This window comes from Rhamphochromis sp. 'chilingali', assembly GCF_963969265.1.
Source record: "Rhamphochromis sp. 'chilingali' genome assembly, chromosome: 10".
Taxonomy (NCBI): Eukaryota; Metazoa; Chordata; class Actinopteri; order Cichliformes; family Cichlidae; genus Rhamphochromis; species Rhamphochromis sp. 'chilingali'.
In genome coordinates, this window is record NC_137937.1 from 266,442 (window position 1) to 410,620 (window position 144,179).

The 144,179-nt window shown below is 44.2% G+C and overlaps 2 protein-coding genes across 4 annotated transcripts; both read right to left on the bottom strand.

Annotated features, from left to right (window-relative positions):
- Positions 1–22,798: 22,798 nt before the first annotated feature.
- Positions 22,799–49,405, bottom strand: fam151b (family with sequence similarity 151 member B). 2 transcript variants are annotated; one of them, XM_080894674.1, is made up of 7 exons: positions 49,259–49,405; positions 49,032–49,157; positions 45,131–45,211; positions 35,766–35,925; positions 35,472–35,689; positions 25,037–25,172; positions 22,799–24,479 (listed from the first exon to the last, which is right to left on the bottom strand). In XM_080894674.1, exons 1-7 carry the CDS (start codon positions 49,353–49,355, stop codon positions 24,338–24,340), a joined length of 960 nt encoding a protein of 319 aa, XP_080750800.1. In that variant the 5' UTR covers positions 49,356–49,405; the 3' UTR covers positions 22,799–24,337. The 2 variants fall into 2 exon arrangements, with proteins under 2 accessions (XP_080750800.1, XP_080750801.1); XM_080894675.1 differs by lacking the exon at positions 45,131–45,211.
- Positions 49,406–53,037: 3,632 nt separating this feature from the next.
- Positions 53,038–94,442, bottom strand: zfr (zinc finger RNA binding protein). 2 transcript variants are annotated; one of them, XM_080893322.1, is made up of 20 exons: positions 94,324–94,442; positions 94,094–94,175; positions 90,556–90,838; positions 87,940–88,078; positions 80,816–81,034; positions 80,181–80,416; positions 76,612–76,815; positions 76,003–76,315; positions 69,840–70,030; positions 69,638–69,757; positions 68,911–69,056; positions 68,188–68,353; positions 67,399–67,601; positions 66,546–66,696; positions 65,843–65,984; positions 63,811–63,908; positions 62,898–62,993; positions 58,104–58,215; positions 56,582–56,679; positions 53,038–54,043 (listed from the first exon to the last, which is right to left on the bottom strand). In XM_080893322.1, the coding sequence occupies exons 1-20, from the start codon at positions 94,358–94,360 to the stop codon at positions 53,861–53,863; spliced, it is 3,219 nt and encodes a 1,072-aa protein (XP_080749448.1). In that variant the 5' UTR covers positions 94,361–94,442; the 3' UTR covers positions 53,038–53,860. The 2 variants fall into 2 exon arrangements, 1 of the variants encoding a protein (XP_080749448.1); XR_013972955.1 differs by lacking the exons at positions 53,038–54,043; positions 56,582–56,679; positions 63,811–63,908 and having other exon boundaries at positions 58,172–58,215.
- Positions 94,443–144,179: the final 49,737 nt, after the last annotated feature.

Consider the following 144,179-nt stretch of genomic DNA (forward strand, 5'->3'; position numbering starts at 1 on the left):
AATTTCTGGTAGCATCACAGAAATGTAGCAGTGACAATAATACTGTATGCTGTAATCGTACTGGGCAATTAGTGATACAAAACAACTGTTTTATCCTGTGAATAATATGTTTTTGTCAATGTACCATAATAACAGAAGCGAAAGGCAATATTGTGTCAGGACAATTTACTATTTATGCACAATAAACAAAGGAGCATAGCGCGACAATTTCTGTTCAGCGCCAGACTTGCTTGTAACCTATATCACCAATTATGTTAAGAAAAATGACGCATTAACTACAACAGCAGACTGATCTTTGTGGAAATGCTTGGAGCAGACTAACCTGTGAGCTGGAGTGTTCTGGGACGTTATATTTTGTCTTTGAATGGCTGCAATCCAGTCGCGTCTTTGTTACTTCGGAAACATGGCTTGAACAATTTCTCTTCAACGACGTAATCCGATAACAACCGATCTCTTTACCCGTCGGCTTCCCGTGGCTGTCATGCGACCGGCTATTGCAGTTAATAATACAACAGCTTCTTGACATTTTTGTGTTTCTTTTTATCGCTGTATAACTGATTTTAATTGAAAGCCTGCGTGCGCTAGTACCGCTTGCCACAAGTTCCCAGAATCCTTTGCGGTTCTACCCGTGAATGACGTCACATTTTCAATCTCTATATAATATGCATGTTAAATTTTATATTTGGGGTAAAATATCAAGTCTTTTAAAGTAAACCGGTTCAAGTCCAATTCAAGTCCCAAGTCATTGGTGTAAAAGTCCAAGTCAAGTCACAAGTCTTAGAACATTTTTTCAAGTCAAGTCTAAAGTCATAAAATTAATGACTCGAGTCCAAGTCATGTGACTCGAGTCCACACCTCTGGCTTGCCCTTGTCAGTTACTGATACTTTTAACTCATTACAGGTACAATCACACTCAGCTTGTAAGTTTAAAGAAGGAAATGTGTCACAATGAACACACGAGAATGGAGAATAAGTACTTTATGTCAAACCAGTGATTTATGGCTCCCTCTCAAATGATTTATAACTAAGGAAGTATTAAAGGAAGTATTCAAAGTTAATGGCAGCCATAATTTTTTGGAATATTGTAAAATTACAATATGTAATAAATCAGTAATAATCAATAATCATCCATCCATCCATCCATCTTCATCCGTTTTATCAGAGGCCGGGTCGCGGGGGCAGCAGCCTAAACAAAGAGGCCCAGACCTCCCTCTCCCCAGCCACCTCCTCCAGCTTATCCGGGGGAACACCAAGGCGTTCCCAGGCCAGCCGAGAGATATAATCTCTCCAGCGTGTCCTGGGTCTGCCCCGGGGCCTCCTCCCGGTGGGACATGCCTGGAACACCTCACCCAGGAGGCGCCCAGGGGGCATCCTTGTCAGATGCCCGAACCACCTCAGCTGGCTCCTTTCGATGTGGAGCAGCAGCGGCTCTACTCTGAGCCCCTCCCGGATGGCCGAACTTCTCACCCTATCTCTAAGGGAGAGGCCAGCCACCCTTCGGAGGAAGCTCATTTCTGCCGCTTGTATCCGTGATCTCGTTCTTTCGGTCACTACCCACAGCTCGTAGCCATAGGTGAGGGTAGGGACGTAGATCGACCGGTAAATTGAGAGCGGTGCAGCGTCTGCATTACTGCAGCTGCAGCCCCAATCCGTCTGTCGATCTCCGGCTCCCTTCTCCCATCACTCGCGAACAAGACCCCGAGATACTTGAACTCCTCCACTTGGGGCAGGAACTCATCCCCGACCCGGAGTGGGCACTCCACCCTTTTCCGGCTAAGAACCATGGCCTCAGATTTGGAGGTGCTGATCCTCATTCCCGCTGCTTCACACTCGGCTGCGAACCGTTCCAGTGCGAGCTGGAGGCCCTCACCCGATGAAGCCAACAGAACCACATCGTCCGCAAAAATCAGAGATGAGATTCTGAGGCCACCAAAGCGAAAGCCCTCCGCCACTTGGCTGCGCCTAGAAATCCTGTCCATAAAAATTATGAACAGAACCGGAGACAAAGGGCAGCCCTGGCGGAGCCCATCACCCACCGGGAACGAGTCCGACTTATTGCCGGCAATGCGAACCAAGCTCTTACAACGGTTGTATAGGGATCGAATGGCCCGTAGCAATGGGCCAGACACCCCATACTCCCGCAACACCTCCCACAGGACACCCCGAGGGACACGGTCGAATGCCTTCTCCAAGTCCACAAAACACATGTAGACTGGTTGGGCAAACTCCCATGCACCCTCAAGTATCCTGGAGAGGATAAAGAGCTGGTCCAGTGTTCCGCGACCAGGACGAAAACCGCATTGTTCCTCCTGTATCCGAGGTTTGACTAGCGGACGAACTCTCCTTTCCAGCACCCTGGCGTAGACTTTCCCAGGGAGGCTGAGGAGTGTGATCCCCCTGTAGTTGGAACACACCCTCCGGTCCCCCTTCTTAAAGATGGGGACCACCACCCCGGTCTGCCAGTCCACAGGTACTGCCCCTGATCTCCACGCAACATTGCAGAGGCGTGTCAACCAGGACAGCCCTACAATGTCCAGAGCCTTCAGGAACTCGGGGCGGACCTCATCAGCACCAGGGGCTCTGCCACCAAGGAGTTGTTTAACTGCCTCAGTGACCTCGCCCCCGGAAATTGGCGGGTCATTCCCCTCATCCCCAGACTCTGCTTCCTCCTCGGAAGACGTGTCAGTGGGATTAAGGAGGTCCTCGAAGTATTCCTTCCACCGCCTGACAATTTTCTCAGTCGACGTCAGCAGCGCTTCGCCAGCACTATACACAGTGCAGGTAGAGCACCGCTTTCCCCTCCTGAGACGCCTGACGGTTTGCCAGAATCTCTTCGAGGCAGTCTGAAAGTCTTTTTCCATGGCCTCTCCGAACTCCTCCCACACCTGAGTTTTTGCTTCAGCCACTGCCCGAGCCGCATTCCACTTGGCCTGTCGATACCTGTCGGCTGCCTCCGGAGTCCCACAGGCTAACCAAGCCCGATAGGACTCCTTCTTCAGTCTGGTGGCTCTCTTCACCTCTGGTGTCCACCATTTGGTTCGGGGATTACCACCACGGCAGGCACCAACCACCTTGCGGCCGCAGCTCAATGCAGCAGCTTCGGCAATGGAGACGCTGAACATGGTCCATTCGGACTCAATGTCCCCAGTCTCCCTCGGAATGCTGTTGAAGCTCTGCCGGAGGTGTGCGTTGAAGATCTCGCGGACTGGGGCCTCTGCTAGACGTTCCCAGCACACCCTCACTACCCGTTTAGGTGCACCAGGTCTGTCCAGCGTCCTCCCCCGCCACCTGATCCAACTCACCACCAGGTGGTGATCAGTTGACAGCTCAGCCCCTCTCTTTACCCGAGTGTCCAGAACATATGGTCGCAGGTCTGGTGATACGATTACAAAATCGATCATCGACCTACGGCCTAGAGCGTTCTGGTGCCACGTGCACTTATGGACACTCTTATGTTCGAACACGGTGTTCGTTATGGCCAAACTGTGATTAGCACAGAAGTCCAATAACAAAGCACCGCTCGGGTTCAGATCAGGGAGGCCGTTCCTCCCAATCACGCCCCTCCAGGTCTCGCTGTCGTTACCCACGTGAGCATTGAAGTCTCCCAGCAGGACAACAGAGTCTCCAGGTGGAGCACCTTCCAGCACCTCCCCAGGGACTCTAAGAAGGCTGGTGTGGGGATGAACAAAAAGTATTTTACCAGCATAATATAATCTGCAGTATGATCATTGCTTTAACAATGTAACAGATAGCTTTAAGATGGCCTTAAGATGTTTATGCATACAAGTTATTATATTAATTTTGTATTCCAGGTGCAGTTATAACTATTTTATACATATTGCATATCTGTGCTTATTTGAGTTGATGTTCAGGTTCTTTAAAGGTCTTAAGCTTCACTGACGTGACTGTTCAGGTGATACATGCTGAGGGAAAACTAGAACATAGAAGGAATTGCAATACATGCTTACAAAACACTTATATATCAGGTCATTTCATATTAAGGTTTTAGTAGAGGTTCTTGGTTAAAACATTTATTTAGTAGAAGACATACACATAGTCTCAGTGAGCCTCTGGTCTAGTGAAAGGTCAGAAGTGCAACAGGTGAATTGAGAAAGAGCATTTGAGGACGAGACACAGACAGTTAGTAGGTGAAGAGGTGACACAAAGAGCATGTGAGGTCAACACATACACACACATGAGTTAGATTTATTTAGAGGAGAGATTAGTCATGTCTCGGCAAGTAAGAGGAACAATTCACTTTAAGACAAGAACGGAAAGTACCAGCCATGAAAATAGAAGATGATCTTCTGGGTTAAAAGTCATTGTGGTGTTGATCTGATCTATGTATAAAATGTATCTGTGACGCATGAAGGGGCGTCAGTAAGCAAACCCTGATGTTATAAAATAATTGTTTGTGCTTTAGTAAGTCGAAGATCAATTGCTGTTTCCAGTGATCTTCCCACGTGTGAATAAAAATCTTCGTTTGACTTCACCCGGCCGGACCAGTGTGGTTATTTTTCGATCACCTCTTGTACCCTTCCTCAATTTTTGAACCTTAACATTTTGGGGGCTTCGTCCGGTGGTTGAGTAAGGGAGAAAAGTGGAGGTGTGAACGGTGGTCCGAGGTGGTCAGACGGGCAGACTTGGCCAGTGGTCAAAAGTGAGTGGACGCACGCCGGCGCATCATATTTAAAAAGGTAAGACACTACCTGTTGAATTATTTCCAAAGTGTGTCAAATTGGGCTGTGAAAATTAAAAGTCCGCTCACTGAAATTACTGGTGCATGTCTGTTTTGATTTTGATGAAAATTTCATGAGTTGAAGCAGTTAGAGTTCTGCTAAGAAGAAATGAAAGCAGTTAAAGTCTGCTAAAGCAGTTAGAGTCTGCCAGGAAAAGTTTAAATACTGGGTTGAAGTCCCAAAGAAATTGAGTTAGAGTCTCAAGTAGTTCGGTAGGGAATTGGTCACTTTGTTGGTTAGAGTCCAAATTTGGTCATAAGAGTGGACCTGAGCGGTCATTTTGTGAGTTGGAGTCTCCATTGACCACTAGGTTGCACCTGCCTCAGTTATACACTTGTTTTGGGTGTTGATTGTTGTTTCAAAGTATTATAAATTATTTTAGAACGGAACCGTGGGGGTTCTAGGAAGCGCAGAGCCCGGAGGTTACGCTCCCTCCTTGTCGTGGACGTGCGACATTGACCTCTCGGCGAAGAGGGATAGTTCAGTGTGGCTTAACTGTGGGGTACAGGGCATCCTGGAATTAAGCTAGGAGTTAGAGTCTCCTTACCGTTTGGAACGGTATCTGCGCTTTTTTGGCCAGCAGAAGTGGACTTCGGGCGTGTAACTTTAACTTAAAACTTCGGGGTAAGCCTTGGCTGTGAAACGCCAAAAATAGAGCTTCAGGCAAAGTTTGGGTTGGTGGACGCTTTTAAATTGAGTTAGGGATTTTAGAGATGAGGCCAGAAACAGTAGAGTCTGATACTGGTTAATTGGTCGCAAAAAACTCAGGGAGTTTATCGGTTGAACGGTTATGTTAAATTTGTCAAAATTGTTTAGGTGTTAAAAGGCTTAAAATCTGTGCAGTTGTAAATATAAGACGTCTTTGTAATATATATAAAAAAAATAGAGAATCAGAATCAGAATCAGAATCAGAATACTTTATTGATCCCTGGGGGAAATTATTTTTTGTTACAGTGCTCCATTTTAAACCAACATTAAGACAAGACAGACAATACGCTAACTAAGAATAGTACAATATATACATATATATACATACATACATACATAAGTCACTTATAAATAAATATTTATTATTGGTGTGAGAGGAGGCTGTGTGTCGAGTCAGCAATGCACTGACTGCCTGCTGCTATTTTTAGATGGAGAGTGTGTGTGCATGCAAATGAGGCAGCTGATGCAGAGCGCATGAGAGGACTATGCTTTCGGTTTTGTGTGTTATTCAGCTCTATAACTATTGTTTGCAAATGTGGATAAATGTCTGCGATTAAAATGCTGGCTTAGTATATAATAACATTGTAAATGGAGCTTGAATGATGATTGTAAATATATGAATGGTGACAGCGTTTCAAAGTAGAATATAAGAATTGTTTGTGTTTAAAACCAACGTTTAGGTAAGAAGATTTAAGGTGGATTTGAAGGTATAAATAAGAAATAAAAGGGTAATGTTAATAAAAAGGGTTACAGTCTGCAAGTGTTGTTAATTCATGAGCTGACTGGATGCAGAGTAAGTGGAGTGGTCATCCTGAGAGGATTGAATGATGCTCTAACTCTGTGGTCAAGTCAGACATAGGCTTTAAGCAACCATGAGCCACTAATAAGCGTGACAGATTAATGAGTATGTGTAAATTGAACTTGTTAAATAGCCTTAATAGAAGTAACTCAATGAACACGCAATAAAGTGGACTTTTTAGGGGTAGTTTACCACTGATACCATAAAAAGCAACTTAATTAGTAGTTCAATAACAAATTTTAAAGATAACCTTTGTTATTTGATAAGAGAGAGAAAAATTCAGGTTACATATAGTAAATAAATAAGGGAATGTTAATCTCTGCGTCATTTCACACTGAAATTTCAATTGTAGGGGATCATTTGGAGGTGAATTGTGTAGGACACGGGGAGACAGAATAATCTCCCCATGATTTTTCGGTGTGCATAGAAATTGAGGAGGCTGAACTGGAAGCCTGCCTGAGTCGTTGTTTTTGTTTATTCGAGGGTCTGCTGGAAATTTGTGAGAACGACCACCTTGATATGTGGGAGCCTTCTCGGGCAGCGATTTTTTTGTTAAACATGTGGCAGGCTGTGCAAAATGGAGAAAGCTTTGACATAATGACATAAAGGTGATTTCTTGGTTTTAGATTTATTAGTACGGGATAAGTTGAGGGACGCTTGAGGGTGTGTTGCTGTAAAGTGTATAAGGGACGCGCAGCGCCGTTAATGGGTTTAAAATAAATGAAAAAACGAAAAAACACTAATCAGAGGAACTATTGGAGAGGTAAGTATACGGAGGCGCGTTGCGCATAAGGGTTGCTGGTGTCATATATTAACACTTTGAGGGCGAAGAATTTTGATTGAGTGTCAATGCTTGAGAGCGCGAGGACAGCGTCTAAAGTGCTGGGTTAAACTTTGTGTGTCACCGAGCAGGGGAAGAGGAGCCAGTGGATGCGAGAACAGCGAGACGAAGACTGAAACCAAAAGTTAAGCGTGTCTGGGTGACCTAGACCTAGAAGGTGGAGTCGACCAACGTCATTGGAAGAGGTAAGTCTGTGTTTCAGAGAATGGCTGACAGCTCGGGTGCGACACCTAGTGGGAAAAAGGGATACAAACCTCTGAAGGATCAGCTTGAACAGCTTAAGAAAGCTATTCGTTTGGCTTCCCCTGGAGTATTAAAATCAGCAGAGAAGGAGTGCCAAGCGATGGAGGTTGAGGTAAGCAAACTTATTACATCCCAACAGAAAGGGCTGGGTGATAAAATAGCTCTGAGCTTGGTGTTAAAAACTGAAGGAGAGAGATGTGAACAGAAATTGAAACAATTAGAAGAGGAGTCTAAGGGACATTCAGTGAACAGGAAAGCCAGAGGAGAAATTAAGGACCTAAAAGAAACTCATGCCAAGTGCTGTAAGTGGCTGTTCCTGTGGAGGGCAGCCCCTTCTTGGATGACTGAGGAGGAGGATGACACAGGAAAATCAGGAGACATGGTGAGTATAATGGAGTCTTTGAAACATCTGAAGGAGGAAAATAAAAAGCTAGAGGACCAAGTGAAGGACTTGACTCCGAAGGTAGAAGAGGCTAACAGGTATTACACACCGAAACTATATCCTTGGGCCGAATTGGCACGTAGTGCACCACCACCACCATATGTCATGCCTGTAATGACCCTTGGAGGGGGACAAGTTCGTGGTCCTGACGGACAGACTGGAGTTGTCCTTGGCGGAATAGCAGACGTTGAATATACTACTACTCCCCTGAATATCCCCGAAGAAGGGATAAGGGCAGTGGAATGTCAGTCCCAAGATATGGGAGGGAGAATGATAGCCTCAGCTGCAGATGAAGGCTCGACCTCGCCTCCCAGTTTGTTGGATAGTGGAAACATCATACGGGCCGAAGTGTCTACAGTGGAACAGCCAAAGCAGGACGGGGAGGCCAAAAGGACCCCTAGAATGAAGGACAAAATACCACAAGGAGTGATAACCAAGGGAGAACATTGGGAAGGAGAAGTGTATGGACAAATGCATGAGGCCCCACGTGCGTTAATAGAGGCATTAACGGCATTGGAGGTTATAAAGCAGAGAGTAATGCAGGGAGGGCCAGAAGAGGAGAATGAAGACCGTGCGAGGTCATCAGAAGAAGAGGACGATGAGGAGGACGAAGATGGAGGAGCTGAGCCCCAACCAAGTACAAGCCTAATTTTGAGGAAAAGAAGTGTGAAGAGAGACCAAGCACAGAGACAGCCCATATTTAAGAGCTTAAAGGGAAAAGGAAAGTTGAGGAAGAGTAGAAAAGTGAGTTTTGAACAAGGAGCTCCCGACCCTGGGTTAAATCTGCCTCTAATAGCAGGTCCAAAGAACGAACCAGTTTATCGCGCCTATAAGGTGAGAGATTTGGAAGCATTGCTTAAACAACTTCCACCAATAACTGAGGGAGGAGCTAGCTGGTTGAGAAGGTTGGGCGCGCTGACCGAAGGAGAAGAATTCGCGCTGGGCGATTTTCGCGCTTTGGCCGGACGTTGTATGCTGGGTGGTGGGTTAGCAGATGTAGAGCAGATAGCCCAAACAACCAGATATGCAAATGACCTGCCATACCATGAGGTGCAGAGTGACTTAGCAGATGCAGTTCGGGAGAAGTACCCAACTCCTAATACTGGAGCCATTCCAAAAATTATTTGGGATCCCAAAAATACACCCAGAGAGTTTTTAGCTAAAGCAAAGGAACAATGGTTATTAGAAACAGGAATACATCCGGGGAAGGAGGGTGAAAGTAGAGCGTGGTTTCGTTCGGCAGTGCTGGCAGGGCTGCCCAACCAGGTTGCAGTTGACTTGGAAAAGAACCCAGATTTTGCCGTTGCAGACTCGGTGCAGTGGGAGAGACATGTGACCCACAGACTTCAGCAGGAACAGGATTTGGCAAACAAACAAAAGAAAGAGTTGGAGGAGGCACAGGCGCAGCTGGTAAAGATACAGCTGACGGAGGCGAGAAACAAGGCAGGTGACAGAAAGAAAGAGGATAAAGAGAGCGCAAGGAAAATAATGGTGGCAAGGCCCCAGGCTGATCCCGTGCCTGACTGGCCAGATCAGGATCCGGGTCTCTACCCTGATGACCGTTGGCCCGCCAATGCACCAAGGCAGCGTCAACCAGTAGGGAATTGGGGGACCGGTGGACCGCAGAGAGGGCGTGGTGGATCCGTGAGGGGAGGACAAAGGGCTCGGAATCCAGGGAATCCTAATAATGTGTCTTGGACTGGCTGTTACAGCTGTGGAGCAGAAGGACACTGGTCCCGAGAATGCCCTGAATCGCCGCGAAATTATCAGAAGCGAGGTTATCAACCCCAGGCACGAGGAGGCCCAAGACAAAGAGCTGCTTACAGGGGAGCACATCAAGCTCCAAACCCGAATGCAGCACCAGTCGCCCAGTACCCAGTAGCTGACTGGGGCTGGGAGGGGGAGCAATACTGACGGAGCCCGGAGAGACCGAACAGCGTGGGGACGGCAGAACCCATGCTGTCAATGACCGTGGAAGGCACTGAATTGCCCTTCCTGGTGGATACTGGAGCAACATACTCAACACTGAGAGACACACCAGACAGTGCAACACTCTCCTGTCACACAGTTAATGTGGTAGGCTTTTCCGGGATTCCAATGACACTGCCATTGACAGATCCAGCATTGACAAAGCTGGGAAAACAGACTTTGAAACACCAATATGCGGTGTCCTCACAGGTGCCTGCAAATCTCATGGGCAGGGACCTGCTTGTGAAACTGGGAGCCACAATCATGTGCTCACCAGATGGACTGATTGTTACTCTGCCTGGAGGAAAAGAATTCCCGTGCCTGGGATCACCTTCAAAGACTCAATATCTAGTCCAGAACTCTGAACAACCCACTGCCGAAATCTACTGGGGGAGGCTGGTGGAAGAAGGCATTTTGAGACATTATCAGCTGTGGAAACCCTGGATAATGAGCCTGGCCGTCTATTCCCCCCCGCGAGATCCTTTCCACGTTACACTCTTTTATGATAGGGAAGATAACGATATCTATCGGGAACAGTTCCAGTCTGATCTTGAGGGACAGACGTGGAATGTGCGAACACATAACATTTATGTTGGACCAGAAGGTGTGGCCGCGGCTGTGAAATTTACTGATGAACAACTGCCTTGGTACAATGTGGGAGAGGATTCAGCCCCTCACATTACATTGGCGGTCCACGAGGGTCATGGGCCAAGAGATCTGGGACCGATGGTCAAGCGGGCGCTGGACAACGCCAGCTGGCAAAGCACCCAAATTCCAAATGTCTGGTATGCACCAAAATGTAAAATATATCGCATAACTTGTTTGTCCAACGATGCAGTGATCTTAGAACATAAAGAAATCTCCAGAATACATGGCAGGGAAAGAATGGATCATCCTGATGCAGTAGCTGAGCTCTCAAAATTGCCTGATACTTTGTGGTCCGCAGGGCCCACAGATGTAGGTTTAGCTAACTGTTCGCCTGTCCTGTTCCAGCTGAAGTCTGACACACCAATTAACAGACCACAATATAAGCACAAAACTGAAGCAGAGGAAGGTATAGCTGAAACCATTGAAGGGCTGTGGAAGGCAGGAGTGCTTGAGCCCTCATGGTCATTTTGGAACACACCTATTTTGCCAGTGGAAAAACATGGGACAGGGAAGTACCGTATGGCACATGATTTGAGAGCAATAAATGCCATACTGAGGACTGACACTGTGCCTGTACCAAATCCCTACACAGCTCTGACCGAAATTACTGGGGACCAAAAGTGGTTCACATGTATTGACCTAGCGAATGCCTTCTTTTGTCTCCCACTGCATGAGTCACTAAGAGACATTTTCTCATTCACATACAGAGGCCGGAAATTTAGGTACACACGCCTACCACAAGGCTTTGCACTCTCACCAGGAATTTTCAATCAGGTGTTGAAAGAGGCATTGTCCCCATGTCAACTGCCAGAGGGCTGTACATTAATACAGTATGTTGATGATCTTCTTATTGCAGCCCCGTCAGCAGCGGCCTGTACGGCAGCATCGCTCGTGGTGTTGAACAGATTGGCGGAGTGTGGCTTCAAAGTGAGTAAAGAAAAACTGCAGTTGGTCCGGCCAGAGGTAACATTCCTGGGCCGGGTGATCGCACACAGATCAGTGGGGTTAATGAACACACAGAGAGATCAAATTCTGACACATCCAAAACCAAGAACTGTGAAGGAGTTGCTTTCCTTTCTTGGCTTGACAGGTTACAGCAGGCAGTTCATTCCGAATTATGCGGGTAAAACTGCCCCTTTAAGGGACCTGATCAAGAAAGTTGGTGTTCGAAATCTGAAGGCTGAATTGCCTTGGACGCCCGACACAGAGACAGCGTTCATTTCGCTAAAACAGGATTTGTCAAGAGCCACAGATCTGGCCACACCTAACTATGATGAGGCATTTTATCTTGATGTTTCAGAAACAAAGGGAGTTGTGAATGGTGTGTTGTTTCAGAAAAAAGGGGGAGGTAGGGATGTACTTATGTATGTCAGCATAAGATTAAATTCAACAGAAGCAAGGCATCCCACATGCACACAACACGCAGCAGGAGTAGCAAAGATAATTCAGAAAACAGCACACATAGTGAGGGAACACCCACTGAAAGTGCTTACCACACACAGTGTAGTGGCCTATGTGAACTCACAGGTATTCACAATGACTCCACTGACGCAACAAAGGTTGAGCAAAATTTTAGAGGCGCCAAATTTGATATTCACACATGAAGGAATAAATATGGCAGACCTAATGGGGTCAGGAGAACCACATGACTGTATTAAGAAAGCCCAGGTTGAAGGAAAAATCAGGGAAGACCTAAAGGCAGAGCCCATACTTGGAGCTGAGGACTGGTTCACGGATGGATGCTGCCACAGAGATGAAGAAGGATTGAAAGCGGGCTATGCTGTAGTCTGTAGAGTAGGAACTGAGTTTCAGGTGAAAGAAGCAGGAAAAATTGAGGGACAACAGTCGGCCCAGAGAGCTGAAGTGATAGCCCTAACTCGAGCCCTGAGGTTGGCTAAAAACATGAGAGTGAACATCTACACTGACTCAGCATATGCGTTTGGAGCAGCTCATGTGGAACTGGCTCAGTGGAAGAGAGCCGGGTTCAGAACGGCCACTAATGCACCCATCTGTCACAAAAAGGAAATGGAGGAACTGGAAAAGGCCCTGGAGGACCCAGACGAGGTAAGTATTATAAAATGCAAAGGCCACTCACAAGCAGACAGTATGGTGGCAAAAGGAAATCAGAAAGCTGATGAAGCCGCAAAGGAAGCAGCGGGCTACAAAGGACAGAGACAAATGGTGCAGGTAACCCCAGAAGAGGAGGTTAGCACTAACAGCATGGAAGAAGTTAGACAGGCGCAGGAGGAGACATCCCAAGAGGAAAAGGGGGTGTGGGAAAACCAAGGAGCCTGGCAAGATGGTGGTTTGTGGAGGGGGCCAGATGGGCGTCCCGCTTTAACGGCCAAAATGGCGGAACAAAAGGTGAATGAGGCTCACGGGCTTGGTCACGTGGGAGTGAAACAGATGGAGAGAAATTTGTGCCGATGGTGGCATCCTGATTTGAGAAGGATGATACTAGAGAAGGCCAGAACGTGCCTAATTTGTGGGGCACACAACCCAAAGCCAGCAGTAAAACCTGAAGCTGGTAAGTTCCTCATGCCAGAAAGGCCAGGAGAAGAGGTCGTGATTGATTATACCGACATGATTGATACAGGCCCAGGTGGGGTGAGGTATTTGTTGGTGTGTGTGGATGTTCTGACTGGATGGCCCGAAGCATGGGCGACCAAACGTGAAGACGCGAAAAGCGTGATTAAGTGCTTAATCAATCATTACATTCCAAGGCATGGGTTTCCCAAGAGAATTAGATCAGACAATGGTACTCACTTCAAGAACAAAGATTTGCAAGAGGTAGAGAGGATGTTGGGAGTGCAACATAAGTTCGGGACGGTCTATCATCCTCAATCTCAAGGAAAGGTAGAGAGGATGAACCTAAATTTGAAAAACAAGTTGGCTAAAATCTGTGCGCAGACAGGGCTAAATTGGGTCGCAGCCCTGCCCATTGCTTTGATGACCATAAGATGTTCTGTTAACCAATCCACAGGTTTCACCCCTTACGAGCTGCTGACTGGGAGACAGTTTCCAGCACCCTGGACAGTGGTCCCGGTGGAGCAGCCCAGGACAAGCAACAGGTCTCATGCAGAATATTTTAATGAGTTGAAAGCTCTTGTGTCCAGCTTTACAAAACAGGTCACTTGTGAGAGACCCACGGGGAACGGAGAGGTCCCGGACGCAAAGGCAGTGTGGCTAAAGGTCATTAAGCGAAAGTGGAAGGAGCCCCGCTGGACTGGTCCGTATGAGGTGACCGCCCGGACGGCTACAGCAGTCCAGCTGAAAGGGAAAGGCGACACCTGGTACCACTGGTCGCAGTGTGCACCCGCACACGAGAGCTTGGTGGAGGAAAATTCGTCTTCAAAGAACGCAGGTGTCAAGGAACAGAGGCAGAATAAACCTCTTCACCTGTGCAACGGGCCGACCAGTAGTCCACCTGGAAGGCCGAAGAAAGAAGAGCAGCCTAGGAGGAAATCGCCGCGCCTACAGAAAGGAGTGGTAACACACTGAGAGTTTGAAAAGGGGTGGTTTAAATAAAAAGAGTAAAAAAAGGGAAAGAGGAAAACAGAAACAAAGTTTTAAAATTTATGCTAAGTACGAATATACATAACACAATGCTATCCCGCGAACCGGAGACTCGTGAGGAGAGAGGACTGATTAAAATGTTGCTTGTGATTGTTAGTTTGATGACTGTGATGATATTGATAATGGCCCTATGTTTGCTTGTTTATATTTTGCAGGGAGGCCCCCGCGAACTGTCTGAACACTGGGGCCAGTTGAATCCAGCACCAAAAGAGAAACCGTTTATTGAAACAGGGCTGAAAAGGAGATCAAAACGCGAGGTTTCGGGTAAAAGGGATGAGTGCCTCAGTACATATGGTGGTTTAGAGTTGAACTATGTTAATGGGTCCACAATTTCATTCACCTTTGATTTATGCGATGTTTTAAAGTGTGAAGGAGCAGATAGTAGTTGGAGAGGATATAATGTGTGGGTTTGTTGGGATTATGCAGTAAGTACACATTGTGAAAGAGGGAGTAGGCCCTTTGCAAACTGGTGTCGGAACTGGAATCAGGTAAAGGGTTACACTGGGGAAAATGGGGAAACGTTAGGACAAGGGTCAGAGAACGTGTTAAAACTCCAAAGAGATTATAGTCCATCTAAGAATCCTTTGACTATGTCACTGGGCAACTGGCGGCGTAAAAACTCTTTGTATTTAGTCTTGGGTGTGGAGACTGTGGGAACTGACCCGAAGGGGTTAATTAAAATTAACTTTCTTGAAAAGGCCAATCCCGTAAATCCCGTAGAGCCAGTTAGAGAAGAAAAGGAAATACACATGATTCTACAGGAAAAAGGGGAAATGGGTCGTCATATGTGGTACCAGAGGAACAGGAACTAAAGGATAGACGAGTCCTGGCGGTGGACTACACTAGACTGAAGCCTCAGGATTTAATTGAGCGCGCCACGGGGTTCAGTGACAGTAATCTCTGGCTGGACTGGATAGCTCTAAATGCTAGGGAACAAGAGGTATCCAATTGTGTTGCTTGTGCCTCTGCTAGACCACGGTTGTTCACAGAGCCCGCTCCACTCCATCCGGAGGACAAGTGGGGTTATGATTGCATGTTGCGAATGACTAGAGGAGCGGTGAGTACTGGAGACTGTACTGTGTTATCCAGTTTGTTTCCTCCAGTTGATAAGCGGACAAAGGTAGGACCATTTTTGCCGAAAAAAGGTAATTATACGTGTTTTAAGTTCTCCACAGATAAAGTAATATATAACGTGGGGGAAATCGACCCAAGTTGGTGCGCTGTTACCCAGACGGGAAGAACCACAAACAATGTAAGTGATCCCAACACTTTAATTGGGACTTGGGCTAGAAGTGGACTTTATTATTATTGTGGGCACAAGACTCTTTTGGCTCGTGTTCCTCTGGGAAGTGTGGGGACGTGCGCGATGGTGAGACTAGGAGCACCTCTTATGCTAATTGGAAATCAGGTAAAAAGCATTTTACAGTACGACACACGCACATTGGCAGCTAGGCGGAAAAGACATATCCTGTCCAAAAGCGGGATTGAGGGAACACACGCTTATGACCCTAGGCTGAACTCGCCAACCTGGATTGACTCAATAGGGGTCCCCAGAGGAGTTCCGAATGAATATAAACTCGTAGACCAAATAGCTGCGGGTTTTGAGAATCTTCCAATAATTTCTGCTCTTTTTCCAGTGACCCCGAACAAAAATGTAGACAGAATCAATTATGTTCACTATAATTTGCTGAGGCTCTCTAACCTTACCAGAGACGGGATGGAAGGGTTAGCGGAGCAGATGGGTCCGACCTCATTAGTAGGGGTCCAAAATAGAATGGCCCTTGATATGTTGTTGGCGGAAAAAGGGGGTGTATGCTCGATGTTCGGAGATCAGTGTTGTACTTATATCCCGAATAACACAGCTCCAGATGGCTCAGTGACGCGAGCTTTGGAGGGGCTAAAGAGTCTCTCTAGAACCATGCATGACCACTCGGGAATTGCCAACTCGCTGGAGAGCTGGATGACCTCAGTGTTCGGACGGTGGAAGGGGCTTGCTCTGTCAATTATGTTTTCTCTATCTGTATTGGTGGGTATTTTGGTGACTTGTGGTTGTTGTCTCATTCCTTGTGCCCGAAGGTTGGTAGAGAGGGTGATAGTAAAGGCAGTGGACCCTGGGGCGGTGGCCCCTATGTCCATGATGCCAATGATGGATATGGAAGCAGTTGAGTGGACTGAGGAGTGAACAACAACATATGTATCGACCTCTGGTGTGCCAGAGGTCGAAAGGGGGATTGTGGGGATGAACAAAAAGTATTTTACCAGCATAATATAATCTGCAGTATGATCATTGCTTTAACAATGTAACAGATAGCTTTAAGATGGCCTTAAGATGTTTATGCATACAAGTTATTATATTAATTTTGTATTCCAGGTGCAGTTATAACTATTTTATACATATTGCATATCTGTGCTTATTTGAGTTGATGTTCAGGTTCTTTAAAGGTCTTAAGCTTCACTGACGTGACTGTTCAGGTGATACATGCTGAGGGAAAACTAGAACATAGAAGGAATTGCAATACATGCTTACAAAACACTTATATATCAGGTCATTTCATATTAAGGTTTTAGTAGAGGTTCTTGGTTAAAACATTTATTTAGTAGAAGACATACACATAGTCTCAGTGAGCCTCTGGTCTAGTGAAAGGTCAGAAGTGCAACAGGTGAATTGAGAAAGAGCATTTGAGGACGAGACACAGACAGTTAGTAGGTGAAGAGGTGACACAAAGAGCATGTGAGGTCAACACATACACACACATGAGTTAGATTTATTTAGAGGAGAGATTAGTCATGTCTCGGCAAGTAAGAGGAACAATTCACTTTAAGACAAGAACGGAAAGTACCAGCCATGAAAATAGAAGATGATCTTCTGGGTTAAAAGTCATTGTGGTGTTGATCTGATCTATGTATAAAATGTATCTGTGACGCATGAAGGGGCGTCAGTAAGCAAACCCTGATGTTATAAAATAATTGTTTGTGCTTTAGTAAGTCGAAGATCAATTGCTGTTTCCAGTGATCTTCCCACGTGTGAATTAAAATCTTCGTTTGACTTCACCCGGCCGGACCAGTGTGGTTATTTTTCGATCACCTCTTGTACCCTTCCTCAATTTTTGAACCTTAACACTGGGTACTCCGAACTGCCACTCGGCGCATAAATGGTAAATGGTAAATGGTCTGTATTTATATAGCGCTTTACTAGTCCCTAAGGACCCCAAAGCGCTTTACATATCCAGTCATCCACCCATTCACACACACATTCACACACTGGTGATGGCAAGCTACATTGTAGCCACAGCCACCCTGGGGCGCACTGACAGAGGCGAGGCCGCCGGACACTGGCGCCACCGGTCCCTCTGACCACCACCAGTAGGCAACGGGTGAAGTGTCTTGCCCAAGGACACAACGACCGAGACTGTCCAAGCCGGGGCTCGAACCGGCAACCTTCCGATTACAAGGCGAACTCCCAACTCTTGAGCTATGATCGCATAAGCGCAGATGACAGTCAGGACCCGTTCCCCGACCCTAAGGCGCAGGGAACAAACCCTCTCATCCACCGGGAAAAACCCCAACGTACCAGCCCGCCGCCTCTCACCAGGGGCAACTCCAGACTGAGATAGAGTCCAGCCCCTCTCCAGGAGACTGGTTCCAGAGCCCAAGCCATGCGTAGAGGTGAGCCCGACTATATCTAGCCGGTACCTCTCAACCTCATGCACTAACTCAGGCTCCTTCCCCACCAGAGAGGTGACATTCCATGTCCCTATTGCCAGTCTTGGCAGCCGGGGGTCAGTCCGCCAGGGCCTCCGCTCCTGGCCGCCACTTGGCACACAATGCACCCGACCCCAATGGCACCTCCTGCGCCATAGGGGTCAATAATCATACGACCATAAAATATGATTATGAAAATATGATGATGGACTATGATGATGAATAAGATGTTTGAATTAAAAATGGCGTGCTGTTGTCATTTTAAGCTAAAAAGTTTACTTTTTAGACAAAAAATGCCACCTTTTTAGACAACTGTTTTAGGGACCTGTGTAGGGGTGTGTGTGCGTGTCTGAGGTATTCACTGAGCACTCGGTCAGTTGGGGCCATCTTCCTGATGTATTCATGGATGTTTGTCGTCTCATCCTGGACCGTGGTGCTGACACTCATCAGTCCCCAGCCTCCATCCTTCTGCTTAGCGTACAGCCTCAGGTTGCTGGACTTGGGGTGAAACCCTCCATGCATGGTCAGGAGCTTCCTTGTCATTTGGAAAATCACAGAATAATTAGTATTTGAGATCAACACTAACATGTAGTTTAAAGGTGTGAGAAGTAAATGCATCACAGAAACTAAAAAGGAGCTGCTTCTCCTCTACATTTGTTCAAATAAAGTACAAGTGATTTGCAATAAGGTTGATACAAAACACACAAAAGAGATCCATGAGATGGTTCACATCATCTAAACAAGACTCGAACAGAACCTAAATTGTTAAAGTTCACTTCCTGTCTGTGGGTGGATTGTATTTTTATTACCTGAGCTACTGTTGATGCTGTAAAAGCACCCTCACTGAAAGAGAAGTACACATTTGGAGAAACTGTGCTGTAACTTCACATATTGTAAAATTTTCTGTCATTTCTTTCAGAAAAGAAAAATAAATAAGTTATAAACTCCTTGATATGGTGATGTCAGTATTTCACACAGACATCACATGTTAAAAACAGGTAAGGTACGGTCCTCCATATAGACTGTACACACTTTGTCATAGATGTAAGAGGACTGAAAAAAGGTGTAATAATAAATACAACCAAAAATGTTAATCGAGTCATTTGATTTATTCTATATTTGAAAATTGCTTTATGTCAACCATTCTTGTGACTGACAGTCTCACTACCAGGTGACTGTTGTTGTAATTTAGTGATCTATAGATAAAACTAGCGGTGTGCGATACTGCATATTTTGGAGGTGAGATGGACTCACCTGTACGCATCTACAATCATACCTGGCCAGCTTAAAACCTGTGCTCTGCTTGTGTTGTTGTTTCTGGTGGTGATGTGTACATCTGGCAGCGAGAGAGCTGCAGCCATTGAATGTACTGTTACAGCAACCATGTGATTATTGTAAATGTGGACAGCGCGTGGGAAGGACCGGAGCCTGGCGGGCCAGCGGGACCTGCCAAGCTGGAGACGGAGGTCGAGGTGGGGGTCCTGCCACACCCGAGGGCAGCGTGGTCCTGCGAGCTGGCCGCCTGCCCAGCTGCCTGTGAGCCCTGGCTCACTTCCACGCCTGCTGCGTTGCCACTGCTTGCCACATGGGTGGCCCCCGGACCAGCTCTGGGTCTGCCGCTGCAGGCAGCCCCGGGAATCACTCTCGTCACCGCCGCCGCTGGATACGAAGTGGTTCATCATCAGAAACCCTCACGTTAACTTTAATACAGGGAGTGCAGAATTATTAGGCAAGTTGTATTTTTGAGGAATAATCTTATTATTGAACAACAACCATGTTCTCAATGAACCCAAAAAACTCATTAATATCAAAGCTGAATGTTTTTGGAAGTAGTTTTTAGTTTGTTTTTAGTTTTAGCTATTTTAGGGGGATATCTGTGTGTGCAGGTGACTATTACTGTGTATAATTATTAGGCAACTTAACAAAAAACAAATATATACCCATTTCAATTATTTATTTTTACCAGTGAAACCAATATAACATCTCCACATTCACAAATATACATTTCTGACATTCAAAAACAAAACAAAAACAAATCAGCAACCAATATAGCCACCTTTCTTTGCAAGGACACTCAAAAGCCTGCCATCCATGGATTCTGTCAGTGTTTTGATCTGTTCACCATCAACATTGCGTGCAGCAGCAACCACAGCCTCCCAGACACTGTTCAGGGAGGTGTACTGTTTTCCCTCCTTGTAAATCTCACATTTGATGATGGACCACAGGTTCTCAAAGGGGTTCAGATCAGGTGAACAAGGTGGCCATGTCATTAGTTTTTCTTCTTTTATACCCTTTCTTGCCAGCCACGCTGTGGAGTACTTGGACGCGTGTGATGGAGCATTGTCCTGCATGAAAATCATGTTTTTCTTGAAGGATGCAGACTTCTTCCTGTACCACTGCTTGAAGAAGGTGTCTTCCAGAAACTGGCAGTAGGACTGGGAGTTGAGCTTGACTCCATCCTCAACCCGAAAAGGCCCCACAAGCTCATCTTTGATGATACCAGCCCAAACCAGTACTCCACCTCCACCTTGCTGGCGTCTGAGTCGGACTGGAGCTCTCTACCCTTTACCAATCCAGCCACGGGCCCATCCATCTGGCCCATCAAGACTCACTCTCATTTCATCAGTCCATAAAACCTTAGAAAAACCAGTCTTGAGATATTTCTTGGCCCAGTCTTGATGTTTCAGCTTGTGTGTCTTGTTCAGTGGTGGTCGTCTTTCAGCCTTTCTTAGCTTGGCCATGTCTCTGAGTATTGCACACCTTGTGCTTTTGGGCACTCCAGTGATGTTGCAGCTCTGAAATATGGCCAAACTGGTGGCAGGTGGCATCTTGGCAGCTGCACGTGTAGCAGATGTGAAATGGTCGACTGCGTTGTGACGACAGACACAGACTGGCTGAAAACTGGGTTTATTTCTATAAGACAAAGTGTAGCAGCGAAATCAGTGTCACACAGTGGCAGCAGGCTTCTCCTCACCCAGTGTGGAGTCCGTACAGCTCTGCTTGCATCATATAAAAGAAAATACAACTTATCAAAATAACAATTTTCACAACCGCCACTTCAAAATCAAACATTACAGTGGGGCAAAACAGAGACAATTATGAAATCACTAACAATAACGTATAACATTCAAATTCCCATTGAAATAGGTCAATTACATAATACATATTCAAACAACTTTTTAACTCTTCCCAACATGGCTGGAGATACTATTCAGAGCGCAGCCTCGGGACATGAGCTCATTACACACATAAAACGAAAACTACATATTTACACATACCTATAAGACAAAGTGTAGCAGCGAAATCAGTGTCACACAGCGGCAGCAGGCTTCTCCTCACCCTGTTTAACACAAGTCAGTTCCACATAAACGGATGATATAACAGATAAAGCGCAGTTCCAAATATCATTTTTCTCACTCAAAGCGATTGAAAACACTTTGAGAGCTTTTAACCATAGGAGCCAATACTTAACAAAGACAAATACACCGAATTTAGATGGATAATTTAGTACAGGGAGAAGAGCTACAGAAAGCGTGCCTCACCAGTGTGGAGTCCGTACAGCTCTGGCTAGGAAACCCCACACCCGCAATGTGGCCGCAGGTGGCGTTACACTGATTAATGTCCCACTTCAACAATGACACACGGAACCTTAGTTCCACAAAAATAAAGTTCACACAATAAAAAAGTATAACCTATGTACAATACAGTTTTGAGAATGTTCACAATTCGTACATTACATCTCAGCTACACACGCTTGACTTTTCTCAGTTCATGGGCAGTTATTTTGCGCCTTGGTTTTTCCACACGCTTCTTGCGACCCTGTTGACTATTTTGAATGAAACGCTTGATTTTTCGATGATCACGCTTCAGAAGCTTTGCAATTTTGAGACTGCTGCATCCCTCTGCAAGATATCTCACTATTTTTGACTTTTCTGAGCCTGTCAAGTCCTTCTTTTGACCCATTTTGCCAAAGGAAAGGAAGTTGCCTAATAATTATGCACACCTGATATAGGGTGTTGATGTCATTAGACCACACCCCTTCTCATTACAGAGATGCACATCACCTAATATGCTTAATTGGTAGTAGGCTTTCGAGCCTATACAGCTTGGAGTACGACAACATGCATGAAGAGGATGATGTGGACAAAATACTCATTTGCCTAATAATTCTGCACTCCCTGTAGAGTGGAAAGAGTTAGCATTCATCCTCCAACTTCACTGTGTTTATGTTATGCTAACATAGCTGTGTAGCTAGCGATCATGTAGCATATCATTATATACCAGCTAGTCCAACTTCAGTAACCCTACAAACATCACTGCTGTTTAGTTTTCTCTCTTCATTTAAGTTGGAAGTGAAACTAGCGAGCTAACTTCCTGCTAACTTCTAACTCCTTAAAAATTCATAAATTCTGTTTTCATGGAAGCCTGGATGTTAAACTTCATTGTTACACCTGGTAAAGCAGCAACGCTGATCATTTTATTAAAGATGAAAGAATTTAAACAGTTTTTAAGTCTCGGTAATGCTGCAGTGATCATTTAACTTTGGGACCTGAAGCTGAGTTTGAACCCGTTAACAGCTAATGAGGTCAGACTTCAGACTTAAAGACCAGATTACAGGTACTGCACTGCAGTGATTTGTATTATAACTATTTAATGATGGCTGAGGGTCGAGGCCAACCCTCTTTGAATAGAGGGGGTGGCTTAATGACACTGTATGCTTATGACACTGGGTGGCTTATGACATAAAACACTTATTTGTACGTTATGTTATAATTTTCTTACACTGTGTAATTTTTATAGACACTTTGTTCATTGTATCAATGTGTAATTATGTATCTTTGATAAATAAATTATTTAATCTTGTATTTGTGTACTTTCTGGTTATTGAATAAAAAATTTGTCACACATTGCTCTGATAAACACAAATGGCTGAAAGAAATGTTTGATGGAAAAAAGGAAACAAGTGTCTTGCTGCAGTAGTACTAGAAGTAGTACCAGTAGCCCTAGTATTGTGCAACAACGAGGCTTCAAGAGCGATCACTCTTCTGGCTTGCAAATGGTGAAATAATGTCACAGTCTTAGCTGCAAATCAGAAATCTTAGTAAATTAAAAAAAGGAGTTTAAACTTTAGGTTTGGCATAGACACAGACTTTATTAATGACACACTCAGGAAATTCACGTTACAGGAGCACAACGGTCAGTAAGAAAACGTGAATCAGAGATATATTAGAAAAATACAAAAAAATAGTGCACAAATTTAAAACAAGCAAAACACCTATGCAAGAGTAATTACTAATGATTTACAAATGCTTGTCATATGCAGCCAATACACTCAGGGAATTTTATATCAGTATATCAGTATAAAGCTGTCTGTAATTCCTGGACAGCTCATGAAATAATTTTAAATTAAAGCTGCACTCCAGTTAATTTTAATAACTAATAACAGGTTTATGTCTTAGATCTACGGACACAGCCAAAACATATTGCTTGCATAATGCTGTATTCTCTCCCAGCTTACCATTTTCTCACAATCAAAGATTAAGGATTGTGTTTTTATAGCACGAAGTAAACTATCCCCTTTTCTTCTAGGCCTTGTTGTGTGTACCTCACAAGTCAAATTATACATTAGTGATACCAAAAACATTTTGAATTTCCTTTATAACCGAGATGCCAAGCTGATATCAGACATCTTATGCTCACCAGGAGCATATGTGTGATATGTGATTGGTAGCGGGCGAAGTTAGGCACGCCTATGAGGCGGAGTTGGTCTCGGGCACAAAGTTTCAAAAAAGAGGTAAGCATCACTCGGGAGCTGAGACGAGGCGAGTAAGACGGACAATTTAGGCTGTGCGCTGGATGTGAGAAGTTAGGAGTGCTGTGAGTTTGGAGGAAGACACAGGGTTTTTTCAGGAGAACACTGTTAACTTGCCTGAGGTTTGGGGGATAGACGGGAGACGCTGGGGGGTTTTCGGGATCGTGAGAGTTTGTGACTTGGACTTTGATTGTGAATTTCCTATTTCGTATTAAACAAATGGAAATAAATAGTAATAAAGCTTTCCATCGGGGCATGCAGCCTGTATCTCCATTCTAAATATTACAAAAGCACAAGTTTAACTAAGCACTAAGAACTATGATTTAACACATATTCACACACACACACACACACACAGGCCCACGAACAGATGGCATTTTTGGCCATAAAAAAAATAAACTTCTTTTGGCTTAAAAATGGATTTTTTTTGGATATTTTTAATAATCAAATAATTTTTGAATTATTGAATGAGTTATAAAATATGATCATTTTAATAATAGTTTTATTAATATGATAATTTCATGTTATTAAAAATATGTTATTAATAATTTTATTAATAACATATTTTTATGACTGCCATTTGTTTTATTACGTCCTTTATTACTCATAAATCATTTTATTGTGGGTCATAACATTAATGTCATGGCCTTAATACTGTGAGGCAGACACCTTACAGTACCGCAGAGGATCCTCATGAATAGACGATTCCTATGAGCAAGCAGTCGGTGACCGTGGGGAGGATGAACTCTGTTTTAACAGGAAATGAGCTTCAGATAAATTCAGGATGAAGTTAGTTTCCACTTGCAGGTGCACCAGTTAATGTCACAGCCAGACAACTTCTCACTGGATTCATATTTGCTTATTGTGCTGAACTGATCCGTGCTCTTAGAGAGTCTGGCAGGTCAAAGTAAATCCTGCTCGTGGCAAACTCGTCTCTGTAGGGCAGCAAGTCCTGCAGTGAGAACTCATCACTGTGGCCCGTCCACACAGTTAGAGTGTACCTGTCAATGTCAAGGAAAAAAGGTATTAACATATGTCAGAATGGTTTTGGAAACTCCGCCCATTTGACTTTATTCTGATTTTTTCAACTTTATTGTAACAACAGATGAAAATCTAACTTTGTGGCATTGAAACATTAAAATGGTCCAATGAAATCACAACTATGAGACGAGTGTGGATCGAGTTAAACTGTGATGCACACATGCTTCTGTCCAGTGATGACACTTTCTCTCTCACTGCTTGGCAGACAGAGATCTTATCGAAGAAGCTAAAAGGACAGTTTATGATTATATGGTAACATAACGTTTCAGCTGTGTCCCACACCAATGTGTGAGAAGTAAAAAGGAGAAACTACTGTGACTGCTTGCAGCCTACTGACTACCTCTGATCCACAATGAGGCTAATTAGACGAATACAGTGTTTGCTGGTTTTGATTTGCTCTCCTTTACTGATATCGAGCATATATATGGCTTCTTCAGACAACCAGGAGACAGCAAAGAAGCCACTGCATGTTTGTGGTGTTGTTCTGAGAAAAAGATCCGATGTGGCCGACATTCACCTGTCTGACTGCTTCAGCAGCCATGCCAGCTGGGAGAAGGACTTGGCCAGCAGAGCTGCACGTACTGGGAATGTTACGGGATGTTTAAGGTCTCTACAGATCTTCTCCATCATATGAACCATATCCCAGCTGTAGCCTGAACAAAAGAGAAACAAAACATAAACGTGTTATGTGAGATGTGTCACTATGGTCTGCTGAGGACTCACTGACTCTCGTTCTAACCTCACTCAGGAAGTGCTCTCAGGTGAGACAGGCACATGGTCCCACAGTTCTGAGTATAACAGCCAGGCATTCTTGCCTTCTTCCCCATGAAAACTCACAAGAGCTCCTTAGTGGTTCTGGACCAACATTAGCCACCTGACTGCTGGCTGACTCGGCTGTCAAGATAGTCCATGAACATGGGTTCTTCTAGTGTCAGGATGAACTCTTATGTTGCATGCATGTATTTTCCTGGTGAGAATTTATTTGTCTAGTAGCAGCTGTTACCCGGATGGGTCGAGGGGACTAAATACACTGATCCACCAGGCTAGTAACGTTGTGTGGATGGAGTGGACTCTGCCAAGATGGTGTCAAAGAGACAGATGTTGTCCAAGACATGGAGGATGCTGGACAACACCTCCCACCCACTCCGTGATGTGCTGAGCATGCTCAGTGAGAGACAGATTTACCCAAATGAGACAGAAAATAGTTCCTGCCTGTGGCTACGTCCATCTAATTGCAGCAACAGCTGCACATCCTCTACAAAGGAGTCTAAGAGGGCATCTCAATTTCAGCTTTATCTACACTCTCTTCCATGTGAGATAATGGGATATTTATTTATTTATTAGAACTATTGCATAATATACTGTAATATTTTATTGTTCATTCAGTTCTAAGAAGCAAATGAGTAAATCCACTTGCTGACAACATGCTGCCAGGCTATTAGAGTCGGGTGCACCACCATGTTGTCTGCATATTTGAGAACTGTCATACTTTTTCACTCTGAGTTTTCTAAACCGGCTTCCTGAAATAGGGCCCTGGTAAAGACCTATAGTAAACGTTTGACCTCTGTTATTGCCAACAAAGGTTATGTTACAAAGTATTGAGTTGTATTTTTGTTATTGACCAAATACTTATTTTCCACCCTGATTTACGAATAAATTCTTTACAAATCCTACCATGTGAATTCATGAATTTTTTTTTCACATTCTGTCTCTCACAGTTGAAGTGTACCTCTGGTGCAAATTACTGACCTCTGTCATCATTTTAAGTGGGGGAACTTGCACAATCGGTTACTGACTAAATACTTTTTTGCCCCACTGTGTATGTGTGTGTGTGTATATATATATATATATATATATATATATACATACATACACGTACATATACACATATATATACGTACATATACACATACACATACACACACATATATATATATATATATATATATATATATATATATATATATATATATATATATATATATATAAGAAAAAAAACACCCAGCACGTCCCTGCGGGCGGTTTATCCTTCAAGCTCGGGTCCTCTACCAGAGGCCTGGGAGCTTGAGGGTCCTGCGCAGTATCTTAGCTGTTCCCAGGACTGCGCTCTTCTGGACAGAGATCTCCGATGTTGTTCCCGGGATCTGCTGGAGCCACTCGCCTAGCTTGGGAGTCACCGCACCTAGTGCTCCGATTACCACGGGGACCACCGTTACCTTCACCCTCCACATCCTCTCGAGCTCTTCTCTGAGCCCTTGGTATTTCTCCAGCTTCTCGTGTTCCTTCTTCCTGATATTGCTGTCATTCGGAACCGCTACATCGATCACTACGGCCGTCTTCTTCTGTTTGTCTACCACCACTATGTCCGGTTGGTTAGCCACCACCATTTTGTCCGTCTGTATCTGGAAGTCCCACAGGATCTTAGCTCGGTCATTCTCCACCACCCTTGGGGGCATCTCCCATTTTGACCTCGGGACTTCCAGGTTATACTCGGCACAGATGTTCCTGTACACTATGCCGGCCACTTGGTTATGGCGTTCCATGTATGCCTTGCCTGCTAGCATCTTGCACCCTGCTGTTATGTGCTGGATTGTCTCTGGGGCATCTTTACACAGCCTGCACCTGGGGTCTTGCCTGGTGTGATAGACCCCAGCCTCTATGGATCTTGTGCTCAGAGCTTGTTCTTGTGCTGCCATGATTAGTGCCTCTGTGCTGTCTTTCAGTCCAGCTTTGTCCAGCCACTGGTAGGATTTCTGGATATCAGCCACCTCCTCTATCTGCCGGTGGTACATACCGTGCAGGGGCCTGTCCTTCCATGATGGTTCCTCGTCTCCCTCCTCTTTCTTGGGTTTCTGCTGCCTGAGGTATTCACTGAGCACTCGGTCAGTTGGGGCCATCTTCCCAATGTATTCATCCTGGACTGTGGTGCTGACACTCACCAGTCCCCGGCCCCCTTCCTTCCGCTTAGCGTACAGCCTCAGGGTGCTGGACTTGGGGTGAAACCCTCCATGCATGGTAAGGAGCTTTCTTGTCTTTATGTCAGTGGCTTCTATCTCCTCCTTTGGCCAGCCTATTACCCCAGCAGGGTACCTGATCACGGGCAGGGCGTACGTGTTGATGGCCCGGATCTTGTTCTTACCATTCAGCTGACTCCTCAGGACTTGCCTGACCCTCTGCAGGTACTTGGTGGTTGCAGCTTTTCTAGCGGCCTCTTCATGGTTCCCATTCGCCTGCGGGATCCCCAGGTACTTGTAACTGTCCTCTATGTCTGCAATGTTGCCTTCTGGTAGTTCAGTCCCCTCAGTTCTGACTACCTTCCCTCTCTTTGTTACCATCCGACTACACTTCTCCAGTCCGAACGACATTCCAATGTCATTGCTGTATAGCCTGGTAGTGTGGATCAGTGAATCGATGTCTCGTTCACTCTTGGCATACAGCGTGATGTCATCCATGTACAGGAGGTGGCTGACAACTGCTCCGTTCCGTAGTCGGTATCCGTAGCCAGTCTTGTTAATGATCTCACTGAGGGGGTTCAGGCCTATGCAGAACAGCAGTGGGGACAGAGCATCTCCTTGGTAGATCCTGCACTTGATGGTGACTTGTGCTATGGGCTTGGAGTTGGCCTCTAGTGTTGTACGCCACATCCCCATTGAGTTCCTGATGAAGGCTCTTAGGGTCCCATTGATCTTGTACAATTCTAGGCATTCCAGTATCCAGCTGTGGGGCATTGAGTCATAGGCCTTCTTGTAATCAATCCAGGCAGTGCACAGGTTGGTCAGTCTGGTCTTGCAGTCTCGGCTGATTGTTCTGTCTACCAGTAGCTGGTGTTTTGCGCCTCTGGTATTCTTGCCAATTCCTTTCTGTGTCCCGCTCATGTATTGACCCATGTGCCTGTTCATCTTAGCCGATATGATGCCTGACAGGAGCTTCCATGTAGTACTGAGGCAGGTTATTGGTCGGTAGTTGGAGGGGACCGGTCCCTTCTTGGGGTCCTTGGGGATCAGGACCGTCCGGCCTTCAGTTAGCCATTCCGGGTGTCTCTCGTTAACTAGCAGCTGGTTCATTTGTGCTGCCAGACGCTCGTGGAGTGCAGTCAGCTTCTTCAGCCAGTAGGCGTGAACCATGTCGGGCCCTGGTGCTGTCCAACTCTTCATACTGGAGACCCTTTCTTGGATATCTGCCACTGTGATGGTTACTGGACCCTGTTCAGGGAGGTCGCTGTGGTCTGCCCTCAGATCCACTAGCTACTGAGCATTGCCGTTATGGGTTGCGTCCTTCTCCCATATGCTCTTCCAGTATTGCTCCGTCTCCAGCCTTGGTGGTGCTGTTCTCTTATTGTTCCCTTGCCACTGAGAGTACACCTTTGCTGGTTCTGTGGAGAACAGCTGGTTTATTCTCCTGCCTTCTATCTCTCTGGTGTACCTCCTCAAGCGGCTGGCCAAGGCTGTGAGTCTTTGCTTGGCAGTTTCCAAGGCCTCAGGTATGGACAGCTTGCTGTATTTCTTAGGCACCTTCTTTGTCGCACCTTTCTGCAACTCCGTTAGTTGGCTACGCTATCCAGTTAGAGATATATATATATATATATATATATATCTCATACACACATAAATACACAGACATATATAAATAAAATATACGAAAGGGGGTAGAATAAATAGGAATAAAAATAAAAATACAAGTGAATTGCACATTTCAAGCATTGAGGTCTATTGCACCATTGACTATTTACAAAAGTATTGCACAAAAGGTAATTGCACAGTGAGGTGAAGAGGCACTACAGCTTAGTTGTTCCCCCCTCCTTTGTCCTCCTGTCTCCCCTCCCTCTCCCCTCCAGAGAGGAGTTAAACAGTCTGATGGCGTGTGGGACAAAGGAGTTTTTAAGTCTGTTAGTTCTTGTCTTGGGGAGAAGCAACCTGTCACTGAACAGACTCTTCTGGTTGTTAATGGCCGTGTGCAGAGGATGCCCAGCATTGTTCATAATGTCCAGCAGTTTTTTGATGAACATGTCTCTCAGTGTGTCACTTGCAGATAGGGAAAAAGACCTGGATCAATTTCCCACATGCAGCAGTCGGAAGAAAATTATAGGTTAACATCTTTAGAAACACTCAGGCCGAGTTTTGACTGAATTGTTTACAGCTTCACTTCTATGTGTTAATTGCCCCTTGGGGATAAATAAAGTCTTTCTGATTCTGATTCCTCATCCTGAAAAGCGAGCTCCAAGGACGCTAACTTCTCCTTGAAGACAAGAAATGCAGTTCCAAAAAGCAACAACATGGCAGTCCAAGAGACAACAGCAGAGTCTTGAGCAGAGAGACCCAGCAGCAGCAGTATGTGCTGAGAGAAAGGGAACCCATCTTCTGATTTGATGGATGGACATGCGTTTCCAGCAAGCTGCAACTTCACTGTGTGTGACTGGTCTTTGAGAAGACTGTCTGAGTTTGACATTTTCCATGTTTGGAGTGAAATGGCAATGAACGAGACAGTGGGGACTGCACAGGACAAAGCTGAAGCTGGAATGCTGCAAGGGGGAGAGGAGACCAAAGTGGACAGAGCAGGTGAGGACCCAGAGGAATGCTGTTGTTTAGAGTGGGAAATTAAATTTGGGTTGGCGAACCTGGGAGGAAAATGACTGCTTTAAGTGGGAAAATTGAGAAGGAGTCTAAGACACTGCAGAGAGAAAGGTACACAAAATCACACACAAACAGAAAATGCATTAACCATACTAACACATACAATGAAACTCATGAAGACCAGACAGCATCTTCAGCATGTTTCTGTTTGTCATCTTGTCCAGTTCACTTAGTAAGATGAGAAGTGATACATAGACCACTGGACTGATATTATAGTAGGACAGATGATTAAATTATAGCAGGGGCAAACAGAATGCTGAAGAGGGGTCTGAATGAGTGAGGCTAATAGGTTGTTGAGTTTCTTGTTTCTGATGTGTGGAGGAAAGTTTTAACATGGCACACACCTGGTTACATCAGAAGAAACTCGTGATCTAATAAGACATTAGGGTTATTTTGTGAGGTGTGTGGCTGATGGATGCTTTGAGATAATCTCTGTCGTTTGAGAGATCTGCACGATTAGAACAGAAAGCGCTATACAACATGTTGTCGGGAAAACGGTCGCAAAGTGAGCTTTTCCATATTAAAATGGGCTCGGGGGAAAGCCACTTATTTAGGACAATCAGAGAGCAAGTCCCGGTTTAAAAGGATTCTTTTTTTTTTTTAAAGTGGCGTCATATTGCTGAAAGTGGGAACGAAATGCGACAAGATGCAAATGCTACTATCAGCAATGAATAATAAAAAAAAATGGTGAACTGACTGGACTGACAAAAGTTTGACAGAAGTTGACTTAACACCAACATGTAGGATTGCACCTCCACCCAGATGTGAAGGGTGGATGTATGGATGTGTGTTTCTTTATTGCAGGAGCAGGAGGATGACAGAGACCAGAGGGGGAGATTTTAGGGTCACATGAGAGTGTGGGCCCTGCAGACTTTAACCTTTAACTGCTACTTTTCTGGGAAACTGATGTTGTGTGAGGAAACTGTGTTTACAGCCTGTGTGTTAGTTATGCTATTACACTGTGTTGTTGAGAAAATGTTGAATGTTACAGCGGGGGAATGAGCATACAATGTGAGACACATACTGTGTTGAAACCAGTGTCACTCTTTTCACGGCAGATTGTTAACTTTCTGGCCTTTTACAGCACCTCTGGAATCTGGTGACCCAGGCCTGACCTCCAGGATGCTACTGCTGCTGTTTGTTTCTCTCTAAGAGCGCTTGTGGAGGATTCAGCACAGACAGACAAGTGACAACAGAGCAGATGTGCAGTGATTATAGAACATTTTAGTGTTCGGCTCATTATCTGACCATCATTGAGCTCATAGAGGTAAAGTGAGTGACATTGCTTAAGGAAAGTGTCATGGTCCTGAGTCTCCTGACTCAATGTTTTGTTTTTCTTTATGCTTTTGTTTATCCTGAGTATGTACTCCGTTACGATTTGCATTTGTTAGGTTTGTGTTCTGTGCCTGCCCTGGTCCCACTTCTGTGTTCCACGGTGTTCTGTTCCTCCATCTGCGTCTCTCTGTCCCGCACCTCGTTTCTTATGATCTCAGGTTTGTCATTTAGTTTTCCCAGTTCAGGTTTCTCCAGTCATTTGTCATTCCTCACTGCCTGTTTTGTCTCTCAGTTACTGGTAGATAAACGTCACTAGCATTATCATCTACTGCCTGCATTTTGGGTCCTTTCTCACTCCAACACCACACGGCTCACCTCGGCAGCCGTGACAGAAAGTCAATGATTACAGTAGTGTGGAATAAGCACAGCACAAATTATATTCAAATAAAAAAATAAAGACCTGCCAGGAAATATTCAGAGTATGTTTTTTTTTTTGAAAGAAGGAAGTTATAATTTAAGGGGTTTTTGTAACTTCAAAACAATGAAGGTACGTACTACAAGAAAAAGCTTTTGTGTTTGCATGGAGTGAAACTGTGGAACAGTCTGAATATGGAATTAAAGCAACGTCCAAACATAAAACTGTTCAAAAAGAGTTATAAAAATATGATCTTCTCGAACTATAAAGAAAAGGAAAATATTTAAATTAAGTGAATGTCTCTATTTAAAAACAAACAAAAAAAAAACATTAAAAAAAACTCATGATGTGATATTATAGTATATAGTAAATCAGAAATCTGTTCACTATTTCTATTACAAATTATATCAGTGAGGAAGCTGACTAAATATTAACTGATAATTTATGGCAAAGGGGTGGGATTAATTAAGTGTGTACTTCCTCCCTTTCAACATGTAAATTAATCAGAATGTTTTTTTGTATGTAATTTGTATAGTAATTTTTCTCTCTTATTTTCTTTTCTAAATGTACTTGTATATTGTTCACATGTTGAAATAAATTACCAATCAATCAAACACATGGGATGATCCATGATTTGGAGAAATTATGGTGATAGTTGTGGTTTAATGATTTGGAATAAACTGTGTTGACACTTGTCTCTGTGGCGCTGAGTGCTTTATTATTATGAGCTACAGTTGCTTGCAATTGTGAAGTTTGTTTTAACTTACAGAGTTTGTCTTACAGGCAATAATGATAGTCTGTTAAGTTGAACAGACTTAACATTTAACCATTGGCTAATGTTTTTCCTTAATACGGGGTTACAGGTTTGTAGTGGAGCTACTCCAAGGGAGAAGCCCTAAGAATTTTTAAGTGAGAATGTGAAACTTTTTTGTGCATCTCTAATTGTGTGGAGTTGATGCATGGCAAGGACCATGAGGCAAAAGAGGGTTCTTGGGGAGTTTTCATTTTTTAAATTGCAGGTGGCATGAGGTGAAGTGGTGGAAGAAGAGGCTGAGATGCAGATGGAAGCTGAGACCAGGAGAGAGGCTTCAAGAGGATCAGTGAGGAGCAGAGACCATTCCAGCACAGCTGACAACCCACAGAGGGCTGTGCCGCTGGGCTTCCTGGAGATCATCGAAAGGAGATTGTGGACAGCAGCAAAATCCAAAATAAAGTGAAAGAGGTTCGACGTTGAGGAGGACAACTAGAGTGCTCTACCCTAAACCTTCAGGGTAGAGCAAGAAACCGAGGGATGAAGGGAGCGTGCCAAGCTCCAAGCGACAGCGCAGAAGGAGATCAGCGATGAAATTATGACTCTGTAAACAGCACAGACACCAGAAGCCGTGACTGTGACGGGAAATGACTGACAGCAATTTCCCCAGGAGGATCACCTAATGCTGTTTCACTGTGCCATGCAGACTTTGACACGCTGAAGAGGTTTCCTGTGTGTCATTGTTGCTGTCATTTGCATCATGAGCACTTCTACAAAGCTGGCTGAAATTTTGATGACTCTATCCCCCCACAGGAAGAACGCCTGAAGTCAGGAGATGGGGGTTGATAGAGGCCATAAAAAGGAAGTGCTGGTCCAACCCACAGTGAGGGGGCTGCTGACCAGGCCTACAGCTTTGAAGATAGCTCAGAAAGCCACCTGGATAGACAACAACACCAACTGCTGTGTTTGCATGCCCATGTGTACATACACTTGGACTCTGGCCGTATGGACAATGATACGAATGGAGAAAGCGCTGCAGAACTCAATGACTCTGCAGAGGAATCTACACCGGCAGGAAATGCACCACAAGGCTGGAATGATTTTGGAAGTGTTAATTCCTCTTTTTGGACTGTTAACTTTCATTTTCTTACTTGTAGGATGCAGTTTACCATGTGTGAGATCAATGAGAAATAGGATAACTGCTAACACATTTATCAACTGTTTGCTTTTACAGTAATATGAGGTGAATGATAGGACAGAGGATTTGTGTAAATGATGTATGGTTGAATAATTTAAAGGACAAAAAGGACAAACAGGACTGTTAGGGTGATTTTGATAATAGCTGTCATTGTTGTACTTAAATTCGTAAACTGCATGTTGAGATATTTTTCTGTTCCTCCATCAGCAGGAAGTCACACAAACACACACACACGTGCTTGCACATGCATGACACACACACACAGTGCCTGACACACCACAGGGGTTTTACAATGGGTGGTGCTTGTGTAAACGGTATGCATCTCAATAAAAGGTGGCAAGCAAAGGCTGGGGGCGGAGTCGTCTGAGTCAAGTGCAGAGTTGCAGCTCTGAGATCCGACCAGGCTTCCCTTTTAAGTTAAATACTGTTTAAGATGATGTCTTGCTTTCTTCACAGGTGATAACTCTCTGAACCAGCGGGGCCTGCAAGCCCAGACCCAACATTTACATTTCTTCACTATTGAACAGCAGTTAGGCTTTTTAGTGACATCATCCTAAAACCCTCAAATATGGGTGACAATACTAAAAGATCCTAAATGTGCTGGTGGCATCTCCTCCCACTAATCTGAATTAGGGGTGGGTTCTGATTATCGATTTTCTGATTACAATCGATTCCAGTTTGAAAAACGCAATATCGATTCATTAAATCCTGAATCGATTTTTACATATAAACGTATTTTACCTGAGACACCAGAATCTCAGGTTAAACCTCTCAAATTTCCAACAACCACCAAACAGCTAAAACAGTAAACGAGAGCAGGAACACGGATTCTGCACAAAGACGTAAACACAAAGCTCGGACCCGCCGACAGATCAGGATCAGTGAGATGTCGACTTTCTCACCCGACGGCACGGACACGGTCGGGGCTGAATCAGCTCACTGATTCTGATGTTTCGGTGGGTCGAGCTTTGTGTTCACGTGCTAGATTCTGGAGCTGCGGGTTTTATCTCTCTCCAAACAACATTGACTGAACCAGCAGCAAAAGAAGATCCAAACTACAGATAAACATCGTCATGACTTCAGTCTGACTTTTGCTGCTTTGCTTCCACCACGATAAAATCACACTTCCTGCACAGCTCTCTCTCCCTCTGTGTACTTGAAGAACAGTTTCCCATATGCTTGCTCATTACCAGTCTACCGTTTTTTACAGCGCTGTGGTTTTTCTTTTTACTTAAATGACTTCTGACAAGAAAGCCGCATTTCTGCTGTTCAATACTGAAGAAATGTAAACTTTTTAAAATGATCACAAATTGCAAAACTCTTAGCTGTGTCTGTAATCAAACCTCTGTAACTTTGTTTTTCTGTTTTATCCTCAGCTACTTTGACACAAAGGCGTCTGCTGTGATGCTCACACCTCTGATCAAGTCTCAAACGTGTCAGCGTTGCTTTTATAGATATAAAAATATAGACATGTACTGATAAGTGATCAGAATTATAATATTTCTGACTGTCTGAGGCAAAATTTCCCCGATTCAAATCTAATCGAATTGAATTGATTCCAGAAATCAGTGACGATACCCAGCCATAATCTGAATACATTTGTTTACATGATATTATTCTTGTATTATCAATAAAATTGAGTTCTCAGTGTACAAAAAGGCAATGGTGATGAGGTATGTTTACCTGGATTATCTGTCCCAGCAGTCCATCCTGTAGTCCAGCCCAGAGACAGCACAGTGTGTGAGGGAAGATGAGTCACAACAGAGAGGAAGGTGTGATGCTCCAGAGGTCCGATCTGCCCCCCAGGACCCGAGAAGATGTCTGCGTTGATCCACACAGGACGGTATGGCTCAGTCAGCACTTCCTGCAGCAGGACTAAAGATGTTGACACAGCCTCCATGCTATGTGGAGAGTATAGCTCAGCGTTAGCGTCACACAGACCCACACAGCATTGGTGGAACAGAACCTGCTTCTCACCTCTTAAAGTCCAGCTTTATCCCCTTGCCGTACTCTTTCACTCTCTCCAGCCATTCCCTCAGAGTGATGTCACTGTCTGTATCAGGGGGATGTGCCATGATTGGCTCTTTGGGATCACGACCTCTCATGACAATGTCAGCTTCAATCATAAGAGAAGGACCTGAAAAACAGTTGTTGCCCATTAGAAACCGACTCTTATCTTTCTTAAATATCATCCCAACGACAAACATCACTGAATATATCTTTTTATTTTCAGCCCAGAGGAGGTTAGCGCAGTATGACGAGCACACAGTCGCTCCGTGTTCAGCACAGCCACAAAGGCTCCTGATTTTACCTCCAGCTGTGGCCTCTGCGGGGAGTTTGTATGCTCTCCCTGTGCCTGTGTGGGTTTCTCCAGGGACTCTGGCCTCTTCCCACAGTCCAAACGTGGATTAAATGTTAGGTTAACTGGAAAATCTGGCTACGGATGTGAGACGGATAAAGTCCTCAAAGTGCACACAATGTAGTTAAAATGTGACTTGCAATCTAAAGTTCTTTGGTTGGTCAGTAAGACTAGAAAAGTGCTTTATAAAAAAAGAATGCATTACATTACAGTGTCCAGATTATTAGGCAGACCTGAGATGAATCACAGCTCACACACCAGCCCTCTAATCCATGTTACATATCATGAAGCCTCCTTCCTTCACAATAAAATTACATTTTATTTATTCAACACAAAATACAATAAGGACACGCTGTGGAAGAGAGCCGGAGATTAATAATAACTATTGATTAAATGTATCCACAAGTGGTGAGTAAAAACACTGAGTGCATCATGGGAAGCTCCCAGCAGCTCAGAGCCGCCGTTTGAGGAAGCAATGTGTTCCCATATTTCTGTAGAACAGCCAAAGATTATAATGCATTCTATTATTTTTACTCTAAAATTAGTATTTCTGTTGAAAAGTATGATAATTAACATGAGTTAGCGGGGAGAAACTATGATTTCAGCCTTTATCAGAGTGACGCTGCCATGGTTACGTTAATGCGGTTGCTAATGTGAAGGAAGCAGAAACTTAACACGATCACGCAAAATACCGCAGTAAAGTGAGCCGTCATTTGTGAGCCGCGGTCAAGCCAGCCGCCTCCTATCCGCCGCATAAATTTCCTTGCGCTTTTACACCAGTCTTTACGGTAGCGCCTTTTCGCTTTATGTGCCGATTGAAAGACTATACCCGCGCACACGCGCGCATGCGCGCGCACAAATTACAATGTAGCAGCCCGATACAGTCGATACAATTATGGAAATGTCAGAAATTCATTAAAAGTCATCCTGAATAGTTGAGGTCCAACTTTCAACACATCCCCCCTCTGGGACACCTACTGTACCTGTGTGCCAGGTTTCATCTAGATTTACTGTAGAATTCCTCAGAAATTAATGGAAACATTTATTCAATCTAATACAGTCAGTACAATAGAATTATGTCAATTTTCAAAAATTCATTAAAAATCATCCTGAGTAGTTGATGTACAACTTTCAACACATCCCTCCTCTAGGACACCTACTGTACCTGTGTGCCAAGTTTCATCCAGATTTACTGTAGAATTCCTCAGAAATTAAAGGGCACTTGTATTCAATTCAATACAGTCAATACAATAGAATTATGTCAATTTTCAGAAATTCATTAAAAATCATCCTGAGTAGTTGATGTCCAACTTTCAACACATCCCCCCTCTGGGACACCTACTGTACCTGTGTGCCAAGTTTCAGCCAGATTTACTGTAGAATTCCTCAGAAATTAATGGAAACTTATATTCAATTCAATACAGTCAATACAATAGAATTATGTCAATTTTCAAAAATTCATTAAAAATCATCCTGAGTAGTTGATGTCCAACTTTCAACAGATTCCTTCTCTGGGACACCTACTGTACCTGTGTGCCAGGTTTCAGCCAGATTTACTGTAGAATTCCTCAGAAATTAAAGGGTACTTGTATTCAATGCAATACAGCCAATACACTATAATTATGTCAATTTTCAAAAATTCATTAAAAATCATCCTGAGTAGTTGATGTCCAACTTTCAACACATCCCCCCTCTGGGACACCTACTGTACCTGTGTGCCAAGTTTCATCCAGATTTACTGTAGAATTCCTCAGAAATTAAAGGAAACTTATATTCAATTCAATACAGTCAATACAATAGAATTATGTCAATTTTCAAAAATTCATTAAAAATCATCCTGATTAGTTGATGTCCAACTTTCAACACATCCCTCCTCTAGGACACCTACTGTACCTGTGTGCCAATTTTCATCCAGATTTACTGTAGAATTCCTCAGAAATTAAAGGAAACTTATATTCAATTCAATACAGTCAATACAATAGAATTATGTCAATTTTCAAAAATTCATTAAAAATCATCCTGAGTAGTTGATGTCCAACTTTCAACACATCCCTCCTCTAGGACACCTACTGTACCTGTGTGCCAAGTTTCATCCAGATTTACTGTAGAATTCCTCAGAAATTAATGGAAACATTTATTCAATCTAATACAGTCAGTACAATAGAATTATGTCAATTTTCAAAAATTCATTAAAAATTATCCTGAGTAGTTGATGTCCAACTTTCAACACATCCCTCCTCTAGGACACCTACTGTACCTGTGTGCCAGGTTTCAGCCAGATTCACTGTAAAATTACTCAGAAATTAATGGACATTTATATGCAATTCAATACAGCCAATACACTACAATTATGGAAATTTCAGAAATTCATTAAAAATCATCCTGAGTAGTTGAGGTCCAACTTTCAACACATCCCTCCTCCGGGAAACCTGCTGTACGTCTGGGCCAAGTTTCAGCCAGATTTACTGTAATATTCTTCAGAAATTGCAGGGAACTTATGTTCAGTGCAAGAAAGGCTGAAAGACGACCACCACTGAACAAGACACACAAGCTGAAACGTCAAGACTGGGCCAAGAAATATCTCAAGACTGGTTTTTCTAAGGTTTTATGGACTGATGAAATGAGAGTGAGTCTTGATGGGCCCGTGGCTGGATTGGTAAAGGGCAGATAGCTCCAGTCTGACTCAGATGCCAGCAAGGTGGAGGTGGAGTACTGGTTTGGGCTGGTATCATCAAAGATGAGCTTGTGGGGCCTTTTCGGGTTGAGGATGGAGTCAAGCTCAACTCCCAGTCCTACTGCCAGTTTCTGGAAGACACCTTCTTCAAGCAGTGGTACAGGAAGAAGTCTGCATCCTTCAAGAAAAACATGATTTTCATGCAGGACAATGCTCCATCACACGCGTCCAAGTACTCCACAGCGTGGCTGGCAAGAAAGGGTATAAAAGAAGAAGAACTAATGACATGGCCTCCTTGTTCACCTGATCTGAACCCCATTGAGAACCTGTGGTCCATCATCAAATGTGAGATTTACAAGGAGGGAAAACAGTACACCTCTCTGAACAGTGTCTGGGAGGCTGTGGTTGCTGCTGCACGCAATGTTGATGGTGAACAGATCAAAACACTGACAGAATCCATGGACGGCAGGCTTTTGAGTGTCCTTGCAAAGAAAGGTGGCTATATTGGTCGCTGATTTGTTGTTGTTTTGTTTTTGAATGTCGGCGAGGATTCCGCACGGCACTCCCCTCCATTCACCTCGCGAATCTCCGCTCTCTTCCAAACAAAGTCGACGAATTACTGCTCTTAAACCGGACTAACAAGGACTTTGCACGCTCTGCTGCCCTCTGCTTCACTGAAACCTGGCTCATTGAGCGAGTCCCAGACGCTGTCTTAAATCTGCCGGGCTTCCAACTTCACCGGGCGGACCGCGAAACAGAGCTCTCAGGGAAAACAAAGGGTGGTGGAGTCTGCTTCTACATTAATGAAGGTTGGTGTACTGATGTCACAGTGTTACAGAAACACTGCAGCCCACACTTGGAAAGTTTTCTCATCAACTGTAAACCTTTTTATTCACCGCGGGAGTTTTCTTCCTTCATGCTGGTCGGAGTTTACATCCCTCCACAGGCCAACGCGAACAACGCACTGTGCGAGCTGGCTGACCAGATTACTACCCTGGAGAGGAAATTCCCGGATTCCTTTACAATTATTCTTGGGGATTTTAACAGAGCAAACCTAAACCACGAACTCCCTAAATACAGACAGCATATAGACTGCCCCACCAGGGACAACATCATACTGGATCACTTCTACACCACTCTAAAAGATGCCTATCGCTCTGTGTAGGGCTGGGCGATATGACCCAAAATTCATATCTCGATATTTTTTAGCTGGATGGCGATATAAGATATATATCTCGATTTTTTTTTTTTAAAGCCATAAGTTAAGAACAAAAAGAGAGTTCTTAGTCACACTGTGTCCCAGATGTCACACGGGCACTTTTATTTACATACAGCGTAGATGTACATGAAGAAATTACTCAAAAATAAATTATCAGCATTTATTAAATAATCATGGTCCATAAATAAAAGAAAACAATGTTGTTTTTGTGCATAACAAAAAGCTCACAATTGTGCAGTCAAAATGTAAACTAATAGACGCTGAGCGTAATAACAAAGAGACAGATTTCACAGCTGCACCACGTCTCTGAACAGGAGCCATTTGTGGTCCTTATACACACACAGTACGGTAATATTACGTTGAAGCAGAGTACGTATCACTCCGCGAGGCTCCTCCCCGGTAGCCGTAATCCTCCGACAATCCATCAAGCGGTGCAGCTCCGTAGCTTAGCAAAGTCATAATAAAACATTTTTGACAGATTGCTGAGCGCTGTGTACCACATAAAATCGGTTCGCGGTCAGTAAGCACAACCAGAATTCATACATAAGGCGCAATGTCGAGTTTTGAGAAAATGAAAGGATTTTAGGCCGTTAGCGCGGTTAGCTCGTTAGCGCGGTTAGCTCGCTAACACGTTGACGCCGTCCAGCCCCACGCACGGGGGCTCGCGGTAACTCGCTAACGGAGATTTTCCCCTTTCATCTTGTCATTGCCTGCAGGTGAAGCTATGGGGGAGGCGGAGTTGTGTTCAGTGAAGGAGAGGCGAGGCCGAGTAACGTTGCGTAGAGACAAAAGTGGACGAAAGAGAGGCAAACCTGCGGCTCCACAAGTATAATTATAACGTAACATAGACTATATCGATATAAACGATATTGTCACATCTTATATCTCGTATGAAAATATATCGATATTTTTAAAAAACTCGATATATCGCCCAGCCCTAGCTCTGTGCCCCGGGCAGCTTTGGGACATTCTGATCACTGCATGGTCCATCTTATTCCAGTTTATAGGCAAAAACTCAAACGTGCCAAGCCTGTAGTCAAAACTGTGAAGAAGTGGACTAACGCAGCAAAGCAGGAACTGCAGGACTGTTTTGACTCCACTGATTGGACTGTTTTTGAAGCTGCATCTGAGAACCTAGATGAGCTCACGGTAGAGCTGGGCGATAGAACGATAACGATATGTATCGCAATATAACTTTTACTCGATAGAGAAATTAAGCTATCGCGATAGACCTCGCCGCTCTTGTCCTCTTAAAAAAAAAAAAAAAAAAGGTCAGCCGATCCAAATTAAGTAGCGCAAAGCCGAACCAATCACAGCCGCAGCGTCACGTCGCGTGACTTGTTACGTACAGCACAAGTGCCAAGCCGCACGTGTGTTTGTTTGGGAAGCAGCCAGCGGGTAATGGAGCCAGCGCGTAATGGAGGAAATGAGTGTGCCGACTAGAAAAATCAACCGAGCGTGACCGAAGAGAAAACAGACGATGGTTCCAATGCCGGAGAGATTGTCGAACGGAAGAGCCATAGAAGTTCCGTAGTGTGAAGGTATTTCGGCTATTTCAAGTCTGACAAAAAACAGAGTAGCGTGCACTGTAAATTGTGCCGAAAGCAAGTCTGGAAATACAATAAACTGGTGCATGCGTCACACTGTGCGCCACGTTATTGTTTCGGTGAAATGAATTTCTACAATACTGTTAATTCTACTCTCTGCAGTGTTTAAATGCTTACATATACACACAGTTACTGTCCGTCCACACATGCGACTCGGTTCTGCTTCTATGCCCCAGCTTTGTTTACTTTTTCCCACCGAGGCTTCTAGACTTCTGATTGGCCAACATTTCTGCACGGTTAGGAATCTAGCGCCACCTGCTGCTTTGGCATGTTCATAGCAGCGTTTTCCTTCATTTCTGCCTTTACGTGTGAACGGGATTATTTTTTAAAACGAAAACGGAAAATCTCCGTTTTCAAAAATACCCGTGTACGTGTGGACGTAGCCTCAGTCTCTGACTGGAAGCGCTGATTCGTCATTCGGCTTTTGTCAGACTAAAGTAACTGTTAAAACTGTTTGAAAAGCTAAGCTATACAACAAGGAGAGATTGAGAATTTCCTTTTAGTTCTCAGTTTATTTGATATTGACAAAAGTTAGTCAGTTTTGTCTGTTCTTCTGTAAAACAAACTAAGATTTATTTTTAGAATTAATATTTTGTTTCTAAGTGGAATTGACAATTTAGTTTCGTTTGTTCTATTTTGAAACTTAAACGCTTTAGCGGCTGCCTTTTGTGTAGTTTGCAATATTTGCCTTTATTTATCTGAAAAAGTCTCATGTTCCTTAAGTACATCTAACCTGTTGAACTTATTATGGGAAATAAATATTTAAATAAAAACAAGCTGCTGATTATTTCACATTTTACTTGTGAGCAACGGCACATTTAAATCTTACAAATATAGTTATTTGGCTTATATCGTGATAGATATCGTTATCGCCTGAAATGAAAAAAACATATCGTGATATGAAAAAATCTCATATCGCCCAGCTCTAGCTCACGGACACTGTGACATCATACATCAGTTTCTGTGAAGACGTGTGTGTGCCAACAAAGACCTTTTGCACATACAACAACAATAAACCATGGTTCACTCCTAAACTCCAACATCTTCGCAAGGCCAAGGAGGACGCCTACAGAAGTGGTGACAAGGTCCTGTACAAGCAAGCCAGGAACACACTGACCAAGGAGATCAAAGCAGCTAAAAGGATCTACTCCCAGAAGCTGGAAGGACGGCTTTCAGCCAACGACCCTGCATCAGTGTGGAGGGGCCTGCAGGAAATCACCAGCTACAGACGCCCCCCACCCACTATTGAAGCAAACAAAGACCTGGCCAACGAGTTAAACACTTTCTATTGCAGGTTTGAGACGGACAGACTCCCACGCCCCACCCTCCCCTCCCCAGGGACATTGCTTCAGACATTGACCCCTAACACACCTTCCACCTCTCCCCCCTTCACCCTGCCCCTCCCCAATCCAGACTCAACGACCACCACCACCCTCTCCATCCCAGACTCAACGACCTCCACCACACCTCTCACCCCCCTTTCCTCCTCCCTGAAACTAAGAATACACACTCAGGATGTGAGCCGACTATTCCAGAAACAGAAGCCCAGGAAAGCCCCCGGACCAGATGGCGTCTCACCCTCCTGCCTCAAGACCTGTGCTCAACAGCTGGCTCCCATCTTTACTCGCATCTTCAACAGATCCCTGGAGCTGTGTGAAGTTTCCTCCTGCTTCAAACGCTCCACCATCATCCCTGTTCCCAAGAAACCCACCATCACAGGACTGGATGACTACAGACCTGTCGCCTTGACGTCTGTGGTCATGAAATCCTTCGAACGACTGGTGTTAGCCCATCTGAAAGACATTACAGGCCACCAGCTGGACCCTCTGCAGTTTGCCTACCGGGCAAACAGGTCAGTGGATGATGCAGTGAACATGGGGCTGCATTACATCCTGCAACACCTTGACCGCCCGGGAACTTATGCCAGGGTCCTGTTTGTGGACTTTAGTTCGGCTTTTAACACCATTGTGCCTGAACTTCTTTCCTCCAAACTCTCCCAGCTCAGCGTGTCACCAGCTATCTGTCAGTGGATCACCAGCTTCCTGACAGACAGAAAGCAACAAGTGAGGCTGGGGGAGATCACCTCTGAAACCCGGTCCCTCAGTATTGGTGCCCCTCAAGGATGTGTCCTCTCACCACTACTGTTCTCCCTCTACACTAACGACTGCACCTCCAATAACTCTGCTGTCAAACTCCTAAAGTTTGCAGATGACACCACTGTCATTGGCCTCATTCAAGATGGTGATGAGTCTGCATACTGGCAGGAAGTTGAGCGGCTGGTACTCTGGTGCAGTCAGCACAATCTGGAGCTGAACACTCTTAAGACTGTAGAGATGACAGTGGACTTCAGGAGACATCCCTCAACTCTGCTCCCCCTCACCATATCAGACAGCCCTGTGTCGACTGTGAAGATCTTCAAGTTCCTGGGTACAACCATCTCCCAGGACCTGAAGTGGGAGACCAACATCAACTCCATCCTCAAAAAGACCCAGCAGAGGATGTACTTCCTGAGACAACTGGGGAAGTACAGTCTTCCACAGGAGCTGCTGATCCAGTTCTACACTGCGGTCATCGAGTCTGTCCTGTGCTCCTCCATCACAGTCTGGTATGGAGCAGCCACTAAACAGGACAGGAGCAGACCGCAGCGGACTGTACGGGCAGCAGAAAGGATCATCAGCGCCCCCCTGCCCTCCATCCAGGATCTGTACCTCTCAAGAACCAGGAAACGGGCAGGTAAAATCATCGCAGACCCCTCACACCCTGCACACAGACTTTTTGATCTGCTGCCCTCTGGCAGACGGTACAGAAGCCTGCAGACCAGGACCACCCGACACAGGAACAGTTTCTTTCCCCTCGCCATCTCCCTTCTTAACAGTTGACCTGTCACACTGCTCCCACTGCCAGACTGCAACTGCACCTTATTTACATTTTGTAGTATTCATTCCACCTCATTCATTTCTGTATTTTATGTATATAAGTTTAGATTCGTTATTTATAGTTGGTTTACATAGCTTTGTGTATGTATGTGTAATGTGTATATATAGACACTTGTGTGTGTGTGTGTGTGTGTGTGTGTGTGTGTGTGTGTGTGTGTGTGTGAGATTCACATTGCTGTGCTTGAGAGCCACCATCTACCAGAACCAAATTCCCTGTATGTGTCTGCACATATACTTGGCCAATAAACACGATTCTGATTCTGATTCTGAGATGTATATTTGTGAATGTGGAGATGTTATATTGGTTTCACTGGTAAAAATAAATAATTGAAATGGGTATATATTTGTTTTTTGTTAAGTTGCCTAATAATTATGCACAGTAATAGTCACCTGCACACACAGATATCCCCCTAAAATAGCTAAAACTAAAAACAAACTAAAAACTACTTCCAAAAACATTCAGCTTTGATATTAATGAGTTTTTTGGGTTCATTGAGAACATGGTTGTTGTTCAATAATAAAATTATTCCTCAAAAATACAACTTGCCTAATAATTCTGCACTCCCTGTAGGTCTGTTGACAGAGCTCTGTACAGGTCTGCTCGAGCTGACCTGAAAAGGGGTCCCACCTGTCCAGCAACAACACATGGCATGGAATAATAGACATCATAAACCACAGAGGCAGAACTGTGAAAACAGAAAACCTGAGTGTGCAGCTAGCAGAGGACATAAACAGCTTCTTTGCCCGCTTTGAAACACCACAACAGCAGCATTCATCTGCCTCAGCCCTGCTCCCATCCTCATCCTCACCTGGTTCCTGCACCGCTCCATTCACTGTAACAGAGCACGATGTCGGATGTGTGCTCCTAGCAGTGAACCCCAGGAAGGCGGCCGGTCCAGACGGAATACGTGGTAAAGTGCTAAGACCATGTGCCCACCAGCTCACCCTCATCTCCACCAGAATCTTCAACCTCTCACTGGATGAAGCAGCCATCCCATCCTGTCTAAAATCAGCCACAATCATCCCAGTACCAAAGAAGTCTCCCATCACCAGCCTGAACTATTATTGCCCTGTGGCCCTCACACCGGTAATCATGAAATGCTTTGAGAGACTAGTCCTTCAGCACACCAAGGATTACCTCCCCCCAGAATTCGACACCCACCAGTTTGCATACCGTGCAAACAGATTCACAGAAGATGCCATCACCCTCCACTCGGTGCTGAGTCATCTAGAACAGCGGCAGAGCTACGCCAGAATGCTCTTTGTGGACTACAGCTCACCCTTCCACCACTCGCCCATTGAGAGCCTACTAACTTACTGCATCACAGTATGGTACAGCAGCTGCACTAAGGCGGATAGAGCCACCCTCCCAGCATGTTTGCAATGAGTAGGAGATGCTCTGTATCTCACTGTACAACTGTATAGTGACAAAGGTATTGGGTTCTTTTCTAAAGATTGCTATAAACAGAGGAACCCAAACTGATGAAAAGTGGTGAATATTTTTTTTCAAATGACTATTTTTAGTGGATTTTTGATATAGAAGCAGAATGACAGAATGTTAAAAGAAGTTACTTTTAGTCATTCTAAGCTGGGCATTGCGTTCTCTGGCTGTTCAAAGCCATGGAACTTTAGACTTTCCAAGCAAATAATGATGGCCATACTGATGTTCTTTTCAGTACATTTTACTTTATGTTCATTTTCATTTTTATGATGTTTCTATTTTTACATAATTCCTCCCACATAGCAAAATTGGTATGGCCTGGATCTGTCCCACACAATGTGCTTACACATGGCCTGCGTACCGCAAAGAATGACGGCCCTATGGTGGCCCAGATCTGGTTTACCAGAGGTGGCCCACACATGAGCCAGCACAAGGCCAGTTGCAGACACACTGCTGGCCCTGTGCTGGCCCAGAACAGTTTCAGCTCTGGCCCCAGATGTCAGCCTAATGTGTACCTTAGCCATGTAAGCCATGTAATAACAACATGTGCTGGAACATAATAGTGCAAAAGTAACATGACGAAACTCTGTTCAGACAGTGAATGGACTGATTCTTATACAGCGCTTTTTTACTCACCCATATTACTCAAAGTGCTCTATACAACATGTCACATTCACCCAATCAGGCCAAATGTGGCATGCCATCACATAAACAGTGCCATCTTACCATGCCAGAAGTCAGCCAGCAGTGCCGGCTTGACACCAGATCCAGGCAAGACCCGTCTGCTATGTGGGATGACTTGTTCTTTTGGCATTTTAGTTGTGGATTATGTTTGGACTGTGTCTCTTGCCCTTTCAGTATTGTTTCCTTGTGCTTCTAAGTGTCCCTTTGTTTCTTTTTAGGTTATGTAGTATGGGTTAGAGATATTTTGTATGTTGTTTTTGTTTAATAAATCCGCCTTTTGGATTATTCCCTGATGTGCCTGAGTTCTGTTATTTAGTGTCACTTTGAAAGGACACACATCCAGCATTGACATATAATTGTTCTTTCAATTTTTGATAAAGATTACAGTGAATTGAGATGTAACTTGGCCCAGAGGTACGGTAGGACGCCCAGAGTAAGAAAGTGTTGAAAGTTGGACCTCAACTATTATGGATGATTTTTCATGAATTTTTGAAAATTGACAAAATTATATTGTATTGGCTGACTGCATTGGATACAAGTACCCTTTAATTTCTGAGGAATTCTACAGTAAATCTGGCTGAAACCTGGCACACAGGTACAGTAGGTGTCCCAGAGAAGGAATCTGTTGAAAGTTGTACATCAACTACTCAGGATGATTTTTAATGAATTTCTGAAAATTGACATAATTCTATTGTACTGACTGTATTAGATTGAATAAATGTTTCCATTAATTTCTGAGGAATTCTACAGTAAATCTGGCTGAAACTTGGCACACAGGTACAGTAGGTGTCCCAGAGGGGGGATGTGTTGAAAGTTGGACATCAACTACTCAGGATGATTTTTAAGGAATTTTTGAAAATTGACACATTTGTAGTGCATTGGCTGTATTAGATTGAATAAATGTTTCCATTAATTTCTGAGGAATTCTACAGTAAATCTGGCTGAAACTTGGCCCAGACGTACAGCAGGTTTCCCGGAGGAGGGATGTGTTGAAAGTTGGACATCAACTACTCAGGATGATTTTTAATGAATTTTTGAAAATTGACATAATTCTATTGTATTGACTGTATTGAATTGAATATAAGTTTCCTTTAATTTCTGAGGAATTCTACAGTAAATCTGGATGAAAATTGGCACACAGGTACAGTAGGTGTCCTAGAGGAGGGATGTGTTGAAAGTTGGACATCAACTAATCAGGATGATTTTTAATGAATTTTTGAAAATTGACATAATTCTATTGTACTGACTGTATTAGATTGAATAAATGTTTCCATTAATTTCTGAGGAATTCTACAGTAAATCTAGATGAAACTTGGCACACAGGTACAGTAGGTGTCCCAGAGGGGGGATGTGTTGAAAGTTGGACATCAACTAATCAGGATGATTTTTAATGAATTTTTGAAAATTGACATAATTGTAGTGTATTGGCCGACTGCATTGAATACAAGTACCCTTTAATATCTGAGGAATTCTACAGTAAATCTGGATGAAACTTGGCACACAGGTACAGTAGGTGTCCCAGAGGGGGGATGTGTTGAAAGTTGGACATCAACTACTCAGGATGATTTTTAATGAATTTTTGAAAATTGACACAATTGTAGTGTATTGGCTGTATTAGACTGAATAAATGTTTCCATTAATTTCTGAGGAATTCTACAGTAAATCTGGATGAAACTTGGCACACAGGTACAGTAGGTGTCCCAGAGGGGGGATGTGTTGAAAGTTGGACCTCAACTATTCAGGATGACTTTTAATGAATTTTTGAAATAAACATAATTGTAGTGTATTGACTGTATTGCACTGAATATGAGTTTACTGTGATTTCTGAGTAATATTACAGTAAATCTGGGTAAAAACTGGCCCAGAGGTAAAGTAGGTGTCCCAGAAGAGGATTGTGTTGAAAGCTTGGCATCAACTTTTAAGAATGATTTTTAATGAATTTTTGAATATGCAACCAGACTATCACGATGGCTGTATTGAGCTGTTCCATTGTAATTTGTGTGCGCGCGTGCGTGTGACTGTTCACGCGCGTGTGCGCGCGCGAGTCTAGGCTTTCAATCAGGATATAAAGCGAAAAGGCGCTACCGTAAAGACTGGTGTAAAAGCGCAAGGAAATTTATGCGGCGGATAGGAGGCGGCTGGCTTGACCGCGGCTCACAAATGACGGCTCACTTTACCGCAGTCGCAAAATAGTTTCAACCTTCAGGACTAAACAAGGGCTGATTTAGACAAAATGACCTTTAACATAAACAACAATAAAATGTCAGGTGTTTGAATTTTCACGTTGACGTCAGCGGGACTGACAGCCACGTCACGGACTCACCTGTGAGCGCCTCCGCCAGCCTGCTCCTGCTGTTCGCTGCATGCGACCAGCTAACCTCGGCAGCGTCCATCCTCGTTATAAAACTCCGACTGAAGAAATAGTCCAGCGTTTGGTCACGCATCCCACCTGCGAACAGAACACGAGGGTCGCAGCCATTAGCTCCTCTCTGTCACAGTAAAGTGCAGCTCGCTAAAGCAAGTGAGCGTAGCTGCAAAGCTCGACATTACCTGTTTTACCCTTTAAATTCCACAAGACATAAAATATAAAACACACGATTAAAATTAAAGTAATTCTGTGAAAACTCAGCAAAAGACTCGTTTTCATTGCCGACTTCCACGATCCAAAACGGAAGATAAATAACAACACATTTCCGGTCCGAGATTGTCGAAATAAAAGAACCGGTAGTCTTTTACTGATTCAATACAATATTTATCGAGATTTCTAAGTTTAAAATCTAAGTGACCAAATTGCCCCAATCTTTATTCTACTCGACGTGAGACAATAAAATATCAGCTCTAAAAGAAAACATCTCTAAAGTTAGAAATATCCTGTCTCAGAGTGACGCTGAAAAACTAGTTCATGCATTTATTACTTCCAGGCTGGACGACTGTAATTCATTATTATCAGGAAGTCCTAAAAACTCCCTGAAAAGCCTTCAGCTGATCCAAAATGCTGCAGCAAGAGTCCTGACAGGGACTAGAAAGAGAGAGCAGATTTCTCCTGTTTTGGCTTCCTGTTAAATCCAGAATTCAAAATCCTGCTCCTCACATACAAGGTCTTAAATAATCAGGCCCCATCTTATCTTAATGACCTTGTAGTACCATATCAGCCTATTAGAGCACTTCGCTCTCGCTCTGCAGGCCTACTTCTTGTTCCTAGAGTATTTAAAAGTAGAATGGGAGGCAGAGCCTTCAGTTTTCAGGCCCCTCTTCTGTGGAACCAGCTTCCAGTTTGGATTCAGGAGACAGACACTATCTCTACTTTCAAGATTAGGCTTCAAACTTTCCTTTGATAGAAACTCCCTCAGCAGTATTGCTAATGTGTCTTCTTGAGCAGGGGGACCTTGTGGGCCCTGCCAGATTTCTATCCACTCGAGTGTAGTGTGTTATTGATGGTGTTTTTGGTGACTGTGGTCCCAGCTGCATACAGATCTTTAACAAGTTCCTCCCATGTGGTTTTGGGCTGATCCAGCACCTTTCCTATAATCACCCTCAGCCCTGTGGTGTAAAGTGCTTTGAGTGCTCAAATAAAGTAGAAAAGTGCGATATAAGAACCAGTCCATTTACCACGAGGCAAGGAGCTCTCTCATATTCTGGTTCCAGGCTTCTGGAGGGCATCGCTGCAGCTTCCCACCCTCGTTATCAAGCACATTTGTGACAAAGACATTCTCACCCTCACTGACACGACAAGAAGATTTCGATTTATGTATCTGTGTATTTTCTATGTTTGGTTTTTTTTTTTGTGTTTTTGTCTCTTACAGATGCAGCAGTTGGTGATACATTGTGGATTTCTATTTGCTGGTTCTGATAACATCTTCCTCCCTTGAAAATAAATTCTTAGTAGCACCAGGCAGATTTTTTTTATGCATTAGTTTTGTTTGCGTAATTTGCATTAAAATGTCTCATGACTCATATTCTCCTACTGACAGTGTGATAGATTATTAGTCAAAGTTTAGTGTAAAGTAAAGCAGTCGTGGTCAAAGGTGACTTGATTTATTTAGAAAAGAATGTAAATATACAAATAAGAGTAAAAATGTCCCATCAAAGTGAGGTTAAATAATGCTTCAACTGTAAACATACTCCACCAATCTCTATTAAACAGCCGTGTACCACAGGCCTTCAAGCTGGCAGTAGTTAACCTGTTGCTTGACCCAGCTGTCTTAGCTAATTATAGGCCAATCTTCAACCTTCCTTTATTAAAAAAAAAAACAAAAACCTTGAAAGAGTGGTTGTAAAAAAGCTAAAAGACACACTGGTTCACTGTGTCCATTTCATGCTTTGCTTCTCCAAAATGTGCAACGTACACACATGCAGAAGTTGCAGTATGCTGCAGTAACAGCAGAGCGACATTTTTGATTTCGAGGCAACACGAACAGAATCACAGGAAATGTTTAAATGAATCTCCAGTTTGTTAAAGTTGTGGCTGCGGAAATAGACTAGTCTGCTCGGTAAAAAGAAACAGAATATGGCATATAACACATTCATGCAGCCTGGTCCTACCAGCTGCAGCCTTGTTCTACGAACAAGTTACAGGGTTGTGTAACATCCTGCATGTGTCAGCATTCCCCGTTTAGCTTTGGTCAGAGATACAGCTGCTATTAAAGTGTTCAGTAAAAAGGAGGGAAACAGGCTGTTAAGCAGTCTGCTGCATGTGAAAACCAAAAACAGGTGTGGAACAGGAGACTAAGGCTACGTTCACACTGCAGGCGAAAGCGCATCAAATCCGATTTTTTTGACCCTATGCGACCCATATCCGATCATGCTATGACAGTGTGAACGGCGCAAATCCGATATTTTCAAATCCGATCTGGGTCACTTTCGTATGTGGTACTGAATCCGATACATATCCGATGTTTTAGAAAGCGACTGCTGTTTGAACGGTCAAGTCGCATTAAATCCGCCTTTTACGTCACCGACACAAGACTGAAGCCAATTATCAGCGCCCGAGAAGACATCGCGAACGCTTCCTAGCCATCCAGTGTAGATGTCAGTGAAACTGTTGGGAAGACAACGTAAACATTTTATTTGTACTGTATAATCTGCAGATTCTGACAGAAATCTGCAGCTATCCTTTGAAGCACCGCTCCTCTCTTAAACAGCAATAAGGATCATTATTAGGTTATTTACATTATTATGTAAATAACAAAATAACTTAAAGCAAAAATTGGGAAACGTAAAGTCCGAAGTCTTTATATTAACGGCCATCAGTCAAACAATACTGTTTGTTCTTGGTCTAAACAGAGCGCGTTGTGTGTGACATCTTCTTTTGCGCATGCGGGCCGCTTTGAGCGTTCACACTAGAGCGCGTTTGCTGTCGCATTTTATTTGTAGTGTGAACGAGACGACAAAAAAATCGGATTTGATCAAAAAATCGGAATTGAGCATCAAGACCTGCAGTGTGAACGTAGCCAAAGAGGTCCTAAAATAAAAATTGAGGCTGCAGGCAGCGATGAGGGTCCTGGTGCACGTTTGGATGTGCCACGGTCGAGCCAACCTACAGCTCGAGTGTGTGGCTGGGTCTGAGATGCACTGCAATGTCCTGCTTGTAGAAAACGTTTCTGAATTTCTGTGACAAACCTGCTACGTAGGAGATGACAGCTTTGTCTCATCTGTCGCTCAGCTTCTCCCCACTTGGTGTTTGACCTCGTTTCCTCTGCATCTTTGCTGAAGGCCCGATGAAATAACCACGTTTTAAGAACATTCGTTACACGCGTGTTCATTCTCCTTCCCTTTGTGACTCAGAAAAGTCAAAGATAGAAAAACACTTAACCCTGCATACAGGTGGTTTGTAATTACACTCATACACAACAGCACTAACCAGCACACTGCAGTTCCCCTCGCTCTATTCTCATGCTCAGTTTGAGCTTCAGATCATCCTGACTATAAATTACTCACACCTCCATGCAGTCACTTTTGTACACAACATATTTGCGCAAGTCCTTTACATTTGTAACTCTATATTTATGTTAGTATTTCTCTATCATCATCTCTGTTTCTGCACTCATTTTATGAAAGTGCTTGTTGAGTTGTTATAGCAGCAAACTTCCCTCTGGGATCAATAAAGTTCCTCAGATTCTGATCGATGCCCGAGTTACTGCCATGGGATTGGCCCACATACTTGCCTTACCAAGCAGCTGAACGGGTCAGTCAGTGAGTAAATGTAGGGACAGCAGGGTACTTACTTGCATCATGAGGAAAAATGTGCTCCGGAGAAACAGGTGGAAATGCATTTACTGTGCTGGACGTGCGAGCAGAGCACAGTGAACATTCAGAGGAGGACAGACATCTCTCAGTCAGTAATAATCTTTATTCCTTTTCCTCAGGACAGAACTGATTTAGCACCTAACCAAGGTATGAGGCAAGCAAGCCAATACAATCCCCATTACACAAGAAAACTAATTTAAAAGCCAGAACAGTCGGCAGTGTCAACGTAGCCACTTTTTCCACAAATCAAAACTTGTCTTTTTACATCTATAGATTACACAAATACTTATTATATATGCAAATGAATAGACAAAACTACATACCTGGGCTTACAATGTCACTACTAACAAAGGTATCTCAACACTGAAATATTCTTCATAGTCTGCTGCATCCCATAGGTCTTCATCTGAAGTGTAGATTAGCATTGAAACGTAACAAGACCACAGCATCAAACAGCACTTGCATTAAGCACAGGGATACAGGAACTTTGACATATCTGTTGGCCAAATAAAAGGTTCACAATAACAACAAAAACACAGACCAGCTCTGAATGCAACTGTACAGATGAATGAAGGCATTGATATTTCTCCTCACGCTTCCTTCTGACCCACATTACACTTCAGTCCGGCTCCACTTTAAACACACAGGTGGGGAGCAGTGACACAAGCTCTGCTGTATTCATTCTTGTAAGAAGCACGTCAGGTAAAAACGTCCGTCTAGCACAGAGTCCTCAGCCCTCACGGTAAGAAATCTACAACTAATAACAATACACGTGTGTGTCATACAAAGTCAGGCTGTAGTTAGGCTGGTACACCTGGAGCTTAAAAACAAAGAAGCCAGTACACAGGAGACGAGCATACGACATTTTAGTACAGCTGGTATGTAGATTCAATTCATAACGCAAGCTTAGAAACTGTCGTAATCTTTCTTGTCTTTTTTGCCTTCGCCCTCGAAGCTGTCTGTGCCATCGCTGTTGTCACGGCGACGCTTCCGGCTGTTGCGGATGCTGAAGCGAGGGTTCATCTGCGGTAGAGGGTCCATTCCCAAAACTTTATGAATCTGACGGAACGCCAGCAGCCTAAGAGCAAACTAAACACACAAAGTTGGAGAACATTTGAGTCAAAGAGCAGAAGCAAAGCTTTCAACAGTCTCGGATGTGCACGTTTGGGGGGTTATTTACTCTTTGTGTGACCTGATCAACTACTTGGCAAAAACCTGACAGAAGGGCAAAGCCAGTAATTCCACTGGGGCACCAGGAGGAAGGGAAGCAAGGCCGGGAATGCTGCAGGTGGATTTAACGTGACATCCACGCTGGAGTACGGGTACAGAGTACGCTAGCAGGATCATCATGGGGTTCACTGCTGTCAGCAGGATGGAGGTCAGAAGACAGAGTTATTGGGAGAGAGTGGTGGGAGCAACGAGAGTCAGAGATGTTCCCTGGGAGTGAGCAGGATGGACAGGACAGCGTGCAGACGAGGGATAGAGCATATACTGGGTTTGTATTCATCTAATGGAGGACTGATAAGGAATGGGAAGGACAGCTACAGTTAGAAGACGGAGAACCAGCTTCAGCAAAACAACGTTGGTGAAGTCTGGAGAGGCCTCAGAACCATCTCGGGCCACAAACATCAGAACTCTCTGCCTGGGGGGGATGTGAGGTGGGCAAATGAACTGAATCATTTCTTCAACAGATTTGATTCAGCCATGAGACAGTCTGCAACATCGGCTGCAGACTCACCCACCCCCACTGCTGCTGCTCCACCTCTGACACTTCACACGTCCTCTACTCACCCTGCTCACTCCCCCCCACCCCCAACAACAGCATCTAATACACACTCAACACAAGGCTCCAGCCTGTCTCTCTCAACCACCCAGGTTAGGAGGGAACTGAGGAGGATTAAAGCCAAGAAGGCAGCGGGTCCAGATGGCATCAGCTCGAAGGTCGTCAGGTCCTGCGCGGACCAACTGTGTGGGGTGATGGAGCACCTCTTCAACCTGAGCCTGAGGTTGGGAAGAGTCCCACAGCTCTGGAAAACCTCCTGTGTTGTACCAGTGCCAAAGACTTCACGCCCCAAGGACCTCAACAGCTACAGGCCGGTGGCTCTGACATCCCACCTGATGAAGACCCTGGATTGGCTGGTCCTAGCTCAGCTTTGGCACCTGGTGAGCTCATCACTGGACCCACTTCAGATTGTTTACCAGCCTGGCATTGGAGCGGACGATGCCGTCATTCACCTCCTACATCGTTCCCTCTCTCACCTGGAGACCGCTGGAAGCACTGTGAGAATCATGTTCTTTGATTTCTCCAGTGCCTTCAACACTATTCTTCCCACGGTCCTGGACCATCACCTCACTACCTGGATTTTGGACTACCTCACCGACCGAACACAGTATGTGAGGACTCAGGGCTGTGTGTCGGACAGGGTCGTCTGCAGTACGGGGGCCCCACAGGGAACGGTTCTGGCTCCGTTCCTCTTCACCATCTACACTGCAGACTTCTCCCACAATTCCACCCAGTGCTTCCTGCAGAAGTTCTCTGATGACTCTGCAATAGTCGGCCTCATCACTGATGGGGACGACAAGGAGTACAGAGGTCTGACCCAAGACTTTGTGGACTGGTGCCAGCTGAACTACCTCCAGATCAACGCCAGTAAAACCAAGGAACTGGTGGTAGACTTCCGCAGGCACAAGCATTCTCCACTGCAACCACTGAACATCCAAGGTATGGACATCGAGGCTGTGGACAGCTACAGGTACCTTGGTATTCATCTGAACAACAAACTGGACTGGACTCATAATTCAGACGCCCTCTACAGGAAAGGGCAGAGCAGGCTGTACCTGCTGCAGATACTCAGGTCTTTTGGAGTGGAGGGCCCACTCCTGAACACCTTCTATGACTCTGTGGTGGCCTCAGCCATCTTTTACGGTGTGGTCTGCTGGGGACAGGAAGAGACTGAACAGGCTGATCCGCAGGGCCAGCTCTGTTCTGCCCTCTGGACCCAGTGGAGGTGGTGAGTGACAGGAGAACGGTGGCTAAGCTGTCATCCCTGTTGGACAACATCTCCCACCCCATGCAGGAGCCTCTGACAGCACTGAGCAGCTCCTTCAGTGGCTGCGGCACCCACGGTGTGGGACGGAGAGATTTCACAAGTCTTTCCTCCCCACTGCTGTCAGACTCCACAACAAAGACTTCAACTGATCAAACACATCCACACATGTGCAATAACACTGAGTGTAATACTCTTTTTCTGACAAAGTTGTACTTTTGTATTCTTTTACTCAGTTGTATATAGCATTTGTATTCTATTTTATTCTACTGTATATAGTATCTTATTTTTATTTTATTCCATTCCAGTGTTTTCTAATTTCTGCTACATAACGAAAGAAATTTCCCACCTGTGGGACTAATAAAGGTCATCTGATCTTATCTCTAATGCTAATGATGTCAAACACAACAATCAGATTGCCAGGTGCTGAATCTAACAGGTGGTTTGCTCAGATCTTTGAAGGAGAAATGCTTTATGATCATGTAACCACAATCTTAAAAATCAAACAAAAGCAACTCATCTTAAATATTTTCAAATGCTAAACGTGTCTGCATGTTTACAGAGATATCGATTTTTTTACTTGGGCACTTGAGGTAATGTCCTCTCTCTGCTGCTCTCCCAAAGTCGCCAGGGTATCCACGGGCTTCTTTTCACAGGGATCTACCAGTCCTGGTCCACCTAGTGGGAAAAACACACTTCATTAGGAGGTATTCAAATCCTACTGATCAACACACCAACCAGCCAATAGGCCAGATGTTGGAGGTTTGAGTATACGTTACGATTTCTAATGTGAATATAAAACCACCCATCAAACCCTTTGATTGTCACAGATCTGGTTCTTTATATCTTCTTGCATAAAGCATTAGATGCGTTTACACCAAGTGCAGCCTTTACTGCTCTTAGAGCTCTTACAGCAAGGGAAAATAAAATATAAAAGGAAGACACAAGGTGGTCCTATAAACATTAGCAAACAGAAGCAAATCTACTCTACAAACTCGGACCATCTTATCCTGATTGCCAGTGAACGATTTCACTTGCTGCAAAAACTCACCACAAATAACTTGCTCCATTCATCCGGGCATTTTCCTATGCTAATTGTTTTCTAACATTCACACCCCGGCTCCAAAGGATGCATCACAGAAAAACTGGGGCTTGCTATCTCCCCCAAGGCTATTTGGATCGGCCTCCTGATCTACAGCCATGGGTGCACACAGCTTCATGCCCAGACATCTGCATCTGGTGTGCTCTTAAAAGTGTTCCTTTGGAGCATGTATTTTGAATTTGCCTGCACTGAAACGCGATCCAAGTGTCGGGAGAGCACACGAGGTAAACAAATGTTAACGGCTAAAAGAAACCTAGCTGAATTAGGAGCAATAAAGGACGTGGGTACAGAAACACACCCAATACTTCTGCATGGTTATAAAATCAGTCCTGAAAATGTTCACAATTCCGTGCTCCCTCAGTATTTCACATTCTCAGCACCTCTGACCTGTGGACACTGAAGAGCTACAGGGGTTGATTTTTGTTGGTGATATTTTACTGAAGCCCTTCAGCTTCCCTGACTGAAGCAATCAGATCCCAGATCAGAACAAAGGGAAGGAAGTTTGATTCATAATGAATGCATTCACCACAGTCACACAATGACCGTCAGTGGGAGTGGTGAAATAGCCTTATTTAAATTGGGAAATTGTAGCTTTGATCAGAACAATGGTTTCAGTTCCTCCTGTGAAAGAGCCGCCTGACAACAGCTTAAACCCAGAAAACTCACTGTGAAGTTAGCTGAAAGACATTTTGCTACTATTAGACATTTCTTACATGTTTCCCTGACAAATACCACCTATATTAGAACATTTAACATGACTGCAACTAATGAAAAATATAATTTAACTGAGGGGAAATGAAGATAACCCCAAAACAAAAAGAAAAAATTGAAAAGAAATAAAATCTGGAGAATACAAAACTTTAATAACTCAACAAAAGCCAAGAACAGAAGCAGAACTGGCCCACCGTTCTGCCATTTAGTTTTGATTTAAGAACAGAAATGGAATCAATTTTCTTCAAGTACAAAACTAACAATGCAAAAGAAAGCCAAACCACCTTACCTGGGAGTAAAATCCCAGAGGAGATGCATTCAAAGACACGTCTCAGTGCATCACCAGGGCTCAGAGGGGCAGACGCGCTACTGATGGCCTTCTCGACCAGTAGCTCCATGGCCTGAACAGAGCACACAGAGGAACAGAAGATGTTAGAGATGGTTGGGAACAGCATCGTGGCTTTTCTCACACCACTTTTATTAATTAAGATACCTAATATTTTACACTACCTTTAAATATTTCAAATATACCAGCAAAGCTTTAGAAAGGTTTCTGACTTTGTTAGTGCTGTAGCTGCTGAGTTCAGCATTTACACAGTTCAACAGTCAGGAGCCAGACTTTCAGTGGAAGGTTTGAAATGGCTTTGAGCAGTATCCCAAACAGCTGATTCTGCTCATCCAGATGTTTTCAGTGGGAGAAACGTTTCATCATCATCATCATCATCATGTGACTTCTTCAGTCTCACCTTATAAACAGGACACTGACCTCACAGCCCACTGAAGGAACAATGGGCTGGGATCTCAGTTTATTGATCATCAATATGCAAACCGTGATGACCATTGATCAACAACCATTGATCAACAACCACTGATCAATGGCCATGAGTCCCATTCACAGAGAGTTGGGGAATGGCTACAATCACAGCATTGTAAGATGGTGACAGATGGACCCTTAGGCCCCCTCCTCGATTCAGAGATGGTCTTTCCCTTTTCACGTAAATGGCCTCCTTGACTCGGCGCTCAAACCAGCGTTCCTACCTGTCCAGGATGTTACATCCTCATCATTGAAAGAGTGTCCACTGGCCTGTAGGTGTGAATAGACTGCAGAGTCCTGGCCTGATGGCTCTTCTGTGTTTATGGACTGAGCATGCACCAAGACGTTTAGAGCAGGAATTCTCACAGCTTTAACATCTGTAAGTTTTTGGCAGATTTCTCCAGGGTGCACAGTGTGGCCTGACAAAAAAAAATAAAAATCTGAAGATACTGGACAAGTATCAACAGCCGATAAACCTGACCTTAAAGTCATGTCCTTAAGAATTAAGGACAAACTCCCAAGTCATTTCAAATGTCCTCAAGGGGACAATGAGCTGGTCCAGCATTCCACAACAAAAATGAAAAGCTGATGCTCCTCACCAACATGATCCGATATATCCCAGGGCCACCGGTACTGGACGGATCATTCCCCCTCATCCCTGGACTCAGTTTCATCTACAAAAGGCTTGTTAGTGGGCCTGACGAGATCCTTGAAGTAGCCCTTCCACTGCCGGATTACGTCCTGAGCTCAGTAGCACTCCATCCACATTTAGTGCACAAATTACAAAATCAACCCGTGACCTAGGGTGTCCCAGTGCTGCGTGCACTTATGAACACCCTTATGTTCAAATATGGTATTCTGTTATTGGACTTGTGTGCTAATGACATGTCCACACCAGACACCATTCAGGCGCAGATCAGGCAGGCCATTTCTTCCAGTCATGCCCCCTTAGGTCTCACCGTCGTTGGCCACATGAGGGTCGAAGTCTCTCAGCAGGACATTAGCGCTGAGAAATGGTTACCCGCCAGCACTGCACCCAGTGGCTCTAAACGCCCCTCTCCACTAGCATGCACTTGGCTCAACACGGCTAGACTCTACTCGGCTGTAATCGTTTTCCATTACAATCGAGTACCAACTAATGTGTGTGAGGTCATTACAGCAAAACAGTGGAAAGCCCCATGACATCATTAGTATGTGACTCACACAACACAACAATGGAGTACATTGAATGAACTTCGATCGCTTAGTACACCAGCCGAATAGAGACTAAAAAAAAAAAAATTACCTGGTACCAGGTACTACGACCTAATGGAAAACCCTAAAAACCAAGTCAGTACCAGCAGAAACGGCTGAAGCAGAATGGGTACTGGGAACTGTTTTTCAGTGCATAACTACAAACGATAAGTCAGGACTTGTTCCCTGACACAAAGGTCAATGGAAACAATAGAGTCCCAATATACCAAATATTCACTGGAAAAATCCCAACATACAGGTAGCCAGCCAGAGGGGTACAAGAATACCCACCCCTGCCCACAGCCTCTAACCAAGGACAACTCGAGACTGGATCAGATCCCAGAGTGTCTCTTTAGCCTCACACATCAGTTCAGGCTCCTTCCCAACCAAAGAGGTGACATTCAGAGATCGACAGACCACGTGACTTTCACGAGTTGCATTGCAGGTACGAGTGGCAGCAAAATTAAAACACTGCATCAAGCGCTAGCACTTCCAGCAAGGGGTAATCATTAATTCTGCTGTTTTAATCCCTACTTGCATTTTATTTGCTCCAAAAACAGTTATGTACAAAACGAAGGAGAGCACGGCAGACAAGACAGACAAAAGGCCAAAAAATTAAAAATTAAAAAATAAATAAATAAAAAAGGTACGAGGAAAAAAAATCAAAGGGTTGAAAGGGTTAGACCCATACAAGCACACAGAGCGGACTAAAGACGTTAGCGTGCTGCCCAGCTTTCATCGCGCTCATATTTATAATTATATGGTCCTAAGTGTGAGTGCATACACTCATGAAGGGTTTGGTAACTTCAGATTCCTGCAACAAGCCCAGCTCCAGTTTACCGGCGGATGGGTACAGGACACTGACATGTGCCGAGTAGCCCGATACGTAGGTGGACACCAGGTTTTATTCTAAGTAAAGGGCAACCCTTCAAAAAAACAGACAGAGCAGTGGAGTAGCCAAGGCAATAGAACAATATAAAACTTGATTACCAAAATATAATTTATTTCACATAAAAGATTTAAAACAGTTAAAAACACCTCTGGCCAGGGAGAACACACAGTAAAAACATAAAAACAACACTAAAAGTCCAGTGGCATCAGCCACAGCAATAATAATAATGGATTGCATTTATATAGAGCTTTTCAAGACCCTCAAAGCGCTTTACAATTCCACTATTCATTCACTCTCACATTCACACACTGGTGGAGGCAGCTACAGTTGTAGCCACAGCTGCCCTGGTCAACACCAGTAGGCAGTAGGTGAAGTGTCTTGCACAAGGACCAAGACAGACAGAGCTGGGGATCAAACCGGCAACCTTCCGGTTACAAGATGAGCTTCCCAACCTCCTGAACCATGGTCGCCCCACTAAAATCAGAACGGGGCAAAGAAAACCCAGCGACGTCCCCGGCCGTCCTGTCTGTCTCTTCGCTCCGCAGTACTAGAAGAGAGAGGGGCAGCGACAGTCACTGTTCTTTCCAGTGAAAGGGATTTCTTGTACCACCGTGTGTTTCGGGACTTGCCCCACAATCCAGGCCCTCCGTCGCCTCTTCGTGACTTCGGAAACATGACTTGAACAATTTTTCTTCCACGAAGGAATCCGATAAAAACCGATCGCTTTACCCGTCGGCTTCCAGCGGCTGTCATGCGACCGGCTATGGCAGTTAATAATACAACAGCTTCTTGCCATTCTTTGCGTCTCTGTTTATCTCTGTGTGACCGTTTTCTTGTGCGCAGTAGCCACTTGTACCTACAATCCTTTGCGGTTTTACTCCGGAAATGACGTCACATTTTTGATCTCTATAGCCAGTCCCAGCAGCCGGGAACTGGAATGCCACAGCCTCTACCCTTGATTGTCACTTCACCCTTATGGCATCTACTGGAGGTGGTAAGGCCACAGGAGGGTGGACTGTTGTCTTCTCTTTGCCCACCAGCTGTGAACGGGACTCTGTAGTGGGGCCTCTGTATACCCATCCTGGGCAGGGTAACTTCGTCCCTGCATTTTTATTTTTCATGAGAACATTCTTCTATAATCAGAAATGGAAAATTAAGGAAATTTCATTTCTATTCTCGTTTCATTTTAGTCTTTAAGAATCTGATTTATCAAAACAACCACAACACTTTCTGTGACTGTAATATCAATTCAATGCACATGAAGGCAAAGCAACAAATGAACCATTTCCTCCAGCACTAAACAGACTTCATTCAGCATATTAACCCACACAATGAGGTGCCTGGGGGGGCATCTGAAGGATAGTCAAGACCACCATAGAAATTTCTAAGTAAAAAATAAGTAAGTAAAATTTATTTATATAGCACATTTCACAGATAAAAATCACAAAGTGCTTTACAGTAAGATCAGACATACAAGTTAAAATTAATTAAATTAGTTAAAAGCCCGTTTGTATAAAAATGTCTTCAGCTGCTTTTTAAAGGAGTCAGTAGAGTCCAGAAAGCGTAAAGACAACGGCAGAGAGTTCCACAGCCTAGGTGCCAGTGCCTGAAAAGCCCGATCCCCACGTGTTTTAAATCTAGTACGTGGGACCACCAGTAGCCTCTGACCTGAAGACCTAAGTGCTCGGGATGAAGCATGAGGTTTCAACAGGTCAGAGATATACTGGGGAGCTTCACCATGCAGAGCTCTAAAAGTTACAACTAAAATTTTAAAATGAACCCTAAAATTTACAGGCAACCAATGAAGAGAAGCCAAAACTGGAGTAATGTGTGACCTCTTGTTTGTACCAGTTAAAAGTCTTGCCGCTGCATTCTGTACAGACTGAAGGCGATCCAGAGCTGATTTGTTAAGACACGTAAAAAGACCGTTACAATAATCCAAACGAGAAGAGATAAAAGCATGAATAATCATCTCAAGTTCTGCCTTTGACACCAGTAGCCTGAGTTTAGAAATGTTTCTTAGATGATAAAAACAGTTCCGGACAAGTTGTTTAGAGTGTTTCTCTGAATTTTACAATTCCATTATAAAAACCGCAAAGTGTCAAAACGCACTGCGGTTGAGGTCTAATGTTAATGGCACTTACCCATCCGGGGAATGCTGACCACGTGGGAACTCGCTGGCAGAGGTCTCGCAGGATTCGGATGATGATCACGCAGGACTGAAGACCATTGGCTCTAGCCTTTGATGCAATAAAGTTAGGTTTATGGAGTGACCCAGCGTGATAAGAGATGGACCAAACACGTTAATCAGTTTCATTGTAGAGGCTCCAAATACTACTGTGCATAATGGAAGCTTGAGTATGGTTCGATTTGCATATAAGCCATAACTGTTTGCAATCAGCTGCCATTCCCAGTAGTCTTGGACCTCGCAGTTAGTAAGGGAAGTCACAGTTTGCAAGATGCACAAGAAATGAGGACTTTTCTTGCCATCTTCTAAACCCTGACCCCAGATTTGTCCAGGTATCTCACAAACAGGGACTTAAAGTACAAGAGTCCACCTGAGAGGAGAATATAAGGACTGAAAGAGGCAAGGAAATCTGTTTTACTTTGCCTGTGCTTTGCCTGGTAGCAAAATCAAAGCAAAATATACAGATGTTCCTTTTTCTCTCAATCCTCATTGTACAAAATATATAGAATAAAACAATACAAACATTGAACATGAAAGCACTTCTGGATGGTACAACCTTGTGCTGGTTACTGTGCAGCCTTATGGAATCACATGTCACTATATGTCAGTCTAAATTGGATTGGGGATACAAGGATGCCAATTCTTTGCTAGGTTTTTTTGTGAGAGATTCAAATGAACTTGGGTTATCATCTCTACATACAACATACTTTGACCAGATTTTTGTTGGCACAGATGACATCCTTGAATATATGTGTGTGTGTTTTTGCTATAAATAGTTTAATTATAACCCAAAAAAACCAAACAAATGAATATACTGAAATAATGCATCTCATAAGGCTACAAGAAGAAAGTAAAATGATGTTCCGAACCTGGAACCACTTAGCGTGGCGCAGAACAGCCAGAGCGTCAAGGCATTTTTGCCTGTCCAAGACGTCCACTGGGTCTTTCACCATACCCGAGGTTACATCTAAAAATGAATTCCAAGTGTCAAAATGGTGATGAGGAATGGGTGTTTGACCAGGTCAGCGAGGCTGGCAGAGAACAAACACATTGCCACACATACCAGCTTCTCTTTCCGTAACAACCTACACTTGCTTTTTCAGAATTTCAAAGAGATCACTGACATTTGAAAAACACAGCAAAACACTAATGTCAAAGCTTTGTTTGCAGACAGTGTACAGCATGTTAGGTCATTATGTTTACAGACTCACCTAAGACGAACAGACCAATACCATAGCTACACTGAGTGTTTGGTCACAAATGTTTGAAGCCAAAACTGTTTTATCAGGTAATTGTGTTTGTTGGCAACTGGTAAATTAATATGGACGTTTTGTAGATGTTTCTTGTTCAAGCACTGAGAATCAAGGGATTCGACAGCTAATGATGAACTGTGTTACAATTAGGAAGAACGGGCAAATAGCAAGTGACCTGATAAAAAAAGTGGCACAGCAACAGTAGGTGTGGCAAAGTTTTTGGGATGTGAGAAAACCTTGGTCAAAAATCCTTCCGAAGCTCTCAGGCCCTACCAACCCTTTCATAGGAGACGATGTACTAGTGTCGAAAGAAAGTGAGGGGGAGGAAAAATTTAACTCTGTGCTCAAGTTGTATATTACATCAGATATATATATCTATATATAGATATATATAGATATAGATAAAAAAATATATATATAAAAAGAGGAAGCAATGGTTGCTGAAGAGGAGAAGTACAAGAAAACAAAAGGGTTAGGATATCATGCATGCAAAAACCTAACATCAGTAGTTTGGAATAAGACCCCAACAATCATTATATACCAGAAGCCATATTCAGGTGCAACCACAGATTCCTCTGCCATAGTCTCCTTTCCTGAACTTTTATTAATACTCCCCTAAGAATAATCCTCAGAACAATCATCACAGTTACTGATTCAGTAGAATAGCTGACCATCTTCAAATCGTTTGTACTCCTTTTTCCATAATGTCTGAGGTTAAAGGTGTTTGCTTTTAGCTAAACATGAGCTGCTTTGAGCCCAATTTTGAGTGCAGTTTATGTAAAAAGACGACACGAATCAACTCAGGGGAGCACTTTAGAACAGGGGACGTCAGCATGGTGAAGTGTTCAGTACACAAAAGGAACATTTGTTTCCTGTGACAAAATCACAACCAAATTTCTCCAACTCGGCCAAATCTTGATTACAAAAGCAACGCAAAATTCCCACCTGTGCACAACTAGTTCAGATTAAACTTTAAGACATGTCGTGTCTCCTACGTCTGTTCATTTATCACTTAGACGCGTACAGGAATTGTCTTTTGTCGCATAGCTTGATGGAAATTTGGGAAAAAAAGTAATGTATGTCTCCCAACAACAAAATGGAAACAATCCCCTGAAACACAGGAAACAAAACAGAATCTCACCTGGGAATAACTAGACTTAACACAATGCAAACACTGATCATGCTTTGTTTAAAGGATAACGATAGCATCTGAGAGGTAAGAATTACAGAGCAAAAGCACGAGAGCAATACTGCTGGCACATACCCTTTTCATTTTCTTTACAACAAAACAAAGTAGTAATGAGAACCACGCAATTACAAGACTCAGACAATCTTTAGGTTGGACGTCTCATAAAGCAGATTATAGAAATCTGAGGTTTCATTTAGGTTTTAAAAACTATAATTTGCTGTTTACATAAAGGCAGTTCACACTGTGCACAACACAGTAAAGGTAAGAAATGATCTCTCATGTTAATGAGCTCTTTCAGCTGAATCAAATAAGGAACATGGACTAGACCACTACAACGGCAAAACCACCGTGTGCCAGCAGGACAGTGCTCTTCAGAGCATCAACCAACATACTGAAACTGATTTTACAGAGAGATAAATATCAAAAAAAGAAAGCGAAAGGCTGTCTTGGGTTTCCAACCTCCATCCCGGCCATTTTCCTCTCTGATGACGGGTGAAGTCAGCGTGATTGTCACTTGCATCTTTGGCTCGGTACAGGACGTCAGAATGATGGCTGCTTCCTGGACAGACCCTTTGACTTCATATTTCTCTGATGTTACCATCTGGAGGAGAACATTTTTTAAAAAGTGAAAATCAATTCATTTCCAAAAGAAATAACTTGAGGGGCGTACGTAGTCAGCTCAGTGGACACTTTCATATGTACAGTTAAACCCTGTGATGGTTAAGAAGGTAAACCAGCTTCATAGCGGTGAGGTTACTCTGCATCGCAGCCCCAGTCTGTGTGTGCGTACGGTAACTCTGTAATATGCAGCAAGAAAATCAGAGCTTCTTCATCCCTGAAAGCTGCTGAACCCCTCCAGTTTATACCCTCATTCAGTTCATGAGGACCCCTCAGGAAGTCTCCTGTGGGGCACAAAAATACTGGAACTGGTGCAAGTACACAACAGGTCACATGACAGGCTGCCGTATCAATACTCTCATCTAACATTACTCTGAGGCATATTCACAAGTAAATATTTAGGCAATCTGAAGAAAGAAGTTGGTCTTCATAAAAACAGCAGTTTGTATGCCTTGTGTCCGAACTGAGGCGGGTGATCTAAGTGGGGTGTCTGTCAAAGCTGCCACTAAAGAACAAGTGTGGGGTGACATGGTGAAGATATTACTGTTAGCTGTTTGGGGAGGTGCTCCACGATGGAGGTGAGGAGGCTCTTTGTGGGCTTCTCAGAGCAGAGCAGGACGAGATTGACATTCTTGTCCCCACGGAGCAGCAAGCCTTTGGCCAGGACACCAACCCTCATCACTCCCTTCAGGGCTCTGGGAAATGAGCAAAGCACAACAGCAACTATTAGACTTGAAATCCCCCTAAGTCAGCGAGTTTTCCTGCCTCAGGAGAGCCATGTCACTACATCAGTTTTTCTTTGGACACGAGAGTCAAACCTTGGAGTAAGTGGTTCTCAGCATAATCTTACACCCCCTCCTTCCCCAGGAGCACCGACTGCACTGTGTCAGTTGTTTTGCCTTTTTATTGTCACTACACACACGTACAGTGAGATTCAGAGCATCTCCGACCCAGCGCACACATGTGGGACAAGACGGGGGCACAGCTCTGCAGCACTACATACATGTGAACAGCACCACCTCAATGTGCCTTGGGTTGTTATAGCAACGCAGCTGGAAGTAGGTACTAAGTAGGAGAAGGTACTAAAAATAGTGGCAATGGCCACCTAGTAGATGCACCCACAGTATGAATATCAAAACCCTGCATCACTGTGTGCTCAGCTTATCACACATTTCAACTTGACCTCTAACCTCAAGGTTACTACAACCTAACCGCACACCCTAAAAGAGCCGGGCTGAGTACGTACCAGTGGTAAAGGGCTATTGGATCTGCCAAACAGAAATGATCTGAACTTCGGCACTGGCTCCTGACCGACCTTGAAACTGTCTCGGTGGGTTAGGGGCTTCATCAAAGACTGTTCTACTACTAAAACTAAAGATTGTCATCCACCCACAGACCTGTCTTTTGCTGGTTCTTTCTTCTCTTTGTCTTCTTCTTTGGTCTTGTCCTGGTCTGTAATTATGTCAGACACCAGTTTGAGAGCACGTTCTGTAATTGACACAATTTTCTGGATGGACTGAAGCTCATCTTCTGAGGGGTAGATGGCTGCATGCTTGGTCATAACGTAGCGGTCATCTGAGGAGTCGGGCCGGCGTGGAGGCTGTAAGATGGAACAGTTCAAACAGGTTTAGGTTTTATTAAATGACATGCCAGCGCTAAGATCAAAAAGCTTAAACAGGTATAAAAAAAACAGACTTTCAAATGATACATTTCACCTCTTAAAAGCCAAACCAAGAAAAAAACCGCGTTATTTTTTAACAATAACTGTCAATTGCATTTTTTGTTAATTCAAACAAGAGATGGCCATCGTAGTCAAACTCCGAATACACAACGAGATAGGAGAAAAGCTAAGTTCTTGGAGCCTTCACTGCAAAAGCCATAAATCTTCCTCAAATGTTCGTTAGTGCAACAGAACCGCAGGCAGCAGAGGGGTCCACAGTTCCTAGAACTATATCCTAAAGATCAGCCAGGCTCTTGTTTCCTTTTGTTCACTGCTAAGTCCAGCATGCTCATCGTTTTCAGTGATGGGCTCAGACTTTGTTAGTTGTTCCCTGTACATGACTAAAGACTGGGGGACAGAGCTTTCAGTCTGTGGCACCGTCAACCATAAGCTCTGTTGAGAGCTTATTTATTTTACAACTACTCTATTAGTGTCTTATTACAAAAACCCCAAAGACATCTCCTACCACAGGCCCCTGAGGCTGCAGGCCGGGCATGCCAGGGCGGACTCCGAGTAGACCAGGAGGGCCCGGAGGCCCTTGTGGATATCCTCCATCTGGCATACGACGCCGCTCATCCCAATGGTGCTGTTCCTCCTCCATGCGTCTCCAGTACATGTCTTCTTCATAACGCCTGAAAATGTAAACCAGAACTGGTCTCACTCAAATATTTTATCTGTCTGCTTCTTGCACCATGTAGAAACGTTTCACTGCTCCTGGGAAAAAAGCATGTATCATCTGTTGTACTTTATAGAAGGAAAATGGGGCGATCGTGGCTCAAAAGTTGGGTGTTCGTCTTGTAATCGGAAGGTTGCCGGTTCGAGCCCCGGCTCGGACAGTCTCGGTCATTGTGTCCTTGGGCAAGACACTTCACCTACTGCCGGTGGTCAGAGGGGCCGATGGCGCGATATGGCAGCCTCGCCTCTGTCAGTCTGCCCCAGGGCAGCTGTGGATACACCTGTAGCTGCCTCCACCAGTGTGTGAATGTGAGAGTGAATGAACAGTGGCATTGTAAAGCGCTTTGAGGGGTCCCAAAAAGTGCTATATAAATGCAATTATTATTATTAAAATGTAACAACCAATTACGCAAACAGACATAATATTACAGCCCATAGGTGACCTTTTGATAAGGCACTGGTGCATACATGACTCCACCATCTCCACCCACTAATAACAAGATCATAGCCATACCTCATCTCCATTCTCCAGCGCTCCTCCTCTTCTCTTCTTCTCCAATACTCTTCTTTCTGCATCTGCTTTCTCATCTTCTCCTCCTGGATCTTTCTGGCTCGAATGCTGGGTTTGACTTCTACTTGGAGGTCTGGGTTTACCTTTTTCTACAAAACAAAAACTGCAATCAAGAACTCGACTGGTTATAAACGTAAGGCTAAGCAGCTGTGCCCCCCGCTGACCATATGCCACGAGGGACGACATCATGATGATGATACTGTAACAAAGTGCTGTGAGATACAGTTTAAAATTAGTTGTCTGCCAAGTTGTCTTTTGTGTGGACAACAATGGTTCCATCCTTGAGAGAGGCTCTGAAAAGCATCGAGTACAACGGGGCACGACCAGAGGAGCGTGTGCGACGTGACAAAGCAGGGCATGCAGTCTGAGCGTCTGTCTAAGGGGAGTGAAGTAAATAAAGTACAGTGTGTGGCAGGAAAATGTGCCCTGTCGTCACAGAGGAGAAGCTGCTACAGTCTGGCTGAATGAAAGTAAAAAATAACAAAGTGACTTCTTGCACAACACTGTATGTGAAGATAGGTGAGTTTAGCTCAGTTCACCTGTGCAGTGCTCAAACACACAGACTGGATAAGGGGACGGCTTTCCCTCATGTGTATGATAGGAACACGTGTTATCAAAAGAGCATTTCCTGCTGTCAGCTGTTAATTTGGGGAAGTGCTTGAAGACTAACCTTGTACTGCAGGCGATGCCGGCGACCTTTTAGATGCATCTCCTTTGCATTTGGATCATTGAAACTACATTCACACAACTTGCAATGGAAGCGAATGACTTTGCCTTCATCGTTGCGGACCTGGAAAAGAAAGCAACACATTACACTCCAAGTTTGAATTCCTGCATTGTTCCCAAGTATGTCCCAGTTTGTTCAAACTCACTTCTTCAACATAGTCATGGCCAACAGGCTGAACATCACTCTGCAGTACAGCAAGGGATGATGTGGAAAGATCTGGAATGTCACTCTTGGGTTCCTGGGACCCTGAAGAGGCTGCGACAGGCTTAGAGGCCTCGACTTTGGCCTCTGCCCTGGAATCTTCCATCTTCACTGTGGTCTGTAATTTGTTCCCACCTGCATGTCACCAATGACGCGTATTTAATCATCATAAAACCTAGAAAGTGAAGTACAGTCACAGAACAACTACACAGCTCGTGTGTTTAGTGGATTACAAAGGAAAGGTATGCTTTTGATGCTCACCTCTGTACCTTTAAACTGTTTATCAAAGGAAACGTGTGATTTCTTACTCAAGCCCAACATTAGCCAGGCATTTTATTAAGATGCCAATCTTTAGATTATTGAATGTGGTGGAGGGACAAGCCTGAAAACCTGCTCCTATGTATTTAGAATGGATTAATTGACCAGTCTGAACCTATTAACCACGTGATGTGTCATGTGATGCGTTGCACTGAGCAGATGTGAGTTTATGAGCTCTGCACTGGCCAGCTGTAAAATATTAGTATTTTAGCTCATTTTGCCAACAAATTGCCTCGAATGTTTATATAATGTCTTTAGACGAGTTTTTTGCACACCTTCGATTCAAGCAGAGAGAGAGAAATATGCAAACGAGGAGTCAAAGCGAAAACTAGCAGTGACATAGCAGCCAGCAATAGCCCCGAAAATGAGACCATGTGCGACGCTGAGGATTTGTTATTTGTGTTGGGGAGGGTTGAGGTTTCCAGGCTTTGTGTTCAGGTTTTGCTGGGAACCAGTGTTCTTGTTTTATGCTCAATTATTTTGGTCGATAGGTTCAGACTGGTCAAATGCAGATTTGGTTAAATATGTAACAACACAAAATATATATTACTCTTCTTATATGTCAGATAAGTACTTGGAATGTTAAAGGGTCCAACAATGTGGTGAAAAAAAGTCAAGTCTAAATTGTCTGAAGAAAGATTTGATTCACGTTGCTTTTTTGCAAGAAACCCATCTGACAGATGATGAACACAAATACTGTAGAGAATGGGTTGGTCAAATTTTTTTTCATCCTACTCCACAAATAAAAGGGGGTTTATTACCCTTATACACAAAAACCTTCCCTTCACTGCTACAGCCACTCACAAGGACAATGAAGGAAGATATATTTTGGTTAAAGGGATGTTGCATGGGGAAACTGTTCTTCTAGATAATATATATGCGCCGAATGCACAGGATGATGAGTTTTACACGGTATTATTTAGTCAATTAGAGGTCATGGACTGTGCTAATATAATATTAGCGGGTGACTTTAACTGTGTTTTATGCCCAAAAATGGATCAACTTCCCCCACAATCTACTTTGACAAAAAATTCCAAAGCCCTTTGGCAAATTGTAAATGAGCTTGACCTTATGGGCATCTGGCGACACTATAATCCATTATCTAAAGAGTACACTTTCCACTCTAACCCTCACTTGTCAGCATCTCGTATAGATTATATTTTTATGTCCAAGTATCAGTCAGTTGGTTCAGCAGGTAAAGATTGGTCATATAGGTCTCTCTGACCACACTCCTAACCATTCAACCCATGAGGCATATTGAGCGCCCCATGTCTTGGAAGATGAGCACACTGTCCCTTTTGGATGAGAAATGTATACATTTCATAACAGAGCAAACAACATTATTTTTTAGAAATAATGCTATAGAGCAGCGGTCCCCAACCCCCGGGCCTTGGACCGGTACCGGGCCGTGAGTCTAGAGGCTCAGGTGTGAAATGTATAGTTTTCAGGGTTTTTTGTTATCGTTTTTATCGTTAACTCTGTTTTCCTGGGTCTTTTCACGTGTGTTATGAATAAATATTTTTTTCGGTACCGGTACTAGTTTTATTTTGTTGTATTTATCCTCTTGTATTTAAAGGCCGGTCCGTGAAAATATTGTCGGGCATAAACCGGTCCGTGGCGCAAAAAAGATTGGGACCGCTGCTATAGAGGAGATAGACCCGAGAACCTCATGGGATAGTTATGAAGCTTACATGAGAGGGATGATTATTTCATACAAAAGTCATAAAAGAAAACAACGATTAACAAGGCAGTTAGAGATCGAGAATAATATAAAAAAGCTGGAGAAACAATATTATGTAACAAAATCAGCTGAAACATTAAGTGAGCTTAAAATTGCTAGGACATCTTTGCGTAATTTGATAATGCGAAAGGCTGAAAGAGACGTCCTTTTTGCCAGACGACGGCTTTTTGAATCAGCTAATAAGCCTAATGTGTGATGTGAATGGTGAAAGGCAAGTAGGAAACCGTCAGATTAATGAGTGCTTTAGAGAATTCTACACAAATTTATACCAGTCTGAGATGGACATAACAAGGCTTAACTCGACTTAGTATTCCCTCAGCTCTCTGAAGATCACGTCAGCCTGCTGGAGTCACCCATAACACTGATGGAGGTGGATAAAGCTATATCTGCACTGCAGTCAGGGAAACGTCCTGGGGCAGATGACTTCCCAGTAGAATTTAAGGTAATGAAAGTGAAGTTAAATAGTTTATTATTAAGGGTTTTTAATAAAGCACTTGAAGAATCGAAACTCCCAGAATCTATGTACCAGGCTAATATAACATTGATAGCTAAAAAAGATAAAAACCCGGAGTCATGCTCATCTTACAGGCCTATGAGCCTTCTTGGTGTTGATAATAAGATACTTTCAAAGATACTGGCTCTTAGGCTAGAAAAGGTAATGTGCTCTATTGTGCATGCTGACCAGACAGGTTTCATTAAGGGGAGGAATTCTTATAACAATACTCGACGCCTATTTAATATTATTCATTTTATAAATTTTTATCAAATGCCTGGGGTTGTTGTTTCTATGGATGCCGAAAACGCATTTGGTAGAATTGAATGGGATTTGAGTTTGGAAAAAACTTTCTGGGGTGGATCAAAATTATATACAAATACCAACAGCATCTGTGTTAACTAACAGCTTGCTATCCTCCCCAGTTACATTGAGCAGAGGTACAGCCCAAGGTAGCCCATTGTCACCACTATTATTTGCTTTGGCCATTGAGCCTCTGACCATTAGACAAAATCCAAGTGTTCATGGAGTTAAAATTGGGGATAAACAACCTGAAATTCTGCTCTATGCAGACGATATTCTTCTGACATTGACTGACCCTGCCAACTCTCTACCTGTTCTTACCAGGTGTATCAAGGACTTTGGTCTTATATCTGGATGTAAAGTAAATTTTGATAAATCTGTTGTAATGACTGTGTAGTGGAGGGGACCTTTTCACTGGGCACCATCAGGTTTTGTATATTTGGGAGCTGACAAGATGGAGGTCACTTCCGATATCATTTCTGGGAAGAATAAATCTCATTAAGATGGTAATCCTACCCAAAATATTATATCCCACAGGCATGTTGTTTGCAATTTTGAAATCAGAAGACATTAAAGTAATAATAAGGCTGGTGGATTTCATTTGGGCAGGAAGAAAACCCAAAATTAAATTGGAGACACTACAGTTACCGAAAGATCTGGGCGGGTGGGGAGTGCCAAACATTAAATTAAATTATGTTCTTTCAATACTAGGGCTGTGTGATATGATCAAAATCTCATATCCCGATATAAGACATCTATCGTCCCGATAACGATATAAATCACAAAAATGTAACATTTTCTGTAAATTCTGTGAATCTCGACTTGCGTGAAGTGTTTCCAGCTGGGCGTCATGTAGCTGGAGTCGAGTGTTTTAACCGATGCATGAAACTACACATTTTTAGACATAAGTTGTAACGGCGCCGTTTTCTTTGTGCGTATTTATTACACGGCGTGCTGCGGGGAAAAGCCTGTTCTAACGTTTGAGTCTAAGGTTTATTTTTTAGCACCTGGCGGCTCTTTTTTACTTCTCATCCGTAAATAATCTGCATCTTTCACGTGATTCAGTTTATTTTGAAAAGTCTCAGCAGGATCTTGAGCTTTATTGTGAAAGGTTTATGTGGAACATAAACAAGCAGACGCGCGATGGTGTTACCGTCGTTGTTGCTAACGACAACGCATAAAAACAGGCGCTTGTCCGTCCGTAGTGTGGTTATATTAAATATAAGAGAAAGAGAGAACTTGAAATTAATATAGCCACTACAGTGACATCAGAACGATGAACAAATATTGCTGTAAACAGTTTATTTTGCGACACCACGAAACAAACGATAGCGTAAAATGAAACGACAGATGTTTTTATATCGTCATCCGATACATATCATTATATCGAACAGCCCTACTCAATACAAGCGAGGTTTCTTTCTTCCTGGATACATGAACATTCTGGGCTGCCACGGCTAAATATTGAGGAAGTATTATGTAAACCATCCTCACCTGTTAGCTTTCTAGGGAAACGCCTAAATGACTTACCTCACGTAATAAAGCATAACCCACTATAATGCTATGTGGACGTGGGGAAAACTGAGAAAACTTTTTAACAGTAGTCATCCGTTTAATATTTTGTCAATGCTTATAAATAATCCAGACCTTCTGACATAGTGTTGAGCTTTGTGGGATGGCATAAAGTAGGTGTAAAGAGGTTTTATGACCTCTTTAAACATGGTGAGTTTAAATCATTTGAATCCCTGAAGTCCCAGTATTCTGTGTCAAAGACTGAGTTTTATAAGTATTCGCAATTGAGACAATATGTGTTAAAAAATGCTAAATCATTACAAATCTCAACAGCCTCTTCTCGGTTGGAGAAGTTTCTTCTGGATAAAAGGGAGCATAAACATTTTGTATCAAAGTTTGATTCAGAGATTTATGCCCTAATTGTGGATAAATTGGCATGGTTGAGAAAATCTTGGGGGACGTTGCTTAAATGTGAAATAGATATACAGGCATGGGACAAAATCCTGCTCCTTCCATCTAAAATCTCTGTTTGTAACCGATTTAAAGAACTGCAGCACAAAATTTTGCACAATGTGTATATTTCTCTGTATATTTATAGTAAGTATAATATGGGAACATCTCCAAATTGTCTCCAGCGTAAGGCCGGAGTGGGCACTAGATTTCATTGCTTGTGGGAATGTGCTATTATTCAGTCACTTTGGAAAGAGGTCTGCGCCAATATTAGTACAGCCATTGGTCATCAGGTGACAGAAAACCCATTAATGTGTTTATTGGGATATATTCCTGTCTCACTGGTACAACATGAGCATGTAATTCAGTCACTGTTAATGTTGGCCAGGAAAAGCATTATGTTGAGATGGGAGGGGGCTGAGCCTCCCTCCATTCCTCTATGGAAGTCGCTCATCATTGATGTTATGACTCTGATCAGGCCGGGACATCATATTGATGGGAGCTCCCGAATGTTTGTGGACAAATGGAAGAAACCACTGGAAACACTGGGAGCAACCTGTAAACTGGATTCTAATGGACAACAATTATGGACATAATTTATCACAAGTTCTCTGTGGACTCTGGAGAATGTGTAATATTCTAGTGCTGTGCAGTGTTACTATCTTGGATGTGAACCAGTCTTGTATTTGTTGGAAAAAAAAGTTAAATAAAAGTTTAAAAAAAGAAAAAAAAGAGAAAGGATTAATTCTATCTTTATGAGACACGGTTACTGTCATTGTTTTTCTGTTAAATAACCTAAAAAATGACTGCCTGCAGCTTAACTTCAGTAATCCCTCCCCTATCAATCACAACCCAATCCTACAACACTGCCTAAAGTCCTGCCATTAATTCATGTTTGGATTATGAATATGATCAAGTTGAACTGCTTGTTCCACCCGCTTCAAAACAAACAACAACAAAAGCTGCACCAGAGGACATGATCCACACTTCCTGCCAGTAAGTCAGTGCGAGTGAAATACAGCAGGGTGGTATTTATTTTAAATCATCAAGTAACAAAAGGTAAAAGCTTCACATCTCCTGCTCTGGTATTCAGACTGTTACTACCAACATTTTCAGACCCAACTTCAGTTTCTCTGCTTTTAATCAAAAGCCACACTTCCCGTTTCCCTCCAATCATCAGGAAAGCTCGTCACAAATAAAGCAGGATTGTTTTAAGCAGAACTATTCACATTTTTCATGAACAGGTGCAAATGAGACCAAAGAGCATTGCTGTTAAAAAAACTTACTAACCTACAAAGTTGATCTTGGGGGTGTTGACTTTTTTCCCCACTGAAGCAGCACTGGCAGCAGAAAGGCTGTTGGCTTGGGGGCTCTTAACACCTGCCACACCGCTGCTAACCAGGTTAATGGGCCTCAGGTAGGAGGAGCTGGAGGCAGGAGAGGAGGAGGTAGCCACACATGGAGAGCTGGTGGTACTGGAACTGCTGAAAGTAGCCAGTGTGGTCTTGCTTGGAGCAGCTGTCGTGGTGGATGATGTCTGAGTAACCATACTGGGCTCAGTGGATGGAATGGGCTTACCGAGTTTGGTGTGGAGTTTTACAACCTAGAAAAGAGAAACGAGTGCACAGACGCTTTCTGATTATTCTACATACAGCAGACACTAGAACAGATTCCTGTGTAGAGCCAGGTTTGCTTGAGCACTGACAATCATCGTGGACAGAAAGTATAGGCTGCCTCTTCAAATGACTGCTGTGTTTCATTCTTTGTTGTAACAATGCTAAATCTTACACCACTGCAAAGCCTGCTTCCTTCCCCTGAGTGGTGCTACGTTTGTTCATCTGTGGGTTTAGCAGCAGAGTGTGTGGGCTGTGAAAGACACAGTGGGAATGTGAATCATACCTTTTGGTGCTTGGCTCCACGAATATGGGCAGCATAGGCGTCAGCACCAGTACATGAAACATCACAAAGTTCACATCGGAGCTGGTTCTGAGCATTGCGGGCCAGTGCTCCTCCACCGCTACCACTGCTACTGCTGCTCTGAGAAACCTTCAATGCCGCTTCCTTCTTTTTGTGCTTCTGGCCTTCAAGGTGCTCCTTGTAAGTCTTATGCAGTCAGAATTGGAGGGACACACAGATTATTCATGAGACAAAACACTAATCAACATTCCCACAAGCGACTGCATAAATGTTTTATAAATGTTGCTCTTCGTCAACTGAAGTTGTAGATTCACAGAAACGTCCTCGATCATTCTTGTTATGGTTCACGGTTTTTTCCCTCCTCAGGACACATTACCATGTCAGTCCACCCAACTCTGATAAACTCCCCATCAAAGAATGGCTTTCTGTTTTTTGAGGGATTTGTAGAAAATCTCAAAGCTGGTCTTAACTGCTCCATCCCTGAAGCTTTGCTAGCAAACGTCTGATGTCTGAACCTGCTCTGCAACAGGCAGCTTCTTGTGTTTAGGCCGGTGATTCCTCAACACAGCAGTCTGCTCACTGCAAACTGAGCACATGGCTTTAACTCTGACTTCAGTACATAATACTTCCATGTCCACTAATAACCATAAAACAATTAAATATCTTATGATTGACTGTGAAAAGCATTGAACTTAACCCTGTGTGTTCATTAGTTATCAGTAAATTAACCCAAGCATCATATCCATACACACCATATTTAGCCTAACATTCATTGTCGTCAGTCTTTACTAAGTCGAATGGGAGGCGGAGCCTTCAGCTTACAGGCCCCTCTGCTGTCTGGATTCAGGACACATACACCATCTCTACTTTGGAGACAAATTTCTCTCCATAGCTTTGAGCCTAATCTTCAAAGGGTTGCAAACGTGTACGATGTGCTCCACAAGCATAAAATAAAATTTACAAATGTGTGCAATGATTTGTGTGTAACTGTTGATGTCCCACACGTGTGCGGCCTCTAGACTAATCCACACAAATACGAAGCAATCTGACCACACGTAAAACTATTTTACAAACGCGTACATCCAAACCTGAATAAATACTGATCGTTTACGCACAGTGTATTAAGTTCAGCTCCTGAATCTGATAATATTACCCTCCAAAACCCTTTCTTTGCACACAGATGTCTCAAACTACACGCAACTTCTCTCTCGCTCGCTCACAAAGCCTTCCATACGTGTGGACGAATCACCCGATAGGTCACGCCATACGGGTTTGTGGCAGGTTTAAAGCTTCGCACAGGTCCACTAATGTAGGCTGCTTTCAAGTCCCAGTGTAAACGTAGGACATCAGGGCTTCCACTGTATGCCTGCGTTTGTTTTTCTAAATGATCATCACAGTTAATAACCGCTTTACTAGAAACCATCGGTTTACCACACACAGACAGTGGCGCGAATGTTCGGGATTATTTGTTTGAACAGTAATGGTAGACCACCAAGACCTGGATGACCACTGACATGTTTGGGATCATTTATTATGCCGACATTAATAATAATAATGGATTGGATTTATATAGCGCTTTTCAAGGCACCCAAAGCGCTTTACAATGCCACTATTCATTCACTCTCACATTCACACACTGGTGGAGGCAGCTACAGTTGTAGCCACAGCTGCCCTGGGGCAGACTGACAGAAGCGAGGCTGCCATATCGCGCCATCGGCCCCTCTGGCCAACACCAGTAGGCGGTAGGGTAAAGTGTCTTGCCCAAGGAATCAGGACAGAGAGCCCGGGATCGAACCGGCGATCTTCCGGTTAGATGCGCTTCCCAACCCCCTGAGCCACGGTCGCTGTTATTAGAGAGTGCTAAGATTAACATTAAAGTGTTATTCCACCGTACCTGAATCAAATATCTGTTTATTTGAAATATATAACTTAACATACACTCACTCCAGTGGATGATCCACAGTACGACCATGCTGTCCCCTCTGTCTGCAGCTGAGCACTGGCTGAATTTCCCCAGCATGTAAGAGCACATTATTTAACCCATGCATGAACCTTTAGAGGCTGGTGTATCGGCTCTGTGATGGATAAATCACCTCTTCTAGTTTTGAAAAAAATAAAACAAACAAAGCTTTACACTGGGACCTGAAAGCAGCCTACCCGTGTGGATCTGTGAGAAGCTGCAGCATTAAATTAGTCTCAGACATCCCAGGGAAAGGCTCCTTCTCTCAGGAATATGAGGGGGGGTTGCTTCACTGGTGAAAGCACCACAAGGTATAAAATCTTAAGCCTGACTCTGCTAAAGGAAACAAGGCTGTAAATCTCTCTTCACGCAAGCCTGACCGGAGGGCGGGTTGCCATGGTAACAGGAGTGCTGCCTGCAGAAGGGTCATCTCCACAGAGGTGCAGAAGAAGAAACGTGAGCTGGTATCAGACTCAGTTTCTGTGAGTCACAATAAGAGTGTTCCCTGTGTGCGTGTGGTGCTCTGTGATCGTTTGGCTGTCCTGAGTGAGCAAACAGACACAGCAGCCGTTTTTAACTCACAGCTTTAACTGCTTAGCACATTTATGCACTTTCAGTTCAAAAATGAACCCAACAGCATGCGATGTGATCTGTGTCCACACGTATTTAAGGAGGTTTGACATCTGTGTGCACAGAAAGGTCTCTGCAAGGTAACATGATCAGATTCGTGAGGTGAACCTAATAAATTGTGCAGAAACAATCAGTACTTCTTCAGATTTGCATTGATTTGTAAAACAGTTTTACATTTGGTCAACCTGCTTTATATTTGTGTGTGTGGATTGAAGTACGACTCCTCAAAAGTTACACACAAAACACTGCACACATTTGTGAGTCTTCGTTTATGCTTGTTGAGCACATCATATGCATCTGCAGCTCTTCCACAGTGTCTGTGGCTACCTCCTCCTACGTCCACACTAGCGTTTCAGTCCTGTTCACAGAGGTGTGCGTCCACATTGAAAAGACCGAAAACACTTATGTTCCAGTACTGCGCATGCGTGAAACAAGATTCCTGCTTCATTTCTGTCTGCCGTTTATTTACTTTCCGGCTCTTTGAAACGTTGCGGCAAAATGTCGAGGAAATGCACCAAGTTTTTTAAATGGACTCACAATGAGGTGGAGTTGTTGCTGCGAGTAACACAAAAGTACAAAGTTGTATAAGCCAGTGAGAATTAAAGAATTTGAAGAAAAGCTCTCTGGAGCATGTACAAACTGATATTAATCTTTAATTATTTTAAAAAATTATTTTAAAAAGCAACAAAGTTACCACTCACTGATGAGTTGATCAAAGAGTGTCTGGTAGCTGAAAAGGAACAAACTGCATGACGCATCATTTACATTTGAATCCCACAGACCTCGTACAGGGCACACAGACAAGCTGATGAGCTGCATGGCATATATGTATTATCTTTGCATGGTTGAAAGACTTGCTGGCCAACATTAGGCACTCCATAGAAAACAAGTGGAGATATCACAAGACATTTTACATTTAAACATGACTGTTAGATATCCATGCACTCAGCGGTGAACTCACCTGTGGGCCAGCACAGCTGATCTTACACACATCACAATAGTGTATCTGAGGAGGTTTGGGGGGCTGTTTGGGCCTCAGCTGTTTACTCTGAAAGGGGGGCTTCTTAGTAAAGGTGTTGCCTGTCCATGCTGCAGTTGCAGCTACAGCTGCCACTGCCTGCTTCTGCTGCTGTTGCTGCTGGTAGTAACTGGAGGCTGCTGAGTAAACTGCAGCTTCATAGCCAGAGTATGAGGTTCCTGAAAAACATCCAAACCTACTTACTGCTGCTCTGTTTGTCAACTTCTCAAAAGGTTCTCAGAAAAAAAACATTTATTTACACAATGAGACCATATTCAACATTTCTAGTCAACATGTCACAGAATCAGACGAAAGGTCTCAAAGCTATGCTAACAGAGCTAAGGCGCTGTAGCTGTCCTCTGAGGTAAACACAGCATGACTAGCATCAAAAAAATGTTAGACATATTGTTTACCATTGTTATTGCCGCTCTCATACAGCTAAAAACAAACACATAGTCATTTGTTATCCAGAACACAACTGATCGGCTGCATTACGATTCACCTTCATGTTACTCACGAACTACAGTAAAAAAGTTGTTCCTGGAGCAGTGCTTTTGTGATAACGTCTCACAGCTTACCAGAGTATGTAACAGCATTAGTGCTGTATGTTGGGCTTTGGGAGTAAGACGGGACAACAGAGGCTGCAGCAGCCACGGGCTGGACAGTAGATGTCACTGGGTAGATGGAGAACGTTGAAGAGGCTGGACTAGGAGCAGCTGGCTTTATCACAGTCACCTGTCGAGTCTGCTGGCTCTGGGTGTATGATGTCACCCCCTGGCTGTAGACCGGTTTGGGGGCTAGAAAACACAGAAAAGGATACAAAATTTCAAAGTTCTGCTTGGTCACGTTGTGCTGTACTGCCACAAACGATATTTTGATAGTCGACTAGTCACAGATTATTTTTGCGATTAGTCGAGTAATCAGATCATCATCCATTGGACGTAAAACGTTCAGCTTATCGCACCAGCATCTGCTCTTATATAACTATCATTAGCTTACAGCTTTAAGTGTTTCAGGTCTGTGCCAACTAAAAATAAAGACAAGATGATAGTTTATTAAATTTTAATGACATTTGCAGATTGTTTCAGTGAAGTTTAATAAACTCCTTGCTATCTAAAATATAACAGGACATCGGAGTAAATTCTGGAGCATCTCACACTTCTGATAATCAGCTGTCTGCTTGAAGTTTATTCAGCTGTGTAAAAACTATAACTTTAATCTCAGCCAAACCGATTTACTCAGGAACAAATAAAACACTGAAAAAAGCCAAACAATAACATTTCAAGTTATCTGAGTGACTTATATATATCATGGTAAATGGTAAATGGCCTGTATTTATATCATGTTTAACCTGAGTAGCGAAAGACGGCGGTGGGTGTGTTATTCTTACTCCGAATCTGAATAAGTACGCGGGACCACTGTGTGCGGTAAGACCAACTCTTTACTCACTGTATTACCATCTCCCGGCATAATTACACAATCAAACAATGAACACATACTGCCCATACAACAAATGTACCAGAGACAATTATGAATACACCACAGTGGGTTTGAAAACGATTTGCCGGGAGTCTAGTGAGCCTTGCCCCCGGCTAGCTATCGAGCTGGTGGGTAACAGACGTCTCCGAAAACGTCGGAGCGCTTTTTTTTTTTCTTTTTTTTTTTTATTCTTTATTTCTAAAATATTACTTCACGATGGTGATTACAGGCATTAATCAACAAAATTTACAAGGGAAAAACAAAGCAAAACGAAAGAGGGGAAAAAAAAAAAAAAAAAAAAAAAAAAAAAAGAGTAAAAAAAGAAAAAACAGTCGGGAGTGACCAGTTAGCTAGGTTGGTGGTTTCAAGCTTTGAAAAGAAGATTCGGTTTATGGGTATTGGCATATAGGACCCACTTATCCCAACACAAATGGAACCAACCCACCCCGTCATTGACATGAGCTGTTACTTCCTCCATCCTATAAATCTCTAGCGTAATTTCCCACCATAATGACAAGGTCGGTATATCTTGCGAGGACCATTTCTTAGTTATACTTTTCTTACTTGCAACAAGTAAAGCTCTTAACAGACATGTATCATTTTTAGACCAGTTCCGCGGTATACAACCAAAAAAAGATTGTCTTCATGTCCAAAGAGAATGTACAGTCAAAAATGCCTTGTAATGTACCATGAATGTCTTTCCAGTAAGTCCGTAGCACAGGACAGTCCCACATAATATGGGTGTGATGTGCTCGTTGGTGTCCACAGTTTCTCCAACACACAGGAGGATTCCCATCATAATGAGCCTTTTGACACGGAGAAATAAAGAACCTTATCAAAGACTTCCATCCGAATTCCCTCCAGCTGTTGGAGGAAGTACTCCTCCATTGCCGTTCCCATATCTGAGTCCATTCATCCCTTGAAATACACATCCCTCCCTCCTTTTCCCATAACATCTTCACATAATCAGTTGAGTGGGGAAGCTTATTTATAAGAAAATTATACCAAAAGGAAATGAGCCTTGTATCGACATCCCCACTGTATGCCTGTCTAAACAAAGTTACCAGTTCCACATTAGTGTTTGACATCACACCGATTGTTGTCTTTATATAATGTCTTATTTGCAGGTATCGATAAAAATCCTGTTTTTCTAGATTGTATTTCTGTTTCAGTGTGTCAAAACTAATAAAGTTCCCATCCTTAATCAGACTATCGAATGTAGATAACCCTTTAGCAGACCAACTTTTAAAACGTGAGTCCAGTTTATTCGGGACAAAGTCAGAGTCATATGCATACCATTTAAATAAAGCCAAATCCTGTTCCAGTTTAAATTCTTTCACGACTTTTCTCCATATATTAAGTGTGCACGACACCCAGGGGTTGCAAACCTTGTCAATACATTTTCGAATGTTCGAATCCATCAAGACAGCTTGTATTGGAGAGGAAAACATGTTCTCCTCAATAGTCTTCCAGTGTGCTTGGTAGCTTGTATCACACCAATTGACCACAGTCACAAACCAAGAACATATGTAACTGCACAAACGTGTAACATAACTGATGCCTAGTTCTGAGTTTTATGTAATAAATAATGCAAAAGTATTGGGCTGTTCACATGAGCAGCCCGAAAATAATTTTTTAGTGACGGCAACCCCCATCCTCCCGCCTTCTTATGTAGTTGTAAAGTTTTAAAACAAACCCTCAGCCGCTTCCCCCCCCATATAAACCGCGATATTATTTTATCCCATTCATTGAAACGGCATAAATATAATATTCTTGGCAAAATATTCATTTTAATAGATTCAATTCGTGAGTGTAGAGAAAGAGAGGGGATCATGTTCCATCGTCTAATATCACCCACTATTCTCCTTTGTAGGGAACCAAAATTCTCCTCAAATAGTTTAGTTAAATCCTTGGGAATAACAACTCCTAAATATTTCAATGATTGTGCTTGCCAACTCATTGGATATTGAACAACCAAGTGAGCAGGAGGGCTATAGTTATAACTGAGAATTTGAGTATTAGACATATTAATTTTATAGCCAGAGAGTTTCCCAAATTTTTGGCATAAATTCATCAACAAAGGCAGGGAGGGAGGGGCAGCACGGTGGCACGGTGGTTAGCACTGTTGCCGCACAGCAAGAAGGTCCTGAGTTCAATTCCACCATCAGGCCGGGGTCTTTCTGTGTGGAGTTTGCATGTTCTCCCCGTGTTTGCGTGGGTTCTCTCCGGGTACTCCGGCTTCCTCCCACCGTCCAAAGACATGCAGCTTGTGGGGATAGGTTAATTGATTAATCCAAATTGTCACTAGGTGTGAATGTGAGTGTGAATGGTTGTCTGTCTCTGTGTGTTAGCCCTGCGACAGACTGGCGACCTGTCCAGGGTGTACCCCGCCTTTCGCCCTATGACAGCTGGGATAGGCTCCAGTGCCCCCCGCGACCCTGAAAAAGGATAAGCGGAAGCGAATGGATGGATGGAGGCAGGGAGTTAGTGGGCTGATCTAGGTATATCAATATGTCATCCGCATAGCAAGCAAGCTTGTGTTCCTGTCCCACAATGGTAATCCCCTTAATATCTTTATTTTGTCTAATTGATTGTGCCAAAGGTTCTAAATACAAAGCAAACAGAAGCGGGGACCAAGCACAGCCTTGTTTATTTCCTCTCTGCAGAACAAAGCTGTTTGAGAGACCCATTAACTTTAATTCTTGCGGTGGGGTTAGTATATAATGCCCTCACCGTATCAACAATTCCCTTATGTAAGCCGAATTTATCCAAGACTTTGTATAGAAAGTCCCAATTTACGGAGTCGAAGGCTTTTTCTGCATCAATACTCATAAGCATGGCTGTACTCTTAGATGTCTGTATCTGATGTATTACATGAAGAGTTCTACGTATATTATCCTGGGTCTGTCGTCGTCTTATGAACCCCGTTTGGTCATTACTAATCAGGTCGGGTAAAAATTCTTCCATTCTCCTGGCCATTATCGAAGTAAACAGTCTATAATCTATGTTAAGGACAGAAATGGGTCTATATGAGCCACACTCCATTTTGTCTTTCCCTTCACGTCGGAGCGCTTTTGAAAGTATGTGGTGTCCTGATAAACTGAGCAGATATTTGAGGTTTACACAGCTACATTCTTGCCTGAAAATATGTTAAACGTTTATTTTGTGACCCAGAAAGAATAATAAGAGTAATATTAAAACTAACTAGCTGCCGCCATTGTTGGAAACTGAGCAGGGCCGCGCTATGAATTCTGGGATAGGTTGGGCCACGAAGTATGCACCCGACCCATCCTTCAAACCTGGGGAAATAAAGGACGCATTTGTGGGCCGCATTATTTGGAGTCTTGGAATTTGGACAGTCTTCCTCGTGTCGCTGTAACGTAATCGGCCTACAAATGCGGGCACAGGAGGATGCGGTTCCTGAATTTGGACACAGCTACGATAACGGACACTGCTGCTTCTTCTTCTTCTTCGGGGTTTAACGGCAGCTGGCATCCTTGTACATGCAGTGCTGCCATCTTCTGTTTCAGTCCGTTATTACACTCTTAAATCCTACTACTTATTCCTGCGTCTTTTGGGATCTTACAAAGCTTCAAACGACGCGCTGACTATTAAAATAGTCGCCGCGACGTAATCGTGACTAGTCGACTAACCCTGCTTCTGAGCCACATAGTTAGCCTCCAATTTATAATATGTTTCAATATATGGGGCAGGGATAGCTCAGTAGGTAGAGTGGTTGCCCCATGATTGGAAGGTCTGGGTTTCGAATCCACTGAACGGCTACCCAGAGGTTCCCCTGAGCAAGATACCGTCCCTACACACTGCTCCCCATGCGCTTGATTAGTGGCTGCCCACTGCTTCACTGAGTTAATGGGTTAAATGCAGAGAGCATAATTTCCCCACGGGGATCAATTAGCTATACATTATTATTAAATGAAGGAAAAAAAAAAAAAGTTCACAAGTAGCAGAACAGAGTGTTTCGTGGTGGGGTTAGGCATTAATAGCAGCAGTTATTTCACATTCCCTGCTGTTGTACATCGTAGAGTGACAGCAGCTGAAAGCATGTCTTTCACGCATTGTGGCTGCAGCAGCCCGTCACTGAAGGAGCTGCTTAAGGCCGTCAGGCTGAGATGCATGGGGTGGCCACCGTTCTCCTGTCACCGACTACCTCACTGGGTCAACAGGTCGTCCAAGAACAGCGCTGGCCTTCTTGATCAGTGTGTTCAGTTTATTCCTCTCCCAGCAGAGATACGGCTGACCAACACAAACACAGTCATAGGAGCTCCCACTGCACTCCATAGGAGCCGAGGCTCCATTGCAGATACAACCTGCTGTGTCTTTACCTGTAGTGTATCATTAGTCCAGCCTACTGGTCGGACGAGTCAGAGATCATGGCTGTCAGGGGAACATCTACAGGCTGCTTAAGCCCCAGAATGCTGCCTTCAGCACTGGTAACACAACCAGTGTGAGAGCAGCAAAGGGTGTCATCACCGTGTGTTCCTTCTACTGTGGTGCCATTCAAAGCATCTTAACAAACTGGTGGAAACTCCCCCGCCTCCAGATCAGGAACCACGCTGTGTTTAGTAAAGATAGCTCTCCCACCAACACACGAAGCAGTCAGCATTACAGTGGCCTCCACCCATCCCTCACACAGCTTCCCTCAGGGACAAGATGAAACACCACCCTGTGCCTCCTCCACCCGACTAAGAACCAGCAACAGTTCCAGGCCAACTCACTCCCACACAAACACAAAGCAACCACTCCACACTGCATTGCTCCTGTGATTTCTATATATCCAGTCTTACACCTTTTCTTTATTAGCACTGTAAAGGACACACTCCAATAAATTACATTTACACTGTAACCATTCTTGTATAATTAATATTTGACCAATTAATACCAATTTTTTAGTTCTCCAACAGGCCTGTTATTCACAGCTCACATCTTTGCTTCCCACACAGTGACAATATATCAGCACAGTCCCATATGTAAGGCAGTAATAACAATAAATCTGACGTTGACTTCCCTCCCTGGGTAGGACACTTGACACTGTGATGTCGTTTCTGGTTAAGGAGTGGGTTAATAGAAGGAATACAACAGTTGTAGCCTCTTTCCTGGACACATCGGTGGGTGGGTGCAGTCAACGCACAAGGCTGACAGACACTGAATTTGCAGTGTACTGTGTGGTAACCAGTCAACTTACAATTCATTCTCTGGTGACAGTGTGACCTTCATGGCAGGCCTTGCATAGACAAACCACATTCTGCATGGCTTCATTGTAAAGAGTCAGCACTCTAAGGTGTGTAGTCTAGTCCCATCACTCACTGTAAACATTTGGCTCATTAGGAAATTCATTATAATTTAAAATTATGTTAGGAGTGTATTTGGGGGAATTTTTAACCATTCTTCCAGAAGTGCATTTGTGAGATCACACACACTGTTAGATGCCAAGGCCTGGCTCACACTCCAATTTATCCCAAAGTTGTTCTGTTGGGTTGAGGTCAGGACTCAGACCAGTCAAGCTCGTCCATGTTTTATGGACTTTGCCTCGGGCACTGGTTCACAGTGATGCTGGCATCCTCTCAACCCTCTGATTTTACGTGGCCCATCACTTTGTGTCACAGTTTGTGTGGTTCCCATTCATTTCCAGAGGGAAAGAGGAAAATTCCCAACTAGACTTTCTGCACAGGTGCATCCCATCACTGTACCATGCAGGAACTCACTGAGAGCGACCCAGTCTTTCACAAATGTTTGTAGAAGCAGTCTGGAAGCCTAGTTGCTTTATTCTGTACACATGTGGCCATTGAATTACTTTGCATACCTGAATTCAATTATTTGGATGGATGAGTGAATACTTCTAACAACATAGTGTGTAAAGAGTTTCAAAGTTTTAGAAGTTCAAATTCTTTTTACTTGTATAGCACCAATTCTTAACGGTCACTTCAATGCCCTTTATAACGTCCTGCAATAATAAAGAAAAAGCCCAATAAGCAGCTCATCCCCTATGAGCAAACACTTGGTGACAGTGGAAAGGAAAACAGGAAGAAATCTCCTGCAGATCCAGACTGGGGGAGGTCAGGCCATCTCCCAGGTGGGGGTGAGGGGAAACAGAAGATCAAGTAGGGACAAAGTTTCTTGGTAGTAAAATAAGCAAGTAATCAAAATGATTACAAATCAATGCATTTGGTAGTAATGGGGTAGAAAAATGTGTATTTGAGTGTACCTGTCTGGTAGTAGGTATCTGCCACACTGGGTTGTGGCTGTGCAGCAGCAACAGCCGCTGTTGCAGTGGGTTGTTGGTAATACTGCTTACTGTCGTAAGCTACAGCTGGAGCCGTCGACCGGACGTAGGAGTAGGAATCCTGCAAAATGATCAGAGTCTCAGACATCGTTGTTCATGCCACTGTTTCAGTCTATATTTCAATGCACGTCTGAGAAAAGAATCAACTCCAAACTTCTACTGGAGGTCTACTGTGTTTCTTATCATAATACTTTACTAACAAATACTGAACCACAACTTTAAGTCTCACATCAATGATAAAACTGTCTGCTCTTAAACAGGACATGAAACATCAACTAAGTGTCATTTACACCATGGACAGGTCATCAGCCTTTCACAGCTGAGGGGTAAAAAGCAGTCTACAAGTGTTGGTTTTCCTATTAGCCCCTAGTTGCAGCAGAGTTTTATGTTTAAAAGCAACAAGGGGCAGATTGGCCACCTTCACTCTGTCTTTGGTTCTTCGTCATTGGCAGCTGCTCTGAAGTGGGAGGTTCCAGCAGTTCGCCGTAACACAGAGCTGTGTGGAGGTGTTTCATTCAGGTGCACGAGTGGTTTACTGGACTACATCCAATGAAGACTTCTTTTATTTTTCCCAAATATTTTCCAGATATGTGACCAAGAACCACATGACATCCATTTGTCCTAAACACGGCAGTTATGCATGACAATGACTGTGATAGACTCAAGTGATTAAGGCCCAGTCACACAGGCCTGGAGACAGGGCTGCAGCCACCAGTCATGGGGGCAAAATAAGTACTCATGACAGCTTTCAAATGGTTGCTTGAGGTTCATGGCAGTGCCTGGGAAAATTAGTCCTGTAGCCCCTATCACACAGGCTAATCCCTGGGGATACCATACTGGACACAATACAGCCACCGGTTCCTAGGAACCGGTGGCTGTATTATGTTTTAGAATAAAATGGTCCTCTCAGAATTCACTCAATTCCACAGCGACGTCCCAACATAATTTCATTATGAAGATACCTAAAACTTTATAACATTTTAAAACTGAACAAGGCAATGTTGATACATTTGAATAAAGTAAGATATATACTCTTGCCTCAATGGCAAATTAACAAGATCTCTAAATGTTCACTAGATAATTGATAACAACGGCCCGTGATTTTAGCTGTAATGTTTGAAGACGTTACACAGTTAAAAGCTTGAGTTTGAGCTTTTTGATGTCAACATTGTATTTGGTTTTTAATCTCCTTCCACATACTTTTAAAATATTTCTGTATACGATACCCACACATCTTTGATCGCTATAAGCAGTAATTAATTATTAATAAACAGAAAATTACATTTTAACTTTGCATTATTCTTATAGACTACATTCACAGTAAGAGCAAAAACTGTGACAATAACCACAACACTTCATTTTGTTAAACTTTATTGTCATTACTATTAGATTTTGTACAGAACCGCAGAGGTTTAAGGTCCAGAAAGAACGAATGCAGCTCAAGTCCGGTTTCTGGAGCCCTACTGCTGAAAGAAGAAGAAATATTAATACAAACATGTCAAAGGTGGAAATCAGTCAATTTACCTTCTTCCCCCACCAATATATAGCATTTATTATTTCTTAGACAGCTTCTATATTTTACACATCCTCCTGATAGTACACTTAAACAGCGCCTCAATAAGGGTAGGTTTAAAACAAAAACAACCATTTCCTTATTCAAATTGATTTTAGCATGAATAATGTGATATCCATTCATTAACTGCTGAATCGATTTCCTCAGTGGTGCTAGGTTTGAATACATGCCGCCTACAGACAGCAGTGTAACATGACAGCTGTCTGTAGGCTGTTAAACTAAAAATAAATGTGCTGCCATGTGCTGTGAAGTAACTTAAACATGTCACACATGCCTGCTACACCAAATCTAAAACCATTTCTTGGCCCAGTCCGATCTGCCAACTATTGCTGACCAACTGGTGCCCATACTAGGTTTGAACACTTACTAGTCAAGCAAAGCGACTGGACTGTTTAAATTGTACAGTTTCATTAAATCTATCTATTCCATTTCAGATGCTAAGTAGTTGTCATCAGAAAAGGTTCAGGTACCTGCTGGTTGCTTCCAGGTCTCCACACTGCTGGTGCACAGGCAGAGGATTGCCACGTTCGACACAGTTCCCTCACAGGCAGAGTCAAGTACTGTGGTGAGGATATGTAGGAAGATCCCCAAGCTAAGGATCCACAGCAGCTTCCTGGCAGCAGACCCACTTGCTTGCCAACTAACCAATCATGTCCGGTAACTCAATCGAGTTTCTCCCGTCCTCATTTTGAAACGCCATCATTAAGCTTTTGAGAGTCATTGCATTTAATTTGACTGATTTAAAGCATTTATGGAGAGAATGTATTAACTTGTGTGTAATTCATTTAATTCCTGCTGATAGTGTCCAATTAGAAACTAGTTAATGGAATTCTGCAAATGCATTTATGGCACGTGAGCTCCCACAAATATAATGAAGGCAGCACATCTCTCCCCATATTCCTCATTCAAAGAGACTCCAAAGAATGTTCTGGAATCTGTGAGTCTACAGAAAAATGTTGTGGTACCTGGTAGTTCTGTGAGGTGACTGGTGGGGGTGGCGGAGGGACTTCAGGCTGCCGTTGAGGGTAGCCATAATCTGTGGCCGCGTGGGTCGGCTGGTATCCTCCGTAAGCGGCAGCAGTGGCAGCAGCTGCCACGGCAACAGGCGCAGGCCTAGCTACTGCAACTGTGGCTGCAGCAGGGGCGTAAGCTGCTGCCACAGTGTGTGCTGCCACTGGTGCTTGATGAACTGTGTAACTGGCCACTGTGGTTGGATGGGTGTATGCTACCCCGGCTGCTGGCTGCTGGCTGGGAGACACAAAGGGAAACATGAAGGTTATCTCGACAGTCTAACTGAGAAATGCCTTGGCACATGTTAAAAGATCTTTTTCAGACTCCAGTGTCTCCAAAACTGTACAGCTTTCCCCAAACTGCCATGACAAATTGCATATTAATGATCAACAAACTGGTCTCACAGCCCACTGTTTCCCCAGTGGTGCCAGTTTCAGTCATTGTGCGAATGTCCTGTTTATAAGGCTGGACACCTGCAGTCAGCTGAGACTGTAGAAGTCAGCTGATGATGATGGAAGGTTTCTCCCACTGAAACGTCCAGATGAACAGATTCTGGGGATTTCTTACCTGGATGACTGAGGATGCATCAAGACTTTACAGCTGTACTAACTACCAAAGCATGTATGGAGATTCTTTTGACCCTGCTGAGATTATGCCACCATGATTACATTTAAAAATTGTCTTTTTTTAAAATCCTCCCACTAATGGGACTCAGGGGTCCCTTAAATTATCATCTGAATCGTGCAGTATAGACTACTGTTAATACATACCTTGAATTATTTGGCATATAAAGACTTTTTGTTGATTTATTTAAATGTGCATGACAATTATGGTGCAACTGCATGCTCTTCTGTACAGGTCAGCTGTAACACATATCAGGTTTACTTTGTGGACTAATTTGTAATAAAGCACTTCTCCTCCTGATAAATTCAATTGTATTTATATAACATCAAATCACAACAGCAGTTGTCTCAAGGTGCTTTGTGCTGTAAAGCAGGGGTGTCCAGCTCCAGGCCTCGAGGGCCGGTGTCCTGCAGGTTTTAGATGCGTCCTTAATCCAACACAGCTGATTTAAACGGCTAAATGACCTCCCCAACATGTCCTGAAGTTCTCCAGAGGCCTGGTAATGAACTAATCATGTGAGTCAGGTGTGTTGACCCAGGGTGAGATCTAAAACCTGCAGGACACCGGCCCTCCAGGCCGGGAGTTGGACACCCCTGCTGTAAGGTAAAGACCCTGCCATAATACAAAGAAGAACAGCCAACAGTCACATGTCCCCCTGTAAGCAAAACACAGCATTACAACTACTGAGTATCATCCTAAGTTGCTGCAATGAATCTCCGGGGAAATGAACTAGGCCGTCACATCATTATTTCACTTTGACTTTAAGATCGTCTTTAAATCCACCCCTCTGTAGGTTGATCCTCTTCATTTAAGTTCAGATGTTCTCAGGAATCTGAACATTCCTCAGATTTTTCCCAAAACCTCAGGAATGTTCTCAGCACCTTGCTGAAACTAGGCTGCGCAGACCTGAGGGAGTTCAGAAGGCAAAATTGGTCCAACCTGCAACATGCAAGCTGTGCCTAAAGATGTGTACTGTGTTACTCCATTTTATTAATGTGGAGTTAACAAAACAATCCTAAAACTAAATCCTGAAATATAGTGACTTGATGGTCATGATCATCCAGGACGGGTAAAGAGCAGAGCGTGCTGAGAGAGAAAGCCATCACAAGGACTAAAGGCGCCAACGCAGATCAATAAGACGTGATGAGAGTGAAAGGAAATGGAGACGGGCCCAACAAATAGGGTTACTGTATAAGTTTCCAAGAATCCTTTGTCATGTAAAAACATTGTTGATGTGGATTCAGCACACAAACCAGGATACTGACAGGATTCAGAGTCCAGTTTGATTTGAAACAAGACATTTTTAAGCACAGTGGTTAGCGCTGCTGCCTGAGTCAGCTGGGTCTGCGTTGGCATGCATCATCATTTGGAGTTTGTTCTGCCTGTGTGCTCGCTCCAGCTTCCAGCCACATAACACATGCTTCTTAGGTTAACTAACCATGGTTGGTGTTACTGAGTCTTTCCCTGTCTGTGTTAGAGTACTACACCTGTCACCTTATGACAACCAGGTGTTGGTTCAAGGTGAAAGGTGGTCTCTAACCTTCTTTCCACTGGTGCTTCAAATGCCTAAGTGATTTAAGTGTTTATACGGTGACACCAACACAATCTTTGTCATACTCAAGGAGAGCAACACAATCCAATCTGAGGACAATGTAAAACATCAGTGATATAGTTCATTTCGGGGCCTGAATATCTGTTTACCCCATATTACAACAGTCTCACTACTTCGCACACTTTAACGGGTTAGTTTGGATCCAAAGCTCCCACCTTTTTTTGTTCAGAAATAAAAAAAATAAATTAGACAAACAGCTGACGTCATGTTGCTGACCATGGCTTCCACCACAGCAGCTGCTCTACCACCATTTCACCATAAATCTTGTGTACAAAATTAAAATGTCAAAGGTAGAATAATTATGCCCGAAGCCTACAATACAATGTAAAATCAAAGAAACCATTTACAGTCACGGGGACATTTTAGCAGTTTGGAAACTTTCAACTTTTCCAAAGTGCTGAAATTTCACGGGGACATTTGGAGAGTAAGCGGTGCTCCTTTGGTTTATGTTTGAAGAAAAGTAAAAGAAAAGTGCATGAACACTTGGCTAGAACAGGGCCGAGGCTGTTGGTATGCAACCCCCCCCCCCTTTGTTAAAATAACAGATTAAATTCATACAAAACTAGCAGGTGGCTTGCTCGTGCTTCAGAGGCCTGACTTAGTGATTGAATGCATACCATTATGCTCGGGGTGAGCACTGAAACGGCACATTTAGGCCGTAAAGCTTTTTTAAAAAGGTTTTTGACTGCAGCTGAATTTGGACCGAGCCCTGTTCCCTTTGCTCTGACACCGACCGCATCCCAGCACACACACTCACCTGTGAGAGCAGGTGCTGCTCAGCAACAACATCATCATAGTAATAATTATTATAATAATCCTGCACTCTCCCATGAGATGCATGTTTTGGGATAACGAGTGTTCAGCCGTGCAGTGAAAGGCAGGTTATATTTTCCTACCAAATAACTATTTCAGTTGGTCCTTATAATAAAGTCTAATAATGTCACACATAAGGGGGCTGTCCCGTATTTGGATGCCCGACCCCCATGGAGGCTCCCATGTGTTCGGCCTCGGTCTGGAGTGGATCGGCAGTGCTTCACGTTTATTTCCGTAGTTTTCCGTCGGAACTGTGGAGAAGGTCCAACCGTAGCACCGGGAACAACAGCCCCCTCCCCCAATGCGAACAACGGGATCAGTGGGCAGTAGCAAGCCTTAATATTAATATGTACGTACAGCATATAAACAAGCCATCGTTCGACCACAGAAGCATTATGCAGCACACAGGAACCCAACCAGCCACGTATCCCGCATCCCCCTACCTGTACTGAGCGGCAGCGCCGTGGGTAAATCCAAAGTAATTGCCGGTAGCCATTTTGGCATCTTCACCAAGCCGGCCAGGCACTGCGGAGGACACACACAGGATAAGCTAACCGTTAGCAGCGGTCCAACAACTATTTATTCACGGTTTTATTGCCTTTCTTACGCCTGCAGACACATCAACATTTTTAAAGTTGTCCTTAATATAAATTCACATTTGGTCGATACTTACCATAGGTGAAGGATACTACTGGACATATGGGAATCATTGGTTTTGTATATTCTACCCACTCTCTGCAGCGCTACACCAACCTATATTACATGTCGCACCCGGAAATGGCGTCATGACGCATGCGCAGAACGGTAAAACGTTAGCGTTGGGTGCGGTCCTACAGTGAGCAGAAACACACACATACATTCAGTCTGCAGTAACATGTCTGAATAGCGTTGGGACAGGGCCGTGAGTCCCGCTGTGCGGTGTCTTTTAACAACAGTCCGTAAATGTGTGCATACTGAGGACAGCAGCTGCTCCCATTCTGGTCTCATATGAGACTGTAGCTGCTCAGCAGACCCCACTCGCGCTTTTTTACATTTCACTGAGCGGCAGATGTTTTCAGTCGATGAACGTCTGGACTGGCATTTATAATCGTACTTTTCTAATCTTACTGATCACTCATATTCACACCACACATCCATAAAGCACGCACTGTCAAATATTACTCGTTTCAACATACAAACATTACTCGTTTCAACATACAAACCTGATGTAGAGGACTGACTTAGAATTTTACGTAAAGTCAACAAATGGGTTCTGGGGACATTTTGTTTATCTTAAGTAATTCTTTAAGCCTTCCAACATCTATGTCAGCACTCCTGTAAGATTGATCTCAGATCTTACATTTAAATTTGTACATTAATTTAAATTTATTTTCAGTCATTTATGCTTCAGGTTTTATTTTAAAAAATTAAAATAAAACAGATTTAAGTATTCATTTCATGCATAAAGTTTGTTACATGGACATGACAGTTAGACATGAACATGGTCCATCTTACTCATGTGAGAAACATCACAATCCATCACAGTTCACATAATACTGCTTGTAAATAAATAAACGTGAACTTGGCTTTGAGCGTGGTTTGGGTGAAGAGTCATTAGGTGATCAGTTTGTGCAAGTTTGATTAAAATGTGACTGATACTCTAGGTGAAGTAGTGATTTTTGTGAACTGTGGACATCTGGACAACAGAACCTTTACCATGGCAGGAGCTTAGTCTTTCAACAGGATGAGCTAAAACTGCTGCATTAAAATTCACAGCATGGACATCAGTGTGTGAATATAAAGTATAAAAGACCTCAAACTCTGGTATTTGTCATGGTCAGAGTATTCTCTGAATGTTCCAAGAACCAGTAAACACAAAATATAAAAAGTTTGAATTGTCCCTCATCTTCCAAGGTGAAGTTAACATTCCCTCTTGACATCTGATTTCCCTGCAGCTGTGACAGCACTGAGCAGCTCCTTCAGTGGGAGACTGCGGCACCCACGGTGTGGGACGGAGAGATTTCGCAGGTCTTTCCTCCCCACTGCTGTCAGACTCCACAACAAAGACTTTAACTGAACAAACACACACATCCACACATGTGCAATAACACTAAGTGCAATAATCTTTTCTGGCATCGTTGTATTTTTACTCAGTTGTATATAGCATTCGTATTCTATTTTTATCTTATTGTATATTTTTATTCTATTTTATTCTACTGTATATAGTATATTATTTTATTCTATTCTGTACAGCTGTGTACTGTATTTATTCTTATTGTATTCTAATTTTTGCGTCATAACTTTTGCACTGTCCACTTCCTGCTGTGACAAAACAAATTTCCCACGTGTGGGACTAATAAAGGTTATCTTATCTTATCTTATCTCACACACACACACACACACACACACACACACACACACACACACACACACACACACACACACACACACACACACTTAAAGGAGGAAGCAGGGGACTGGGAGGGGAGACAAAACAAAACACATAGAAAAACATACATACAGGCAGGTCGACTGACAGAGACTTCCAGAGCATCACGATTTAGGAGGGAAAATCCAAACCTACATCATATATAGAGAAAATACCGTAAAATGAATATTTTAGAAAGAGGGACTGAGAGATCGACAGAGAGAGAGAGATAAATCCCTTTTGCAGCACTTATGTTACAGTAAGACAGCTACTAGACCAGTTCTAGGTTTGCAGCTAAGAAGGTCACACTTAACGCAACTTTGTTCCAAATTACAAACCTAGGCTATTCTTTAAGCTTTACTTCTTGATTTAGGAATCAGATTTAATCTAAAACCCTTCAGTTTCAGATTCTACTTATTTAAGAGAATCTAAGACTGATCTGTTTTTGCAGGGCTGATAAAGCCAATGTAGTGCTATGAGCTCATTTAACTTGTGCTCAGTAGTAATCCCTCTGAGCAGTTTGTGTCTTTCATTGCATGAGAAATAAACTGTTATCAAAACCCAATTTGGTGCATTGACCCTTTAACACAGAGTTCCTATAGAGCCGGGGTCGGCAACCCTAGGCACGCGTGCCACAGCTGGCACGCGAAGGGTTAACTGATGGCACGACCACAGCTGGACTGGCCATCAGGCATTTACCCCGTGGGCCGATGGTGATTTTTTGTTTTTATGGGCCGATGAATTTTATTTTATTTTATTTTTTTGTAATGGTATAAACAATGAAAGGTGGTTGATTGGCCAGATGCTGGCTGTTGTGTAAAAATAACTCAGTTGTTTTGTGGTGGCTATGGCGGAGCTTCCACAGAGGCCAGCAGGTGGATGAGGGAAAGGGGAGGCAGGAGGAGGAGAGGCCCGAGGCATTCATAAGGTTAGTTAGTAGAGTTGCCAACCGTCCCGTAAAAAGACAGAATCGTCCCGTACTCAGAGAAAATATTACGGGTTTCGTATTGAGCTGAAAAGGAGCACAGTTTGTCCCGTACTTCAGCTAGAATGGAAGAAGACACAAAGCTGGATTTATTCTGTGTCTTTATGCTGCAGCTGCTTCTTCTTCTCTCATTCTCTCCCCCTCCCTCTCCTGTTGCTACTTCAATCATAAAACTGATCAATGATCAGCTGATCGGCTTTTCTGTCACAAGTCCCGTCTCTCTCGTTTGTTTATCTCCCACTTTGCGCCAGAAACAGGAAACCGCAGGATGTCGCGCTAAACAACAGCAGCACGTTTAAGCTTGATCAGCTGTTGTTAGAATTTATTTAATATTAATTTCTAGTATCAGCTGATGTTTGCTGGAGCCACAGCTGTAAAGCTGCTGGTCATGATGTCGATTTGGATATGTGGTGAGAGGGAAACATGAAGATGAAACCAGGAGATGTCCTTACTGAATCATCAGAGCTGAACAGGTGATGGAGAAACAGGTTTACCTTTAGGTGACATGAATGAGTTGAAGTTATGAACTGTTTCTGAGAGACAAATAACACCAGGATCCTTTTCTAAGTAGCTGACAGCTGGTAACTGTGCAGGGGCGGGTCTAGCAAAGTTTTGCCAGGGGGCCAGGTAGGGCATTAACAGGGAAAGGGGGGCACAAAGAAATATTTTTCTTTCTTATTCTCATTTAAAATGTCTGGCTGTTATTAAATAATTATCTGAATCTTACAACCAAAGTTTTTATCTGATGTAACATGTATAGAAATCATACATATACCAACAAGACAGCGTACATCACTGTCACCACAGCGTTTGTTTTCATTCAAAGGCTTTATGGTTTTCCTATAATACCTGGTGGGTTGGTCTGTAGTCAAAATGCCTGGGCCGATTTTTTGTCCCAGTCCAGCCCTGTGCACGACACGCAGTGAATTAGGTGCATTAAAAAAAAAAAATGGCCACGCCAGCGGTGCACATCGCAAATTAGCTCACATAGACACATTAGTTGTGCCGCTTCTTAATGACGGTATCTTAGCTAACAACCCCAACTACCAGATTCAACTTCTAATTGGCTAAAAATAACTTAGCTACTGGTGAGAGGGACGTTGTTAGCTTTCCACATTCCGACACTTCAAATGCTTCAGGAGCTTTCCGCTCAGCGCAGCATCAGCACCGCGGAAATACACAGATACATCCGCAGACTCGAGACAGAATTCACTATGTGTTTTTGGGATTTTCAGGACATCGAAATGCAGCTGATTGAACTGACAACCTCGACTCAAAGTTTGCAGAACTACGAACGCAGCTGGAATCCACAGCTGTGCGTGTTCATGGAGCTTTCATTTTCAGCTGCTGGACGTCACTACCTGACAAGTTTAACTGTCTCCAGAACATTGCAGAGGCCTTATTAACAGTAGGTAGCTGTCTGAATGCTGGACACTCAGAGACCTGTGTCTCTGAGTGGGAGACCAGAGATCACATTAACATGTGTATCTCTGTGTAGCGCAGGGGTGGGCAATTCCAGGCCCCGAGGGCCGGTGTCCTGCAGGTTTTAGATGTCACCTTGGGTCAACACACTTGAATCACATGATTAGTTCGTTAACATGCCTCCGGAGAACTTCAGGACATGTTGAGGAGCTAATTTAGCCATTTAAATCAGCTGTGTTGGATCAAGGACACATCTAAAACCTGCGGAGACACCGGCCCTCGAGGCCTGGAATTGCCCACCCCTGGTGTAGTGAGTAAAAGCCACCGAGTAACTGCCTCTATACTACTCGTGCAAACTTTCAGGCCCAAAGCTCTTGCAGGAACAAGCCCAGAATAAACGGGACAAGAGGGTCAATATCAGCCAGATACGTTACAGTTTATTATTTTAAAAGAAAACACAAAGGGTTTGCAATCCGATTGTTCAGTCTGACGTTACTAGCCGTGTCTGGGTCTAAACTCCGCTGCAGGTTCATATATCAAACGATCACTATGGCATTACTGAGAGTTGAAAAACTGTCTAAAGTCTTTCATCTTTAATAAAATGATCAGCGTTCTGCTCTACCAGGTGTAACAATTGAGTTTAACATCCAGGCATCCATGAAAACGGAATTTATGACATTTAACGGAGTTAGAAGTTAGCAGGGAGTTAGCTCGCTAGTTTCTATCTAAATACAATATAGCATGTCCTGACTGCGGGGTTTTGGAAACAAATTAAAACGTACAGCTCTGCTATCACTTCCAGCATAAATGAAGACAGAAAACTAAACAGCAGTGACATTTGTAGGGTTACTGAAGTTTGGCTAGCTGGTATATAATGATGTGCTACGTGACCGCTAGCGACACAGCTATGTTAGCATAATATAAACAAGCGAACTTTTTTTCCACTCGAGTGTTCCACGTGAGTGTTCTCGGTGGTCAGGAACAAATGTAATCGCATGGCAGGATGCTGTAAAAGGACCAAACTTCAGCCAGGAGAACAACTGAGATAATCCATCCACAATACGAGGTTAGTCATTGTGGAGCAGGGAAATTATTTTACTGCTATTGTTAAATAATTGTCATCATTACCATTGCATTAATAATATAATCTGGAGTTTATATTGCATTCAGGGGTTGAACAGTGTGTGTCTTTCAGAAAGGCTAAAAGTCACAGGCTGACAGGAAACAGGCTTGCAGAGAGTTTGCAGAAGCAGGAAGTTATTTTGAGCAGCAGGCTAAGACGAGGCTTTAACAATGTAACAGATAGCTTTAAGAAGGCCTTAAGCAGTTATGACTATTTTATACACAATGCATATCTGTGCTTATTTGAGTTGATGTTCAAGTTCATTAATGGTCTTAAGCTTCATCTAGTGAGAGTGTCTAGATGATCCATGCTGAGGGAAAACTAGAACATAGAAGGAATTGCAGTACATGCTTACAAAACACTTATATATCAGGTCATTTCATATTAAGGTTTTAGTAGAAGTTCTTGGTTAAAACATTTATTTAGTAGAAGACATACATATAGTCTCAGTGAGCCTCTGGTCTGGTGAAAGGTCAGAAGTGCAACAGGTGAATTGAGAAAGAGCATGTGAGGTCGTGACACACACACATGAGTTAAATTTATTTAGAGGAGAGATTAGTCATGTCTGGTTGTAACTGCAAAAGTGTCTCGGTAAAAGAGGAACCGTCCTTGTTGTCTCGGCAAGAAAGAGGAACAATTTACTTTAAGACAAGAACGGAAAGTACCAGCCATGAAAATAGAAGATGATTTTCTGGGTGAAAAGCCATTGTGGTGTTGATCTGATCTATGTATAAAATGTATCTGTGACGCATGAAGGGGCGTCAGTAAATCAAACCCTGATGCTATAAAATATCTGTTTATGCTTTGATTAAGTCGAGGACTACTGGCTGTCTGCGTACAGAGTGTCTTCCCACACGTGTGTTCATTAAAATCATTGTTTGACCAAGAGCTTCTGGACCATGGGTGGTTTGTACTCTCCTTCCTCAATTGTGAACCTTAACATCATTCATATACTGCTGCATGGGCTGGGCTGTAGTTACATCCTAAGGTTTTAAAAACTGAGCTTAAATAAATGATTAGTGGTAATAAAAGCTGAGGGAGGTCAACAGGGATCACTGACTGTTTTAGGAGCTTTTTGAGATCAAATAGAAGAAAATACAAAACATTAAACATGTTAACAACACAAAAGCCATATTAAACGCAGACTACTTTAGACCCGGAAGTAGGATTCTTCGCGTCATCACTGAACAACCGGATAGGCCTAAAACATCACAATAAAAAGGTCACTAACGATCACAGTATAGGGCTTTGGAGTTGACGTCACGCCGCAATGCATTGTCGGGGTGCAGCACCATTTTCGAGGTCTACGAATCAAAACAAACACACTGTGTTGGAATGACGATTACAAGATGCTTAAAAGTAGCTCAAAAGAGAATGGACTGTATTAGTGATGTGTCGGTCGCGAAATGGCTCTTAGAGCCGGATCTTTGACGTGAACGACACGAGCCGTGGGGTTGTTTTTTTTTCTTTCTCTCACCCTCTCTCTCTCGCACTTTTTTTCCGCGTCACTCCGCACGCGAGCCATGTGCTTTACGCTAGGAAGAGGGGGGAGGGGTGGTAGTTACACTCAGTAGCACAGGAACAGAGCGGGAGGGAGAGAGAGAGAACGAGAGCGAGGGACAACAACGCCACATTAGAAAGGTATAGTAATCATCCACAACTATTTTCAGTTGCAGATGATAAAGGATTCAGAAAGTTTATTCATGCAGGTCCATATGACAGAGAATATGCATCTTCTTTTTGTTTTCATATTGTAATTTATATTTAATTGTGTTGTGGTTTGCAGTGTTTTGTGTTGTTTCACTTTAAATTTGTTTAAAAGGAAAAAGCTGAAAATTTAAATAGTTAAAAGTAGGGATGGGTACCAGTATCTGGTGCCATTATGACATAAACGGTAGTAACCAGACCGAAAAGCAGCGCATATTTTGGTGCTTGATTTCAATGCTTTTTTTTTCCTGAGACATACACTTTGGATTCTAGCCAATCATTTTACCTTTCCAAAGATAGTAGGCGGGCCCAGGTACGTACGTTCTTTTAGAGCAGAGCTACAGATTAAAAATGCCCAAGGCGAAGCGGTCTGGCTATACTTCACAGCAAAAGATGCAAACTCAGCAGCCTGCAACAAGTGCTTTAAGCTGATACTGTGATACTGTGCAAAGGAGGTAACTCCTCAAATCTGATGAAACACCTGGCGACACATAGCGTTTTTTTAAAAGCAGAGAAATGCACCGTATTTGATAGCTTGCTGCAAGACCTCACACCGAGTGCGGTTGTGCTGCCTGTTATCGGACCCGGAGTTAGCAACATCCCCCAAGAACCCGAAGAGGAGAGTCCTGGCCCCTAGCCCTGCCAGTGTAGCAGAAATGATGAGGATGATGATGCAGCAGCAGCTGTTCTTCTCTGGGTGAGTAGCTTAATGTTGTTCGTGTGTAATTTACGTTGAGTAGGCTAACCACGTTATTACATTAATGCATGTAAGGTGAACTAGCAAACATCATCATAGCTACATGCGGCTGTCTTCTTGTTTGATGGCAGATACTCCCTTCACCCTGGCCAAAAAGGCTAAAATGACCAAAGAAAAAGTGGAAAACAGCTAAACATGAGAGGTTTTTGGACAAAGTTTGTTTTTTTTCCCATTGTTTAAGCACTGCTTCCAGCCAAGAGTGATATGCCCTGTAGCTGTAGAAAAGGCTAACATTGTTATCTTTTTACAAAAAACCTGCTAAACATGAGAGGTTTTTGGACAAAGTTTGTGTTCGCCATTCTTTGAGCACCGGCTTCAAAAGTACCGGTTTGGCACCGGTATCGGATAAAACCTAAACGATACCCATCCCTAGTTAAAAGTTGAAATGTGAATAGTTGGTTGTTGTATTATATGATTTATTTATTACATTTTATGTGGAGTGAATAAATAAAAGTATATTTACGGTGGCCCCTAGAGACAAAGCACGTAAAAACTCCAAAACACGTAAAAACTGGAAAACACGTAAAAACTCCAAAACACGTAAAAACCCAGAAGCACATAAAAACTCAAAACACATACAAAACACAACAGAAGTGCTCCAGGATGCTAGGGCGCAGTGTTGAGCTTTTGTTACCTACTGGCTACACAAGCCAGCAAGTACCAACAACCGGATTTGGTGTTTGGTAGTAACAGGTAAATGAACCTTTTTTTAAATTTTTTTTTGAATATATATGAGTGCTTGTGTATAAATACACAAACAATACACACATGCTTTCAATTGTGTAATTTAAGTGATCTAGGTAGCTCTGTTTTGGAAGTTCAGTTAAAGCTAGAAATTGTCATGGTCCTGGGTCGGTGACCCAGCGCTTTTAGTTTATTATCATTTTCTAGTTTATTATGATGATGATGATTATTATTGTTTGAGTTCTATGTGTTATATTCGCTCTGCCTTTGAGTCTGCGTCTGTGTCTCTGTCTGTCTATCGTGTCACCCCGTCTGTTTGTGAAGCTGTCTGTTTAGTTTTGTGTCTTGTTTGGTTCCCCGTGTCTGAGTTTCCTGTTTTATTGTGAAGGTCTCTGTCTGATGTGAGTATGTTCAGTTTACGTTTCCCCTGTCCCGTCAGCTCTGATTCCTCCCAGCTGTGTTGCCCTCCTGTCTCTCATCCCCTGATTACTGGTGTGTGTATTTAAGCCCTGTGTGTTCTCCTGCCTGTTACTCGGTGTCAGTCTGTGTTACTCGGTGTCCTGCTCGTCGTCTGCCTCTCTGCCCTTTGTCGTATGCTCCCAGGGCTGTTATTTTAGTTCTCCCAGTTTAGGTGTCTTCAGTTATTTGTCATCCCCCACTGCTTGTTTGCCACTACACCTTGTAAATAAACTTCACTAGCATTTTCATCCATTGCTTGCATCTTGGGTCCTCCTTCCTCCACACCACATGGCTCGCCTTCCCAGCCGTGACAGTACGAACCGGCCACTATGGACCCAGCAGCATTCAACCCGCCCAAGGAGCTCCGGGAGGATATTGTTTACTCTGTGGACCAATTAATTAACGTTTGGCTGTAGCACGTGGGGAGAGAATTCCGCCAAGCCGTGGCTAATCGGCTACAGCGCTTGGTTTCTGGTCTCCCCTGGCTGCTCAGCTCACTTCACCCGCTCGCACAGAATTTCATTCTGAACGAGCTCCGTCTTCACCCCCCGGCTGCTACCACCCACCCTGCAACTCATGCTTCACTGCCCGGTCCGACAGAGGATGTTCTGCCCGGCCCGTCAACCCAGCCTTCAAGGGGGAAACGGCGCTCACGCTGCCGACGCTCCTCGCCACAGTCGGACCTGGGGATTTCTGAGCGGCTGGCTGTGGTGAGTGGACAGGACAATATTATTGGTCTGAACTGTGGGACTGTTTACTCAGGGGTAATGTTCTGTACGGCACAGGACAAAGACTGTTTATCGCCTCAAGCTCAGTTAGCCGCCCGGCCAGAAGCCCAGTTAGCCGCCCGGCCAGAAGCCCAGTCGCCACCTCCACCACATTCAGCCTCACAATCCAGAGCTCCATTACAGTCACAGCCAGACTTATTACAAACCATGTTACAATCCATAGCCCAGTCAGTAGCCCAGTTGGCAGAAGAATCATTAGCCTTATCCTCCGTTCAGTCTCCAACTTCCCCACCATTATTGTCTCAACCTTTACTTCAGTCGCCCTCAGCTCAGCCACCTGTTCAGCCATCATCTTCACCAACTCCTCCTGTACAACCAGCTAGGCCAATTCAATCCGAAAGAAACTATTGTTCACCCATTTGTTCCAGGCAGAGAGACAAACCAAACAATCCTGCAAACTTTCCTCAAGAGCGGGCCAGTTCTGAGACTGAGATGCACTCCAGGGCCTCCCCAGAGGCTGGGTTTCAGCCCCCAGCAGACTCTGGACCCCTGGAGGTTAAGAAGCCAGCTGAGGACTGCACCCGGCTGTCGCTGCCTGAGCAGGGTCAATGCTCTGCGCAGCTGCAGTCTGCTATGTGTTTGCCAGAGGCCACCGCGCCTGCTGGTTCTGATCTGTTCCTGCCAGAGGCCCGTGCGCCTGCTGGTTCTGTTCTATCCCTGCCAGAGGCCCGTGCGCCTGCTGGTTCTGATCTGTTCCTGCCAGAGGTCCCCGCACCTGCTGGTTTTGTCCTGTGTGTTCCAGGGGCCCCTGTGCCCACTGGTCCTGAGACTGTTCTCGCTGGAGGGCCCGAGGAGCCTGTCCAGCCTCCTTCCTCGTCAGCTGGGGGGCCCGAGGAGCCCGTCCAGACACCGGCTGCTCCACCAGCAGCCTCATCCACGCTTGCAGCAGCAGTTTCATCCATGCCGCCGCCTGCTGTAGCGCCTCCGTCTCCGGCTTCCACGCCGCCGCCAGCTGCGGCCTCTGAGTCTTCATCCTCGCCAGCTGCGACCTCCGAGTCTTCATCCTCGCCAGCTGCGGCCTCCGAGTCTTCATCCTCGCCAGCTGCGGCCTCAGAGTCTTCATCCTCGCCGTCGCCTGGTCCAGCTTCAGCTTCACCCACGCCGTCGCCTGGTCCAGCATCAGCACCATCAGCGTCGCCTGGTCCAGCCTCAGCGTCGCCTGGTCCAGCCTCCGCCTCAGCTTCGCCTGGTCCAGCCTCCACTTCAGCTTCTGCCTTGTCTGGTCCAGCCTCCGCCTCGCCTGGTGCCGCAGGGATCACGCCACCTTCAGGTCCCAAACTGCCACCTCAACATCATCGATCATTTGTCAGGCCGCTTGTTGGGCATCACCACCACCGTGGCTGCCCTCCGGACTTCTGTTGCCGCCCCCGCCTTCCGCGTGGATGACCTCTTACACGCCGCCACTGCCTTCCGCGTGGCCGACCTCCAGACTTGCATTCCCGCCTCCGTTGCCGTCCGCACGGTCGGCCCCCAGAACTGCTTCCTCGCCGCCGCCGTCCGCACGGTCGGCCCCCAGAACTGTTTCCACGCCACTGCCTACTGCGTGACTGGCCTCCGGACCTGCTCCACTGCCGCTGCCATTCGCATGGTTGGCCTCCGGAACTGAACTGTTTTGGCCTCCTGCGCTGTCGGCCCCCTGAACTTGGCCATCTGGGCCTTTTTGGATTCTGTCCCTCCGTCCTGGACCCCGTCTGCCCGCCCTGGTCGGGTCGTTTTCTGTTTTGTTTTGGTCAGTTTTTGTGTTTCTGCTGGGCTGTCTGGAGCCAGCCCTTGAGGGGGGGGGGGTACTGTCATGGTCCTGGGTCGGTGACCCAGCGCTTTTAGTTTATTATCATTTTCTAGTTTATTATGATGATGATGATTATTATTGTTTGAGTTCTATGTGTTATATTCGGTCTGCCTTTGAGTCTGCGTCTGTGTCTTTGTCTGTCTATGGCAGGGGTGCCCAATCCCGGTCCTCGAGAGCTACCGTCCTGCAGCTTTTAGATGCATCCTTGTTCCCACACACCTGAATCAAATGAATGGCTTGTTATCAGGCCTTTGCCAAACATGATGGCATGCTGAAGAGGTAATCAAACCATTTGATTCAGCTGTGTTGGAGTAGGGATGCATCTAAAAGCTGCAGGATAGTAGCTCTCGAGGACTGGGATTGGGCAGCCCTGGTCTATGGTGTCACCCCGTCTGTTTGTGAAGCTGTCTGTTTAGTTCTGTGTCTTGTTTGGTTCCCCGTGTCTGAGTTTCCTGTTTTATTGTGAAGGTCTCTGTCTGATGTGAGTGTGTTCAGTTTACGTTTCCCCTGTCCCGTCAGCTCTGATTCCTCCCAGCCGTGTTGCCCTCCTGTCTCTCATCCCCTGATTACTGGTGTGTGTATTTAAGCCCTGTGTGTTCTCCTGCCTGTTTCCGGTTCGTCTGTGTTCCTCCGTGTCAGTAGGGCTGCCACAAACGATTATTTTGATAGTCGACTAGTCACCGATTATTTTTGCGATTAGTCGACTAATCAGATCATCATCCATTGGACGTACAGCGTACAGCTTATTGCACCAGCAGCATCTGGTCTTACATAACTATCATTAGCTTACAGCTTGAAGTGTTTGTGCTAACTAAAAATAAAGACAAGATGGTAGTTTATTAATTTTTAATGAAATTTGCAGATTGTTTCGGTGAAGTTTAATAAACTCCTTGCTTTCTAAAATATAACAGGACACCGGAGTATATTCTCCAGCGTCTCACACTTCTGACAATCAGCTGTCTGCTTGACAGTTTTAGCTGTGCAAAAACTATAACTTTAATCTCAGCCAAACCGATTTACTCAGGAACAAATAAAATACTAAAGAAAGCCAAACAATAACATTTTTAAGTTATCTAAGTGACTTATATATATGTTTAACCTGACTAGCGAAAGACGGCGGTGGGTTTGAAAACGATTTGCCGGGAGTCCGGTGTTCTCACGGCTCTAGTTAGCCTTGCCCCCGCCTAGCTAACGAGCTAGTGGGTAACAGACGTCTCCGAAAACGTCGGAGCGCTTTTGAAAATATGTGGTGTCTTGATAAACTGAGCAGATATTTGAGGTTTACACAGCTACATTCAAGCCTGAAAATATGTTAAACGTTTATTTTGTGCCCCAGAAAGAATAATAAGAGTAATATTAAAACTAACTAGCTGCCGCCATTGTTGACAACTGCGCTGGGCTGCGCTATGAATTCTGGGACACAGCTTCTTCTTCTTCGGGGTTTAACGGCAGCTGGCATCCTTGTACATGCAGTGCTGCCATCTTCTGTTTCAGTCCGTTATTACACTCTTAAATCCTACTACCGGTACTCATTCCTGCGTCCTTTGTGATCTTACAAAGCTTCAAACGATGCGTCGACTATTAAATTAGTCGTCGACGATTTTAATAGTCGACATAATCGTGACTAGTCGACTAATCGTGGCAGCCCTACGTGTCAGTCTGTGTTACTCGGTGTCCTGCTCGTCGTCTGCCTCTCTGCCCTTTGTCGTATGCTCCCAGGGCTGTTATTTTAGTTCTCCCAGTTTAGGTGTCTTCAGTTATTTGTCATCCCCCACTGCTTGTTTGCCACTACACCTTGTAAATAAACTTCACTAGCATTTTCATCCATTGCTTGCATCTTGGGTCCTCCTTCCTCCACACCACACGGCTCGCCTTCCCAGCCGTGACAGAAATGTGTTTTGGAGTTTGTACGTGCTTTGTCTCTAGGGGCCACCGCATATATTTATATATAAACATATATAAATAAAACCACTTCTTCAGCTTGAGTACTGCGAGTAAAATGCGTTTGATTTTCCCCCGAACATTCAGATTAGTGCAAGCATAAATTCATTCATGAGGGGGAAATTACAGTGACAACATGTGGAGGATGTTAGGTGGATAACATAGTGAGTTCAGTGCATTGATGAGACATTGTCCTGAAGGATTTAGTTATTCTTTATGGTTAAAGAAATTGCAATAATTTATTCATATTTATTATAAATAATCCTAATTATACATCTTGCTTCCATGTTTGTATCTTGCATCACTAAAAATACATTTTATTTTAGTTTTATACATTGATTAATGACCTGCAGAATCTCCTTATCATATTAGGTGATTCATAATTGTCACTTTATGCTTTCTCCATCTTGAAAGTGATGACATCCTTGCATTACATACTTTAGGTTCATTTTCTGCAGGCAGGTTTCTGACAGAGAACAGGCAGATTTAGAATATAACATGCAGCGTTCTATAGATGGATACATAAAAATATGAAAAATTACATGTATGTGCTAACTTTCTAAACACTTTGTTACATTTATGATAAAGTAGATAAAACACATTTATGTCGGCCTTGGCTCATTAGTTCTTGTCTTTAAATGAACTTTGTGTGTGTTTTTCAGGTACTGCGCTCTCAAATAGTGATGTTCGATTCGTGAATGAATCGTTCAATACTCGAGAAACACTTTACTGACTCGTGAATCATGATTCACAAGCCCAACTGACTCACTGACTCATCCCTGTTTCTGTTAGCAAACTAATTCGCTTAGTAGAAATATATCTAGCTTATAATTAAAATTGTGGGGGGGGGGACAACAGCCAGTTTCTTAACAAAAGCATTTCTGCTCTGAACTGGAAGAAAAAACCCTGAGTAGAAGCTCACATCAAGAAAATAGCTCCTCAGTTCACAGTAGCATCGCTCTGCTAACATGCTAACAGCACATTTGAGCTACTCACCCCCTCCCTCCTGTGCTGAATCGTAGAGCGAACAAATCACTCACTCACTCACTCCCTCCCTCCTGGCTCACAGCTTCTTCTTCTTCTTGGTTGGCAACCAATGTTAAGGCGCATTACCGCCCCCTGGCTCACAGCTCAGTGGACATTTAGATGAGAAAATATATATTTAACACATTTAAGGAAAATACTAATAAAATAAAAATAAACAAAATAAATGTTTATTAAGCAATTTTGATAGGAAATTGCTTAATTTTAGAAATGTTTTTGCTCTTTTTTGCTCTATAAAATAGTTTTGTTTTTTTTAATCATTCATCTTAGCAGTGGGATTTACATGAAAAGAGAAACAAATTAAGTTTGAGTGAAAATGTAAATTTTTTGCACTCTCTGGTCAACTGACTCAGTGAATCAAATGACTCAAAAAATCCGATTCACTTTGGTGAGTGACTCATTAAAACTCGATTCAGTAAAAAGAATCAAATTTACCATCACTACTCTCAAAGACTGAATGAACCAGCATTGCAGCCATGGGTCACTGTGAGCATCACAGGGAAGATTGAAGCCGCCCACTGCACCAGTATGGCCGGAGTGGCGAAGACCTGCACCCATGTCCCTGCTCTTCTGTTTAAAGTAGAAGCAACAGCAGGGCTCTAGAGTGCGACCAATTTGGTCGCAAATGCGACCAAAGTTTTCAGTGGTGCGACTAAAAAAAAAAATTTGGTTGCACCTGTGCGACCAAATGTTCAGGTAGCAAAAAAAAAAAAAAAAATCTGCAACCTTCCCTGTGGTCAACAACAGACACATTTTGCCCCTATCGTGGACTAAACCAATCAGAGATAGTAAGGGGCGGGACCTCTCTGATTGGCCGTGGTCCAGTTGAAAGTGCAGGTGGAAGTGGGAGGTGAGTAGCTTGAATAAAGCGATATCAATTCATTAAATCCTGAATCGACTTTTAAATATAACTGTGTTTTGCCAGAAACGCCAGATTCTCAGATTAAAGCTCACAAAACCATTTCAACAACAACCAAACAGCAAATGAGAGCAGGTACACGGATTCCACACAAAGACGTAAACACAGAACGACCCGACGCATCAGAATCAGCTTTGTCTTTCTCGGCTTTCTCACCCGACGGCCCGTAGACGGACACGCTGTCGGAGCTTAGCGGTTCTGATGCGTCCGGTCCGCGCTGTGATTATGTCTTTTTGCGCTGATTCTGAGCTGCAGGTTTTGTCTCTCTCCAACCAAAATCCACCGAGCCAGCAGCAAAAGAAGCAGCAAACTGCGCTTCACATTTGATCAATGTCGTCATAAATTTTGCTGTTTTGCTTCCACGACTATTAAAATCACACTCCATGCACAGCTAGCTCTCTCTCTATCTCTCTCTGTACTTCAAGAACAGTTTCCCGTCTCCAATCTCTGTTTTCTGTATTATTCAGTCGCTTATTACCCACCAGTCTACCGTTGTTTACAGCGCTGTGGCTGCTGTCTTTTTCTTTTCTTTCTTTCACTTAAATGACCTCGGACAAGAAAGCCTATTTTTTCTGTTGTTCAATACTGAAGAAATTTAAGCTTTATATGCAGAACATTGTAGAATATTTTTAAGGTTATCTGCTATAAAAAGCCAGACCAGGAAAATCTCCTTCATGTTTTTCTGTGTTTTATTCTCAGTTACTTTCACACAAAGGCATCTGCTGTGATGTTCACAATTCTGATGAAGTCAGTACTGATAAATGATCAGAATTATAATATTTCTGACTGTCTGAGGCTAAGTTGAATCGAATCGGGACTTTGAAAACCGGAATTGAATGGATAATAGAAATCAGTGATGATACCCAGCCCTAGTAAGCAGCCTAGGCACGACAGAAGTGGATGTAGCTGTAATAGGAAAAGAACTATTGCTAACTTTTCTGTTAAGTTAAGGCCTGATCCTTCTGAAATTCATAGCCAGTGCTCTGACACGGTGTCATCAATCTTTGAATGCTGAAAAAGCACAGTGTATCCAGAAAAACACATTATATTATATAAATTATTATAAAATTTGTGTGCGCCTAACTTTTGTGCCGGTACACCTAACTTTTTAAAGTTAGGCGTACCGGTACACCCATGGCAAAAAGTTAGTCTAGAGCCCTGCAACAGTGAGGATCTGTGGCACAAGGACTGTTACAGATGAACCTGCATACTGGATTTTGCTGGGTAATATGACCAAGATACAGCCAGAGGTTGGCCATAAGATAGACTTCTCCTCTTCAGCTGCCCAAAAAAAGGCTCTCAATCAAAACATAAACAGACCATCCGTAGTGACAGGTAAAAGGAGCCGTCCTCAAAACAGAAAAATCCCACCTGCTACTGTGGAGGAGTTGTCACTGCTATTGGATACTTTGCTGGAACACAGTAAAGCTGTGGGTTGTGGGCATGACCCATAATGTTTTATCTAGGGGTCTAGATTTATGCCTGTAGTGCACTGCCATGTAAATAATTTGCATTTACTGAATATGTACTGAGTACCACTGTTCAAAAGTTGAATAAAGAAACAAACAAATTTTTGCCTCTTTTTTTTTTTTTAATTAAAACCACTTTATAGAACATCACATCCGGTACAATGATGATGTCATTTATAGTTTACAAATGACAAAATGTTTACACAAAATCATGACAGTGTTTACATGATATCACCCACTACTAACACGACTTTATTTACTGTATCTTTTAAAAAAAATACCGCTATTTATACAGCAAAAGACTTAAGAATATTTAACAGGAGCAAGTTTCATTTTCCCTGGTTTTACTACCACACTGTTCACCAAACGCAGCAAACCTTCACCATCTTATCCAGAAGGGTCACCTCTTCACCCTCACATGGAGGAAGTAATCTGATCTGACTAATCTAAATGGCTTCCGGAGCCTGGGGAGCGGACACCCGCATAAAGGGTGGCCAGGCGGCCCGGTCCGGGTTTTTTCTTCTTTTCTTCCTTCTTTCACACGCCTGGTGGGCGGTGCCACCCGATCACAAGGGCTGGCAAGGCTTTCAGAGCCTGGGAAGCGGACACCCGCACAAAGGGTGGCCAGGCGGCCCGGTTCGGGTTTTTTCTTCTTTTCTTCCCTTTGCTACTACCTCCTGGGCCGCCCATTCACCCTCTGCTCAGACCATGCCCTGCTGCAGTTGCTCCACCGCATGAAGGATGCCAACGCCCGGATCACTCAGCGGTATCTGGCTCTGCAGCCCTTTAAATTCAAGGTGACCCATAGGCCGGGCGCGCAGATGGTCGTGGCCGATTTCCTCTCCCACTCGCAGCCCAGACATAATCTGTATTCAGGAGACATGGCTCAAACCTACTTTAGATTTTGTTATTAAAGGTTTTAGTAGTGTTCGCAGAGATAGAAAGGAGGGTAATGGAGGAGGGTGTGCAATATTTGTGGCACAAGGGATTCAATATAGAGTTGTAGCTTTGGGAACACAGAATATATTATACTTGAAGTCTGGGGAGGGACTGGAAGTTTCAGAGTGATTAATTTCTACAATCCAGCTAATAAACTGATATCGGTGGATGAACTTGACGCATATTTAAAGGGAAAAGTAATTTGGTGTGGGGATTTTAATGCACACAGCACATTATGGGGTAATGGTAATGATCGGAATGGTGCAGTGATTGAGGAATTGATGGAGATGAAGAATTTTGTGTGTTTGAATGATGGAAGTGGCACGAGAGTGGATGTTAGAACAGGTGCAGAATCAGCAATTGACCTTACATTGGTGTCAGACTTGCTGGCAGGTATTTGTTCATGGCAGGTACTGAATGAGACAACGGTAGGCAGTGACCATTATCCTATAATGACGATGATTGGGTTCAGTATAGAAAAACGCGACGTAAGGGGGGTGAAGCAGTGGTGTTTTAGAGATGCTGATTGGGATACATTTAGATTAGTTAGTGATCAAGAAATGCAAAAGATTGATATAAATGTGGGGGTGGATGAGTTAAATTATTTTATTTGTAAGGCAGTTTTAGAGGCGGCCAGCAGGGTGATGAAGAGGACAGACGGTAGAGGGGAGAAGAAGATTGTACCATGGTGGACAAAGGAGTGTGATAGAGTGATTAAATATCGAAATAGGGTATTTAAGACTTTAAACAACAATCACAGTTTTCAGAATTTCATTGAATATAAAAGATTGCAAGCTAAGGTAAAAAGAACCATTAAAAGTGCAAAGAGGGACTTCCGGAGGGGGTTTTGTAATTTAGTGGGGAGGGAGACAAGAATACAGAACATTTGGTCAATGATTAGAAGGATGAATGGTATGAAAAGGGAGTGTGATTATCCAGTCCTGAGGGATGGAGACATCATAGCAGTAACAGATGAGGAAAAAGCAAATGTGTTGGCAAAAACTTTTGTTAAAGTCCACAGTTCAGGCAATGTTAGTGAGGAAGGGCGACAAGGAAGAGACATGACTATTGCAGAGAATAGAGGCTTAATGGACCTGGTAGGGGATACAGATGATTCATTAAATATCCTTTTTACAAAGACAGAACTACATCGGGTACTACAGAAATCTAAATTATCAGCACCGGGAAAAGATCAGGTATGCTATACCATGTTAAACCAACTCAGTGAGTCAGCTAAAGATCTTTTGTTAGGGTTGTATAACAGAGTTTGGGAGGGTGGGAAACTGCCGCAAAGCTGGAAGGAAGCTGTGGTGGTACCCATACGGAAACCTGGAAAGGATGTCACAAATCCAGGAAATTTTAGACCTATAGTATTAACATCGCATGTTTGTAAAGTGATGGAGCGTATGATAACTGAAAGATTGACGTACTATTTGGAAACTAGAGGATTTATCTCTAAATATCAAAGTGGGTTTAGAAGAGGGAGGAATACTATGGATCCAGTTTTATGTTTGGAACATGAAGTTCGAAAAGCACAAACAAACAGTGAGAGTGTAGTTGCGGTGTTTTTTGATATAGAAAAGGCCTATGATATGATGTGGAGAGATGGCCTACTAATTAAACTCTGTAAATTGGGTATTAGGGGGAGGATGTTTGGGTGGATAATGGATTTTTTAAAGGGGCGACATATTCAAGTGAGGACTGGGAAGGTTTTTCCTGAAAGGTTTTTGGTAGAAAATGGTACACCTCAAGGGAGCATAATGAGCCCTATGTTATTTTCTTTGATGATAGATGATGTGTTTATTGATATAGAGGCAGGGGTGGGATGTTCACTTTTTGCTGATGATGGAGCAATGTGGAAGAGAGGGAAAAATATAGAGTATAATGTGAAGAAACTGCAGGGAACAATTAGAAGAGTGGTCTTATAAGTGGGGCTTTAAATTTTCAGTTGATAAAACCAAGGTGATGTTTTTTTACAAGGAAGAGAGTTGGTAAAGACATCAAGCTTAAGTTGTATGATCAAGAATTAGAAAGGGTGAGTAAATTTAAGTTTCTTGGATTGTGGTTTGATGAAAGGTTAACATGGGCTGCGCATATTCAGAAGGTGGTGGACAAGTGTAAAAAAGTGTTGAATATAATGAGGTGTTTAGTTGGGAGGGACTGGGGAGCGGATAGGAAGTCTTTGAGGGCCATATACACTGGGTTGGTCAGATCACTGTTGGATTATGGGTGTGTAGCATTTAACTCAGCAGCAGACACAACTCTGGTAAAGTTAGACCATATTCAGTATCAGGCACTAGGAATTTGCACAGATGCATTTAAAACAACTCCAACAGCAGCTTTATAGGTGGAGATGGGAGAGATGCCATTAGGACTGAGAAGGAAGCAGCTCATACTTAATTATTGGGCTAATTTACAGGGCCACGGGCAGGATCACCCAACGCATGAAGTACTTAAACCTTGCTGGGAGAAAGAAAGGAGGGAAATGAAGAGCTTTGGATGGATTGTGGGGAGACAACCTACAGAATTTAATCTGGATCAGTTAAACATTAGTCACAGAGTGCCGTTACCGGCAGTACCTCCATGGCTACTTCCTGATGCTACAGTAGACTTAACATTGTTGAACAAGAAGAATGAGGATAAGGCATTTACTTTGAACTCTCATGCGGTACAGGCTTACATTGACCAATATTATACAGTGGGGCAAAAAAGTATTTAGTCAGCCACCGATTGTGCAAGTTCCCCCACTTAAAATGATGACAGAGGTCAGTAATTTGCACCAGAGGTACACTTCAACTGTGAGAGACAGAATGTGAAAAAAAAATCCATGAATCCACATGATAGGATTTGTAAAGAATTTATTCGTAAATCAGGGTGGAAAATAAGTATTTGGTCACCTCAAACAAGGAAAATCTCTGGCTCTCACAGACCTGTAACGTCTTCTGTAAGAAGCTTTTCTGTCCCCCACTCGTTACCTGTATGAATAGCACCTGTTTGAACTCATCATCTGTATAAAAGACACCTGTCCACAGCCTCAAACAGTCAGACTCCAAACGCCGCCAAGACCAAAGAGCTTTCGAAGGACACCAGGAAAAGTATTGTAGACCTGCACCAGACTGGGAAGAGTGAATCTACAATAGGCAAGCAGCTTGGTGTGAAAAAATCAACTGTGGGAGCAATCATCAGAAAATGGAAGACATACAAGACCACTGATAATCTCCCTCGATCTGGGGCTCCACGCAAGATCTCATCCCGTGGGGTCAAAATGATCATGAGAACGGTGAGCAAAGATCCCAGAACCACACGGGGGGACCTGGTGAATGACCTGCAGAGAGCTGGGACCAAAGTAACAAAGGTCACCATCAGTAACACACTACAACGGCAGGGAATCAAATCCCGCAGTGCCAGACGTGTTCCGCTGCTGAAGCCAGTGCATGTCCAGGCCCGTCTGAAGTTTGCCAGAGAGCACATGGATGATACAGCAGAGGATTGGGAGAATGTCATGTGGTCAGATGAAACCAAAGTAGAACTTTTTGGTATAAACTCAACTCGTCGTGTTTGGAGGAAGAAGAATACCGAGTTGCATCCCAAGAACACCATACCTACTGTGAAGCATGGGGGTGGGAACATCATGCTATGGGGCTGTTTTTCTGCCAAGGGGACAGGACGACTGATCCGTGTTAAGGACAGAATGAATGGGGCCATGTATCGTGAGATTTTGAGCCAAAACCTCCTTCCATCAGTGAGAACTTTGAAGATGAAACGAGGCTGGGTCTTCCAACATGACAATGACCCAAAACACACCGCCCGGGCAACAAAGGAGTGGCTCCGTAAGAAGCATTTGAAAGTCCTGGAGTGGCCTAGCCAGTCTCCAGACCTCAACCCCATAGAAAATCTGTGGCGGGAGTTGAAAGTCCGTGTTGCTCGGCGACAGCCCCAAAACATCACTGCTCTCGAGAAGATCTGCATGGAGGAATGGGCCAAAATACCAGCTACTGTGTGTGCAAACCTGGTAAAGACCTATAGTAAACATTTGACCTCTGTTATTGCCAACAAAGGTTATGTTACAAAGTATTGAGTTATATTTTTGTTATTGACCAAATACTTATTTTCCACCCTGATTTACGAATAAATTCTTTACAAATCCTACCATGTGAATTCATGGATTTTTTTTTCACATTCTGTCTCTCACAGTTGAAGTGTACCTCTGGTGCAAATTACTGACCTCTGTCATCATTTTAAGTGGGGGAACTTGCACAATCGGTGGCTGACTAAATACTTTTTTGCCCCACTGTATATACAGACGCCTCAAAGAACACAACCGGTCAAACCGGTGTTGCAGTTGTGGTCCCAGAGTTTTTGGTGGAAATGGGTAGAAGGATTAGTGATGGGCTTTCTGTATACACTGGGGAAGTGATCGCAATATTATTAGCTGTTCAGTGGATGGAAGACTTGAGACCATTACATGCTGTCATTTGTTCAGATTCAAGTTCATCATTGGTCAGTCTACAGCATAGTCACTCAGACAGTAGCGCAGATGTTTTGGCGGAAATTCAGCAGTCACTTTTCCGGATACGCATGATGGGACTTGCAGTGGTGTTTTTATGGGTTCCAGCGCACTATGGAATATGGGCGAATGAAAAGGCAGATAGAGTTGCAAAGGAGGCCGTAAAACATGTGAATTTTTGTTATTAGTCCTTTCTTGAGTGGATCAAACTGAAATAAGTTATCTAAGGCAGAGTCTGGGGGCCGATCCGGAAAAGATGGAAAAAGCCTCCTTACAAAGCTTCTGATCTGTAAGTATTTGAAAAAGTCAAATTTTTCTTGCAGTTGCCGGAATGTGGGAAAACCCTTGTTGATGAATAAATCCTTTATTGAGTGCAGCCCCTTGTGGTTCCATTGAAGAAATGAAATATTTGAAAGTGATGGTGTGAACGTTGGGTTATTCATGAGTGGAGTTAGTATGGAGGCTTCCTTCAACCCGAAATGTTTCCTTATCTGTGTCCAGATTTTAATTGTGTGAGAGACTACAGGATTTTTAAAGTCATGTTTGGGGATAGGGAGAGCTGAATAGATCATAGCCTCTAATGAGGAGGGGTAACAGCTTTCATTCTCCATCGTTGTCCAGTCGGCCCCCTTAGTCCGCAACCAAAACGACATGGAACGAACATTACATGACCAACAATACAGACGGAAGCATGGTAACCCCATCCCTCCCTGACATGTCAGTCTCTGCAGGTAGCCTTTCTTGATTCTTGGATTCTTTCTGTTCTATATGAAATAGGATATTAAGGAGTCTAATTTATTAAAAAAGGCTTTATTAATCACAATAGGGATACACTGAAATAAAAATAAGAATTTGGGGAGAATATTCATTCTAACAATCTTTATCCTCCCTGCTAGTGAAATTGGTAGATTAATCCATTTGTCTATGTTATTTTTGGTTTCATCATATAATTTAGAGAGATTATGTTTGAATAAACCATAATAATCCTGAGTGATATTTATTCCAAGATATTGGAACTGATTAGAAACCCAAAATGGTAAGGTATTGAAACAACTTGGGTTACCTATTGCTTTAGAGTTGACTGGGAATAGCACACTTTTAGATAAATTCAATTTGTATCCTGACACTTCTCCAAAATTCTGCAAAATTTCCATGATGACTGGGACTGATTTTGCAGGGTTAGAGATATACAGTAGTAAATCATCTGCATAAAGCGAGACTTTATGTTCTACTTTTCCCCTTCTGATTCCTGTATATTCGTCTGTTGAGTGCAGTAGAAGAGCTAAAGGCTCAATAGCTAATGCAAAAAGCAGAGGTGAAAGAGGACAGCCTTGTCTTGTTGAGCGATTCAGATCAAAGTAGTCGGAGTGGACATTGTTTGTTTGTACCGACACTTTTGGTTAGGTGTATAGTAGTTTAACCAGAGAAATAAATGTCGGGCCAAATCCGAACCTCAACAGGGTCGAGAAGAGATAATCCCACTCCACCCTGTCGAAGGCCTTCTCCGCGTCTAAAGAAAGCAACATTTCAGGATCAGGATTATGCTTGTCTTGCGTATAGATAATGTTTAAAAGTCTTCTAATATTAAAAAACAGCTGCCTGTCTTTAATAAATCCTGTTTGGATATAATCGTTGGCAGAACTGTTTCCAGGCATGTTGCCAAAATCTTTGCAAGTATCTTATTGTCTACATTAATTAAACTGATCAGTCTATATGAAGCCGGGTCTAAAGGATCTTTTTCTTTTTTATAGATCAAAGAAATGTTAGCCTGATATAGAGTTGGCGGTAGGGCTTTTTTGTCCAGCGCTTCATTATATACTTCCAGTAACAGGGGCGAGATATGATCTTTAAAGGCCTTGTAAAATTCCGAGGTATAACTGTCATGGTCCTGAGTCTGCCGACTCAGTGTTTTGTGTTTCCTTATGTTTTTGTTTACCCTGAGTATGTATTCTGTTATGATTTGCCAGTTGTTAGGTTTCTGTTCTGTGCTTACCCTGGTCCCACTTCTGTGTTCTGTCTGTCTATGGTGTCACACTGTCTGTTTGTGAATCTGTTTAGTTAGTTCAGTGTCTTGTCTGGTTCTCTGTGTCTGAGTTTCCTGTTTTATTTTGAAAGTCCCTGTCTCGTGTGAGTGTGTTGAGTTAACGTCCCCTGTCCCGTCACCTCTGATTTCTCCCAGGTGTGTTGCCCTCCTGTCCCTCATCCCCTGATTACTGGTGTTTGTATTTAAGCCCTGTGTGTTCTCCTGCCTGTTGCCGGTTCGTCTGTGTTCCATGGTGTCCTGTTTCTCTGTGTAACTCCGCGTAAGTCAGTGTGTTCTACGTCTCTCTGCATCCTCTGTTCAGGTCTGTTCTTTAGTTTCCTCCGGTTTAGGTCTCGGTTAGCTCCCCACCTTTCTTTGACTTTCATCACCAGTCAACTGCCTGCATTTTGGGTCCTTTTCCTCCTACGCCACATGGCTCGACTCGGCAGCCGTGACAGTACGAACCGGCACAATGGACCCAGCAGCAGTCAACCCGCCCGAGGAGCTCCGGGAGGACATTATTCACTCGGTAGACAAATTAATTAACTTATGGCTGGAGCATGAGGGGAGAGAATTTCGCCAAGCCAGAGCTGTTTGGCTACAGCACAGTTTCAGATCTCCCCTGGTTGCTCAGCTCACTTCACCCGCTCACACAGAATTTCGTTCTGAACAAGCTTCGTCTTCTCCCCCGGTTACTACAACCCACCCTGCAACTCATGCTTCACTGCCTGGCCCGACAGAGAGTGTTCTTCCCGGCACGTCGGTCCAGCCTTCAAATGGGAAACGGCGCTCACGCCGTCGAGGCCCCTCGCCACAGTCGGACCCCGGGATGTCAGAGCGGCCGACTGTGGTGAGTAAAAAGGATGACTGCTCCGATTTGAACTTTGAGACTGTTTCTTCTGGGGTTGTTCGGGGTGTGTCGGTGGGAGCTAATTCGCAAAGCTTACCTACCTTCGTGGTAACTGATCTCTCCCAGGTTGGCATTTTTAAGACTTCAGTGAAAGCAAAGGGCTGTTGTTCTTCTGTTTCTTCTGTGTCATGGTCCTGGGTCGGTGACCCAGTGCTTTAAGTTTATTATTATCATTTTCTAGTTTATTATTATGATGATTATTATTGTTTGAGTTCGTTCTCTTCGGTCTGCCTCTGAGTCTGCGTCTGTATCTCTGTCTGTCTATGGTGTCACCCCGTCTGTTTGTGAATCTGTCTGTTCAGTTCAGCGTCTTGTCTGGTTCCCTGTGTCTGAGTTTCCTGTTTTATTGTGAAGGTCTGTGTCTTATGTGAGTGTGCTCAGTTTACTACTACCTTGTCTCGTCAGTTCTGATTTCTCCCAGCTGTGCTCTCCTTCTGTGTCTCATTCCCCTCGTTACTTCCCATTATATTTAAACCCTGTGTTTCTCTGAGTCAGTGTCGCGTTGTCCCTCATGCTGTGTGGATCTCCCTGTGTCTCACTGTGAGTTTTAGTTTGTTGTTTCCCAGTTTAGTTTAGTTTGTATGTTTTTTTCCTGCCAGCCAATAAAGCTGTGACTTTGAGTTGACACCGTGAGTCTGAGCGCCTGCATTTTTGGGTCCATATCTCCTGCCTGCCACACAGCGTTTCATGACATTCTGAGCCTGTTAAACCCATATCAAGTAACCCAGAGTCTACTAAAACTGTGGCATACACCCCAGGGACAATTAACACCAGCTCTGATAATACCAAGACTGTTTATTCTTTCAAGCTGCAACCTGAAGCTCAGTTAGCCGCCCGGCCTCAAGCTTAGTTAGCCGCCCGGCCTCAAGCTCAGTTAGCCGCCCGGCCTCAAGCTCAGTTAGCCGCCCAGCCTCAAGCTCAGTCTCCAATTCCACCACCGTCGTCATCCCAACCATTATTTCAGTCCCCTGTAGCAGTTCAGTCTTCTGGTCAGCCTAACATTGAGCCAGGGGTCCCAATTCCCTCTGGCTCTACATCAGCTCCTGCTGGAAGCTTGGATGAGTCCATCCAGCACTCCGCGGCTCCCACGCCACCACCTGCCTCATCCGCTGGGGGTTCTGGAGAGCCCGTGAGGGTCCGAGGAACCCGTCCAGCCTCTTGCCTCGTCAGCTGGGGGTCCGGGAGGACCCAGCCAGCACGTCCTCATGTCTGCTGACGGTTCTGGCGAGACCGTTCAACCACCACCGGCTCCACCACCTGCAACCTCCACACTGCCCCCTGCAGCAGCTTCATCCACGCCGCCTGCAGCAGCGTCAGCTTCATCCGCTTCACCTGGTCCAGCTTCAGCTTCATCCGCTTCGCCTGGTCCAGCTTCAGCTTCACCCACGGCGTCGCCTGGTCCAGCTTCACCCACGGCGTCGCCTGGTCCAGCTTCAGCATCATCAGTGTCGTCTGGTCCAGCTTCAGCATCATCAGCGTCGCCTGCAGCAGCCTCTTCATCAGCCTCTTCATCAGCCTCCTCATCAGCTTCAAGGTTGCCTGCAGCAGCCTCCTCATCAGCTTCAAGGTCGCCTGCAGCAGCCTCTGCTTCAGCTTCCGCTTCGCCGGGTCCAGCCTCCGCCTCGCCTGGTGCTGCGGAGGCCACACAGCCTTTAGGTTTCTAACCGCCACCTCGACATCATCGGTCGTCTGCCAGGCCCCTTGTTGGGCATCATCGCTGCTATGGATCACTCCTGAACGCCGCCACTGCCTTCCGCGTGGCCGGCCTCCGGACTTGCATTGCCGCCGCCGTTGCCGTGCGCACGGTCGGCCCCCTGAACTGTTTCTACGCCGTTGCCGTCCGCACGGTCGGCCCCTGGAACTGAACTGTTTTGGCCTCCTGCGCTGTCGGGCTCCTAGTCGTCCCCCTGAACTTGACTATCTGGGTTTTTGGTTTGTTTTTGGACTCTGTGTTCCACGGTGTCCTGTTCCTCGTCTGCGTTTCTCTGTGTAACTCCGCGTAAGTCAGTGTGTTCTACGTCTCTCTGCATCCTCTGTTCTCCGTCCATGTTCAGGTCTGTTCTTTAGTTTCCTCCGGTTTAGGTCTCGGTTTGCTCCCCACCCTTCTTTGCCTGTTTTTGTCACTGCCACTTCTGTAAATAAACATCACTCTCATCACCAGTCAACTGCCTGCATTTTGGGTTCTTTTCCTCCTACACCACACGGCTCGCCTCGGCAGCCGTGACAATAACCGTCTGGACCCGGAGCCTTAGAGGTCTGTAAATTATTTATTGCTTGCTGTATCTCTTGTATAGTTATGGATTTTTCGAGTTGTTCTACTTTGTCTGGGTTGATCACAGGTATACTAAACTTGTTCAAGAACATCTCAAAAAGTGCAGGGTTCTTTTTTGATTCTGAGGTGTATAAGTCTACATAAAAACTTTTGAATATACTACTTATCTCCTTTGGGTCCCTTGTTATTTGTCCCGTATTGGTGCGAATTTCTGTGATCAATCTTGTTGGAGCTTGTCTCTTGATTTGTTGTGCTAGAACTTTACCCATCCTTTCCCCCTGTTCATAATATTTATATTTTGCCTTGGTTAGAAGCTTAACTGTTCTTGTAGTATACATCAATTCTAAATCAGCTTGCAGGGACAGTTTCTTCTTGTGCAAGACTGTTGAGGGCCGCGGCGTGTGTTGTCTGTCTACTCCCTGTATCCTGTCTTTTATACGACTTTCTTCTTCTTCTTGTTTATTCATTAGACTCTTCCGTGAAATTAACTGCCCCCGAATGTACGCTTTTAGCGCTTCCCACAAGGTAGACTTGGTAATATCCGGAGTGTTGTTAATTGACAGGTAGAAATCAATTTGGTTCTTAATGTCTTCTATCCCCTGTTTATTTGATAATAAACTATTATCAAATCTCCATATCTTTGTGTGATTGAACCTGAGGGCTAGTTGCAAAAGGAGGGGGCTGTGATCCGACAACATTATTGTGCCATATTTACAGTGCTTTACTGACGGTAGAAATTTAGAGTCGATTTTAAAATAAGTCTATCCTGGTATATGTCTGGTGGATCGGAGAATAGAATGAATATTGTCGCACATTAGGATTCTGAACTCTCCACGGGTCAATTATTCCATAATTTCCCATAAATTCCTGGATGGCCTTTGCCGATTTAGATATTTTGGTTGGTCTACTTGATGATCTATCAAGGTTAGTATTTAACACCAAGTTAAAATCACCTCCTATGATTAATTGGTGAGTGTCGATATCCGGAAGCTTTGATATTATCGACCGTATAAATTGCTCATCATCCACATTTGGAGCGTAAATATTTACTAACATAACTAAATGACCATAAAGTTTGCCAGTTACGATAACATATCTACCCTGAGTGTCTGGTAGTATTTTTGCTGCTGTAAATGGTACTGATTTTTTGATCAGTATGGCTGTGCCTCTGCTTCCAGCATTAAACGTAGAGTAAAATATTTGTTCTATCCATTTGCATCGTAATCTGTTGTGGTCTTGAACTTTTAGATGCGTTTCTTGCAAAAAGATTATGTCCGCATTTACTTTTCTTAAAGGAGTTCAGTGACTTTTTATCCTCGACTTTGAAGCTGTCCAGACTGGTTATAGTCGGGGATTTTAATATACACGTTGATGATGACTCTGACCTCTTTGGCAGAGGTTTCCTTAGCGTCATGGATTCTTTTCATTTTACTCAGCATGTGTCTGGTCCCACTCACACCAAAGGACACACACTGGACCTTGTTTTTACTTTAGGTTTAAACATTGATTTTATTTGTACTGAGGACATTTTTATTTTGGACCATCGTTGTATTCTTTTTAATCTGTCTTTTCATCTGTCCCTCTCTCCTATTCGACATGTGGTTAGCTCTCGCATCTTAAATTTCTCTACTGCTGTTAAATTTTCCGATGCCTTTAATTTAGTTTTATTTCCTTATAAAGATGTTCATTTTTTAACAAATCTTTTTAATAATCATTGTCTTTCTATTTTAGACAATGTTTGTCCTGTCAAAACTAGACTAGCTCCGGTTTCAAAGTCGTCTCCCAGGATAAATGACAGCATTCTCTTCTTAAAGCGTTGCTGCCGTAAGGTTGAGCGTTTATGGAGGAAAACGCGTTTGCATGTCCATCTCCTTCATTTAAAGGACCTTTTAGTCTCTTTTAACACTTCAGTTTGAGATGCGAGGGCGGCCTATTTCTCAGATTTAGTGTCTAAGAGCAGAGGTAACCCTAAGGTACTATTCGACACCATTAGTGATATTGTTGCCCCTGCTCCACATGCTGTCCCAATTTCATCAAATGAAGATTGTGAAAAATTTCTTTCTTTCTTCGTTGAAAAAGTCAGTAACGTGTGGAACAATATCTCTCCTTCTGTGTCTCTCTTGTCTGCTCCAAGTCAAGCTAGGCCTGTAATTTTAGAAAGATTTTTACCTGCGTCCTTACCTGAGCTGGTCAAGTTAGTTAATTCAATGAAAGCATCCTCCTGCTCTCTTGATATTTTACCTGGATCCATCCATCCATCCATTTTCATCCGCTTTATCCGAGGCCGGGTCGCGGGGGCAGCAGCCTAAGCAAAGAGGCCCAGACCTCCCTCTCCCCAGCCACCTCCTCCAGCTTATCCGGGGGAATACCAAGGCGTTCCCAGGCCAGCCGAGAGATATAATCTCTCCAGCGTGTCCTGGGTCTGCCCCGGGGCCTCCTCCCGGTGGGACATGCCTGGAACACCTCACCCAGGAGGCGCCCAGGGGGTATCCTTGTCAGATGCCCGAACCACCTCAGCTGGCTCCTTTCGATGTGGAGCAGCAGCTGCTCTACTCTGAGCCCCTCCCGGATGGCCGAACTTCTCACCCTATCTCTAAGGGAGAGGCCAGCCACCCTTCGGAGGAAGCTCATTTCTGCCGCTTGTATCCGCGATCTCGTTCTTTCGGTCACTACCCACAGCTCGTGGCCATAGGTGAGGGTAGGGACGTAGATCGACCGGTAAATTGAGAGCTTCGCTTTTACACTCAGCTCCCTCTTCACCACGACAGACCGGTGCAGCGTCCGCATTACTGCAGCTGCAGCCCCAATCCATCTGTCGATCTCCGGCTCCCTTCTCCCATCACTCGCGAACAAGACCCCGAGATACTTGAACTCCTCCACTTGGGGCAGGAACTCATCCCCGACCCGGAGTGGGCACTCCACCCTTTTCCGGCTGAGAACCATGGCCTCAGATTTGGAGGTGCTGATCCTCCGTCCCGCTGCTTCACACTCGGCTGCGAACCGTTCCAGTGCGAGCTGGAGGCCCTCACCCGATGAAGCCAACAGAACCACATCATCTGCAAAAATCAGAGATGAGATTCTGAGGCCACCAAAGCGAAAGCCCTCCGCCACTTGGCTGCGCCTAGAAATCCTGTCCATAAAAATTATGAACAGAACCGGAGACAAAGGGCAGCCCTGGCAGAGCCCATCACCCACCGGGAACGAGTCCGACTTATTGCCGGCAATGCGAACCAAGCTCTTGCAACGGTTGTATAGGGATTGAATGGCCCGTAGCAATGGGCCAGACACCCCATACTCCCGCAACACCTCCCACAGGACACCCCGAGGGACACGGTCGAATGCCTTCTCCAAGTCCACAAAACACATGTAGACTGGTTGGGCAAACTCCCATGCACCCTCAAGTATCCTTGAGAGGATAAAGAGCTGGTCCAGTGTTCCGCGACCAGGACGAAAACCGCATTGTTCCTCCTGTATCCGAGGTTCGACTAACGGGCGAACTCTCCTTTCCAGCACCCTGGCATAGACTTTCCCAGGGAGGCTGAGGAGTGTGATCCCCCTGTAGTTGGAACACACCCTCCGGTCCCCCTTCTTAAAGATGGGGACCACCACCCCGGTCTGTCAGTCCACAGGTACTGCCCCTGATCTCCACGCAACATTGCAGAGGCGTGTCAACCAGGACAGCCCTACAACGTCCAGAGCCTTCAGGAACTCAGGGCGGACCTCATCAATTTTACCTGGATCTTTGTTTAAAATGTCTTTCAGTCTATTGGTCCCTGTGTGCTCACAATTATCAATACCTCACTGGTTTCTGGTCAGGTCCCTGTTTATTGTAAGAATGCTGCTATTCACCCACTGTTAAAAAAACCTAAGCTTGATGCTTCTCTTCTCAGTAGCTACAGACCGATTTCAAAATTACCGTTCATTGCTAAGATTTTAGAAAAGGTTGTGGCTAAGCAGCTTATAGCTGTTCTAGATGAATACAGCATTCTGGATAAATTCCAATCTGGCTTTCGTAGAGCTCACTCTACTGAAACTACACTTCTTAGAGTCTCCAACGACATTTTGATGAGATGTGATGCAGGAGAATGCTCCGTTCTGTTGATGTTGGACCTGACCTCCGCCTTTGATACTGTGGACCATCATATTCTGCTAGATAGGCTGAGACACTGGGTGGGTATATCAGGGGCTGCTTTGGACTGGTTTGAATCCTATTTGCATGAACGATCCTTTTCTGTGGCTACCTCTAAGTACAGTTCCTCTTCTACTTTTCTTGCCTATGGTGTGCCACAAGGTTCAGTTTTGGGGCCTTTATTGTTCTTACTGTATTTACTTCCTCTTCAACACTTATTGAGCACTTTTAAGGACATTTCGTATCACTGCTATGCAGATGATATTCAGTTATATATCTCCTTTAAGCCCCATGATGGTTCCAAGCTACAGATTTTGCATAAGTGCATAGACTCCATTAGAGGTTGGATGGCTGGAAACTTTCTTCAACTAAATGAGGAGAAGACTGAAGTTCTTGTTTGTGCTCCTAAAAATTTTGTACCTAGTGTTATGGAAAACTTGGGTCCACTTGCTACATTTGCAAAACCGTCTATCAGGAGCCTTGGTGTTACTATTGACTCAGCTCTGACTTTGGATGCCCATGTAAAATCTTTGGTCCGCTCCTGTTTTTATCACTTGAGAAACATTGCTAAGCTGAGTCCCATTGTATCGTGCTCTGAATTAGAAATTGTCATTCATGCATTTGTTTCATCTCGTCTGGACTATTGTAATTCTTTGTTTACTTGTTTATGTAAAGCCTCTTTGGAGCATCTGCAAGTTGTTCAGAACGCTGCGTCAAAGCTTCTGACAAAGTCCTCCAAGTCCTCCCATGTCACACCCCCTGCTGATTCAGCTGCACTGGCTCCCCGTTAAATTCAGAATCCAGTTTAAGGTTTTGACCTTGACTTTCAGGGCTCTGCATAGACAAGCACCAACATATATAAGTGAACTTTTACATCCATACATTCCCAGCAGGTCATGTGACCAGGGCTTGCTGGTTGTCCAAAACACGAGGCTGAAAACAAAAGGCGACAAAGCTTTTGTAACTGTGGCCCCCAGATTGTGGAACTCTTTCCCTTTGAGCCTGAGATCTGTGGACTCAGTGGTCGCTTTTAAAAAAACAGCTAAAAACTCATCTTTTTAAACTTGCTTTTGGTTGATTTTTATTTTTAGGTTTTAGCTTCTGTGAAGCACTTTGTGATTTTTATCTTGAAAGGTGCTATATAAATAAAGTTTTACTTACTTACTATCGTTACAACGCCGTTACCGTTAGTAACAAGAAAATGTGGTGCGGTCGTGTTACTATTTTTCAACAAACAGATGGTTGAAGCTGTCTTCATCTTACCACATCTTATATCAGTTGCACGGAAGTACGGAAGCTACAGTTTTAAGCAGCTGAGAGAGAGAGAGAGAGAGGGACCCCCCCAGGCACAAGAAAAATAATAAAAAGAAGTAAATCACAGCTTTACAATGACTAGTCGTTTTATGAGTCAGAACTAACTTACCTATAGTGAATCAACCCCAAAAGAAAATACAAACCTCTAACCTGTCTCCCTACCCGAAACAGGAGAAAAAGGTTGTACAAGAAACGGCTTCCCACCCCTACGACTCTCTAAACTTTTTACTGCAGCCCAGCTCTGTCACGCGTAGGTGAACTCCAGGGGCTGAAGCTAGGGACCGCAAAACCATTCTTTAGCAAGTATTCCACCTCCTTCTTCATAACAGCCCGCTTTACTGGCATGGTATGGCCACAGCTCAGACTATACAGTGGGGCAAAAAAGTATTTAGTCAGCCACCGATTGTGCAAGTTCCCCCACTTAAAATGATGACAGAGGTCAGTAATTTGCACCAGAGGTACACTTCAACTGTGAGAGACAGAATGTGAAAAAAAATCCATGAATCCACATGGTAGGATTTGTAAAGCATTTATTCGTAAATCAGGGTGGAAAATAAGTATTTGGTCAATAACAAAAATACAACTCAATACTTTGTAACATAACCTTTGTTGGCAATAACAGAGGTCAAACGTTTACTATAGGTCTTTACCAGGTTTGCACACACAGTAGCTGGTATTTTGGCCCATTCCTCCATGCAGATCTTCTCGAGAGCAGTGATGTTTTGGGGCTGTCGCCGAGCAACACGGACTTTCAACTCCCGCCACAGATTTTCTATGGGGTTGAGGTCTGGAGACTGGCTAGGCCACTCCAGGACTTTCAAATGCTTCTTACGGAGCCACTCCTTTGTTGCCCGGGCGGTGTGTTTTGGGTCATTGTCATGTTGGAAGACCCAGCCTCGTTTCATCTTCAAAGTTCTCACTGATGGAAGGAGGTTTTGGCTCAAAATCTCACGATACATGGCCCCATTCATTCTGTCCTTAACACGGATCAGTCGTCCTGTCCCCTTGGCAGAAAAACAGCCCCATAGCATGATGTTTCCACCCCCATGCTTCACAGTAGGTATGGTGTTCTTGGGATGCAACTCAGTATTCTTCTTCCTCCAAACACGACGAGTTGAGTTTATACCAAAAAGTTCTACTTTGGTTTCATCTGACCACATGACATTCTCCCAATCCTCTGCTGTATCATCCATGTGCTCTCTGGCAAACTTCAGACGGGCCTGGACATGCACTGGCTTCAGCAGCGGAACACGTCTGGCACTGCGGGATTTGATTCCCTGCCGTTGTAGTGTGTTACTGATGGTGACCTTTGTTACTTTGGTCCCAGCTCTCTGCAGGTCATTCACCAGGTCCCCCCGTGTGGTTCTGGGACCTTTGCTCACCGTTCTCATGATCATTTTGACCCCACGGGATGAGATCTTGCGTGGAACCCCAGATCGAGGGAGATTATCAGTGGTCTTGTATGTCTTCCATTTTCTGATGATTGCTCCCACAGTTGATTTTTTCACACCAAGCTGCTTGCCTATTGTAGATTCACTCTTCCCAGTCTGGTGCAGGTCTACAATACTTTTCCTGGTGTCCTTCGAAAGCTCTTTGGTCTTGGCCATGGCGGAGTTTGGAGTCTGACTGTTTGAGGCTGTGGACAGGTGTCTTTTATACAGATGATGAGTTCAAACAGGTGCCATTCATACAGGTAACGAGTGGGGGACACAAAAGCTTCTTACAGAAGACGTTACAGGTCTGTGAGAGCCAGAGATTTTCCTTGTTTGAGGTGACCAAATACTTATTTTCCACCCTAATTTACGGATAAATTCTTTACAAATCCTACCATGTGGATTCATGGATTTTTTTTTCACATTCTGTCTCTCACAGTTGAAGTGTACCTCTGGTGCAAATTACTGACCTCTGTCATCATTTTAAGTGGGGGAACTTGCACAATCGGTGGCTGACTAAATACTTTTTTGCCCCACTGTATATGTCTTGCTTGAGGGGCTCATCCAAGTAAAACAAATGAGCCTCAAGATCCTCCAGGATGTTAGAATTCTCTAAGCGTGCCCCAACCCCAAACACGCAGCTCACTGGAAACAGGAAGTAGTAGGAGAGGCTGCCAGCCCAGTCAGGTCCCAATTTGTATCTGGCCTCATTCCCTCTTCCACCAATGGTCAGCCTCCACCTGGAAACTTACATAACAGACATCACAGAGTACAAACAATGCCCCCGCATGGTGTGGCGAGTAACAGCACCACACGGCAACAATGACCTGGGTCATAACACCTGCTTATGTCCTTGTCTAGTCTCGTGGTTTTTTTGTATTACTTTCGCTGGAACACTCTCTCACAGTCTGTTTCCAAAACCTAAAGAGAATTATGGATTTGATCAACTGGTCTCTGAATGCTATTGACACCCTTTAACGAGAAGTCTGGGCTCGGGAGAACCCGGGTGCCCTGGAAGGACTTTCCCTGCCAGATACACGATGGACGGGTGGCAGAAATGGAGGATCGTGTGCCTGGCGGGACTGTCGATCGAGGACGCTGAAGATATCTACCTATTCGGAACCATGATAACAGGGTTCTTGCTGATCGGAGCTGGCTTGGCCCTGGCTTATCGGAGAATTAAGACAGCGGAACCGGCTGTTCAAACCCCCCCCCCCCCCCCCCAAGGCTGCCCGCTGGGATTGGAACGATGGGACGAGGCGCTACTTCCCAGAACGGGCTCACTGAGTGCAGCATGGTTAAGACCTTGGAGACGCATACGGCTGCCGTAAATACTCTCAGAATAACACCTCTGAACATATATTGGGATACATCAAGAAGAGGCCTCCTCAAAATAACACCCTTGAGCGAAAGTTGGATTGCAGCGCAGAACAGCTCACTGCAGTTGTGAGTTCTCAGAATCGGCTGTTTGGGCAAAAGAATGAAAACACCAGCAAGTTTGATACCATCATCGGGAAGCTTGCGGTTCTCCAACGGGAGATTGAGAGACCAGTGTCAGAGTGTTAAAGAACAGCTTTGAAATTCTCATGAGTTGTCGCAAAAGAAAAATCACCATCACTTATGCGGCTACCCCTTTGGCGCCAGCTGCAAGGCCGGAGCTGAACAACAACACCCTGATAACGACTGTGTTTAGTCTGTTCTTCCCATTTCCTACAAGGCCACCTGGGTTGGCTGGAAGACTGTTTACTTAGCCTGGCAGGGCGAAGGACACTGTCTCAGCTGAACTATGGACACGCACACACATACATATACTGATACTGATAAGCACTCACTGACACATCACCCTCCCTACCCCGGATCCAACGCCACCTCCAACGCTTACCTCCCCTCTGATGTGGACATCGGGTCAGCTGGAGGCGCAGTCGAAGATTGCAGCGGTCCCAGATCAGATGTACACACTGGAACTCTTTCCCATGTTGCTGTCTGTGTTTATTGTGCTGTGATGTGTTGATATCTGTGCATTCCTGTATTATCCTTCTGTGTTACACATTTCGATGCTTTTTTCCTCGCTACCTAGCCTGACCTGTCTTCCCAATGTGATGTTTGTGTATTGTATGTACGGTCGGCAAGGTCTGTCATCTCGGTTGTGGGCAAAAGACCTGCAACTGACAAATAAAGGCTATCTCATCTCATCATCTCATCATCATGTTTGTGGTTGTTACAGTAAAAAAATAAAACTTTCTACTCAGATTTTATGTTTTTTGTCTGATTTTAGATCAATTGTGTTAATACAGTATGTCAAAATGAAAACATAACTGTAAATTCAGACACGTGAGGCTGTGCTGAAAAGAATGATACCAAACAAGGCAAAGTAAATATTTTTTAAGGGTGAAATATGGAGGAAAAATCAAAAGTGGTTAAAAATGGCCAATTATACCCTGGACCCCAGAGGGTTAAACATTTTTTTAAAATAACACAATAGTTACTTTTCAAGTAATTAATTACTTTTAGAATCTTGTAACTCAGTTACTAACTCAATTACTTTTTTGAAGAAGTAACTAGTAACTATAATTAATTACTTTTTCAAAGTACCTTCCCAACACTGGCCATCAGTCACAATTCCAGCTCTCGTAGCTCTCTGTCCTTACACTTATAACTGATTTTACTTACCTTGAGCAAACTCGAATGAAGACAATTGTAAAATGTTTGTGAAACTCAAGCATGTCTTTACCGCAGTTCTCTATGATGCACCTCGAAATCAGTCATGGGAACATGATGATGCAGGTAGTTTAGAGCACTGCTGTGTGCAAACAACCTTTATTGTCAAGTTGATTTAAGTTGCTGATTTAGCTGGAAATTAACTTTCAAGTTAGCATCTTTTCTGTAGTTGAGACATTTTAAACAAATATCATTTCATGCTATAACAACAACTTCAGTAATCTACTGTCATACTGACATGGAATAACGGGTGAAAATAACAAACATCTAGAACTACATTTTACAGGCATATTCCCACTTCTCTTTAGTTTGGAGGATGGGACGTCCATATTTTCCTAAAATAATTTCAAATTTTTCCATGCTGCCTCAGTTCTTCTTAAACAAGCTTTAACATAGACAGCAGTGTTTCAGGATCATGTTTACATATGGCTTCTCACAGACCTCTCTGCTGAATCTTCTGATGATAAGATGTACCATTTTGACAACCGTTATTCTGCCACCCACTTCGGATGTTATCAGTCCATTCAAGTAGTCCACAATTTGTAGTTGCAGTATTTTGTAGAGTGGTGAAACTCTGCCTCTCTACCTCGTCTACATCCTATGTTATATTCTGCTTTTAATGCAGTGCTGCCTGAGGCCTCAAAGAAAGGTGAATGTGGCATAGAAAACATGGCGCAAAAGACACAGCGCTCAGTCGGTGCACATATGTGTGAAAAGGAGCAATATGCACCATGGGATTAGTCTCCTGCCCAGTGATATTTGGCAAGCAGGCTGGAATAATTCTGAGCCAACCCAATCTCAAAGAAAATCTATCAAATGTTAAACTGTAATAAACTCTTAGCTTTGTCCAAACTAAGTGGAAAATTGAAACAAATATTCTGGGTTTTTTTGCTCTATTGTCCACTTGGCCATTTCTCTCTCATGTCTCCTACCTCTATCTGATTTGCTACTCAGTCCAAGTAAAGTAACTATTGTGGGTAACATCAGAATAGATGCTGAAAATGACAGCCTCAACATTGTACCTATTTTATTATTAGACTAAGCTAGCTTCTCTCAAAATGTCAAGAGTCCACTCAACACTTTAATCAGACTGGATCTTGTTATGGCACAGGAACTCTTTGATAGAAACTTTAATATTGTTCCTGAAAACTTTTGTCTGATCGTTTCTTACTAACATTTAATTTTACAATACTGGTTTGTCTTTAGCATTGTAGCTAGGCTGACAGAGACTCGGGGCTCTGCTGAACCGAGTATCCCTTTAATGACTTCATGAATTTCTTCCCAAAGAAAATGTTAACAGTTAGAAGAAAGTCCTAACCATCTCACAGATCTGTCATGTGTACAAGTACTTATTTATTTAGAGTCTTTCCCTCCAGTTGATCCTTCTGGGTTACCTTCAGTCATCCCTTCCTCCAAACTGGGGATGTGTGTGACTAGTCGACTACTCAACTAATGACTGCTGTTGTCACTACTTAGTACCAGACCTACTCGTCATTTAAACTAATTTTTTTTAACATTTTAATTGAAACCCAATGCTGAAAAAATTGTTGCATCCTAATGTTATGGAGCCATCTGCCAACAGATGGCACGTCGTTGGGGAGAAACGCCATAAATCCGGTAATCTCGACCTGCTCTTTTTCTTAATACTATTATTGATAGTTCTTTTAAAAGCAAAAAAATTAGATCATGAATACAAGTGGCAGACATGAGCCCGCTCACCCTCCTCGATAGGGTGAGGAGCTATAGCTGGGAAACAGATGGATAGTCACGCATACGATCCAGCATTGAGGAGCTTCTTCTTCTTCTTCTTTTTCTTCTTAAATGTTATTGGCGGTTGGCAAACAACTGATTGGTGCATTACCGCCACCACTAGTATGGAGTGTGGACTGGAATGACGCCCCCCCCAAAAGAAAAAAGAAAAACAACAACAACAACAACAACAATAACAACAACAACAAAAAACCCTCAAAGCCTTTCAAACACTCTTCCCGCTTTAAAAAACTGAAATAAAGCCTGGTAACTCTTACTTCCAGAATCCGTTTGCAATAGGTCAACCAGATCCAATTTCATTTTCATATTAATAAGATTTTGGGATAATTGTCTCTCCATATTTCGGACAGTGCAATATCACATGCTCTATAGTTTCTGTGTCTCCACAGAAGGCACATTTCCCCGTATTATGTTTCCCAATCAAGAATAATGAAGCATTTAACCCAGTATGTCCAAATCTCAATCTCGATATGACCATCTCCTCTCTCCTGCTCCTTCCAGTGGTCCTCATTTCTCCTACCCCCCTTTGTATTGTATACAACCACCGTCCTCTCCTTTCCTCCTCCCACTGTTTTTGCCATCTACCCCTCATTTCTTGCCATATGATACTCTTCACTTCAGCTTGACCAAAATTAACAGCCAGGTCAACTGTCCCATGTGTTGTGGCTTGCTTCGCCGCTCTGCCATTTCATTCCCCATTATTCCATAATGGGCTGGAATCCATAGAAACACAACTGTAAGACCCATCATGTTTATCCTGAACAGTGTTTGCTGAATTTCTGCTAGAATATCTGCTCTCGCATCTGAGTGACTACCCTGTAAACTAAGCAATGATGCTCTTGAGTCTGAACAAACAATAGCTTTTAATGGCCTCATATCTTCGATCCACTGAACCGCCAACAGAATTGCAAGCAGTTCTCCAGTGAATACTGACAGTCTAAACCTGAAAATGATGGCGCGGCCACGTCCAGACGCCTTCCTGACCGCTCCGCTCCGACTATCCACTTTTCTTGTTTTTTACTTATTTTTTGCTCTGGTTTACATCCCAAAATCCTCTAGTCTTATAGTATACGACAGCGGATCACTTGTAAACATCGGTGCCAAGGTTGCACATCTAATCTTGGACACTTTTAAACCTGACCCTTCCTGGCCGCCAGAGATTCTACGCGGTGCGGAGAACAACAAAGGACGGGCCGCTCATCCGAGGTGCAGAACAAAGAAGCGCCGGGGAAAACGCGCTGGTATTAGGAACAGACTGAGACAGCAGGCGCATCGCGCACCACTGCCCAGTATCCTACTGGCCAATGTACAATCCATGGAGAACAAGCTCGATGACCTAAGAGCAAGGGTCACCTTCCAACGTGACATGAGGGACTGCAACATTCTGTGCTTCACGGAGACATGGCTGTCCCCCACCGTGCCGGACCAGGCCGTAACTCCGTCGGATTCATTCTTTGTGCTCCGCGCGGACAGAACGGCAGAGTCGAACAAAACCAAAGGTGGAGGAGTGTGTTTCATGGTAAACAGAAAGTGGTGTGATGCCAGGAGCATTTCTACTCTCTCCAGCGGCTGCTCGCCACATCTGGAGTTCCTGAGCATTAAGTGCCGCCCTTTCTATCTGCCCCGTGAGTTCACCTCAGTCATCGCCACGGCGGTCTACATCCCACCCCAAGCGGACACAGGTATGGCTTTGTCCGAATTACATGATGTGCTGAGCTCGCTTCAAAACAAGGACCCGGGCGCAGCCCTCATTGTAGCAGGAGACTTTAACAAAGCGAACCTCAGACAAGTCATGCCAAACTTTTACCAGCATGTCTCGTGTCCAACAAGAGGGGATCGGATTTTGGATCACTGCTACACGCCATACAAGCAGGGCTACAAAGCTGTCTCACACCCGGCTTTTGGGAAGTCTGACCACAACGCCATCTTCCTCATTCCCCAGTATAAACAAAGCATACGGAGGGAAGACGTGACCACGAAGGAAGTAAAATGGTGGACTGCCCAATCAGAAGCTACGCTACAGGACGCACTCAACGACGTAGACTGGGACATGTTCAGAGCATGCGCAGTCGACATCATCGCAGTCGAGTTTACGGAAGTAGCAGTATGCTTCGTCAATATGCTAGCGGAGGAGATTATCCCCACTGCGAGAGTCACCACATTCCCAAACCAGAAACCGTGGATGGACAGATCGATCCGCACTGCAGTAAACGCCAGGACCGCCTCCTACAACGCGGGTCTCGCCACTGGCGATATGAGCGCCTACAAAGCGGCCTCATACGGCGTGCGGCTCCGCGGTGAGAGATGCCAAACGCAGGTACCGGGAACGTGTGGAGTCCCGCTTCCACCAGGGCGACACACGGAGTATGTGGCACGGACTACGCACCATTACGGACTACAAAGCCAGGGACACTGCGCCGATCAACGCCGACTCTGCATTCACCAACGAGCTGAATCGGTTCTACGCCCGTTTCGAGGTTAGCCAGGCGGCTAATGCTATCTACCGCCTGACTACCAAGGACAGTGACGTCATCAGCGAGAGACCGGTGACCAGCATCGCGGAGCATGACGTCCGAGCGGCACTGAGGAGAGTGAACACAAGGAAAGCGGCGGGGCCAGACGATTGTGAAGTTTGCTGACGACACAGTGGTGTTGGGTGCCATCTCCAACAACGATGAGGCGGCCTACATGGATGAAGTGAAGAATCTGGCATCGTGGTGCCAGGACAACCACCTCCAGCTGAACGTCAGCAAGACCAAGGAGCTGGTGGTGGACTTCAGAAGGGGTCAGCACAGAGACTACAAGCCCATTATCATCAATGGAGCTCCAGTGGAGAGGGTGCAGTCCTTCAAGTATCTTGGTGTCCACATCTCCTCAGACCTGACATGGGCTGCCCACATTCAGGTCCAGACCAAAAAGGCTAGGCAGCGCCTGTATCACCTACGACAACTGAAGAAGTTCAGGGTCTCTCCAAAGATCCTCAGGATTTTCTATACAGGCGCTGTGGAGAGTATCCTCACACAGAACATGACATCGTGGTTCGGGAACAGCTGTGTGAAGGACCAAAAAGCTCTCCAGAGAGTGATCCGTACAGCAGAACGCTGCTGCAGGATTGCTCTCCCCCCGCTTCAGGACACCTACACCAGGAGATGCCGGACTAGAGCAGCGCAGATACTGAAGGACCCGTCCCATCCTGGCAACAAACTGTTCCAACCTCTGCAATCTGGTAGAAGGTTCCGCATCTTCTGGGCAAGGACAGAGAGACTCAAGAGGAGCTTCTATCCCCAAGCCATCCGTGCCCTAAACACACACACCCGCCCTCTCACATCATCTATAATTGACTGAGACAGGACTCTTCCAGACACTAAACCAAGGCACAATGTACATTTCAATTCCTTTAATTTTAAATATGTTTATATTGTCTATCCTGTAAAATAGTCAGATATCTATTCATATTAATGTACAGAATTCACCTGCTTGCTGCTACTACTGCACATTCACCCAGTGTATATACTATATGTGTATATACTATATATATATATATATATATATATATATATATATATATATATATATATATATATATATATATATATATATATATAAATAATGTTCTTCCTCTACACCCCCCCCCCCCCCCCCAATTTTTGCACATGTCGAGGAGCGTGTCAGGCTACATTTCACTGTGTGTTATACTTGTATAACTATGCATGTGACAAATAATAAAGAACCTTGAACCTTGAACCTTGAATCTATCAGTGATCCTTTTTGCTATTTTAACCATGAACTCTGGGACCACAACTGCTACACCAATTTGACTGGCTGAATCCTTAGATATAATTGAACATAACCATAAAACTGGTCAATGTAAGCCTGCACAGTATAGGAGTTTAAAATAAATGCCCCATCCTTAGTCTTCTTATCCAGTAGAGTGAAATCAACTATGGCTTCAGGAAGTATCCAGGGAGATATTGTTGGCAACGATACTCTTTGACAAACGTCCAACTGATCCAGTTTAAATTCACTTGCTCTTCCACCCACAATCCACCCAAAGCTCTTTGATTTCCGCCTTTCTTTCTCCCAGCAAGGGTTGAGAACTGCTTGTGTTGGGTGATCCTGTCCATGGTCTTGAAGATTTGGCCAATAATTAAGTACAAGTTGTGTTCTTCTCAGTCCTAGAGGCATCTCCCCTATCTGCAAAGCTGCAGTAGGAGTTGTTTTAAAAGCACCAGTACAGAGTCTTAGCGCCTGATGTTGAATAATGTCTAACTTAACCAGAGTCGTGTCTGCAGCTGAACAGTATGCTACACACCCATAGTCTAACACAGATCTGACCAACCCCACATATATGGCTCTCAAGGACTTCCTGTCTGCTCCCCACTCCCTCAAAACCAAACACCTCAATACATTCAATACTTTTTTGCATTTATCCACCATTTTCTGAATATGAACCCCCCATGTCAGCCTTTCATCCAACCACATTCCCAGAAACTTAAATTGCCTAACTCTTTCTAACTGTAAACCATACAACTTTAGCTTAACTTCCTCACTAACCCTTTTCCTCGTAAAGAACATTGTCTTGGTCTTATCCACTGATAATTTAAAACCCCACTTATACGACCACTCTTCAACTTTCCCAATTGCTCCCTGCAGTTTCTTCACAATAAAGTCAACATTTTTCCCTCTCTTCCACATTGCCCCATCATCAGCAAAAAGCAAACACCCCATTCCACCATCTATGGCATCAAACACATCATTCATCATTAAAGAAAATAACAAAGGGCTCACTATGCTCCCTTGAGGTGTACCGTTTTCTACCAAAAACCTTTCAGAATAAACCTTCCCAATCCTCACTTGAATATGTCTTCCCTTTAAAAAATCCATTATCCACCTGTACATCCTCCCCCTAATACCTCCACATCATATCATAGGCCTTTTCAATATCAAAAAACACAGCATCTACACTTTCTTTGTTTATTTGGGCTTTTCTAACTTCATGTTCCAAACACAACACTGGATCCATGGTAGTCCTCCCTCTCCTAAACCCACTTTGATGTTTAGAGATAAAGCCTCTAGTTTCTAAAGAGTATGTCAATCTTTCAGTTATCATACGCTCCATTACTTTACAAAGATGCGAGGTCAAAGCTATGGGTCTAAAATTTTCTGGATTGGTGTCATCCTTTCCTGGTTTCCGTATGGGTACCACCACAGCTTCCTTCCAGCTTTTCGGCAGCTTCCCACCCTCCCAAACCCTATTATACAACTCTAACAAAAGCTCTTTACCTGACTCACTAAGATGGTTTAACATGATATAACCTGATCCTCTCCTGGTCCTGATAATTTTGATTTCTGGAGTACTCGATGCAGTTCTGACTTCGTAAAAGGAATATTCAATAGATCATCTGTATCTTCTACCATACCCAATAAATCTCTATTTTCTGTGACTGTCAATTCTCTGCCTCTTCGCCCTTCTTCACCAACTTTGCCTGAACTATGGGTTTTGACAAACGCCTTTGCCAACATGTTAACTTTGTCCTCATCTTTAACCGCTGTTACTTCTCCATCCCTCAGAATTGGATACCCATACTCTCTTTTTATGCCATTCATCCTTCTAATCATCGACCACACACTGTGTATTTTGGTCTCCCTCCCAACTGAGTTACAAAAACCTCTCCAGAAATCCCTCTTTGCTTTTTTTAACGGTTTGCCTTACTTTAGCTTGTAACTTTCTGTATCCAACAAGATTCTGAAAATTGTGATTGTGAATTTTATAAGCCTTATTTCGACGTCTAATCACGTCCTCACACTCCTTTGTCCACCAAGGTACAATCCTCTTTTCCCTTATACCTTCCTTCTTCTTTGTTGCCCTACCTGCCGCCTCCAATACTGCCTTACAAATAGAATCATTTAAATCATCCACCTCTACATTCACATCGATCCTTTGCACTTCCTGATCACTAAGTAATCTAAATGTATCCCAATCAGCACCACTGAAACACCACTTCTTGACACCTCTCATCTCCTGTTTCTCAACACTCAGCTCTACCTTAATCATAATAGGATAATGGTCACTCATTACAGTAGTCCCTTTTAATATCTCCCATGAACAAATGCCTGCCAATGTGTCCGACACTAGTGTAAGATCAATTGTTGATTCGACCCCCGTCCTAAGACTGACCCTAGTCCCACCTCCATCATTCAAACATACATAATTCTTTACCTCCATCAATTCCTCAATCACCGCCCCATTCCGATCATTACTCTTACCCCACAATGTGCTGTGTGCATTAAAGTCCCCACACCAGATTACTCTCCCCCTTAAATATGCATCAAGTTCCTCCATTGCTAATAGTTTGTTAGCTGGATTATAAAAATTAACCACTCTAATGCTGCCAGTTCCTCCCCATATTTCAATAATGACAAATTCCAACTGCCTTCCTGTAGCTACAACCCTATATTGGATCCCTTGTTTCACAAACGTTACACATCCTCCTCCATTACCCTCCTTCCTATCCCTCCGGACACTATCATAACCATTAATCACAAAATCCAAAGTCAGTTTAAGCCATGACTCCTGTACACAGATTATTTCTGGTTTCTTTATACAGTTTCTGATGAATCCCTTAAACTCTTGACCATTAGCTATCAAACTTCTGGCGCACCACTGCAAAATAATCATGTCATCCTTTCCCCTGAACTTTCCGCTTTCCCCTCCCCTCCAAGTCTTTTATTGATATGTTCCCAAGAAATACCTTTAATACCAAAAAACCTCTCCGCTCCTTTAACTATTATCTTAATTTTCTCTGTTTTGTGTTTGACTTGATCTGTCATGGTTTGCTGTGTGGCAGGCAGGAGAAGGACCCAAGATGCAGACTCACAGACACGGGGATAAACTCAAAAGACACAGCTTTATTGCTGGCCACGAGAAGTAATACAAAATAACCTAAAACTGGGAAAACTAAAGCATGAGCTGTACAAGGAACCGAACCACGGGGAGAATTACACACAACATGGGGAGAACGCGACGCCGAACAGAGGGAGACTCAGACAGAAATACACAGAGGGTAAACGAGGAAAGTGGGCACACACGGGGAACACAGGTGACACTGATAATCATAACGAGACAGGGCGGGGTGAACTGAACATGACATGTACAGGCACAGAGGTTCAGACAGGAGGAGAGAGAGCACGGGGAAAACACAGACATAACGGGCTGGGGAAACATGAAACAACCACAAAGGGAGACGAGGGCTCATAAATACATAGAGGGCACACAGGGGGGAGAGAGAGCACGGGGAGAACTTAGACATAATGGGCAGGGGAAACATGGAATAAAACATAAGGAGAGACGAGGGCTCACAGATACACAGAGGGGCACACAGGGGGTAAAAGCCATGAAGGGAAAACACTTAGGGAACAACACAACAGGGCAACTCAGAAAACATGGCCTAAATAAGGAACGAAATACAAAAATACAAGGAACTAAGAATACTGGGCCCACATGGCCCAGGACCATGACATCACCCCCCCCTAAAGGGCTGGCTCCCGACAGCCCAAACCCGAAAAACAAAACAAAAACAGAAAACAACCCACCCAGGGCGGGAGGCGGGGGACCAGGACGGAGGGACCAGAACGGGAAACAAAACAAACAACAGAAAACACAGGAGCACATGACCATAGTCCAAATAAAGTTCAGGGGGCCGACCCAGAGCCCACAGGCACAAGAGTTCACGGGTCACACGGTCGGGGGGCCGACCAGGCGGGTGGCACAGGTGACAGAGCTGGTCCGGAGGCCGGCCGTGCGGAAGGCAGCGGCGGCGGCGAAGGAGACGACGGAGCAGTTCAGGGGGCCGACCGCGCCGAAGGCAGCGGCGGCGGCGAAGGAGACGACGGAGCAGTTCAGGGGGCCAACCGCACGGAAGGCAGCGGCGGCGGCAAAGGAGACGACGGAGCAGTTCAGGGGGCCGGCCGCGCCGAAGGCAGCGGCGGCGGCGAAGGAGATGACGGAGCAGTTCAGGGGGCCAACCGCGCGGAAGGCAGCGGCGGCTCTCCAGTCTCAGGCGTGCTGGCCGTGGCCTGGTGGGCACAGGACCAGACGAGGCAGGACCAGACGGTGGCGATGCGGGGGCCGGACCAGGCGTCGCTGCAGAGGCTGGGGCCGGACCCGGCGAGGATAACGACGCGGATGAAGCTGGACCAGGCGAAGCACAGGCTGAAGCTGGGCCAGACGAGGACGAAGACTCTGAGGCTGGGCCAGACGAGGACGAAGACTCTGAGGCTGGAGCTGCAGCAGACGAAGACTCGGAGGCTGGAGCTGCAGCTGACGAAGCACAGGCTGGAGCTGCAGCTGACGAAGCACAGGCTGGAGCTGCAGCTGACGAAGCACAGGCTGGAGCTGCAGCTGACGAAGCACAGGCTGGAGCTGGACCAGGAGGAGCAGAAGCAGAAGGTGGCTGGGTGGGCTCCTCGGGCCCTCCAGCTGACGTGACGCGAAGCGGTGGCGTCGCCGCAGGGTGCCAGATAGGCACACCTGGGAGTCCAACAGCAGACGCAGGACAAACAGTTATGAAGGCCCCTGGCTGGACTAGGAGCTGAGGAAACACAGGCTGCTGAGGCACAAACCCAGAGAGAGAGAGAGCAGGTAAAAAACAGTCCATAGGGCTTAACAGCTTAACACAAGAAACCATGAAGTGGACAGTGGTAGGGACCACCAGTTCTGAGCCAGCAATCATTAGGTTCCCAGAGTCTACATCAGTCCGAAGGGGCTCAGAGGTTACTAGCCCAGTCTGTGTAGTCCTAGGAGAGGTCAACATAAGCTGGTTGGACTCAACCGGTGGTAGTGTGCGGCTCAGAGGAGCTGGTTCAACCATACGGAAAACAAGGACCGCCACTCGATCCACAAAAACAAAGCTTAGATCACCAGGAGCTGACTCCTGGAAAAACAGTAAATACACAGATATGGACCTAACCATTGGCACCGTGGTAGCATGACTGTGGTGTGTTGGATGGACGTGTTTGTTGGAACCCGTACCCGCAGTGATCTGTGGCTGCAGAGTGTTAACCCTATTGAGTGGAGAGACAGATACAGGTGAAACGGTACGTGAACCATTAACTGAAGCGGGTGACGCTTCAGGCTGAGAGAGGGTGGTTATGACATTGTTCGGGGCCAAAACCCTATCTAGTGACGAGTTCATAGAGGCAGGAGAAAATGGTGTCACATAAATCCTGACCCCAGCTTCCATCTCCTGAGTGGTGGTTATGGTGCTGGAGCAAAACAGTTCAGAACCACCTGGTTTGTTATCTATGGGGAGACAGGAGACGTGTTGCGACATTACAGTGTCCTGGTCACCATGATCTGCTGTTATGTGTGCATCTTGGTAACATGCTAGGGGTTCATGACCAGTGTTCACAGTCTCTGGTTCGTGAAAAGCAAGTGTAGCTGGGCACACCGGAGCACTAGCTATGCTTTCGTTGCCTTCATTCAGTGACTGATGGAGGAGCAGGGCCGGCTCAGGAGGGAAGAGAGAAACCACAGGCAACTCAGATTTAGTTGGAACTGCAGACACGGAAAGAGACACCAAAGGAAACACCTCCCTACTGCTATTTTTTTTTTTTTTTTTTTTTTAAATGACATCAGAAACAGCAGTATGCGACATTACGTGATGGCAGAGCTTCAGTTCATCCTTTGTCATTTTTTTTTTTTTTTTTTTTTTTAATAAATAGGACAGGGGGAATGAATGAGAGAAAGAGGGGGAGAGAAAGAAAGAAAACCAAAGGGGAGAAGAGACGGTGAGAAGGGGGGGGAAGAGAGAGAAAAAAAAAAAAAGAACTCCTGGGTCACCTGTATGGAGAAAAAAAAAAAAAACAAACAAAAAAAACAAACAGAGGAGACAGCAAACAACAAAGAGTAACATAATAATAGAGAAAACAAAGCACCATCACAATAAACTAGCTAGTCATAGATATCAATATTTACTAAATAATAAACGATATTGTGCAGCACGCAAGATAGACAGCGCACAGTGTGCTTTGAGGCAGCAGCCAAGAAAGCTTTAGTCCGCGTCTGTGAATACCCATGTGTGCATACCTGTGTGGATCAGCATGCTTGCATTCCAAAGGTTTCTCCATGTAATGATCTGCTATGGAGTGTGGGGGGGCCACAGCCCCGTCCTCCAGGGTGTGAAGCGGGTATGGAGGAGATCAAAACTCCAGACATCCAGAGGCCCCCAGAACACAAGAGACCATGGAAGACCAACAGAGGGGCAGCCGCGCCACTGTCCCAGTAAGAGCTGAGGAGAGTCCCAGATGAGGGCTCGCCCAGCAGCCGCGGAGCAGAAGTCAGGGGGAGTTGCAGTGACGCGCCCGTGAGCTCCGCCGGCCCCCAGCTGTGCCTGAGTGACCGAGCCCCAGGCCGAGAGGCCGGGGGCACCCCACCTCCAAAGGGGCCCGAGCGAGCCCCAGGCCCCAGGCCCCAGGCCCTGACAAGCGGCCGCCAAGGAGTGAGCCGGTGTGTACCCGGACGCCCACCCCCAGACACAAAGAACCACCAACACACCGACACCTGAGGGAGTCCGCCACCGGCAGGGGAAGTGGTGGTGGGTGGAGATAGGCCTCCAAACCTTGGAGGGCCTGAGGTGTCCCCAGAGAGGTGGCGTCTGATACCCAACCTGACATATAGACACAGACATACAGGCACACACAGACACAAACATCCATTCCCACCCTCATGCTCTCATATGCACTCACTCCACACTCAACCAACGTGGAGACAGACATAAAGAGACGCTGTACACACAATCACACTCCCCAAGCGTACTCTACAAACCGGGTCTAGGTACCCTTGCCCCTGGAGGGGGGAATTGCACCCAGACCCAGGTGGTGTTACCCTTTTCCCTGCGGTGGGGAGAGGCAGACCACCCCGACTCCGCAGCAGCAGGGAGGCCCCACACCCCAGACCGCAGTCGGACGGCCAACTCCTCCTACTAGCCCTCCCGCTCCAGCAGGCCGCAGAGAATGGGGG

Bases quoted from the DNA above. Each gene is read 5' to 3' on its own strand.
- zfr (XM_080893322.1), bottom strand. From the start codon at position 94,360: ATGATTCCCATATGTCCAGTAGTATCCTTCACCTATG. The intron at 76,816-80,180 runs GTGAGTTCACCG...TGACTGCATAAG, and splicing joins TCAGCTGTGCTGGCCCACAG to ACTTACAAGGAGCACCTTGA. The intron at 68,354-68,910 runs GTATGGCTATGA...TTACATTTTCAG, and splicing joins CGCTGGAGAATGGAGATGAG to GCGTTATGAAGAAGACATGT.
- fam151b (XM_080894674.1), bottom strand. From the start codon at position 49,355: ATGAAAACGAGTCTTTTGCTGAGTTTTCACAGAATTACTTTAATTTTA. The intron at 45,212-49,031 runs GTGAGTCCGTGA...GTTGCTGGACAG, and splicing joins GCTGGCGGAGGCGCTCACAG to GTGGGACCCCTTTTCAGGTC. The intron at 35,690-35,765 runs GTGAGAAGCAGG...CTCTCCACATAG, and splicing joins ATAAAGCTGGACTTTAAGAG to CATGGAGGCTGTGTCAACAT.